The sequence below is a fragment of the Dermacentor andersoni genome, chromosome 2 (assembly GCF_023375885.2).
Source record: "Dermacentor andersoni chromosome 2, qqDerAnde1_hic_scaffold, whole genome shotgun sequence".
Lineage (NCBI taxonomy): Eukaryota > Metazoa > Arthropoda > Arachnida > Ixodida > Ixodidae > Dermacentor > Dermacentor andersoni.
Window position 1 is genome coordinate 125,724,037 of NC_092815.1, and position 144,179 is coordinate 125,868,215.

The 144,179-nt window shown below is 45.7% G+C and overlaps 2 protein-coding genes, 1 non-coding gene and 1 pseudogene across 3 annotated transcripts; 2 read left to right on the plus strand and 2 right to left on the minus strand.

The window, feature by feature from the left end:
- Positions 1-22,174: 22,174 nt before the first annotated feature.
- On the minus strand, positions 22,175-23,950 carry LOC126541176 (uncharacterized). The gene has a single exon (XM_050187860.1). The coding sequence runs from the start codon at positions 23,948-23,950 to the stop codon at positions 22,175-22,177; it is 1,776 nt and encodes a 591-aa protein (XP_050043817.1).
- Positions 23,951-34,720: 10,770 nt separating this feature from the next.
- Positions 34,721-92,291, minus strand: LOC126541154 (sorting nexin-13-like). Its single transcript, XM_050187835.2, has 25 exons — positions 92,175-92,291; positions 90,415-90,527; positions 86,698-86,806; positions 84,611-84,700; positions 84,325-84,446; positions 82,011-82,126; positions 80,474-80,584; positions 79,825-79,913; positions 76,118-76,201; positions 73,301-73,442; positions 72,111-72,226; positions 71,508-71,607; positions 67,714-67,769; positions 67,480-67,599; positions 66,208-66,312; positions 65,305-65,425; positions 62,291-62,325; positions 61,333-61,483; positions 59,488-59,630; positions 57,073-57,288; positions 55,434-55,625; positions 50,844-50,989; positions 50,657-50,725; positions 44,412-44,524; positions 34,721-42,382 (listed from the first exon to the last, which is right to left on the minus strand). Exons 2-25 carry the CDS (start codon positions 90,525-90,527, stop codon positions 42,117-42,119), a joined length of 2,925 nt encoding a protein of 974 aa, XP_050043792.1. The 5' UTR covers positions 92,175-92,291; the 3' UTR covers positions 34,721-42,116.
- On the plus strand, positions 89,162-89,234 carry TRNAQ-CUG (transfer RNA glutamine (anticodon CUG)). Its single transcript has one exon. It is a non-coding gene; the product is annotated as a tRNA-Gln (tRNA).
- Positions 92,292-100,956: 8,665 nt separating the features above from the next.
- Positions 100,957-101,117, plus strand: LOC126541418 (U2 spliceosomal RNA; annotated as a pseudogene).
- The last annotated feature ends 43,062 nt before the right edge of the window (positions 101,118-144,179 follow it).

The following is a 144,179-nucleotide window of genomic DNA, read 5'->3' on the forward strand; positions in this document are numbered from 1 at the left end:
ATGGACACTCCAAGCGCATTTCCGCCATCGGAGTCGGCGTCGCCGTGAGGTTCCATAAAAAGTCCAAGGACGATAACAACGTCGCCGCGCGCCCTGTACACTGCACGTGCGAGTGAAAGCGGACGAGGGTAAACGACAATCGCGGCTCAATCTCGCCCGTGCGAAAGGGACGGAAGCGGAGAGGAAGCGCCCCGTCCTCCGTGGCGCGCGAGCGGGATGCGCTGCGTTACTGCGCATGTGGCGGCTGCACGTGGTCGCGCGGACGTATCCTTGTGAGCGATCTGCGTTGGAGCCAGAGGTGCGTCGGCGGCTCGTAGCTTTGTGCGTGTTGTGTGTTCTCGGCGCTCACTTTGAGTTGAAGCCATAGACAGCAGTAAGATCACTTCGCTCGCTGCTGCTGCCGCGTTTCCTCACGGCAGCGTTTTGACAGCAAGTGCCCGCGGTCATCGAGTGTTATGTGTTCATGTTTGATGTGCGCACTGACACCATGCTTGTTAATTTAGTTAGCAAGCGAATGTTTACAAGTTGATAAGGCCGATAAAAGTACTATCCTTACTTCGTAAGGCTGTCTGCTAATTTGCTATCACAATCGATGCTTCGCCTTTCGGGCGAAACTGAGACTTCTCTAACTTCGTGCTGTAGAACCTCGTGATCAAGATACTTTGTATATTAGCCCTTTATCGATGAATGTTCCTTATATACCGGCAACATATTACAAAAAAAAACTTTCTTGCTGAATTTCGGTATGGAGTACGAATTTTCTGGCTAAGTGTCTTCTGCTAATACTGAATGACAGGCAGCAAATATAGTTTGTTGGTTTAGGGCAGGAACATTATGATAGTGTTGATGGCGGTCCTTTTTTATGGCTCGTACTCACTATAAGGGAAATAGGCCGGTAATCGGGCAGTAGGAGGTAGCTCAGGAAACAATGGACGGCACGCGACCCGCTTTCTTTTCGAAATTTTGAGGCGAAGCGGAGACAACCAACGATTTATTGTTGTCTTGTAGGTGTTTTAATGCGTAGCATTCTTTGGCGAGTACCCCAGCAATTTTGGAAGCAAAATCGTGCAAAATCGTGTCTGTCACGCAGAAAGCGTGACACCTTTCCCGTATACGGATACATAATCCTTCACAAAAATACATGGGGTTGGTGGGGCCAACTTAAATTTGGGGGTGACAGAGGGCGGGCCAACCTGAATGTGGGGGAGATATGGGGGAGGGTCAACTTGAAATTTGGGGTATGGTATGGTATGGTAAAACTTTATTGATCGTGAGTCTTCACGAAGCGGGCCGCTCTCAGGTGGGAACCGGAAGGCCAAACCTCTCGGCCGCATCGTGGGCCTGCTGGACTGCCGAGAGTTGGTCAGCCAGAAGAGGGCTGCGGAGAACCGCCTCCCATCTGGCCGGGCCAACCTAAATTTTGGGTGGGTCAGCCTAAATTTGGGGCGGGCAAACAGGGAAAGAAAAGCGCAAGCCGAGCCAAAAACTGCTACGCATTAGGAGACAGTTCTCTGAATTTCACTAATTCTTTTTTCAGTAATAATAAAAAAGATTACTGGAAATCCCGCTTCCTATATTTATCGGTGCCTGTGATCCTATCTTTTGAAGCCTCTATTATTGGGTTCAGCCACAGAAATGTTTGCCTGACAATCCAAAATTACCTAATTGAATCTAATCGATTACCATGCGAGGCTGATCGTCCCCCTCCCCCACCATGTTTTTCTTTAATTAATTTATTTATTCAGCTATTATTAGATTAAAAAATTAATTCATGGTTTTTGTTCTGAATGATTTTTTTCCTCCACAAAAATTTTACTTTCTAAGTTCTAACGTTCAAATTGTGAATTGCTTTGGTTTTATCCACTAATTGGTTTTATCCGCGCTCCGATTCATGGCCAGTCCGCCACTGTGGGTATGCACCACAGCCACGCAGGAGAACAACAACAATGACAGCAGCGCGGTCAGAGGAGACAGACCGATGCAAAATTTGCTGCTGTAGCTGTGTCACACACGTGATGTAAAGAAAATGAGATGCACACTGTTGCGGCTAGGGTGGCGTTCAGGGCATGGAATCCACCAAGCCCATCGACTACGACGTCAAGTTGTAGAAAATGAAGGAAAAAGGGTTTATTTAGCTCAGTTACACGGCTCCAGTGCGGAAGCCCACTCCATGCATGAGCAAGTTAACGTCTCAGTTCACATCAGGACCCTCTGTCCCACTCTCCCAAAAGTCCCTGCTTTTAATCCCCTCGTCTCTAGTCGACTAGGGAATCTGAAGACTGTCCAGCAGCAAATCACCATCGTGGACTCCGTTGCGATACCACGCCCAGGCCATCCATAACCCGCAGTAACTCCGCCTCGAAGAAACTGGTTTGGAATTTGTGGAAGAAAGAAATCATCTGGGCAAAAACAAATCATCCGGTCAAAAGAAATCATCCGGCGACACCTGGCTGGTTTGTGGTAGCCCACCCCGTTCTTCGCACAGTCTGCAAGGTGAAGGCCGGGCTCAGGGCCTTTCGTGGAAACTTGCAGCAGCGGGCTTGCTCGCTGTCGTTCTTCTTCACTCAGCCTTTTATCCGGTTTCTAGGTAAAGGGGGTGGGGCTCTTTTAGTCGTCCGCGCCGCGCTGACGTCTGGTTAGGAGGCGTGGTGGTTTGACACGTGGCAATCGTTCACTTAACACCCTTGGTGGTGTTGAGACGTAACAACACCTATGGGTCACATATGACGAGAGCTCTCTGTAAGAATTCCAAACGAAGCCATAGGTAGCTTGAGCTGAAGCCCACTTCCTGTTTTTTGCCTGGTGTCTTTCCCCAATTGCTGAAAAAGTTTTCGCAAAATATATTTTTTTCTTTTCATTGAGTATGCATCTTCTTGATGTGTTTTGCATATTTTTGATAGAAAAGAAACACTTTTTTCTGGTACTTATATGTGCCGTCACTAAAGGGTTATATTACACATTTCTTTCACTCCTACTCAAAATTAACTACGAAGAGATTAGATTAACTACGAAGATATAGATGGCTCCGCCCCTTGAGACATTCCGAATTTGGCAATGGAACTGTAGGGGCTTCTCTAGGAAGAAGGCTCCCCTACAGCAATATCTACGCAGTTGTGAAAAGATGCCCCAGGTTATCTTATTACAGGAAGCCCTCTCACCTGGCATCTCGATGACTGGGCTTTGCTCGGTCGCCGTGCAGTCGGGGGAAGGTGGGTATGTACTCTCGTTAGTAAGAAACTCACTCATGTGACACATGATCTCAAATTGGCTGGTAGTAATATTGAGTATGTTATGGTAGAGATCATACCTGGTCGGGTCAACCGAGGCAGCATATATGTTCTTAACACGTAGTCCCAACGAAAAAAGGCAACGATTTAAGACTCTGCTCCGCAAGGCCGTAGACATGGCAGGATCAAGCCCCCTTATTGTCGCAGGGGACTTTAATACCCCGCTTCATGTCTGAGGTTATAAGTATGATACCAATAAGGGTAAGCATCTCTGGCATAATGCCATGGATCTGGACCTGACGCTGATCACTGACCCTAACTTCCCACCCCGAATCGGGACATCCACGTGTAGAGACTCTACCCATGATCTCATCTTCGTCAAGAACGTGACTGAGGCCAAATGGAATAACTTGGCTGGGAACCTTGGTAGTGACCACTATATTTGTGAGGCCCAGCTTCCTATCGTGGGTAAAAAACAGCGCGAATTCTCGTACACGGACTGGGATAAATTCCGCAAGCTTCGGAAGGAGAGGCCTCCCTCAGATTCCCGACCTACCATAGAGCAATGGATGGTTCAGGTCCAAGAGGACGTTCGGCGTGCAACCTCTAAGGTCTGCACCGACCTTCCTGTTGAGAAAATGGATAGCAGATTAGTCCATCTGTTAGATGCCTAACAGTCCATTCTCAACAGATGGAAGTGTCAACGACTTAATCGTAGGCTACGCAAAAAGATATCTGAGATTAACAAACACATTGAGGGGCATTGTGTAACCCTCTCTAAACAGCAGTGGGACGAGGTATGCAATTCGATAGACGGCCAAATGCGCAATGGTAAAACTTGGAGCTTGCTTAAGCATCTGGTTAACGAGACCAATACTAAGTCTAATCAGAGGCATGTCATTGGTAGAACCATACATGAGGCCGCACGAATGACCTCTGAGGACGAATTAATCCACACGCTTGCTAACAAATATATCCCAGTCGACTCAGGGCGGTCTCCTGTACATCTCGATTACAAGGGCCAGGCCAGTTCCTACCTGGATGCAGAGTTTGGCGTTGAGGAGATTCGTAGGGTTCTACATGTACTCAACGGTAGATCCGCACCAGGGCCGGATGGCATCTCCAACAAGGCATTGCGAAATCTGGATGAAAAATCAATCGCATACCTCACAGAGGACATTAATGAAATTTGGAGGAATGGAACCGTCCCATCACCTTGGAAGACTGCTCTCGCAGTGCTCATCCCCAAACCTGGCAAAACACCTAGCGTTGACAACTTGAGGCCCATCTCGCTTACATACTGTGTGGGTAAGGTAGCGGAGCACGCAGTCCTGAATCGACTCTCCCGGTTCCTGGAGAATAACGACATTTACCCCCTGTTACGTTTCGCCTACGACGCGCGGTATAGCCGGCGCGGATGCAACGGATGCCGGGGCTTCGTTCAAAGCGGCGGACATTTTGGCCCGTTCGGAGCTCCCGCAAAGCCTCCCCGCCAAGCGCGTCCAGGCGTGTTTCAGTGCCACGTGTCTTCGTGTGTGCGTGTGTGTGTGTGTGTGCCCACGCTTGTCAAAGCGCGGCAGCCGGGGAGAGGAGCTCCCCAAGTGTGAAGCGAGGAGGTCTGACCGGCGCCGGGTTGGCGGATGCGTCACTACACTCGTCTCAACATGTCTCTCAGCGTGTCCGTGCCCGCCGTCACGTGGCCTCGTCACGAGGCCTTCCTTCTTGCCCTCAACTGCGAAAGTATAAGAGCAGCTGCCCCCGGACGCCAAGAGAGAGGCTCCGATTTCTGCTGTTGAGTAACGTGCTCTCCCATCTCTCCACTTCGGTCGACCTGACCGGCCGCTCTTTTGCGATGCTAGAATAAACCAGTTGTTCTGTTACCAGTCGACTCATGCTTTGCCGGGACCTTCGGATGCTTCCAGTTGTGCCCCAGGCCGCCAGGCCCACGCTACCCTTGGGGCTTGCTACCCATTTGCAACAACGGGCGTCAGCGCTGAGATTCCAACACCCCATAGTATGATAGGATTCAGACCAGGCCTATCCACACAGGATACCATGAAATTGATTAAGCATCAAATCATAGACAACGACTCTAGCGACACTCGAGCAGTTTTGGGACTTGATCTTGAGAAGGCCTTCGACAGCGTACTACATTCGCATATCCTAGCCTTGATATCTCGGCTCAATCTGGGTGAAATGTTTTATAACTATAGATCGTTCCTCTCGGATAGGGAGGCTACCCTCCGGGTGGCCGATCTCGAATCACAACTGCTGGAACTTGGCGAGAGGGGCACCCCACAGGGGTCCGTCATTTCCCCCTGTTTATTCAATATAGCCATGGTCGACCAAGCAGAAAGCTTCTCGAGATTGAAGGCATCAAGCACACTATGTATTCTGACGATATTACTATATGATGCACAGGAGGCAATGACGGTCAGGTTGAGGGAGTCTTACAGGAGGCCATAGACACTATCGAAACCTATCTCGAACCCACCGGTCTCAGATGATCCCCCTTGAAGTTGGAACTTTTGCTGTATAGTCCCAAGAAACGCGGTCCAAGGCCCAAGGGGTGGACATCGTTAGAAGACAGAGACATTAACCTATATACAAGAAATGGTTGCCGTATACCCAGAGTCGATTCGATCAAGGTCTTGGGCATGATCGTTGAGTCAGGGGGTACAAATGGCAAGACTATACGCAAGCTAATTGCTAAAACTGAAAGTGCTGTTCGTTTAGTACGGAGGGTATCAAATCGGCATCATGGACTCAAGGAGGATAACCCCATTCGACTAATACATGCCTTCGTTCTGTGCCACTTTAGATATGTGGCAGCCATGTATCGATGGAAACGGGCAGACCGGGATAAATTGAATGCACAGCTTAGGAAGATGACCAAGCGGGTTATCGGGTTACCCGTATACACTTGTACAGAGCGCTTAATGCAGCTTGGCATTCATAACACTCTTGAAGAGATTGCAGAGGCCCAGGAGCGCGCACAGCTACGTCGCCTCACAACAACGAAGGCAGGGAGATCCATCTTGCAGGAACTCGGATATCACCCCGATAGAGTAGCGGAGGAGTTCTCTGACGTTCCTCCGTCGATTCGTGGGAACATTACGGTCGCGCCAATACCTAGGAACATGCACCCCGATCATAATCGCGGTAGAAGGAGGGCAAGGGCGGCCAACCTCCTTAGGCAAATACACAGTGATCAGCGACAGGTCAGCTTTGTGGATGCCGCTTCTTGTAAGAGACGTCGGGCGTTCACCATCGTCACTGTTGATGGTCGGCAAGGAATCACCAATGCTGCCTAGGTTCGGACGAGGGACTCCGAAATAGCTGAACAGAGAGAGAGAGAGAGGAAACAAGGATAGGGAAGGCAGGGAGGCCAACCAGAACAGCATCCGGTTTGCTACCCTACACTGGGCGTGGGAGAAAGGGGAATAGAAAGAGGAAGAAAAGGAGAGAGTAAGCACTGAGTACGTGTGGGAGGGACACCATACACAAGGACACTATAAACGGTCTCTTAAGCCGGTGCACTTCAAGTACTGCACTAGTGCACGAATCGCTTTTCGAGCCAGTGACGGGTGTGGCCACGGTCCGAGTATTTTTGACTCGGTGAACGGTCTCGAGTCCAGTCGGCGTAAAGTTGCCCGCAGAGAGAGGCGTTGGACATCGTAGCGAGGGCAGGTACACAATAGGTGCTGGATGGCCTCCTCGCACCCACAGGAGTCGCACATCGGGCTCTCGGCCATTCCCATGCGGTAGGAGTATGCGTTCGTGAACGCCACTCCCAGCCACAAGCGACACAACAAGGTTGTTTCGCTGCGGGAAAGGCTAGATGGCAGTTGTAGCCGTAGCGTGGGGTCCAATTTACGTAATCTGCAATTGAAGGCAGTTGAAATCCAGAGATCTTGTGACTTCTTGCGTGCAAGTAGGCGAAGTTCTCTGGCAGCGTCCGACCTCGCCAAAGGTGTTGGACGCGTTTTGGTATCTTCGTGGGCACACCGGGTAACCTCTTCAGCTAGGTTGTTGCCGACGATGCCACAGTGAGCAGGGATCCATTGAAATATAATGTGGTGTCCTCTTTCCAGAGCATGGTGGTGCACTTCCCTGATGTCAGATATCATCTGCTCGTAAGTTCTGTGACATAATGCTGACTTGATGCTGTGAAGGGCTGCCTTAGAGTCACAAAATACGACCCATTTCTCTGTTGGCTCTTCGGTGATGTACATCATAGCGGCATGGATAGCTGCAAGTTCTGTCGATGTAGATGTAGTCGTGTGCGACAATTTGAATTTAACTGTAACGTTCTTGGCTGGAACGACTAATGCGGCAGTTGAGCTGGTAGGTGAGGTCGAACCATCGGTATATATACGAATGTGGTCATGATACGTCTGGTGCAGTAATAGGAGCGTAAGTTGCTTCAGAGCCGGCGCTGGATGATTGGACTTTTTTGTAATTCCAGGAATAGCAAAATTCACTTGAGGCTGTCGCTAGGCACCACAGGGTAAAATAGCTGAACAAATGGCTATTGCACTAGACCTGCTGGATAGCTCACGGGATGTCTGCAGTCAGAGCATTTGAAAAAGGCATCGTATCCAAACAGGCCCTCAGACTTATTGAGGGCAAGGCAATCACGCACCACTTCATTTATTGGTTTCCCGCACATCAGGGTCAGATAAAGGGTGCTCCTCCCAACCTCAACGAGTCGGCTCACGGGGCTGCGCGTGAACTTGCCCACCGCGCTACCCTCGACCAATCGGAAGCCGACTCCCCAGAGAACAGGGGCACGCCCTCCACCTACAATGAGATTACTAAACACCTCAGCCGTAGAACCTACTTTGTTCCTCATCCGCGCCTCAATAGAGCTCAAGCATTAACGCTCCGTTTACTACAAACGGATGCCTATCCCAATCCGTCGCTCTTGCATAAAATCTATCCGGATACTTACACCAGTGCTACCTGCCACGATTGTGGAGAAATAGCCACGTTATACCACATGCTCTGGCGGTGTGCCCAGTCACGCTCTATCATCGCTAACAGCTCGGCCAGAGGGGAGGCGGTTCTCCGCAGCCCTCTTCTGGCTGACCAACTCTGGGCTGTCCAGCAGGCCCACGATGAGGCCGAGAGGCTCGGCCTTCCGGTTTCCACGTGAGAGCGGCCCGCTTCGTGAAGACTCACGATCTGCAGGACTTCATTAAAGTTTTACCATACCATACCATACCTCCTTGAGCTAACGACGAAGACGACGATCACCGGGACGTTGCTCGCGTTCAGCCATCTTGACCATATCTTCAAATAGTCTGTTTACAAATCGTGCTTCTCTTTTCATCTATTTGACGCCCCGTCAGAATATTCAACCCGGATATGATGTCTGATGCATGAAAGTGGTTCAGCCATATCCTTGCCACCAGCTTTCGAGAAAGTTGACTCTAGTTTAATACAGGCCATTATGTCGTCACGGACGACGAAAGGTAACCGTGAAGTGTTTCAAATACTTGCGAAATGACACAAGAAATCCACGATGTGCGGTGTCAAAATGACGATCCTCCACACGAAGTTGGATCTTCATGATCAAAAATAACGTACAGCGCGAAGGACAAGGACTGCGAAGACGACATACACAGCGCTGACTTCCAACAATATTTAATTGCGTTGCCACATCGTGTGTATATATATACCAGAAAGGGCATGCGCAGAAAATGAAAGGCAGGCACATGGGGTGTTCTAACAGCAAGTCACTGAACTAAGAGCATGGTCACCAGAAAAATAAAAAATAAAAATAAAGGAAATAAAAAAATTACGATTCCTATCTGTTTAGATACGTGACTTCACCAGGGGTCAGCGCGATAGATGTAATGCAAATACTACCAAGTTTTCTGATGAAATCAGCTTCCACAATTTCCCGGGTGAGCTGTGAGCTGTGTCTCGCTAAAACTTCGGTACCTTCAAAGAGGGGCACGCAGCCGCAGTCCTGGCAATGGATGCCCAAGTCGATGTGGCAACGCAATCAAATATTGTTGGAAGTCAGCGCTGTGTATGTCGTCTTCGCAGTCCTTGTACTTCGCGCTGTACGTTATTTTTGATCATGAATTACCAACTAGCTCAAGTAACCACCCTGGATCTTCATCTCTGTGTTTACGCAAGGACAAGTAATTTTGGTACCTCAAACAACAAGTGTAGGTGATTACTTTGTCCTGTACATGTAGATGCTGTTCCTTACACCTAGCAGTGGCATTTAAAAAAAAAAAAGATTTTTTTTTCATGGACATCGCATGGGACGTACAGCGATTTCGCTTGTCACGTACGGTGGCGATACAAAAGTGTTACGTGGCTTTAGTCAGGCGAGAGCATGGCCTTAGTAACAGCACGTAACAAGTGTATGATCATCATTATTTATTGGCATCCCCCTTTGAAACGGCGCGGTGATAAACAGAATTGATGGCCTGCTTGATTTGATCAGGTATGCTACACGTGATTTCATTCTAGCACTTTTGTATGCGTCTCCTTAATGTTTTTTCTCTTCCTCAAAACTTCTCCATCTACCTTGTGCCGGTACCTATACGCCTGTAACGGATCCGGTCGTATCAATCTCTTGCCCGGTTTTCTTTTTTTTTTTTACACCAATGCTCTAAATGTTTCTTCTTTATCTCGACTGCTGACCGGTGCACGTACGCTTCATTTCACTTTATATCTAAGCGCTTGGAAAGTGCATGTTGCTTACGGGTCTCACTGGATGAATCCCTTAGTATTCCTATAGGATAGGCTGAGCTTTCTGGATTTTTGCTGCAGCATACACATGCCTCATCTTGTTGTGAATATATTGTTGGGAATATCCCTTATAAGCGTCATCTGGTAGTAAAAGATTAACAAAAGTTATAAAGCTCACCGACAACACGTAAACGTAGAACTGCCGACTTTTCTTATCAGTCAATCCCGCGACATGTGCTGCATGGATACGCGTTTCTGTGCAGCACATGCCGAGCAACAAACTATTTCATGCTGTGAACATCATCATCATCATCATCATCAGCCTGGTTATGCCCACTGCAGGGCAAAGGCCTCTCCCATACTTCTCCAACTACCCCGGTCATGTACTAATTGTGGCCATGTTGTCCCTGCAAACTTCTTAATCTCATCCGCCCACCTAACTTTCTGCCGCCCTCTGCTACGCTTTCCTTCCCTCGGAATCCATTCCGTAACTATTAATGACCACCGGTTATCTTCCCTCCTCATAACGTGTCCTGCCCATGCCCATTTCTTTTTCTCGATTTCAACTAAGATATCATTAACACGCGTTTGTTCCCTCACCCAATCTGCTCTTTTCTTATCCCTTAACGTTACACCTATCATTCTTCTTTCCATAGCTCGTTGCGTCGTCCTCAATTTAAGTAGAACTCTTTTCGTAATCCTCCAGGTTTCTGCCCCGTACGTGAGTACTGGTAAGACACAGCTGTTATAAACTTTTCTCTTGAGGGATAACGGCAACCTGCTGTTCATGATCTGAGAATGCCTGCCAAACGCACCCCAGCCCATTCTTATTCTTCTTATTATTTCAGTCTCATGATCCGGATCCGCAGTCACTACCTGTCCTAAGTAGATGTATTCCCTTACCACTTCCAGTGCCTCACTACCTATTGTAAGCTGATGTTCCCTTCCGAGACTGTTAAACATTACTTTAGTTTTTTGCAGATTAATTTTTAGACCCACCCTTCGGCTTTGCCTCTCCAGGTCAGTGAGCATGCATTGCAGTTGGTCCCCTGAGTTACTAAGCAAGGCAATATCATCAGCGAATCGCAAGTTACTAAGGTATTCTCCATTAACTCTTATCCCCAATTCTTCCCAATCCAGGTCTCTGAATACCTCCTGTAAACACGCTGTGAATAGCATCGGAGAGATCGTATCTCCCTGCCTGACGCCTTTGTTTATTGGGATTTTGTTGCTTTCTTTATGGAGGACTACGGTGGCTGTGGAGCCGCTATAGATATCTTTCAGTATTTTTACACACGGCTCGTCTACACCCTGATTCCGCAATGCCTCCATGACTGCTGCGGTTTCGACTGAATCAAACGCTTTCTCGTAATCAATGAAAGCTATATATAAAGGTTGGTTATATTCCGCACATTTTTCTATCACCTGATTGATAGTGTGAATATGGTCTATTGTTGAGTAGCCTTTACGGAATCCTGCCTGGTCCTTTGGTTGACGGAAGTCTAAGGTGTTCCTGATTCTATTTGCAATTACCTTAGTAAATACTTTGTAGGCAACGGACAGTAAACTGATCGGTCTATAATTTTTCAAGTCTTTGGCGTCCCATTTCTTATGGAATAGGATTATGCTAGCGTTTTTCCAAGATTCCGGTACGCTCGAAGTCCTGAGGCATTGCGTATACAGGGTGGCCAGTTTCTCTAGAACAATCTGCCCACCATCCTTCAACAAATCTGCTGTTACCTGATCCTCCCCAGCTGCCTTCCCCCTTTGCATAGCTCCCAAGGCTTTCTTCACTTCTTCCGGTGTTACCTGTGGGATTTCGAATTCCTCTAGACTATTCGCTCTTCCATTATCGTCGTGGGTGCCACTGGTACTGTATAAATCTCTATAGAACTCCTCAGCCACTTGAACTATCTCATCCATATTAGTAATGATATTGCCGGCTTTGTCTCTTAACGCATACATCCGATTCTTGCCAATTCCTAGTTTCTTCTTCACTGCTTTTAGGCTTCCTCCGTTCCTGAGAGCATGTTCAATTCTATCCATATTATACTTCCTTATGTCAGCTGTCTTACGCTTGTTGATTAACTTCGAAAGTTCTGCCAGTTCTATTCTAGCTGTAGGGTTAGAGGCTTTCATACGTTGGCGTTTCTTGATCAGATCTTTCGTCTCCTGCGATAGCTTACTGGTATCCTGTCTAACGGAGTTAACACCGACTTCTATTGCACACTCCTTAATGATTCCCACAAGATTGTCGTTCATTGCTTCAACACTAAGGCCCTCTTCCTGAGACAAAGCCGAATACCTGTTCTGTAGCTTGATCTGGAATTCCTCTATTTTCCCTCTTACCGCTAACTCATCGATTGACTTCTTATGTACCAGTTGCTTCCGTTCCCTCCTCAGGTCTAGGCTAATTCGAGTTCTTACCATCCTATGGTCACTGCAGCGCACCTCGCTGAGCACGTCCACATCTTGTATGATGCCAGGGTTAGCGCAGAGTATGAAGTCTATTTCATTTCTAGTCTCGCCGTTCGGGCTCCTCCACGCCCACTTTCGGCTATCTCGCTTGCGGAAGAAGGTATTCATTATCCGCATATTATTCTGTTCCGCAAACTCTACTAATAACTCTCCCCTGCTATGCCTAGTGCCTATGCCATATTCCCCCACTGCCTTGTCTCCAGCCTGCTTCTCGCCTACCTTGGCATTGAAGTCGCCCATCAGTATACTGTATCTTGTTTTGACTTTACCCATCGCCGATTCCACGTCTTCATAGAAGCTTTCGACTTCCTGGTCATCATGACTGGATGTATGGGCGTAGACCTGTATAACCTTCATTTTGTACCTCTTATTAAGTTTCACAAGACATGCCACCCTCTCGTTAATGCTATAGAGTTCCTGTATGTTACCAGCTATGTTCTTATTAATCAGGAATCCGACTCCTAGTTCTCGTCTCTCCGCTAAGCCCCGGTAGCACAGGACGTGCCCGTTTTTTAGCACTGTATATGCTTCTTTTGGCCTTCTAACTTCACTGAGCCCTATTATATCCCATTTACTGCCCTCTAATTCCTCCAATAGCACTGCTAGACTCGCCTCACTAGATAACGTTCTAGCGTTAAACGTTACCAGGTTCATATTCCTGGCAACCTCCATGCTGTGAACGCAAACACTCAAATACGTCTTGCTAGCCTCCACAGTGTTGCATGCGGTGTTTCAAAGGGAGATGACGTTAGCAGGAGTCAAACAGTCCTCCTTACTTACGCACACATACGCAGAAAAAGACAAGAAAAAATAAAAGCTAGGAAGAGCCGCATGAAAAAGGAATATATTCTCTTTAAAGGGAAGCTGAAAGGTTTTCCAGAAAGAATGAGTGAACATCTGTACATAATGGTTTTCAACCCTCCGAATTCGAATATCGTATCGAAATTGAGCGAAAGAAAGCGCAAATATATTTTATTTCGACGAAAAGTGCAGCAGCGGATACGCCCAGCTCGCGCGTCTCGTTTCCGCCTGTGATTGGTCGGGAGCCTCGTGACGTCAACACTAGTAACCGACCGCTGCCGCTACACATGAAGCGCGGTGCCAGGTAGTTTGGTGCTGTTTTTCTGAGACGGTAATGGAAAATTTAGAGACTGCGTTTTTCTGAGGAGTTCGGCGTTACTCCCTACATGTACGAGCCGATTGCGAAGAGCCGGCCTCTCGAAGAAGCAAACGATGCTGGTGCGAGCAGAGCTTTCGACGCGAACGAAAGCAAAGTCTTGGGATCTCCTCGTGTTGGAAATGCTCTTTGGTGAGTATGTTTTTTGCAAAGCGATCTAGTGATCTCGCCGATCTTTCGCCGATCTAGTGAGCTTGTTTCCGGTCAAACAACTGTAGTGTTGTGTTCCTGCATGCCTCCTCGTGGAACGTGGGCGGGGATGCGATCGTCGGCATTTGTGCGCTGTCCAAAGCTGTCGGCAATCTACAAAGACGGTTTAAACGCGTGAAAAGCTTCCCGGTTCATGCAGTACGTGTAGTGACCTTCATCTGTTGACTACCACGTTGACTACCACTCACGTTGATTACCACTTACGTTGACTACCACGCACGTTGACTACCACTCTACATAAACGCAGACGCACCAACAAAGGAATGTAGGGTCGATCGAAGCAGATTACGATGGCACGCACGCAGAAACAAGCGCGGTCAGGCACGGTCGCGGACGCTGCGAAGGAACGAAACACTAGAGTTGACGTCACAACACCGCGGTTTCCGGTCTCCGCTCGCATCGTCAGCGTCAGCAGCAGCGCGCGGCATTCGACGGGGGGCGGAGCTATAGCGCAATTTCAACCGACGATTACGTCGCTCCTAATTGAAAAAAAACCCCCACATTTTACCTACATGGTTCATAAGGTTACCGCATCCGTATATGAGCGTCTTATTGAATTCGACAGACTCCTCAGCTTTCCTTTAATAGAGTAGTGATGCTCTTGTTGCACTGAAGATATTTAGGTAGCATTTGTTGTTTCATTGCGTAATTCCGTAAAGGATAGAGTCGGGCACCGGAATATTGGAATATGTGTACACCGACCTTTTATATGCGCGCTGTCCTGTGTTGAGCTATTCGGCAAGAGTGCAGCCATGGCCAGCAAAGTTCTGGAGGGCTCATAAAAAGAGATTCGCTTTAAAAAGCAGCAGCAGCACTGTTGATTTGCAGCACTAGTAGTACTGCTGATTTCATTTCCAGCAGAGATCAAGTGATCATCTGGCGATCAAGAGAGAGAGAGAGAACTTATTAGAATAAAGGCAGAGAGGTCGGCCTGAGCTTGTGTGCTCTGGTCTGCTACTCTGCACGGGGGAAAAAGAAAGGGAAAAACGAGTGATAAAACATGATGGTGGGAACAATTAAGAAGAGGGGATGCACATATAATAACCACAGAACACAGTGGTTTCCTTAAATTCTTGAGTCTATGGTCTGATGCTCCTCAAAAAGCCCAGAACAGCGCTTGTAGCTGTTGCTGCTGTGCGGTCACACACTGCGTACAAAAGAATACTTTCAGATAATGTTTGCCTGCTAATGCCTGCTAAAGCAGAAGCCAGCATCTTCCGCTGAGACGCGTAGAGAGGGCAGTCGTAAAACATACGTTGTAGAGTTTCAAACACTTGGCAGCGTTCACAGTTCCGGCTGCCTGCGAGGATGTTAGGACATTCGTCGCGTCGAGTGAAGGCGATATCCAAGCGAGTCCGGTGAATCATGCTTGCTATGGTTTCGCTTTACTTTAGCAGGGAGGCGAAAAGTCCTGCCAGAGCTTTATTTCACGCAGGCGCTTGTATCGATGGTCTAGCTGAGCACAGTAATCTGCCGTGCAATCTCGCATGAGCGCAGACAACAGCTAGAGAGTTTACACCACTTCGCGAATATGGTACGTTTACGTCAACGGATTCAGAAACAGCGGTTCTTGCTTCTGCATGAACTAGCTCGTGGCCGGCGAAGCCATAGTGACCAGTGAAAATGAAGTGCTGCTGAGGGGCGACTATTGCTATAGTTGAAATTTTTTTTCTCTAATTTCATTTTGGGTTGCTTCTGCAACTTCTTTTCATTTATTTTATATTAGGCTTTATGCCCGTTATACCTCCAAGGTGGTGTGGGTCTCCCCCAACTTTATTTTTCTTTTTCATACCGGGGGACATGCATGACAAGCAATGCTGGCACATAATACTGGCCTCTTCTGGAGAAAGAATCAACGGCTTGCAGTGCAGATCTTGAGTCAGAAAGTATAGTCCACAACGAAGTCAATGCTGGGACCTCAAGTTGCTGGGTGCTATCGGCCATCACTTCTAGAAGGAACCCCGAGGTCGCGACGGAACGCCGACACTTGAAGAAACCTGACAGATTGTCATCCTAAGGTCGTACTTCCCGGCAACGGAGGATTCTGTTGGGTTCCAAAGCGGCCGTGCGCATGCTTTGAGGGTTTCCCGCGAGGCAGCCCCTTCATCAGCGCCCGCCTGTAGAAGACGACGGGGCCCGACACCGACGCGGACTGACTCGCAAACAAAGAAGCTCACTTCGAGGCGACAACACCCTCCGTGGAAGCGTTAACGACCGCAAAGACTAGTCTCATGACCCTGACAAGCTGAATGTCAGGGAGAGCAAGGAAACAGTGTCGATGACTTTCGAGGAAGGAGCGTGAACCTCTGTTTCCAGATTGTCTCGTCCTTGCTTCGAAGGTTGGAGATCAGAGGCGGAGTCCAGCAAGTTGCATGTGCGACCATGGGCAAGACCTTGCGAACAGTTCGACTATTACGATTGGCCGATGCACAGTCGTCAGATTCCCTCGTACAGTTAACTAGGGAAGAGAACTGTCTTAAAAGTGGACGCCCTTGGTGCAGGTGTGTGCCCAGACATGTAGTGAACTCAGACGTTTAAAGCCCTTATACGTGGAATGCTCTCCCATGTCTGGAGATAGTTGTGTAAATATGTAAAATAAACCCACTTCTCAATCGTTTCCTTCAACCTCCTGACTTCATCTCCTCACCAACAAACGATAGATGCGGACGACGGCGTGGTTCCGCTTAGCCAGCTTAGTACGACGCGCCGGTATAGCGCAGGCCCGCTACCATGTTTAAGGCGCTCCGGCACCGTAGACCAGCGACCCTCTGAGTGACGCCAGAGTCCGAGCCACAAACCACAGAACCGGATCACAACAGCACCTAGCTTTCAATGTGTTCATTGGACGGAGTGGGCGGGCCTATTTCGGAAGCAGTGCACTCGAGAGGCGTTAGTGGGCTGATCTCAGAGTGATGCGTAATGAGTGTCCGTATATAGACGCACCAAGTCATTAGCGTTAAAGTACGTATTGCCGTCAGTCACGCTGAGGTTGTTTGCATTATCCATGAAAGAATTAAATGTACTGATGACGAGATAGCTTTCAGTTAGATAGAACATTCAGTTGCATTCATAGTTTTGGTATAGTCTTCCTAATGCGGTTTGCATACGTTATTCAAACGCTCAGGGGCAATTTAATGTGTGCATTGTTAAGAACGGCCCAGCTGAGGTGCAAGTGTTGCTAGCCAATTGCGACAACGGGCGTCAACGCTTCCGGGAGCGCCGCCGCAAACCTCTAGCCACGGCGTCACTAAGTCGCCATTGTGACTGAATGCGTTCGGCGGGCCAACTATTGTGACCGAACCCACCAACGCCGCCCTGTTCTGCTATGAGTGAGGGAGTTGCCGCGGGAACGTCGACGAAGGCCCCTTCCCACGCGCCGACCAAGACGCAGGACAATGGCTACCCGGGCGCGCTACCCGGGTCAGGTCCGAGTTCTACGAAGCCCCTCTGACGTCGGCTCCGGACCGTGCACCTGTGTGTGTGTGTGCGCGTGTGTGTGTAAACCGTCCCGGGGAGAGGCGGCGTGTTTCAATGACTGGACGAACGTTTCCGTCCCCTTGGAATCAAGGGGGGACCGAGTGCTTATAAGCCGCTGTTGTGCGGATGCTCGTCAGACTTTCTTAAGTAGTCATGTTAGACTGAGACACTCTCTCAAGCAGTCGTGTTAGACTGACGTACTTTCTCTCGCAGTCATGCTAGACTGATGAACTGCATGTAAATACTGTAAATAAACCCATATTCCTCGTTCTCGATGAGAAGCAGTCCTTCCCTCCATCAACGTCCTCAGCGTGGATAAGTTGGACGACGGCATGGGCCAGCTACCTTCTAATTCATGCCGGACTCCAATCTTGACAACGGATAACGAGCGGTGGGATTGAGCCCCCAATCCTGACAGCATGTGGACAGAAAAAAAAAGCGACGATGTATGGCTGTTTATCGGCCTACTGCCGCTATAGACGTTGCTCCTCCGTTTAAATGGCACATCGCTGACACTCGTACTCGATACACTTGCGTTTTCATTCAAGGTTTCAAGTTTTCATTAGGAACGCGCAGTGGCCAAAAGTGGTAGCCAAAATAAAATCTTGCAGAACCATGCAGTTGGGTAGCGATGAGCGCCGTAGCTCAACGTTTACCACCATGCCTCGTGGAGCAACGGGCATGCTGACAATGCATTCGAGAGAGAGAGAGAGAAACAAGGCATGGAGGGGCCTTCGGTTTGCTACCCTGCACGGGGAAGAAGAGATGAGGGATTAAAAGAAGAATGCATTCGAGGAACATTAAGTACTATATCAGATAATCAGTGTGCCTCTACTTTAAATACTTATTTTTCTTCTATATTCACCACAGAAGATCAGGCTGATCTGCCAGATGCATCGGAGCTGAATTACCAATACATGTCACCAATTGAAATAATAGTTGAAGGTGTCGCGTGCCTGATAAATAACCTCAAGCTCACCAGATCCTGTGGCGTTGACGACATTAATTCTAATATTCTTAAAAACACCGTCATAGCATCTAGTAAAATTCTGTCTCATATCTTCAGGCAATCTCTAGAGACTGGACTGCTGCATTCGGATTGGAAGATAGCGAAGGTCAAACCCATATTTAAGTCAGGTAAAAACACGCACCGGAAAACTGCGGTCCATGTCATTAGAGACTTTTAGCCTGTCCGCTATTCCGGTAAACGGGAGCGGTTTGGGCGGATTACCGTATTTGCGCAGGCGTAAACTTGAGCGCGGCCAGAGCGGTGCAGCCGCCTGGTAGCGTAGATTTCAACCAGACAAACACAGAGCTAAAACTGCAGTAACACACTATATCCTGCTTCGCTGCTGGCGCAAATTTTTGTCAGCGGCGTAATTGTGAACACGATTACGCCGCTGTCGAAAATTTACACCAGAAGCTAAGCAGAATATAGTAATTATCTTTGTGTTTGTGTGGTTGAGCTTTGCGCCACCAGCTGGCGCCACCAATCTGGCCGCTCACGTTTACGCCCCCGCTAAACCGGCAAACCGCCCGCGCTTGCCGGAATACCGGACACGGTAAATGTCTCTATTAACACCTATACGCTGTAAAAAGCTAGAACATGTAATTGCATCAAATGTCTACAGTCACTTGGAAGCCAACAAATTTTTGCCGTCCGGCAAGCCGAAGATGCCGCCCGAGTCCACGGACTTCGAGCCGACACCTGGGGCCACCACAACAAAAACTGCCGGACCATTCATTAATAAAGTTTCTTCTTCTTCTTCTAACCAACACGGATTTCGGAGGAACTTCTCTTGTGAAACGCAATTACTAGAATTAACAACTGATTTGCATGCTAACATGGAAGAGGATCTCCAAACTGATTGTGCTTTTCTAAACTTCTCAAAGGCGTTTGACCTCGTAGCACATTGCCGTTTGAATTTGAAATTATCTGCTCATAAATTAGATTCTCTTGCATTAACATGGATTCGCAATTTCCTTTCTAATCATCAGCAATTCACAGCAGTTAATAATTTTTCCTCTCCTCTTTCGCACGTTACTTCAGGTGTACCACAAAGCAGCGTTCTTGGACCATTACTATTTCTAACATACATTAATGAATTACCCAATAACATTTACTCACACGTGCGCATTTTTGCAGACGACTGCATTCTTTATCGTTAAAGTAATCAAATGTGCGGATGATCATGCAATCCTCCAAAAAGATCTTGAACTTATTTCTCTTTGGTGTAAAACTTGGCAAATGAAGCTTAACGTTTCTAAATGTAAAATTATATCTTTTAGCCGCGAGCATACTAAATCTACGTTTCCTAATCACATAAATAACATCACTATTTTGAATGATACTCAATATAAATATCTTGGTGTTAACCTAACATCGACTCTTTCGTGGTCAACGCATATTGCATACATATGCGCCAATGCTTCCGAGATCATTAGGGTACATAAGACGTAAGTTGCATAATTCTACTAAAGACATTCGTAAACTAGCTTATCTAACATTCGTTCGGCCTCAGCTTGAATACGCCGCATCCGTCTGGTCTCCCCATCAGAAATAATTGATCGATAAACTCGAATCTATCCATAATAGGGCTGCGCGTTTTATTTCACGTTGTTATGACTATAACAAAAGCATAACACAAATTGAACTCGACCTCTCACTACAGCCTTTGCATCATCGTCGTGATATAGCCCTTATATTATTATTTCATAAATATGTCCATAATACAGCACCATCAGTCCTGCCTCTTGAAACTCCTCATTACATGTCACACCGGCTGTACAATCAGTTCAATTTCATGCGCATCTACGGAAAGACTAATTCATCTAACTACTCCGCTCTTCCAAGAGCCATTCGCCTTTGGAACAATATTCCTAACGCCATCGCTTATGAGAGTGACCAGGAAAAATTCCGGCATCTTCTAGTAACGCATTTTTCAAACTCTACATAACCTAACGTGTTATTTTTTTTCTTGAGTTTCCCGTTATTATTGTGCTACTATACCCTTAAATACTGTTTTATTATAGCCAAATATTGTTTCACTCGCTCTGTAATTCTATTGGTTATATTTTACTTTGTGAAACTGTCTTGTTCACTGACCTCTCGCGTTCAAAAGCATTCGGTTTGTCTTTTGTACAATTTTTAACACCCCATTACAGCATGTTAGCGCATTTCTTACACTGTATTTTTTGTATATGTATTCATATATGTATTATATTTATTTTATAATGTTTGAGTATACTCTCCCCCCCTTACACAATGCCTCCAGGGGCGTGTAAGGTATATTTAAATAAATAAATAAATAAATAAATATATGCGACGTGAAAATAACCCGGACGAAGGGTTCGAGATCCGTTTCATCACGTCCGCTTCTAAACGACTGTCATACACGTGCGTGCATTGATTAGGTTGTATTTAAGAGAGTGCAACAAGCTAGCTAGCTAACTAGCTAGCAAGCAAGTAGGCAAGCAAGTGAGCGAACTCTGCTGCATGACGTATAAAACTTTCAAGCTTAGAAATGCGCTCGAATTTCTTAAATATTCTAGCTCTCACAGTGATACAGACGTGGAAATTTATACCCTAGGCATTTGTCTTTGAGGCAGCGCAACACGCTCGAATATGACATGCGAAAAAGGAAAATATCAAATCCAGAATGTTCAGCCTGTCAGATGAACAGTAAGCAGACAGCGGATAAAAATACAAGACCAGCGGTAGCCTGTTACACGAGCTTTGATAGACACATTGGTGTCAGAACAGTGTGTGGAAGACATGCATTATAAGGTGACGACGAGCGGTAAACCGTCAACTCGCTTCTTACGTGCGAATTTAGCCAATATACACGAATGTTGCCTCGTCCATGTTGTGTGCAGTATTGCGTGGTTTACATACACGATGTAAGGAAAAAAAAAAAGAAAAAGAAATATGCTATAATGACGTACGTACGTGGCTACCATAGCGGGATCTCTGTAAATGGAAAGACCATCCTAAGTTGCCAATGGGCCTTGAGTTGGATATATACTCTAGTTTTTAGACGAGAAATATAATTATAGTAAAGAAGGTGATCATTTGTGCAAAGTATCAACTACTTCCAAGTTCGTGAAATGGGCGAGCATTGTGATGTCGCAGAGCTTCGACGCTACAGCCCTTCAGCCATATATACCAGGTGTTTCTGCACCTGGTGTTTATACGAGGAGGTCCAGTCCAGATACTTATTTTCGTTTCTGGTTTAGACCGCCAATGTATTTCTATGCAAAGTTCAGGAATTATTATCTCGAAACTAGTGTCATCCTGAGAATTCGTTCCAGTTGGATAAAAACTTCCAGGCTACAATTTGTATACTGTAATATTCATGTGCTGTAAAGTAATTAGATAAAAACTCAATTAGTGAATTTTAGGTAATTGTTCAATTATGCATTTTGATTTTTCGTTCAAATAATGTCCGCCTGTTTGGGCAATCCATTCAAGGACTATATTTCTGCTATTTGACACATTATTTTTAAAGACTACTGAAAGCGTTCGCAGAAACGCCTGGTATAGCAGCTTATACAGTGACAGCCGGAGCAAACGGCTACGAAGGGCTACACAGTTCACCAAAACTATAATATAGATACATTTGGGGCTACTGACACATATATGAAAAAGAAGGAAGACTATATATGTCCTTTCAAGGTATTGTAAAGAAAGGAAGACGAATCCTTGCTCAAATAACCAAAACTGCAATATCGGAATTCCGGTTAAGAAGCAATGAAACATACTACATTCGTGCACTGCATGCAAATTAATTCCAGCACAAGACTGCACCACAGCGTAGCACAGCATCCGGCGTCGCAAGGGTTTTACGTATAGATAGTAGCGCCATAGGACAGCTGCGGCGGCAGTCTTTCTTCAAGTTGCATTCAGCAGCTGCGGTCGGCATTTGCAAACCTTTTGCCACCTGCTCTCCGGCAGGCACTTGGTCTGGTTGCTATACCAATCCAGCCGCTGGACTAATTCCACGCGGTTCTCCCGCGAGTTCGACTCGCCGCGCAGTGCTCCGTACACCTCGAAGTGGGCAGTCGGCCTCGTGGTTATCGCGACTCGGAGCAACACCTTGCCCGCCACGCGACCTCCGAGCACCGACGATTCGTCGACGCTGTCTAGCTCCCACACGACACACCGGCCGGGAAAGTGCAGTTCCGCGAGTGCGTTGATGTAAGACACGGCGTAGCGGGCGAACGACAAGGTCACTCTCTCGTTCCCGAGGTTGCGGCTGGCGCCGAAACACGCGCAATGTTCCGGCGGCACGAAGGCGTCCGCGCATGTTCTCTCGGGCGGTATTCGGCCCGTAAGGCTCAGCCCCTTGTTTGTGGAACCGTTCCCGAGAACGGGGAGACTGGACAGCGCCACCAACGTGGCGTGCAAGTCGTAATGCGTGACCAGACGGCGCTGGTTGACCTCCAGCTGCACGGCGGCTTCCGGGTGTTCCGCCAGGAAGCGTTTGGGAAGCGCCACTAGGCATAACGGGTTCTTGTCTTCAAAGCGACCGATCTCGCCCATCCGGAACGGGCCGACGCGAGGGCCGTGGTCGCTCACGAAAAACAGTGCCGTGTTCTCGAGCACGCCGTGCACTGAGAGTTTTCGGAGAAAGGCCTCCAGTATTCCGTCCATGATTTTCAGCCCGTTCACGTGGTCGTGAGTGAGATAGCTAAGCCACACGAACGAGAACATCGGATCGTGGCGATTGATCTTCAGCACTTGGCCGACGTAATCGATAAGTGCCTTCGTCTTTAGTCGTGATCCCACACAGTAGCGCTCGCCAAAGTTCGTCTCATCCATTAACCGTAGGACGGACACAGGATAATAGTCTGCAGGCGCGCGTGAGAACCCAGTGAAGTTTGGGTAAGTGAATAGACCGTAATGTGGCATTTCTTCAATGTATATTGTCGTGTAACCTCTGCGCTTGTATAAATCCCAGACGAATGGAAGCACTTCCACTGTCTGGGAGCTAGCAATAAGACTCTCTGCGTATGGGCCAGCAAGTCCGGTGAGTAAAGGAATCAGGTTCGGAAACGAACCATCTCCGACCTTGTTGAACGCGAGATATTCGAACGCGGCCATTTCTTCCTTCAGGAACTTACGCGTTCGTTCCATGTGACGGTGGAGATTCATTCGCGAAGTCGAGTCCACGCCCAGTATGAGGACGTTCATGGAACTGTTCATGTTCCGTGAGGAAGTAGCATCCTTCGACGTGGGACCATGGAAGGACCCGCTGCGCTTCTTCGGTCGAGGTACGAAGAAGTAGTCTTCGAAAAGTAGGCTTCCGTTCGTCTTGCACGAGACCTGCACGTACTGTGCTTCAACTGGACTTCCTAGAGGCAACGTCACAAAAGGACCGAGTGTGATCGATGTGTCAGGAACTCTCGCGTTTTCGTCCCTGAACACCTCTCGGTAGTTGCAGCGGATGTCCCCTTCCGAGACGTTGTAGCCGCGACGAAGGGCCCTGGCGTCTAACACAAACCTGTCGAAGTCCTGGACGAAGACAGTGAGGTTGCGGCTCGCACACAAGGCTGCATACGGGGCGTCCTCGACGAAATACCGCCGGACTATCCAGTGGTGAGGGTTGTACAGGGGCAGCGAACACCCGGGAGTCTCCAGCAGGAATCCGTCGTAGTGAATCGTCATGTTCCTGAACACCGGCCTCAGCACGGACACTTCGAACCAGAAGAATTTGTACAGACAGACGACGTAGATGACGCCGTACAATATGAATTTCGCCCGTCGCCGAAACCATGTCGGCCTTGGCATATTCGATACTTCTTTTTCACTCCTCGAAGAGTGTGGTTATGGTGGTGTTGATGATAATTGTGACCTAAGAATCAATGGTACACACCGGGCCCCGTGAGGAATTATCCATGAATCGGGCAGCTCGATGAAATAACATTAGAATGACTGTAAATTAAAACCCGGGAACCTTATCAAAGAATCGAAAAAATAAAGTGTAATATAACGAAGAAAGGAAGTCAAATATAGCAAGCAACGATAGGTAGCAAAAAAGAAGAGAGATAATTATTAAAAGCTAAATCTGTGGTTAGGCAATTAGACAGGGAGATTCAATGAGAAAATTTTCCCTCGCTTTGTAAATTAACATTCCTGTAACTGCGACCACGAATCAAGGCACCGAAAGAAACCGAAAAGATGTATTTATGCTTGCACCGTAATGACTGAACGACATTTCTTGAGTCATTTGGCAGAGTAACAAAAATTATTCATTTATTCGGGCTAATTTGACACTGACCACAAAAGAAATATATTTTCGATTTTATTTAGCGAAGCGTAGCCTCGTGAAAGTGACATTAAGTTGTCGTGTTTCGCATAAATTAAAGCTCCAAAAGGGATAATATGTTGTCGCGCTGGAAAAAAGCAATAAACCTCATAGTTTTGCCCTACAGGCGAAGCATTGATTGCGATAGCAAATTATTAGACAGTTATACGAAGTAAAGTTAGTCGTTCTATCAGTTGCATAAACTGCTGTAAACATTCGCTTACTAACTAAATCAACAAGCGCGTTATTACGCGCGCACAGGCAAACGTGACCAGATCTCACTCGATGACCGCGGACACTCGATGTCAGAACACTGGCGTTTTGAAGGGTGGCGAGTGAATTCCCCTTCGTGCTGCCTCTCGCTTCAACGCGAACTAAGCGCGCGAGAACACAGCGAAGCGCAGCCTTCGACCCCATCTCGGACTGCCTCCAAGATACATACATTGTTGTAAATCGCACCGCTGGCACGAGTTGTTGGAATCTCAGTGCTGACGCCCGTTGTTGCAAATGGGTCGCAAGCCCCAAGGGTAGCGTTGGCCTGGCGGCCTGGGGCACTGGAAGCATCCGAAGGTCCCGGCAAAGCATGAGTCAACTGGTAACAGAACAACTTGTTTATTCTAACATCGCAAAATAGCGGGCGGTCAGGTCGACCGAAGTGGAGAGACGGGAGAGCACGTAACTCAACAGAAGAAATCGGAGCCTCTCTCTCGGCGTCCGGGGGCAGCTGCTCTTATACTCTCGGAGTTGAGGGCAAGAAGGAACGTCTCGGGCTGAGACCACGTGACTCTGGGCCCGGACAGGCTGAGAGACATGTTGAGACGAGTGTAGTGACGCATCGCCGAGCCAGCGCCGATCAGACCTCCTCGCTTCACACTTGGGGAGCTCCTCTCCCCGGCTGCTGCGCTTTGACAAGCGTGGCACACACACACATGTGTCTGTGCCCCGTGGCTGTTACCGGCAGAGGTCCCACTGTATCAATAACGAGCCGTCTAAAAGGCTCCGTAATGATAGGTACCAACTTCAACGGCGCCCTCGATTTGTCCCCTGGTTTGCCCACCCGCTGACAGGTGTCACATGTCCTCACAAAGTGGTCTGCGTCCCGAAAACACCCTGGCCAATAGTACTCTTGCAAGAGACGGTCCTTAGTTTTCTTAACTCCTAGGTGTCCGGACCACGAACCCCCATGCGACAAGCGCAACAGATCCTGACGGTAGCACTGAGGCACGATCAGCTGATCGAACTCCACTCCCCTGCGGTCTAGATACTTCCGGTACAAAACCCCACCTCTTTCCACAAAACGAGCATTTTTCTTGGCGATACCTTCCTTGACAATGCAGCGTATGTTTTCTAGGCTGCCATCCTTCTTTTGCTCAGCTATCAAAGCCGCCCGGCTGACTTTTAGCAACCTATTAAGTCCGTCTGACGTAGCCGCGACGAGCAAATCTGCAGATAGCTCTTCTAACTTTCCCGTGTCGGGCATTTCCTCTCCAGTATCTGGTGCCTTTAACGCTACAGGCTCAATTTGATTCAGTTCGGGCGTGCTCTGAATATCAGCTTGTTGCGCCTCTGATCCTTTCTCATTGTTCGACAACGTCGGCCCCGCAACTACCGCCTTTGCAGCGAGCTCCCGAACCTTCGATCTGGTTAAGGCCTGAACGCTAGCCTCACCAAACAAAAGCCCCTTTTCGCGCAGGAGGTGATCGGACCTGTTCGAAAATAGGTACGGGTACTGGGGGGGCAGCATAGATGACACTGCGGCCTCCGTCTCAAGTGCTCCGAAAGGTCCTTCAATAAGCACTTTTGCTACGGGCAGACACACGCTATGAGCTTCCACGGCTTGCTTGATCCATGCGCACTCGCCCGTGAACATATCGGGTTCCACGTAGGAGGGGTGAACTACATCCATTGTAGCTGCGGAATCGCGAAGCACTCGGCACTCTTTCCCGTTCACGAGGAGGTCTCGCATGTAAGGCTCGAGAAGCTTCATGTTCTCGTCAGTGCTGCATAACGACAAAAACACGACTTTTGTTTTTGTTTCTGGACACTGCGCCGAAAAGTGACCCGGCTTCTGACACCTATAACACACGCGCGCTTGCCTCATCTCGAACCGTTTTCTGCGTTCGGCTTCGGCTGCCGCCGTCTCCTTACGTTCGGTCGGACTGCTTTCACTCGCATCCGAACTACGTGTGTCCCCCTTTGATCTCATGGGTGTGAACTTCGGCCTCTCAAACTTGGAGCCAAATTCACCCTTTTGACCGTCCTTAGCTCCGCGAGCCCGACGCGTCACAAACTCCTCGGCTAGCTCAGCGGCTCTAGCCACCGTACTAACGTCTGGCCTATCCAAGACCCAGTACCGCACGTTCTCAGGTAACCGACTATAAAACTGTTCCAGCCCGAAACCATGCAGAACTTTCTCGTGGTCACCAAACGCTTTCTCTTCTTTGAGCCACTCCTGCATGTTTGACATTAGCCTGTAGGCAAACTCTGTATATGACTCACTTCTGCCTTTCTCATTTTCCCGAAACTTCCGACGGAACGCCTCCGCTGACAGCCTGTACTTTTTTAGCAGACTCGATTTCACTTTGTCGAAATCCTCTGCCTCCTCTCTATTCAAGCGCGCGACTACGTCGGCCGCCTCGCCGGGTAACAAAGTGAGCAAGCGCTGTGGCCACGTTTCCCGAGAGAACCCCTGCTTCTCGCACGTTTGCTCAAAGTTAACCAGGAACAAACCAATGTCCTCTCCAAGCTTAAACGGCCGCATCAGGTCAGTCATTTTTAACGATACTCGTTCTCCTGCACCGTGTGCCTGACTTCCATTACGAGCGCGTTCCATCTCTACCTCGAGACGCTTCATTTCCAAAGCGTGTTCGCGCTCTTCTTTTTCTTTCTGCTCTTTAAGTTCGCGCTCCTGTCTCTCTCTTTGCTCTTTAAGTTCGCGCTCATGTCTTTTTGCCCGCTCCTCAATGGTCTCAAGGCAATCCGACAGCTCGTCATCCTCAGCTTCTAACTCAAGAATAGCCCTCAGCAGTTCTGGTTTTCTGAGTTTGTCTGAGACATCCAGACCCAACTCTCTTGCAAGCTCCAGCAATATCGGTTTGCGCAACGACTTCAAATCCATGGCTGCTCTGAATGCTGCTTTCTCTACTGCCTACTATTGTCTTGCCGCAAACTAACCCGGCAGCAACGACAACCACAATTACCAGCTCTGTTTCTGACACTAACAAAAGCCTGGCAAAACTCAGAAGAAGAAAGTCCCGCACTCACCAAACCTCGCAGCCAAGAATTCAGCGCAGTCGTTCCGCTGCAGGCAACCAGTCATCACACAGGGCTCGTTGCACTGCTCCCGGATGGTCGTTGTGCTGCTCAGCATACAGTCAACCGCATATCTTCGCTGCTGGCCTCCGTTGTCGCGATCTCACCGCTGGCAACCAGTTGTTGTAAATCGCACCGCTGGCACGAGTTGTTGGAATCTCAGTGCTGACGCCCGTTGTTGCAAATGGGTCGCAAGCCCCAAGGGTAGCGTTGGCCTGGCGGCCTGGGGCACTGGAAGCATCCGAAGGTCCCGGCAAAGCATGAGTCAACTGGTAACAGAACAACTTGTTTATTCTAACATCGCAAAAGAGCGGGCGGTCAGGTCGACCGAAGTGGAGAGACGGGAGAGCACGTAACTCAACAGGAGAAATCGGAGCCTCTCTCTCGGCGTCCGGGGGCAGCTGCTCTTATACTCTCGGAGTTGAGGGCAAGAAGGAACGTCTCGGGATGAGACCACGTGACTCTGGGCCCGGACAGGCTGAGAGACATGTTGAGACGAGTGTAGTGACGCATCGCCGAGCCGGCGCCGATCAGACCTCCTCGCTTCACACTTGGGGAGCTCCTCTCCCCGGCTGCTGCGCTTTGACAAGCGTGGCACACACACACACACGCACACACGAAGACACGTGGCACTGAAACACGCCTGGACGCGCTTGGCGGGGAGGCGTATCGGCGGCGCTGAACGGGCCAAAATGTCCGCCGCTTTGAACGAAGCCCCGGCGTCCGTTGCATCCGCGCCGGCTATTGGCCTCGAGCTCCACCACTGGAAAAGCTGGCGCCACCGTCGGCGTGACGTGCTAGGAGGGATCACGTGGACATAGCGGCCGCGTCGGCTGCTTCGGGTGCGCCGAAGCGAGCTGAAAACGAGTTTAAATTCCCTCGTACGCTGCGGTCCTCATTTAGTGGCGAAATTTTCCCGCTTCGAGTGTCTCCTTTACAACGCTTGAAAGCACTACAATAGGTAGTGGCTGCCTTTGAAGGCGCGCAACATGGTAGGGTACTGCTCGGTGCCGCAGGGCCGGACGCACGTAACGGAGGCCGGTGTCAGCCTTATTCACACGTAGCCGCAGGACAAGAAGCTGCGTGAAGCTTGGCTCGCGAAACATAAAACCGGCAAACAGTCATCGGCTACAACTCGGGTATGCAGCAAGCACAGACGCGAGGAAGATTTCTGCAACGGCGCCCGGTCTGCGATGTTCTGAAAACGCGCACTGAGACGCTCGCCCGGGCCCGCTGCCCGACTAATGTCGTGACGGCTTGGTCTATGAACTTGTCGATGCTATAGATACTGGCAAGTTCACTGGAGTGGAAAGGCAGCGGTAAGAAGCACATTTAAAGAAAAGCATGGCATATGGTCATGTTTGTGTTATGAATAAATGCACTGGATTACAAAAAAGGGGCAGCGGGAAATTGCACGCTGAGAACACCGATAAACATACAGTGTGACGCAACTCGAGAAATAGTATTGAAAGGTCAAAGAATTTAGAAGAAAAAAAAAATATTGAATCGTCGCGACGGCACATCAGGCGTCGAAGTGTCTACAATGAAATTATTTTTGAACAGCTGTGATAGCGCCCACGCAACAATGGTTGCATGTATATTGTCAAATGCTCATATTCTGCGGTTTAAAGCTCATGGCACGGTGCGAAAACGCGCGCGCGGAGAAAGCGAAACAGTGCGCGGACAAGCATGCAGACGCGCAGTCGGTCGCTGCGAATCTGCGCGATCGCTGCATTGAGGCTTCGTTCTATTACACTCCATTTAGTTATACAAACACTATAAGAACATATTTCACATAGTTTGCTCTCAGCGTTTACCTACCTTTCACGCAAGAAGCCGGTTCGGGAGACTCCATCGCGGCGACCGCGCGCAGTGGCGTTCACTGTACGTATTCGGAAAAGAGATAGCGTCTGTAAACGATTGTGTGCTTTCAGTTTGCCCAAGATTATTATTTAGACAGTAAGAAACTTATCTCGTTTCGAAAGTACTTATAGAAATGTCCGGGAGAGCTCGCGCGTGGTGTTTTCAGTGAGCGCTGACAGCAAAACCTATGAGGAGCGCGCCACGTGATCCCTCATACTACGCCAGCGAGGCGCTTCCGATAGATGGCGACTCCGTAACTCCTCGCCGCCAATACCGCGCGTCGTAGGCGAAACGTAACAACATACATACATACATATATATAAATATATATATATATATATATATATATATATATATATATATATATATATATATATATATATATATATATATATATATATATATAGGTTGCGCGCGGCCGCAGCTTAAGTCGAAAAGGAGATGAAGAGCACAAACCTTCTCCTGGAGTGTCCACGTAATTGCTATCGAAATAAAAACTCCATTTATTGGAAAACTATTTTCTATATGTGTATTTAAGAAAAAAATATCGTTGACGAAGACAGAAGAGAGCATGAGCCAGGCTGCGCTTTTCGTAGTCTTTGGAGTAGTTATCGTTCTCGCTCACTTCACCGTCAAAGCATGTCACATTACCATGACAGTGGGTGACGACAGTGGAAACACTACAACAAAATGACGACGATGAAACATGCGGGCGACTCAATGACGACGACAGCTCGACGATGACGGTGTGACGACGTCGATATGACAAAGCAGTGACGACGACAGAATTAATACGGCGGTGACGACATGACAGTGAAGGAATGATCGCAATGGAACGAAAGTGATGAAAAAAAAAAGCGAAGGCGTGTTGGAGCCCGCGACCCACGCTTATGTGCATTAAAGCCCTTTTAATGTGCATCACCATGCCGCCCCGAGCCGCGTCGATTTGCACTATATATCCGGTGCATTTTTGCACTATGTCCGGTACCGGCCAAACCGAGACATCAGCCAGAACTCGAAAAGTGCGTGTGTATTTAATACCCGCGAGCGAGGAGGGGTATGGAGAGGGTTCGGGGAAGAAGCCCATGCCCGAGTCATTGCAGGCTTCGCGCTTCGACCGGTGATTGAATTGGGAAAGTTCGCTGGTGTCAACGCATGGTCACACCTTGGCTTCTTTTAAAGCGAAGCATTCCTTTGCCTCTTCCCCCAACTTTCTGAGCCCTGACGGCTGTTTCGTGGGATTGACCGGTATCGGACATAGTGCAATGAAGCCCCGGATATAATGCGAACCGAGGCGTCTCGGGGTGGCATGCGATGCACGCATAAGCGCGGTCGTGAGCTCCAACACCAACATGCCCTCGTCGTCATTTCATCGCCTTCATTATACCGCCGTTCTGGTGGACAACAACCGTAGTAAGGGCCCGGTAGCCGCATATTAAACATGCTGAATGAGGGCCAACGAAGTGGCGTTATGACGTTGCTCGTTGCCCATGTCCGAAAATTCGGAGAATGACAAAGAGAAATGAGAGAATGCAGGCCGCAGCGTCAACGTCGGCGATGTCGGGCATGTCTTCAGTGTAACAGGACACTCTCATCTATCTCCAATGGCGTCTGTCTTGCGTCCCAGGCAACGTGACTGTATCCTATGCCTGCAAATTTTTTTAATTTCGTCAGAACAGCAGGTTACCTGCTATCCTCGGTTGTGCTTCCCTCGTAACCCATTCTGCAATTCTTATACAGGGTGGTAATATTTAAGTTGTACGGAATATATGCAGAAATTCGTTGCAGATAGCGTAATATTAATCCTTGATCTGTGTTACTTAGAGAGGCGGACATTACATGCACGATAAATCGAAACACATATACAAATAATTAACAAGATGCAATAATTAACAACAACGATATAATAATAATAATAATAATAAAAATAATAATAATAATAATAATAATAATAATTGTTGCATCTGGGTCGCAAGCCCCAAGGGTAGCGTTGGCCTGGGGCACAGCTGGAAGCATCCGAAGGCCCTGGCAAAGGATGAGTCGGCTGCTAACAGAACAACTTGTTTATTATAACATCGCAAAAGAGCGGCCGGTCAGGTCGACCGAAGTGGAGAGACGGGAGACCACGTTACTCGACGGAAGAAATCGGAGCCTCTCTCGGCGTCCGTGGGCTGCTGCTTTTATACTCTCGGAGTCGAGGGCAAGAAGGAACGGCTTGCGAGAGGCGCACGTGACGGCGACGCACGGACACGTTGAGACGAGAAGTGACGCATCCGCCGGGCCGGCGCCGGTCAGACCTCCTCGCTTCACAGTTGGGGAGCTCCTCTCCCCGGCTGCCGCGCTTTGACAAGCGTGGGCACCAACATGCACACACACACGCACGCACGAAGACACGTGGCATTGAAACATGCCTGGACGCGCTTGGCGGGAGGCGTTGCGGCAGCGCCGAACGGGCCAAAATGTTCGCTGCTTTGAACGAAGCCCCGGCGTCCGTTGCATCCGCGCAGGCTATACCGCGCGTCGTAGGCGAAACGTAACAGACCGCCTCGCCGGGAGGAGATCCCGATGGTCAGGGGACTGCATCCGCTGTCCGGAGGGATGTCGCTCGATGATGCTCATAACCGAAGTCGGTCGTCTCTCGGCGTTTCTTGAGCGCAGCGCACAGAGAAGGCCTCATTCTCACGTTCAGGTTCACACAGGACACTGCAAAGTGACTTCGGGAGAGTTGCCATTTTTGTTCTCGTTCCCAGCAAGCATTAGAACTACGCCGAAACTCAACCGCTCAGTCAGCAAGCACGACACAACCCTCACTAAGCCATGCCAGGCTCTTTCCCCTTTTATACTACTGCCTAGTTCCTTACAGTAGTCTAGCAGCACTCAGAACGCGTCCACAAATTGCAAAATTGCACTAGAAAGCACGTCATGACTTTGAAATTCTTGCTGCTTCCCATGAAGAGAGTTAGTTTACGAGAAAATTGCATCTAAAAGGTCCGAATGCCTTTTTCGAAAATCAAATCTCCTGCCACACAAGCAAGGGTGCGGTGATTTTGCATACGCTATCACCACCCTTTGCTACCGTTAGTGAGCCAAGACAGATAGAAAGACAGAGTGCATGCAGAGCGGTGGATTCGCCGCTGCAGCTGCTGTTTGGTCAAGTGGCGTAAACCATTTGGGCATCCCGCGACATCACATGCAAGTTGGATTTCTGCTACTTTCAGCGTGTCCGGGTTTGGCGAGCCAGCAAAACTAGTGCAGTATTATGCGATAACAACACTACTGAAACGCGAAAGCGTGGGCGGCGCGAAGACGAGTGAAAACGAAATCTTTCGACCGTCCGCGTCGTTGTCAAGGGTAATTTCAATGAGTTCTCTTTTCTAAAAAAATGAAACAGAACTGGGCAAGTAGCATTTTATTTTATTTTATAGTATAATACAAGTATGTTTTTTGCAAGTACTAGCGACAGAATTTAACTGAGGAGTGCTTTCGTCATCGGGCAAGTGCTTGAATGTCCCGGGGGAGTCTCTAATCATGCCCTGCATTTACCTCAATTTCTCGGTTATACTATTCTCGTGATGTCTAGTCACGCTAAATTTCAGGTAAATCTTGTAACCAAGGTAACTTGCCTCATCCATTTTATCAAGAAAATTACTATCAATAAACAGGGGTTTAGTGGGCAGTCTTCCTTAGATTTCACAATTCATTCCCAGATGCACAGCAGAAGTTTATAATTCAGCCTATACATGCCTAAAGGACATTATTTGGCACCTACCGTAAAAACCGGAATATAAGTCGAACTTTTTTCAAAAAACCATTGCGAAAAGTCAACCCTCGTCTTTTATACCGGACATTGGCAGAAAAACTACGAAAGTCTTGCAACAATGGACGGATGAAGTAAAGAGCCACCTTCGCCATGGCCATGAGCAGCAGCGCGGCGTGGCGACATTGTGGCACTGCCAACTTGCGTTTACATTGTTACAAAGTTATACTGGTTAAAGGCTGCTTTTTCACATTTTGTTTCAATATGAGCGGAAGCCGACGGCAATTCATCGTCGCCTTCAAGAAAAAGTCGACAAGGTGGGTGGAAGCCCACGGCGACCTCGCGGCACAGAACGAATTTGGAGTATCCGAAAAGAGCATTCGGTACTGGCGGAGGCAGAAGCAGCAAACCAACAGAAAACGTCATTTCGTGGGCCGACCACAGAACTGGAAGACAAGGTTGCGGAGTTCGTCCGGGCGCTGCGTTTAAGATCGCGGCCTGTGACTGCCGAATGCATTCGTTTGAAAGCGGTAGAGATTGCGCGCATCTCTGGACTGGGCAGCGAGAAGCACTCGTCATCAGACTCTAGTTTGGACGACTCTGATCAAAGGCGTTGCTCTGGTTCGTAGTAGCGCTTGCGCACTTTGTGCCCTTCTGTGTACTGTACACCCGGCCAATTTTTAACAGTATGGCGCGACCATCGACCCGCATGTTTGTCAGCACCTTGTCATCACGGCACAGAGCGGTGAAATAGCGAAAGTAAGCGCACGTGTACACATGCGCATGTCTCGTTTGTTTCACCGCTCAGCGCCGTTAATAAGGTGCTGACAAGCACACGGGTCAATGGTCGCGCGATACTGTTAAAAATTGACCGGGTGCACATGCGAGTAGCATTTAAATAAATACTGTCACTATTGTGCATGAGTTGCATTTGTTTCAAGGTAAGGGTGTCTTTCGGTACTTTTGCCATTGAAAAAGATTTTTTTCATTTTTAGAATTTGTTAGTTGGAGAATCGACCTACATTCCGGTCCGACCTATAGTCCGGTTTTTACGGTATATATGCCTTGACAGGTTTAGTGGCTGTTAAAGGAATCTAGAACACCAATTTTTAGTGCTTAAACATCCGGTCTCTAATTATGACATACACACATCTTCTATACAATTGAAGCATAAGTGATACAAAGAAATCACACAGTATTGCTCTTTCCCAATATCTTTATTCACAAAGACAACATATAAATGGGAATTTCGTAGTCTTTGTGCAAAGACAGTTCTTGACATCACGGAGCATTGCAGGCTTTCATGTATCTCTTCATTTGCATCTTGATCTACCTATCACACGTTCCAGCGTGCGACTATACAACTTCAATAAAAAAAGAAAAAAAAATGCTCACAGCTTGCAAAATATCATACAGTAATGTACAAGAGCAGCACAGTGGTAAACACAATGCTTTGCAGTGCCTATACTAAGGGAGTGGAAGGCTCACATACTCACCTTACACAGGCAAAATCCAAGTTGGCTGCTTTAGAAAATACTGCAGAAACACGTAGAACCAATCACAGCCCGATGTAGTCTGACCATGGCTGACACAAAAACTATTATGCATGACCGAAACTTTGCTTACCAAACAGAACGCACAAGAAGGAAGCAATAAAAATGACACTGTTTTTGTAAATGACACCGTTTATAAAATACATAGAACGGAGGTTGGTTTCAAGTGACACCAGAAACGACACTTCTTTCAGCAGAGTCCAATAACAACACTACAGTTTGCTTCTGTATTGACTGACTGTACAGCAATTACAGCCTGCTGTAGTATGAACGCAACTGTGCATAATCGAAAGTTTGCTTAGTGAACAGAATAACAACATGCAAAGTTGTCCAGACAAAGAAAAGTTCACTTGTCGAAAACATTGCCTCCAGTGACACCCCTTGTTTGACCACTGCCATTCACTTCGTGCAGTGTATTTTTCAAACATGTATCATTTTGCTCACTGTCCTGTAGTTAAAGGATAAAAAGAAGGGCCTTTTACAATGTATTTTTGATGACAACACAGCATTTCGTTTCTTGCTAACTTCCTTCAAAAGAAGTGCCAGGGGTGTGAATGAGTGAGCATACAAAATGGCTGCTGCAGCCACACAAATGAGAACACAGCGTGTGCCTAATCAAGACTGATGAAGGTGCATAATGTACTGATCAGCATCAAACCTGTATAATGTGTGAATTTCAGTGGAAAAGCACCTCTAGATGAGCAAAACACAGCATTGGTCACATGTGCAACTGCTGACTGAAACTTTAAATTACAGGCTTTGCTTTGTAGGTATGCGTATCGCACACTTTTCACGGTGATGACACATGCTCCACAGTGTGTCCCTTTATTATGTAGTTGCTGGCTCAGTAACCAAGCATGGGGGCTTCAATTCCTTGAAGGTGCAAGAAATTATTTAGGTTATTTTCTAATGTGACCAGTTCAAAACATGTGCCAAGTGAAGAGTGGCTCCACTGAATAAGGTGTGTTTAGCATGTTTTCTAGATACATTACAGAAATTGGAGGTGGTGGTCACATAGCATCACGAACCATTGACACATGGGTTGGTCACTCGGCACGGTGCAGTGGTCATAGAGTGCACCATGACAAACAGCATCACTGAAAGCCGAGCATATTAGACACTAGAACAATTACCAGGAGTGAGGAGGTAAGAGCGCCAGTCTGCATTCTGAGAGAAAAGACAGTAGAAAACAAGACTCATCCAGTGTCGAACGCGGACAAGTGCAAATAGAAGGAGGCAAGAATGGCTGATTTGGCAGCACATGCCCAACTTTAAGCAACAAAGTAATTGCGTATCTTGCAACCACTGTGCCAGTAGGCTGACTGACGCATGCATCAGCAGCTTCTGACATTACGCGATGATCATCTTCAATTTCTGCTATGTGACTGTGAGACCTGCTCAATACATTGTATGCCAATACAAGTTTTCAACTGATTGCATTAACATCTGATATATTGTTGTGTGAGGAATTGGGGCCCCATGCTATGATTACAGAGCTGGCAGCTATACAAAGGTAAAAAAAGTGAGGCAATGTTTTTGTGCCAGTACTTATTTAATAGATGGCTAGTATCCAATTAAACTGCCATATATCGGCTGCACTTATTATAGTGCAGTGTTGGCCATGGCTTGTGGCTAATCTGCAAGGTGCTGATCATCATCATCAGCCCATAATGTGTCCTAAATAGTGCCTTCACTGTCACATCTACTATCAATTTGTACAAACATGCAGTGAAAGAAATTGAAATGTCAGATCACATGCATAAAAATAAAACAGAAAAAAAAGAAACATATTCTAAGAAAGAATGTATTCTTTCTCTCTTTTTCTGGAGTCTGACAGTTCACATTTCTTTCACTGAAACTTTGTAGAAATTGATAAATGCTCTATCTTAGCATGTACAACCTATTCATATCATGTAATAAGTGTTAAAATTTTAAGTTATACTAGACCCTGTATGATTAGATGTCGCTGTTGTGTGCAGCACAATGGATACTAAATGCATGGTTTGTCCCATCACACAACGGCGCTCCTACTTGGACCATTTGCATTCTTGATAGATCACTTTCGAAGATACATTCAGTTTTGGATGATGCAACGTCAAATGCAGTATGTCGATGGAGCGATAGGCATCCCTATGCGACATTAAACTGAGCCACATGTAAGTAACCCCGATTGAATGCGTGCCATTATTTTCATGTCATCTACTTCCACTGGCAAAAAGAATGGTATATGTGAGAGAGATGGACTGAAAATATTTAATTGTATAGGGCAGTTGCATTATCTTTTTCAGTGCAGAGTGTGCAGAAGCCAAGCAACTAGCAAGTCATCTTGTACTGCACTCAGAAAATTTGAAATCACTAACATTTCTTAAAACACGAGATGCACTGAAAATAAAATGCAGAATTCTGAACTTACACTCAAAGCATAGCTCTGATGCAGTACGCTATAAAGTTAATATGAGAAGGAAATCAGCAAGACAAGCAAATTCTAAGCTTCGTACGCTACAGTGCCCTTGCCAGATGGGGAGTTTGCCAGCCAAATAGTTGGCTGACGGGTGCAAGTGCCAGAGCACTTATAACTATTAAAATAAGCTTTGCTGCACACAAACAAATAAAATACAAGAAAGGTATGCCTATTGGACTCTCAACGCCATTGTAGCTCTCCCCCCCTTTTTTTTAGCACATTTATGCCAATTAAAGTATTACAGTGAATTTCCCTGGCCCATCTTTTGCGCCCTATTCTACTACTTAGACATACAATGCAATTGTTTCACATCCACCTTTTCACTGAAGCAAATAAATTTGCAGTGATGAGATGTGGGGCTACAAATACAGCTGCACTTATATAAGCGGAATGATTCAACCCACGCAAAATGCTCTCAGCAAAGGCATCATTGCACCTAAAAGCACAGGTGCAGTGATCAGGGAGCTTTAAGAGTGAAGCCTGGTTTGATGCGAAGTGTTAAGAATGCAAGGCACAGTGAAGTGACCTCAAAATTGTTTTAGGCATTTACTGTTTTTCTACCTAACAGCAGAAGTAACAGCACAATGGTCAAAACTTGACAGTAACTTACATAATGCAACTAAAATACTGACAACCTACTGCCACGTTTATGTTCCATGCAAAGCAATGTCCTGGCATTAGAAACTTTTTGTTGAACACCAAACTGTTTCTATGCACCTTGTCAGTGCTTTGGGAAGCATGCCTTATATTGACGATAAGCGTTAAGGCCTCTTCTCAATGTTTAACTTCAATCTCCACTGCGTTGACTCCGTTTCAAAATTGCACTCCACAGGCCCACGCTGAACAACACGGCAATATACTTCCCAAATGGACGTATACTGCAATGGCGACAGTTGCTACATGTGGTCTTTCTGCAGTCAATGCATTTGACAAAGCCACACTGGCTTAGGGGAGAAGGAAACCTTTAAATTTGCCAGAGGTACAGGAGGCCAGCATCTTTTTGCATCTCTCCCAAGTATTGCAGCTGCCATTTGATGGACAAGCATCAGCATTATGTGCTCTGCCTGGCTGCGAGACGACAGGTACAAGAAGACGTCACCCTGTGTTCTGCTGGCAAGAGCTTAGGGGCACAACTACAGGTGTACCACAGTTTCTAGACTGGGAATACAGTTAACAGCAGGAGGTAAGGCTCGTAAATGTCATGAAGAACGTCCTATATGCTAAAAAATGGCACTGAGGTGGGATGTGTGTTATTATATTCGATACTTGAAGTGACAGATTTCATGGATGGCATGAATAACGCTTCCTGGGAAGTTGCGTCTTAAAACAGTGCAATGGCCATCTCTCCATCAGTAGTACAAGCAGAGTTTGAAGCAAGAAATTGGGAATCTAAGTTTTCCCTGTTCATAACGAATGTGCAGACTACCCATGGCAAGTTGCAGATACAATGCATTAAAACGAATGTGCATGATGAACTAGCCAAGACTCTCATTCCTAATGAAAAGCTTAAACTCTAGCAGTGATGTCTAGTTGTCAGGGGCAGCGGTGATGATGGAGGTCGACCCCTCAAAATTTTCTTTTGCCCTTCACCACTATTGGCCCCCTCCTACCTCAATGCTGCAGTAAGGGACCAGTAATGAAATGCCTTCCTGCACCTCTAACGAAAATATGGAATTAGGCTCTGGCCCCCAAAACAAAAATTCTGGCACTACCCATAGTTCACAGCCATATTTTAGTTCATGTTTCGAAATGCATGAGGATCCTAACTCAACAACGGTTGCCGCAGTTTCGAACACTGTCGTTGAAATCTTGTCGATTCATAGGTGTGACAACATGACCTTCATGTTGCTGCACTGCACTAGTGGTATATGCTAGGCCTAAAATGTGAAAAGTAAACGGGCAGCACTGTGCAACACGAGATAAAGTGCCATAAATTATTTTGCACAGAAGAGAGCTGGGACACTGTGTGTCGCTGGAATCGACCCTGAGCCCTGTAGTGAGGGTCCTACGGCATACCTAGTACTTGCAAAAAGTTCAACATGAGGAGAACTCCTGGTCTTGCTATTTAAAGTTTCAAGTTTCAGAGTGCTTGAATAATCATAGGACTTTTCCAACAAGAGCCAGCAACCGTTTTAGTGACACAAAGGCTTGTATGTGAAGACACACAGAGGGCTTCACAGTTTTATGATGTCCCCACAAAGGTATTGCTTCTGCACTAGCGGGAGAATGTGTGTGGCATGTCAGTGGTATCAAAATGCAGGCTTCACAAACTGGCAGGCACAGACACCATTTGGCACCTGGTATCTGCCATGTCGCAAACAGGTGTCAGAGCTTCAGAGGTAATTTTTTGTGGTTTTGTGCACCATGTTAAACCATGAAACCAATCAGAAGCCAGTAACTTGGAGCATAAACAAGCACCTTGCAATACCATTGCTCACTCTCGGTTCTGGTAGCAATAAGTGATCACTAAGAAGGAGTGACAAACACACAAGTTCTGAAGCTCTCGTGTGAATGTCGTCTGAGAGATTGTTAACTTTCAAGTGAGATAATGTTAACAGTATCATTTCTACAGAAAGAATTCAGTCATGCAAACAGTGTAGAGCAGCACTGGTTTAGTCAGATAAGTACATACGAACAAATTCTAACGACTTGCTCTATAAAGTTTAAGAGTTGCTCTAAGTGGAAATAACCAAAGCTGCCTGCATCAGCATAATGTTCAACCCCACTTGCTAAAAATTATCAACGTGGACCATGAATATAACAAATGTGTGGATTGTGTTCCATCAACATGCACTATCAATAAACTGAATTAACACGGCAAGCTGGGCGAGTTGGTGATTGAACATGTTCCTATGGGTGGGCACCGCAACCTGGACGAGTCTTTCGTCCGGGTTGCGCTGCCCACTGTCAATAAAGTTGTGATGTGTGGGAGAGCGATAGCAGAGACAAGCAGTGATGCTTCATATTTACATAAAAAAGAAAGAGAGAGAGGAAAATTTTCTCTGGCCTTCATGCACTTCACAAAACTGTGTCACAATGTGTACTCACAAACTACCATCAGATTTACATAACTGAGTAAACAGCAACATTGCATTAAGGCCTGGACATTATCTCAAAGGGATCTTTCGAGGCAGTTTGCTGCAATCCTTAATGAATGGCAACACACGGCTGCTGAAATGTTTTGTTGCAATTGTCGCTGCAAGGTGGCAATAGAGGTAATATATTGCTGAAATTGGTTGAATTTATGTTGAATCCAAGCAATGCCTGGAGATGCTGCATGGACAGAAGCTTTTCTTTTTCCCATTCTACCACCCGCCATGAAATTCAGTGAAATACAGACAGGTATACTCTGGTGAGATCATCTACACTTTAGCGAAATGAGAGGCTACATGAATGATACTGGTCTCATCCTTTATTTCACCCCTGTTTGGATGTCGGTAATGATGTTGGGGAAAGAAAAAATGTTAGCTGAACCATAAATTATAAAAAAAAATATATATATATACTTTATTTTATTTTCCAGCATACTGAATCCTTCAAAAATGCAGTATATATATCCGTGTCACGAGTGTATACATATAATGTATAATACAGCAAATTTTGTGTTCCAAGAGAGTGCCAACTCTCGAACATCAGTCACAAAAAACGATTACATTAAGCATGGGACACACAACTGCAAGGCGAGTGTAAATGATGTAGAAAAGATAAAGGGGGGAATAACTGTACAGTGCCTAAATGATAAAACATGTGCACGGTATGACAAACCCGACACAGTAAGGATAGGCATGTCGTAGAAAGGCTTTTCCCAAAATATCACCTTGGGATCAAAGGAGCTGCACTTACCTAGGTCATACAATGTGCTCCAGATTAGCAGTTAAACTATTTAACACATGAACAAAGAGAGCAGCAACAGTGTAAACATTATCTAAAAAAAAAAAAAACTCTGGTAGTAAGATAAAAACTTTGGTATAAGAAAAAATGTCCACACGTTCTGCAATAATAGACACATGTCCTAAAGAAAAAGCCCACTGTGCAAATGCATACCCAGGTTAACCAAATTCAGGAGCATTCTTAGAGCCCATGATGGCAGCACCCTCTCAATAGTTGGTCTTAGTTTAACAAACAAGAGAACTGCGACGGCCACTAAATGTAGACTTTTAACGGTCTGAAAGGAACTGGTTGTGCTGCACCACTGTTGACTCTTGACAGTTCACAGACCCAGCAATGTCCGCGACTATACTGCCAATGTTTGCGAGACGGTGCAGTGTCAGGCATGTTTGTCATTCCGCGGCATCATAATAAGAACGGAAGCAAGACAACAAACTTGCTCCTATGTGGATTCATATTTAAGGCTCGCGGCAAAAGATGCGTGCAAGCTATCACATAACGCAATCCAAGCTCACGTGGCGAGGTAATCATGGCCTTCCTGCCAGTCAACTTGAAATTGCATCAAAAGGAAAAAAGGAAGAGATATGAAATGAGCAACAGAAGTATGGGTGGGGAAGGGAGCTTCCGGGAGGAGGGCTGAGGAGAATAACAACCAATGCTGTTACGTGACACACGGTAACGCAGGACAGACGTCACCGCACCTCGATGCGCCTGGCACCAATGCTTATGACGTCCCTGCTGGAATTGGAAGACAACGAGGTGGTCGATATGGTGGGCGACTCTGCATGCATCTTGCGGAACAGCTCGGTGAAGCGGTTGTTGGGGAATAGGGTAGCAAGGAAGCCCTCCAGCAGTACATAGGTGAGCCTCCGATTGAGCGGTGCATGCTGGAACATCTCAAACACACACAGCATGCCTCGCCTCGTCGTGTCACTCCCAATGATGTGTTTCAGCTCATCTGCGGAGACGAAAGGGCATGCATGAGCACAGACAAAGTGCAGTTTTCTGTGTCGCTCAGAGCAGATGAATTTCAGGAGCCTGAAAGTTGGCTGCCCTGAAAAGGGCTCTTCTAAAAACAGACTCTTGATCCACAAATGCACTTAAGCATTAAAAAAAAAAAGGGGGGGGGGAGAAAGAGAGAGAGAGCGCAGGAATGTTATATGGATTCCACAACCAGATTCTCTTTCTTAACAGTTTCAGTTATGAGCAGTCCCTACCTGCTTTGATGACAGTGTGGAGAAGGGGAATACAGGGTGAAAAAAAAGGAACCGCCTCACTTAAAGAAATGCACACAACAACGTACAGATAATTTGGTCTGCAACAAATTATTTCTGGATTTTTCACAAAGAGAAGGAAAATGTGTAAATCAGATTCTAGCCACATAAAAATGACTGGCGCCTTTCACAAGCAAGGGCTAGGTGTTATACACACTTGATAACAAGGCACAGTTACACTACACACCTATGTCATGGAATCTTTATCTATTTAGTTGCTGCTGCTACATCTTTCTAAAAGCACTTGCTTGCACTTTTACTAAGTGTGAAAAAATAATTATGCCAAAGAACAAACAATGACGACAAAGGCCACCACAGCTTGCACACTGTGTAAAAAGTATTCCTGCAGCAATGCTCACAGGGAAAATAATGAGATAGCAACAACAAAACTTCGCATCTAACCAGGAGGTACTACTGCATTGCATGTAAAATGGCCACTTTGTGTTTGTTTCAAGAAAGATCTGTTGCTACAGGGTAATAAGGTGGCTTAATTGTTGTTTGATCAGTGTTAAAAATGGAAGCATGCATTACTCATTTACTATGGTACGCCAAGTTCTTGTCCTACTAGAACTGACCTTTTAGCAATTTGGTACAGTTTCATATGTGGAGTAAAAGTGCAGCTAAAGATAGTTTATACAAAGAAATTCGATTGAACCTCAGTACAGTTGAATGCCTTTACAATGAAATGACTTATGTAACAAAGGAATGATTCTGTCCTGTTGCTATTGTGAGTAGTGCGGTGCACAACCTTTACAACGAAGTTACCTGTATAACGAATGATTTCGAAGGCCCAAAGCACTTCATTATACAGGCGTTCGACTGTATGACGAAAATGAATATGACAAATTATTGGACATAACGAAGTAGACAAAAAATTTGATTGCCGCCATGCTTTATTTCAATGAGTATTCTATATAATGCTGTAATGAGACCAATTATGCAAGGTCCAAACGGATGTTTGTTTGCTTACAGCTTAAAATGTCAAAGTAACAAAAATTTGAAGCACTCAGGGAGAGCAACTTGAAACGCCGCATTCTGGGATGCGCACGTGCACTTTGGCCAACGTCTTGGCTTGGCTAGCTTGCGGCCGGCAAGACTATGTGCTAATCCCATTGGATCCCACTGGCCACAAGGTTGTACATTAGCAACAGCACAAGAGGCATTTGTAATTTAGTGTTGTTCATACATATCTGCATGGTAAGTCACTGATTGGTCAATAAAATTGACAGGAGACCCTTGGAGGCATCACTTTTGCACAGGCCTGATCGCAATTTCCTTTTTACACCAATGTCAGCGTTTATGCTAATATAAATAGTGGATGTAACGAAGATATTACAGTGACAGATGCGTCTCCATTGTGACAAGGTTTGACGGCAGTAGAAATAGTTTTCATCATGCATAGATTCCACAGGTTCAACATTATTTTAGTGGCTTAATTGTAGCAGGTGGGTGTGTTTTTTCTTCTATCCATCTTGGTTTTATGATCATTGCAATGCTTCTGGTACGAAAAAGGAATAAACATGAAATAAAATGAAATAACCTGTATATTTGCTCTGTCCAGTTAAGGTTTAGTGGTTAGGTGGCACCAGTGTGTGACTTTTGCTTATGCCTCCCGAGTTTTATTTGTGCTGTTTCCAAAGTGTCAGGACTCGAGTGAAGCATAAGATAGCAACTCATCAAATTAGTATGGGGAGGAGAGAAAGGCCCAAATACCTGTGAGGCTACAAAGCATGATCATCTTGGCTGCCACTCTGGTCCTCATCTTGGTGTTCTGGTCCCTCTCAGGACGCGTCTCGGCTGGGAAGCCGTTTGGCCACAGGGCGTCCCTGCAAGCAGTGAAGTGTGGTTGCAAATTCAAGTGCTGAACCGTGACAACTGAATCACCTCAAGGCCTAACCTGACAGAGCGGCACTTTTTCATGCACCAAGCTGCAATCATATTAGTTGGCACCCAAAGGAACGGCTGTACGGCCTTGGCATTCTGCTGTGGAGCACAAAGTCACAGGCTCAATGCCCAGTCCCAATAGCTGCATTCTGAGAGGGGCAGAATGCAGAAATGTTGCTTGTTTAGATTCTAGTGGGTGTTAAGGAAACTCCAGGTAGTCAAAATCACTCAAGAGGACTTCACTATGGTGCCCATCGAATATCGTTATTACACCTAGTGGAACTGCTGTGCAAATGATTGGTTGGCTCTTCTTGTAGCTAATCTGTGCATAACATTTGGCTAGTTAGGGAAAAAACAAATTAGACCAGCTGGATTACCTTGGAAACCAGTAAGTGAATTAAGGCGATGCTGTCTAATCTGATACCAGCTTGATGCATTACTAAGTGTTTCATGCAATCAGCTTTTTTCAGGACAGGAAGTGCTACCTTTACAGTAACATTAAAGAATAATGCCACATCTTTTCACAGCAATGACAATGCTCCTAACAAACACCTTTCTATTATCATCAGGAAACTTAATGAAGTGTGAGCACCACTGACAGCTGAGGCGGTAACGGCTGGGCTAAGCAGACAGCAGAAATTAATGCGACTTGGTGCCACTATGCTTCAACGACATAAGTTTGCTTTTGAACAGTTTGAGCACTTCCTGTGAAGCCAGCATGCACCTCATGTAAGATGAATGTCATGGTGGCCGAAGGTGTCACTATGCCATAAAGAGAAATACGTGTAACATGTACACATATTGCCTAGTTGCCCTGACAGATTTATTCTATTTCCCTCCCCTAACAATCCTCCAGCCTCTCTCCTTTATCTTTCCCTTTGGATAATGATTATATTGTGTGGGGATAACGTATATTTACAAATTATAACTCTATAGAAGGTTACAACAGCCACAAGCAGTGGCGAATGATGCAAGGATTTTGCGTGTGCCTCTGGCCACTTCGTCGCCGTCAACTTCGTCCGACCGACAGTAACAGCCTGTTCATTGTCTCCTGGCACTACCCCGCCCTGGGGTGAGAGCGCCGACCCGGTGCTTGTTATGACGGACTAGAGGGGCCTATTACGTACAGTGTCTCACTACGTGCACGATAGCAGAGGGCAGTGGCAGGGACGGTGGTGGCTCGACGACAGGTTTGATTTCGTATGCAATGTCGGTGACTTGACGAAGCACCCTGTAAGAACCGTTGTAGTGGGACAATAGCTTTTTGGAGAGACCGATGTGGCGGGATGGAGACCACAGTAGCGCAAGGGCACCTGGGGAGTAACAAATGTCTCTGTGGTGACTGTCATACAGGGCTTTTTGGGAAGCCTGGGACACTGTGAGCCGTTCGCGAGCGATCTGGTGAGCTGTGTTGGCACGCGCTATAGCATCGCAAATATACGTAGTGGATACGCTTAGAGCAGCAAGGAATAAAGTACCGCGCAAGAGAGAAAAGGTTTGCCTCCATACGGAAAGAAAATGGTGAGTGACCAGTGGTGTCCTGCCTAGACGAGTTGTAGCCGAAAGTAGCATACGGCAAAGTAGGGCCTCGTGGTGGTCGGCGGAGACGTACATTGAAAGCACATCGGTCAGAGTTCGGTTCAGGTGCTCTGCGAGTCCATTCGTTTGTGGGTGATAAGCAGTTGTGAGCTTGTGGTGGGTAGAGCATGAACGAAGGACGTCATCGATGACGCGAGACAGAAAGTACAGGCCTTGAGTCAGAAGCTGTTAAGGAGAACCGTGATGCAAGATGATGTCATGAAAAAGAAGGTCTGCAACATGCGTAGTGCAGCTGGTCGGGATGGCGCGGGTAATGGTGTATCACGTCGCATAGTCGGTCGCGACGGCAACGCACTTGTTGCCTGATGGCGAGGTTGGAAAGGGGCCAAGAAGGTTGAGCCCAACACGAAAGAACGGTTCAACAGGAATGTCAACAGGATGAAGCAGACCGGCACGTAGCATAGCTGGTCGCAGCTAGCGACATATCATTGCATGGAGCAGTAGAGACCAGGCCAGAGGAAACGGTGCTTGATGCGATCATAAGTGCATGTGACACCAAGGTGACCAGCAGTGGGCTCATCGTGAAGCTGGCAGAGGACAGCTGATTGCAAATGGGCAGGCATGACGAGGATGCGTTCAGGGCCGTCAGGATGCATATTGTGGTAGTATAAGGTGCCGTTGTGAAGGCAGAACAAGTCGAGTGAAAGGTTGGATGTGGCAGAGCTAAGAATGTCGAGGATAGAACGTAAAACTGAGTCACGGCATTGTTCGTCCTGTATATTAACGAGGTCTGAGATAGACAAGACGCAGGTGTTGGTGTCTTGCTCGGAGACATCAGGGAGATCCACAGGATGCCGGATGTCGTGACAGGCATTCGGCACCTTTATGAAGCTGACCGGACTTGCGTACTGCCGAAAACAAGTATTCTTACACACGAAGAGCCTAATGACCAAGGCGACGTGTAGGGTCTTTGAGGGAAGAAAGCCAACAGAGGGCACGATGATCAGTTACAATGGTTAACGCGCAGCCAGACAGGTAGGGACGAAATTTGGTGACAGCCCAGACAAGAGCAAGACACTCCCACTCTGTGATTGAGTAATTCTTCTCCGGAGCAGACAGGAGGCGGCTAGTGTAAGCAATAACACAGTCGTGTCCACCCTGACGGTGAGCGAGGACGGCACCGATTCCATGGCCGCTGGCACCCCTGCAAAGTTCTGTTGGTGCAATTGGATCAAAATGTGCTAAAACAGAAGTCGTGAGGGCATCGATAAATGCTGAAAAGGCAGCAGCTTGGGGCGAGCCCCATGTAAACGCAACATCTTTTTCAAGGAGTGCAGTAAGAGGAGCGCAATGTTGTCGAAATTACGGATGAAATGGCAGAAATAAGAGCACAGTCCGATGAAGCTTCCGACATCTTTAGCCGAACAGGGGACAGGAAAATTCTTCACAGCGTGAACTTTTTCAGGATTGGGCTGGACACCCGCTGCATTGGCGAGATGGCCAAGTACTGTTATTTCATGGCATTTGAAATGGCATTTTGAGGCGTTGAGCTGGGCCCGTATTCTGAAATGTTTGCCTTCAGCGAAACTATCGCCTTGGCCACACCTCCGTCAACGGCGCGCGCTCATTGGCGGTTTTAGCAAAACCGGAAAATAAACAGCACCTGCTAGTAGTTACGGCCTACGTCATTTTAACATTATAGTGTTGAGTGCTCTCGATATATATTGAATAAACGAACATGTCTTTTGGCGTCTCTTGGCGTTCAGTTGGTGGTGAAGTGCAGTAGATGTCTTTCTTTGTTAGCTTGTTGAGGTGTCGATAATCAACACAAAAGCGCCAGGTGTTGTCCTTGACCAGCACTACAGAAGTGGCCCATAGACTAGAGGACGGTTCGATGATGTCCTTCGCCAGCATTTCATCAACCTCTTTTTCGATTATGGCGTGTTCCACAGCAGAAATGCGATAAGGGCACTGGTGAACCTGTTTAGCATCGCCTGTATGGATGATGTGCTGAACAACTGAGGTTGGGCCTAAAGGGCGATTTTTAAGATCAAAGATATTGGCATACGACAGCAAGACCCGACGAAGATCGTCTGCTTGCGTAAGCGGGAGATCTGCAGATGTCATTTTTTTGAAATTGGCAAATGGCGACACGATGGCTGTGAGAGAGCCAGAAACACTCCAAGGGCCGTCGACATCTAACACAGAAATACTGCATTCCTGCAACGATGACACGGTGGCAAGTGCAATATCGGCAGGTAGAACATGGGTAGAAAGTACAATGTTCAACAGAGGCAGGCAGGTTTTGTTTTCGTGTACGGTGACTACAGTGTGCGGGAGGATGACAGAGTGCGTCAGGGCCACGTTAAGGATGGGGGAGGCAACGTATTCACCATCGCACGCAAGAGGAGAAGGACATAATGGGATGTACGTAGCGGCTTGCGGTGGCAGATGAAGGGACTTTACACAACAAACGGCTGGGAGAGTCGGATATCACGTGGGCGTCAAAAGGGAGTTCCAGTTGAAGCCCACCTGAGGAGCAGTGGATAAGGGCAGAGTGCGTCGAGAGAAAGTGTAGGCTGAGGATCACGTCGTGAGGATACTGCGCAAGCTTGATAAACAAAACAGTGGTCTGCTGGCCAGCAATGCACACTCGGGCAGTAAACATTCCAAGAACAGCAGACGTGCTGCCATCAGCGACCCGTACTGTGTTCTGAATAGCAGGTGTAATAACTTTGCGGAGCTGACTACGGAGAGCAGCGCTCATTATTGAAATATGTGCTCTGGTGCCTATGAGGGCTGTAACGATAAACATTGTCCACTTGAATGTCCAGAAGGTTTCGGCGTGTAGGTACAGTCAACAGAGGATTTTTACACCAAGTCACCAATGCAGCATCATCTCCGGGAGCTGCACAGCTTAGTTTTCTGGAGCGTAGGTGCCAGGCAGTGCAGGGGACGAGGACCGGCATGGCTGTGGCGATAGAGATCGACGGCCTTGTGGGGACGGTGTGCGGCTAAACATGGAGTATGGAATGGCGGCATCGGAAGCATGTGGGTCAGAGCGAGGGGAAAAACGTTGAATGCTTTCTCCTGGACGACGCCAAGATCCAGTGGCCCAGTTTGAAGGCGATGACCAGCTACTGCAGCAGTGACAGGCAATGTGTCCAACGCGCGAGCAGTTGAAACATATGGGTTGGTCGTCTGCCGTTCTCCAGTCAGCCGGGTTTCTGTAGCGCGAAGGGTAGACCTGGTTCTGGGTGACATTTGCAGGAGTATGTTCAGGTGCATGGATGGAACAGATGGCGGTAGATAAAACAAGGTTCGCGAACTGCTGGCAGACGACTGCTTGTATGAAAGACACGTTGGACTGGTTGGCTGACTGAACGTCTTCTGGAGGGATGGCCGTAGGAGCTATCGCTTCGAGTTTGTGGCGGACAATGCCAGTTACATCTCCTGACAGTGTAGATTGTGCAGACATTGATGGGTCCTTGCATGATGATGTGGCGGCTCTTCGCTTGTTCAACACGTAGACATTTCTTAACTATGGCATAGACCGTCGTACACTCCTTGAATACAAGTAGATTGAATGCGTCGTCTGCTATTTTATTCAATATGTGCGAAATCTTATCAGCTTCGGTCATTTTTGTATCAGCTTTTCGACAAAGGACCGGTATGTTCTGTATGTATGAAATGTACGATTCAGTGGTTGTCTGGATGCGGGATCCCAGCTCCTTTTTATCAGCCTGCTGAGGGCCAAATGGTCTGCCGAACAACTCCCGCAGCTTCGCCTTGCGTCCCAACTCGCAAGATCTTCTTCATGCCGTCCCTTCCAGGTAGAAAATCAAGTTGGGTAACATCAGCGTGGGGTCCCACCTGATGTGGTCGCTGATGTGCTCATACATGTCGATCCACTCTTCGATGTCCAAGCCATCCATGCCAGAAAAGGTTGCCTGGTTGCGTGGGTGTAACAGAATCACAGGAATCGGTGGCTGCTGCGCCGTCGTCACTTCGGCGGTCATCACGGAGCAACTAAAATGGCGACCGCTTCGAAGTTCCGTGTTTGGTTGACAGAGCTGGCGCGCTTTGCCCAGCACCTCCACTAAAAAAGATGTTACGGGGAAAATGTATACTTACAAATTATTCCTGCTATATACAAGGTTAAAACAGCCATAAGCAGTGGTGACTGATGCAAGGCTTTTTTGCAAGTGCCTCTGGCCACTTCGTTGTCATCGTCTTCATCGGACTGACAGTAACAGCCTGTTCACTGTCTTGTGGCAATATTACTTTATATTACTTTCCCAAAGAGCTTTCTCAAAATATATTTTCTTTTTAAGCTTACAATGGCATTTTGTGCTTTATTCTGCCATCCATATTTATGTATTTATTTGCAAGCATTGTTGGCACCCTTCACATCTAAAAAAAGAAGGCTGACCTGTACTTTGTTCAACGTAATAAAATTCGTAGCTCTGACAAGAAAGAGAAGAAAGAGTGACTAAACATGCTCATTAAGAACAGGAAGTCGCTCCATCACTTACTTAAATGCAGTGATGTATTCAGCAATTTTTTCAGTTGATGCCATCCATTCGACGTAGTCAACAATTTTTCTGTAGAAAGAGGAATACCGGTACAAAGGAGCACAGAGAAAACAAAGAGCTAAAAAATTAATGTAAGCAAGAGGGCAAGAAGAAAAAAATTTGTTTAAAGGAAAGAAGGGATTCGAACCTGTTTATTGTGTCTCCAAATGTGGCTTTGATAATCTGCCGCAGGATCACCACAATCCGTCGCCTTAGCCACTGGTTCTTGCTTTTTAGATCAAACACTTCGTCCATAAGCAGCAGCATAATTCTCAGAGGAATGTTGTCTTGTGTCTGCGGAGCAGAGGAAAAGGAAGAGAGTAATCACAACACCAAGTCATTTCTTTATCTGCATCCTGTGAATTACTTCATAAAAATGCCTCTTCCAATAACTATGTACTTGAACAGCAAGCCATAATATGACGTCGATAAGGATAGCAATAGGGGCTTGTTGGTACGGCATATCTTATTTTGTTATAGCGCAAGCTAGACAAGGACAACAGAAGGCACATCTGACACACACAGCGCTGTGTGTGTCAGATGTGCCTTCTGTTGTCCTTGTCTAGCTTGCGCTATAACAAAATAAGATATGCCATAATATGAGTTTTTTTAAACTGTTGCACTGACTTCAGTCGAGGGTACAACTGTTCAAAACAACTGAAACCAGATAAATGCATCAACAGAAAGTGCTTAATGCAGTCGACTTCTGTTATTTCAACTCTGATGGGACAGACGAAATTGATCAAATCATCCGGTGGGTCTAAATAAACAAGATGCATAAGAAAATGCGAAAACACACCGCCAATTCATTGGGCAGTATTTGCCAGAATCTAACATGCCCCCCAAATCATATGCGTGCCCACTTTCTATGTGTACAAAGCAGAAAACTAACATAGGAATTACATTAAAGCTACTAAAGAAAGTAGAAATCTAACATGCACCTGGCTTTTTTTTTAAGCAAGAAAAATATGTGCGTTCCACAATGGCGGTCGGTTTCCTATAGTTAGGTTCGCCGCACAGTTCTTAAAGTCAGCTTTGCTGCAGTACATTAAGCATACTAACGCCGCAAAGGGGTTCCGGTTTCATATTCAACTGCACTATGCAGACAATTTTCGGCCCAATTTTGTTGGAATCAGGCAAACGTGTATTTTTGGACATCGTGAGCTATGGTTATTGCTTGAAAGTTGCTAAAAGAGTTGCCACTAAAAAAGTTGCTACTGGGGTCCCAGCGGGGGTCAGGTGCGGGTGCACTATCTGGCCAAGTTCTAATTATCCAGCAAAGGCCAATTTTAGAATCGAAATAATGGAAGTTTGGACCCATAGAAATGCATGGGCGTCGGCCAGGTCAGGATCGAATTAACCAAAAAATCGAATGAACCAGAGTCAAATCAACAGAAGTCTACTTTATTAAAAACACAGAAGCCACAAAATGCTGAACTCCCTTGAAGTCCCAGCTTGCAGCCAGGAATAGCTGAATAAAAGACTGTACACAGGCACAACATGCACAAAAGGCACAAGCTCACAGTGGCTTTTGTTTGTGGCTGGCCTCTTTACACCTGCTGTTTTTATTCAATCATGCCTCAACAATAGGCTCAAACTTCCATCTTAGAAATAGATGGGTGTGTTGCCCATGCTATGTACCTTTCAATACTACGCCGTCAGTCAAGCTGCGAGAACATAAATTATGCGAATGCTTCTACAAGCAACAGCCTTCCTGCCTAGTACGTATGTGGGTGCGGTGGCATTTGTACATGAGAAGTGCATTTTTCTTTTAAGCACTCTTACACTTACTGCTGCTTAGGTTTTGATCAATGGTTCTTGATTAGAAAAAGCTAACCACACTTAATATGGGTACAAACCTCTAAAAGGACACTAAAGAAAAAGTTAAGACACTAAATATAAACGTAGATATTTCGTAGTCTCACTTGGTGGAAAATGACGGCATAGGGCAGGATAGATGCCTCCATTGCCGAAAACACAAAGCCAGCTTCCCTGGGTGGTTTATCCTAGTTTATCATCTGCAACTTGTACTGAATTACTGATAATAAGAACGCTCATCTCATTGCACTTCATGATGAAAGAAAATGCTGTTTAGCCAATTATATGCGCATTTCCTAGAGAAGGACTCACTTGCACCATTCCGTTGGTGCTACTATCTGCAGAAGTACGGCGCGCCCTCTCTCTGCGGGTGTCTGACTCAAAGCAGGCAGTACAGCCTAATCTGGACAAATAAACGAACATGAATACAACAAATTATTGGATATAACAAAGTACTAAATGTAAAATGTTTCTCACCGATATTAGAGGAATACAGCAGAACCTCGTTCATAAATGTTGGGGTCAAAAAAGGAGAAAGAAAGAAGCAGAAAACATACTAATTGGGAAAACGTACGATCCGAAGCCACTAAAAAATTTGGCAGCCTCAGAGTAATGCAAAGCATTGCAGCGCAAGGTGCCGACATGCGTCGATCTGGTGGAGCACATTGTCGTCTTTGCGGCTTCTGCAAGGTTACATTTGCGCTCCTTGAATTCGGTCTGGGTCAGCAGCTTCTTGGGGTGAGCCATTTTGGCGGAAAGTTTTGCGTGTCAAATCGCAAAAATTGTTGTGGCCTGGGACCGCGGCGAGCTTGTGGGGCCCAAGCAACCCGAGACATGTGTGGTCGTTTTAAGACTGGTGTTGAGAAACTGAAATGAAATCAAGGTGGTGGGCAACGCCAGAATGCGATGCCAAGATGGTGCCAGAGCGAAACATGAATCTCACTTCGGACTGCCTGCAGCAGGGAACCACGGCGCACTTTGTTTATCAACTATTAAAAGCGTGCAGTATGCTTCCTACGGCACACGTGCTGTGAAACAGATAGGTGAAGATGCTTACTGCAATGGGTTGGGGGCAATAGCTGTGAATGGTGATGTGCGTGACCTGTGAGAGATTTACTGCCATGGAATAGGAAACCGAGTGCATGGTGGCATTTTTCATGTGGCATGGGTGGGCAAGTACAGCAGTGAAGCTGCCGTTGCGGGTGCTTACTGCTCTCGACTGTGCATGCCTCACGACTTTTCTTGCTTACAAGGCATCCAACGGCCGGAAAACATATCATACGATCATAGTTCGATACTACAGTGAAAGCTCGTTAATTCGAACTTCAATAATTCGAATTTATGGATAATTCGAACTTTACGATTTGGTCCGGCCAAGCTCCACAGAAGTCTATGTATAAAAAAGCCCGTTAATTCGAACGCGAGAAAGTTCTGCCACGGATAATTCGAACTACGCTCGCCTGGCACACGGCTAGGGAAACGCGCCTACTGCCTACACACAAGGCTGTGTCGCCTCCGACGCAAAATCGGAAAAAATCTAACCGGTGCAGGCTCGGCCAGAAGGCAGCGCAGCTGCCACCTCTCCGTTCTACGTAACCTCCGAGACTTCTTGCCCGTTGCGAATCTTGGAGGCTTTGCAAATCTTGTGCACCTGCTAATGTTGTGCGGCAGATGCCGCGGCAAGCAACAAAACACAGCAAATCATGTGCGTCTCAGCTGTGCTTGCAATCAAGAACCAACGAATCGCGGCCTTCGCCACCTTCACATGTTCAGTGTCTTTGTCTCAGCAGTCTTCATCGGTTGTGCACGTCTGTTTTCAGCTTAGAAGGTATCGGCCGTTGCGATTCTTTGTGATGGTGTTAAGTCTCGGCTAACGTTCGTTCCGGTGGACATCGGTGGTGCGGTACAGTCGGACCCAGAGCTTCGACTTGAAGATGGCGTGTGCCCGCGGCACACGCCATCACTTTCTGACACGCCCAATTTCTGACATACCCTACTGCTTCCAAATCGCAGTGTTCTGTTGCTCTCCTTCACTTTCGTTACTTCGAACTTTCATTAATTCAAACTGAAGCAGCTTCCCCTTGCGGTTCGAATTAATGAGCTTTTACTGTATATTGGATGTCGCTGCCAGAAGAGTGTGTCTTCTGGGAACGTATTAACAGGTAAAAAAGAAGCATAACTGTATCGGGTACCTTTTCCATTCTCAATCGCCAATGCTGGCTCCTGGAAATCCTATGAAATAGGATAACTTCAACAAGGTTCTACTGCAAACACATGGTTTTAATGAATATTGGGTATAACCTAAGTATTTTGATGTAAAATGCGACTTTGTTATAGGGAGGTTCAGTGCCTAGCAGAGCTGGTGTAACTGAGAATGCTGATGTAACTGAGAATGCTGGTGTAACTGAGAATGCTGGTGTAACTGCATTCCTACAAGAGCCGCTCTACTCGTCGAAGGCATCTTGAACTGTGGCAGAAGCAGCATGCAGCCACTATTCGGTTGCAACTTTCTTGGCAACTAGGACCTCTATAAGCATTAGTCAAATGTTGCGCGGTTTCTATAGGGGGCTGGAGGGGGTACTTGAAACTCTAGATGGATCCAAGGCTTGCCATTAATGCTTCCCCGCTTTAGTGGCACAGCTTCAATGGCCAAATGATACAATACAGTTGAATAATAAAGAAGTCACATACAACATAAAGATCCCTTTGCTACATTCGATATTCGTTGTAAACATGCATTTGTTACATGCTGATATCGTCAAGAAGCACTTGTTATTTACTTTGTTACATCCGACAATTAGTTATATTCATATTCATTACAGCAATGTTCAACTGTACTGCTGCACTCGGATGGTCAACCTGCTGAACACGCAGAATGAAGAGACAGCAAGTGATTTCACTCGTCTGCACGTCAGCTCACCTCAACGTCGATGCCAGCGCCCACTTTCTCGCTGCCCTGAATCATGACGTCCACAGGAGATGCTGTCGGCCGGCTGCGTAGCACCTTAACGATGCTGTCGCGCAGTCCATCGAGCAGGTTCTCGGGAGCATTTTTCACCATGGTGCCCATGCTGCGCACTGATGACTTGAATGGATTGACTAGAGAGCCCATCTGCATGAATGACAAATGTGGCAGGAACAATCACCACTGATGACAGGACTAACTTTGTTTACTTGAAATGCAGCACAGCCTTATTACTCTTGTCGAGCCTGCATGACTGAATTAAGTGCTTTTGAATTTGAATTAATTTCCAAGGTGAATATAGGATTCCCGAGCAAAAAAGGAAGGTTACTTGGTGAAAGTATGGGCCCCCTTCACAGAGTAACCAGATATGCATCTATACTAACAATGCAATTACTGTGAGAGCTGCAGTCTCTCATGCTGTACTCGTGCATGCGATGCATTGAAATAGCTGATGTGATTTCCTTCACTACACATTCAAAGGACCGAGGACCGAAACCTGAAATAACCTCGGTAGGTTTTGGGAATAGTTTCTGGAGATTTCTGTTTAAAGCATTTGGCAATACAGTTGAACCTCCCTATTTCAAGTGCCAAGAACATCCCACTGTTATTACCGATAATTGTTGTAACCGGGTTGCGTGAAAAAAGCAGAGGGGACAAACATTTATGCATTTTATTTTGACAGAAAGAAGCACAGTAGAACCCACTTATAGCATTACCGGTTCCAACGATACTTGGATGTAACAATGAGCTGCTGCCCCACCCTGAACTTTGCTGTGTGTTCTAGGGTAACATAAACCACTTACTACAATGTTCCCATGCTGCATTATTGCCAATAACAATTAAATCTGGCTACTGGGTGTCTGTGCTAAAAACAAAAGGAATGTGAAATCCAGAAGAAGAAGAAAAAAAGAAAAGCGAGTCGCTTCGCTAGCCCCCCATTTTTATGCTTTGCACCTAGCACATGGCATGGCTCCCTTCCTCCCCTACGATGTCAGCGAGAAGGTGGAAGGGAGACATGAGAGGGGTGTGAAGAAGGCATGCTGTGCAAGGTGCGTGGCACAGAGAAAGGCTTCGAAAAATGGCTCGTATTTTTTTGCCTTTTTTTTTATTTCCAGGCATGTGGCGAAGGTGTGCTGTGCAGAGGGGGGGAGGGAGGGGTGTGGAATGCGCGTGGCACCGAGGTGGGTTGCCAAAGGGGCTCATGTTGTTTGTTCTTTTTCAAGGATTTTGCACTTTTTCTTTTTAGGCACACACCCCTCAAACACATTTACTTGTTACAACTGATAACTAAGGTGACAGTCTGGGCATGTTGGTAGGACATGAATCCAGCTTTTCGCGCACAAGACAAGGACAAAGAAGAGGCTAAGACACAGCGTGGGAGCATTGTAGTAAGCGGCTTATTTTAGCATAGAACACATACAAAAGTTGACGGTTCATTGGCTGCTCATTGTTATATGCTATATATTGTACAAAACCAGTATCGTTACAAATGGGCTCGACTGTATTGCTAATGACCACCAATGACAACATCTTGAACATACAGAATAAAGTAAAATTTGTGCCACAGGCAAAAGACAAAAGCGACAGTGCTCACCGTTCTTGCAAACTGTTTTTTTCCTTTCTCGTAGGTGCCTGGCTCAAGGAAATGCAGCACCATATCACGTAGCCCTGGATTAGCTGTCAAGATGTCAGGATGTAGAATCTGCTGCAAGAACTCATTCAGCTGAGATCGCCGCTGCTCCAGGAACTGAAGGCTCAGGTTGTTGAAGGTCTTCTTCCCAGGAAAAGGCAACTTAGACAACTTTGGAAACTGCAGGTAAAGAAGATGAAACAGAAGGGGTATGACTAATACTGCTCGTACAGATATACAGCACAGGTATTGCCCTGAGCTAAAGTATATGAACCAGAAATATTGTGATAAAGCCAATATGCAAGAGATTGTTTTCCCTTTATATTATCTTTATTTAAAGATTTTCAAGGCCCCCTTTAAATCCAAAATAGAAAAACTACACCACGAAAATGTCAGATTTTAGACCATTACGGCACTGCCCATTGTAAGTTGGCATGTGAGCCCAATGTGCTGAATAAAGGCCGAAGTTGATGCCACGTCCTTAAACTTCATTAAAAGAATGGTATCAGCCACTTATAAAGACTGTTTCTGAGGGCTACAGTAGCTGTTATAGTTTCACTCTTTGTTAGGAAAATGTACTTCTCAATGACATGGTCACCTGACTGCCAGCTGCACTCACTTTTGATGCTGTAACAATTTGTTATGCAAATACAGAGAAAATAAATCACAGCAAAGACTTCTATTTTGTTGGGCAGTCAACACAAGTCAGAAAGGCATGAAACGGAATGTACGAGGGTTGATCCAGAAATAAGGTTCCCATCAATTTTAGAAATAGGCATCATTGTTTATTCTCATAGAAATTTAATCATTGGAAAGATGAAACTTTGCTCTACTTTTCTACATAATCGGCATCTTTTTCTACGCATTTTTGTAGATGGTACTCCAATTTCTGTATCCCAATGTCATAGAACTCCACTGCCAACCCATTTAGGAAGCATTTCACCTCTTCTTTGACTTCATCGTCGCTCCGGAAGCACTAGCCACTCAAATGTTCCTTTAACTTGGGGAACAAGTGATAATCACTAGGTGCGAGGTCTGGACTCTATGGTGGGTGGGGTATGACAGTCCACCCAAAGTTTGTCAAAAGTTTCTGGGTTTGATGGGAGACGTGAGGTCGGGCGTTGTCGTGAAGCAGCATTACACTGGCTGCCAGTCGTCCTCACCAGTGGTTCTGGATAGCTCGCCTGAGTTTTCTTAGTGTTGCACAATAACTGTCCGAGTTGATTGTTGTCCCACGTTCCATGAAATCTGTCAGCAGCATCCCGTTACGATCCCCCCAAAATACTGGCCATGACTTTGCCAGCAGAAGGACTTTGTTTGAACTCCTTTGCGACTGGTAACTCTGGGTGACGCCACTGTTTGGATTTTTGTTTTGTTTCGGGAGTGAAATGAAATACCCACGTTTCGTCTCCCGTAACAATGGAGTCCAACAATCCTTCCTTATCTTCTTGACACTTTTGAAGAAACTGGCGAGCACAGTCAAGGCGTTTCTCCTTGTGGTCTGAGGTCAATAGCCATGGTACCCATCGAGTATAACAGTTGTGATACCCCAATTTTTCAGTGAAATCCCTTTCCACTGTACCATAAGAACTCCCAGGAATCTGAGCAACAAGTTCACGGATGATGATCCTCCAGTTTTGAAGCACTTCGCGTTGGCCAATCTTGATAACCGTCTCCGAACCTGATGGTCTTCCACTCCGTTCTCCATCACGGACTTTCTCCCGACCGGCGCTAAACTCCCTGCACCACTTTCGAACGTGTTGAACAGACATACACTTGTCGCCATACACCTCTATCAACTGATGATGAATATCCATGGGTGAAGTTCCTTTGGCGTGCAAAAAGTGAATTACGGAACGAATCTCGCACTTGGCGGGATCAACAATGGGAACCTCCATGTCGGACGGCTGCTGAGCCAAGAATGAGTGGCGCAGCAAAGTGCCATCGCGGGGAATTGAGAGTGGGGGAACAGCGGCGTGCAGCAGTGTTGCCGGATTTCGCCTTGCACCTCCCCGTGTGGCCGGAGCTCTTTGGGAACCTTATTTCTGGATCAACCCTCGTACATAGTCATTCTGAAATACTGAGACAGTACAACAAGAATAAAGTGGCTCATAATGCTAGAGGATTAACACTGACTAGTATACATACCATGGAGGCTGCCCATAAAATGCAGACGAATGCCATATGTTTACCTACAGCACGAACAAATAGACATAACACAAAGGAAAGGTGATTTATTTGTGCTGCAGGTAAATATCCGGTTGTACTGACTTGCCCAGCTAGCCATGGTTCTCCAGTTCATTCATTACAGGTAGGATATTTATAATGCCTTAACAAAGCCTACAACGAATGACCACCCCCAAAAGCAGAAAGCTTCACCTTTTCCAAGACAAGGATGCGGAAGTCGTCAAAGTCGCTGTACCTCCTGAAGACACACCAACGCTCCTCCGTAGTCTGCAGCTCACGGCGAGTCACAGATATTGCATACAGGGCATACTGTGTGCTGGACTGCCGCACTATTCCTGCAAATGCATGGTGGAGCTTTAGCAAAAGCTTACAGCACTCACGCATGCAAGCACTTCTTTTTCTGCTGAAGTTAGAACTAGACAGTGGGCTTGAATGCAAAGTTTCTAAATTGTGACCAGTGCACAAAAACAAGGACTGACAATGGCGGACAGTGTCATGCTCACAACCAATGTGGTTTTCACGCGACAGAGAAATCCACTTCAAGCTCTGCACGGCGTCGTGCAGTGATGGAGTTCTTTCGATGCTCCTTCATTCACAGGAGCAGTGTGAATGTAGGAGGGGTGTCAGTGTAACCCGCCAAATTCAGCTGGTGCACGTGTGGGAGCGTGAGCATGTGAGCACTGCAATATGGACGAAACTGCCAAGCCTTCTATTTAAAAGAACAAAATACAGTCGCCAGCCGATAATTTGAACTCAACGAGGCTGCCAAATAGTCTGAATAATTGGGAGTACAAAATACCGTATTAGCCTTAGAAGAAGTAAATTTATTTCATAAGTGGCCAAAGAAGGTGTGCTGTATTTTCGGATCAAAACTTTTAAAGCCATAATACCTTCAATTTCGTGTGACTAGCGCAAGATTCATCGGCATCTATGGGGGATGGCATCCTTAGTACAGTGCCAAGAACACTATCTTATTACAGTACGGAAACCTGCCACCCGTTCACATGTCCGGTGCTACCATGCGAAATGTCACGAAAATGATATCTTTGAAAGTGATCGCCCGAGAATACGGCCCAAGTTTGTCAACGAATTACTGTATGCACGTACACTTGCCTTTGGCCTAGGCCTTCTGTGGCCACGAATTTCTAGCACTGCCTTTTATCCTATTCCTTTTAACACTTTTTATGCTTCGTCAGCGGTCAGAGCGACACCCGACATGCATTATCAATGGGACCAGCCAGCTGTGAACGGTGGGTGGATAAGAGTGGCATATAAATGAGCGGAAGGCATCGCAACAAAATGGTGGCCAGTATTTCGACCATTGCATGCTGCTACAGATAGACGAAAGTACACTTCATTGCACTGCATTCTCCTCGGCGACAACTAGATCGGTGACTGCTAGGCTTCACAAGTTTCGGTTTTGAGGAGGCACTGGTGGCTGGTGACCATGCTGGCGACGTATCAAAACGAAAATATTGCTATTTCTGCTGAACTCGGCGGCCAAATTAGTCCGAATTATTGCATGGCTCACTGTAAGGTGTCCAAAGTTTCAGTCGTCCTTGTACATTAAATCTACGGGGCTAGTGGCGGTGCCACGGGGCTGTCCTAATATACAAGTATGTCCAAATTATTGGTCGTTTACTGCACAAATGAGAGGATTTCCTCCATCAGTATGCACTTCTGGCAGTGATGATACGCTCTGGAGCCTGCAGATGGCTTATCACCTGACATGCGTAGCACATCGGTGTCCGAGTTGTACAGCCTGGCACAGACACAGTGCACAAAAGCAGACAAAAACGAGAATGCTGTAGAATGTAAACCATACAAGAAGCTGGGGAACAAGGAAAACCTTCTGAAATGATTCACTTACTACACTTTCGTACACGAGTGTTCTTTTTGCATTGAGTTCAAAATGAGCTTAACACTAGTTCCTAATTGAAATGACCGCAAAGTGGGCAAATGTTTATGACTCCACAAGTTCTGCAATGTCTAGCCAAACCTAACCAAGTCCATCCAAGCTTAACCAAGTGCCCAGACCTGTGTTGTATATGCTGGCAATCAGCAACATTCCTGGTGTCTTGTTGGTGACAGACTCGGGAGCATCAGGAGGTTCTGAGGGCATCTCCTTAATGAGAAACTCAATGGGCTCGTCTTCCTGTTCCAGGGAGTTGAGGCTTCCACAATCATCCTGGGAAATGTAAGAGAGTGAGCAATGCAAGATAGATTTTTTTTGCCATATGCAACTGCCTGGGGTCGATTCTTTTATTGCAGATTCCAATTCTTCTGAGGGACCTATTTCGAAACAAATTTACTGTAATTTTTCTAGATTGACTGTAAAGTGAGAAAAGAATATTTTGCATTGGTATATATGTACTGTTTATTCGTGAATAACGACTATAAAAAAAAGAAATAAACTTATAAGAATTAATTTGATGCATTGCTATACACATAAGGCGTTAGATTTCTACTTTGCTAAGGTGCTTTAATGACCTTTCTGCATAGTTTTTCTACTTTGGCAATGCAGAAAATGGGTTTGCATTTGATTTGGAGGCACGTTGGACTCGAGCAAATGCTGCCAAATGAATTGGTGCTGTGTGCTGGTTTTTTTTCTGCACCTTGTTGAATTCAACATACTGGATAATTTGATCAATTTCGTCGGTCCTGTCTGGGTCCCATTAATGGAATCTGACTGTATCCGATATGTGTCAAAACAACCATCTGATTATGAGGCACGCAGTAGTGGAGAACTCTGGATTAATTTTGAACACCTGGGATTCCTTAATGTGCACATAAATTTAAGTACATGAACCCACAATCGATCCCGCAACCTTGAGCTCACTACTGCAATGCCATAGCCACTGGGCTACTGCTGTTGGGTCATTTATATACGTGTTAATTATTAAGCACTGCTGACATGGTCAAGATGCCGTGTGCAATAAATCAAAGGTAACACACTATGTTCCTCGGGCATAAAACGTGATGAAAATCGACTTACCCCACTCCCCGCAGACTTGGCTCCACTGAAGGAATCTGCATCAGCAATTAACACCACAGAGATCAATACCCTGGCACACAAACTATGCACACATGTCTACAAGAGATTCTTAGGCAACTGGCTTCAAGTCATGATTCATTTGCTTGAAAATGTTGTGATCCCATGGAAAATGACAGGTGCATCTTGAAGTACTCATGCAAACAGATTTAGCACAGGTAATGCTGTTACACCCAGTTCACTGTCAAAAGCAAAGAAGTCTTGTAGCTGCGGTCACATATCTAGCCCCTCCAGACAGACGAAATTATCAGTTCCGACCAGATGTTGTAAAGCACTCAACTCGCATGCTTGCTTGCATGTGCTTGCATTTTTCTTTCGTGTTTGTTGAAGCCCTTTTTGGAAGTCTTTTCAACTGTCAATAGTTGTACTTCACAGTGCCTGTGTATGAGCAGCACTTTTTTTCAGCAGCACACTTTAATTAACTTGCATGTGGTCTTGCCATCATCTTGGCACTTCGTGCCATCAATGTTTTCTCAACATGCATATGTTTATAAGACCCTGAAGATGATTTTATTGCCAAGGAGGAATATATTTTGCCTTCGATTAGCAAACATCCTTGGACAAGAGCATTTGAAGGGACACTAAAGAGAAGAATAGGTTGAGTCGTAGTAGTAAATTAACTAGGTAGGGATGGGCGAATACTGCAAGTTTTGAAGATGTACTACACATTCACTATCTGTATTCGAAAAGGAACTACTATTTTCGCACATTCGAAATGAACCAAATATTTCCCAAAAACCAAATGCTGAAGTCTAGTTCTTCACCTGTTAAGCAATGTATCACAAATGAGCAAAAGTGTGGTGACAAAGCTTTTGAAGCAACGCAGAAAGAAAATCGAGAATGAAATCCTTGTTTTCAGTTTCGCAGTGGAAGCCTACATGACAACCTGTGATTTTTGCATGTAGTGTGCCATTTACTGCTTTTGGCAGTCCAGTCATGCACAGCAGTCTTATGTTTTAAGCTGCAACCAGTGATGTTATCCTTGGAGTGGGCCCTTTTATATGTGTCTGGGGCACACAAGTCCTTCAGCAGCTTTTTTCTTTTCTTTCTTAATTCCACAACTTCTCATCTTTTTCCAGCAGCGGTTTATTCAGCATTCTTGAAAAGCTAGTTGTAGAGCAGACATTCTTTCATGGAAAGCTTGTTTGCAACTGGACTCTAAAGTTGTTGAGAAGCTATTCGTGCAGTTTTTTTACATCACAATTAGTGACCTCGTGTTTAAACTGATCCTTTGTCCTAGACAGTTTGCTGTCTTTTTTTGCTCTAGTCAATGCAGGTGCTGTACCTAATCATACCGAAATGAACATTCCTGCTGTAAATATGTACGTCTGCATTTGACTGTTAGGTATTCAGTACTCACTACCCATAGTTGGTTCGTATTAAAAAAAGTTGATATTTGAACCACCTCTGAAATTACCCTTCCAGTGCAATATCTCAAAAAGCCACTCTCACTGTGAGAGATGACTTGGTCAGCCAGCAAAGATGCAAAAATGAAAGACTGGTGGGGCCGCTGCGCTGAAGTTCTCGCACTGACTCACTGTGACGTCATAAATTTCGACAGTGTCTTCCCAAGCTTAGTTAATTTTTGATCGTTAAATGTGGGCTTTAAGTGCATTCTAAAAGAGGCAAAGACTGAACTTAGCAAATTCTGAGGACTTTCACTGAGCCATAATGGCTCAAATATGAGAAAGTTTGTGACTGCACTGACGTACCCCCACTGGCATTTCAGCAGAAAAATCAAGAGACGGAACTTTGACCTTCACTTTGCCATGTAATATTCAAACTATTACCTAGATGAAGCAGATAATTTACCACAAAATTAACGAAAATAAAGCTTTAAAAGAATACTTTATCAGTTCAAACTGATTTAGTGATTTTCTTTAGTGTCTCTTGAAGAAAAAAGTGACAATGAGGACCCTAGAGAGAACGGTTTTTGTGGTGATCACGTACAGCATGATGACGGCTGGAGAGACTGTGAACTGGAGAACAGCCTCAGGAATAAAGGAAACTTCCTGAAATAAATCTCTTACAATGAATTCATGTGTATGAGTGCTATTTTTGTATGACTTCCAAAATGTGCGACAGGTCCTGAAGGGAACGAAAGAAAAGTGGTAAATAATCATGACAGCAAAGGCTTAACTCTCTTTTAGCCAAGCCTCCAGAGGTAGTTATCCCTGGGTGCTGAACTTTGGCTCAACATGCGCAGCCTGAATACAGTACTTTTCTGTGTATAACCCCCAACCCCAATTACAACATACCTAGAGAGGGAAAAAAAGAGAGAGAAAAAAATGTGCATGTAACTTGTGGTATTGATTGCTTATAACACTCGAATCTTTTAAAAACAGTCTCAATTCGAGGATGCACAACTTGTTCACATCAAATCTTCAAGCAGTGTTTCCCACCCTTTCGGCGACATGGATGATGTTAAACTTCTGCAGTGCTGCGGAGGACTGCTGTCAAGCGCACCTCATTGTGAGCCAATGATGATGATTATTATTTATTGGATGCCACTTTAAAACAGGGAGGTCAAAAATTGTCACTTAGCCTGCTTGAGCTAATCAGTTCTAGTTCGCCAATGCCACATGCACCATTTGCTAACCACTAACACAGCCAAAATTCAAGATGGCCACCTGAAAAGACGAGAATGGGTGAAATGAAAGAGGGCAGAAGGGAGCTTTAACAGTGGGGGTGGGTCTCCAGAGGGCGGGGTTCCCTAGAAGGTAATGAAATTTTTAAATGGCGGAGAATTTAGCCTGGAGGAGTGGTTTCTTGGCAATTCGCTCGCCACTGCCGTGAAGCTACACCTCCAGGAGATATCCGCATATAACACGCACTCGGACTTTGAGGTTTAAGCCCTAGAATTTTTGTTGCGGCTTAAACGTGCAAACGTAAGGTACACAAACTGTAGGCTGCTGCTACACCTCTGCAGCAAGAAGCGTTTCATGAGTGCCCTTTACCTTCTTCGTCCGACTTGGAGCCGAAATCCTTCAGGAGGTCGAGCTCAGCTAGCAACTTGATGTAGCCCTCGGACTTCATGAAGCTTGGAAAATGCTGCTCCTCCTGCATGATCTGAGCTACCTGTAATGATAGATGGAGATCCTGCATTAAAAAAATTGCAACCTTATAGAAAAAAAAGATCTAGTTCATCAGTGCACAGCCTGTGGATGTGTACTCAACCTGTAGATGTGGTTCCTTTTAGGCATTTAAACTTTAAGGGGCAGGAAAGAGAAACACCAAATTTGGATAGACTGATAAGGTATCCTTTCAAAACTCTTATTTTCAATAATTTTATGGTAAGAGGTTGATTACTAGAAGAGAAAATGAAGGTGAAACTTCTATTTTCCCTCTATCGCAGCAATGACTTGGCGCTTTAAAAGAGTCAAACATTCTTTTGTGTTTGGGCTGTTGAGCTTCTGGAACTCTAAGTTCAGTCTTTGACTTCATTAGAATGCAATAGAGTCCATCTTTATCAATAAAAAATTAACTGAGCCTAAGAATGCCACATCCAAATAAAAATGAGAATGCAGTGTAACTTGCCGACTATCGGAACATCACGAAGATCTTCTAAAACGAACAGACAGAATGACACTATAGGTTTGTGAATTCATATGCCATTGTAGGAACCCACATGACTAACTCAAAGAATAACCAAAGGTATGCCTAGCATGTTAGTGACATGCTCTATTCAGTCACTTGTGATATCCACATGTTTCAATTATAGAAGGTTTGTGTTTTAAAATATTACCCAAATGCAGGTCTTTGCTTATGGTGCCTGCATGTATGTAACACATATTCCTTCACAAACTTGTTAAAGTAAGCTGTAATAGTACTTGTTTTGCATACTGATGTGCCATGCATACCTTCTGCTGGATGTCGTCGAACCAGAACTCGTCTGGCGTCTCAACTCGAAGCTTGCGAAGCAGCTTCTTAGCCAGTGCTTCGTCAATATTGATCCTTGATGTCGCCTGAGTGTAGACAAAATGCATAAGTTAGATGACAGTAATTTCTAGAAAGAGTTCAACAAACCTCAGTGGGACACATGGAAACAGTAAAATGACACCAAGTCCAAAATTGCTTGACGACATTAATGTCTAAAGATGTGCAGGCAGGGTGAAAGTTTAAAGGTCATTGGATTTGAGAAAAAGCAGAATATTTCTGGAGTGAGGGCACACAACTTGGATATCAAATGTGCCAAGTTTACTAGAGCACACAACCAACACAGAGTTGCTCAGTCTCAGGCTCCAAGCTAAATGTGTGTTGACATTCAACTTTGTCGTGGAACCTGCATTCCATAAACTTCTAAACCTGTTTGCACATAGACGACAGTGAAAAGGTAATAGAACACTTTTAGAGATGTTCGTTGTAACACCACTGTAAACGTGTGTCTTAGTGTGCCCCTTTTATTAGTTGCATTAAGTTCAGTAGCCAATGGGTCCTGCTCATAACATCTAGCAGTATGAGAGAAAAATACTTGCAACAGAACTCATCTCTAGATAACATCTAGACAAGATGCCACGGGACTGCAGCAACGAATCGTGACACTAGTTGCCCAGTTTCGTGCTCACTTTTTTGGCTTTTACTTTTGCATGGAGAAATACAGCACTGTAACTACAAGAATATCCTATCTCTCGTGTTTACGGCGCAACGTAGATGGAAAACTGCACCAAATTTTCCTCCCGATTTGGAAGACAACACTCTAAAGAAGTGCAGTCTTCTCAAGTTCTGCTGCATATTTCTTCTAAGCATTTTGCTACGAGATAAGGAAGACTTAAGATAGTACGGAAAAAAAAATTAGCAAACTAGAAAGTTTGAGCAGCTGTTGCATTTCATTGCAGCATCCCCCCTTAACTTTCCGATATTTTACCTTTCCAGATTATACAAGTTTCAGATTATACAAACTTTTTCACCATCCCGAGAGATTCATGTAATTCTACTGTATCTATACGGTGTACGTATACATGTACCCTGCAAGGGGATTTTGCTGTTGTGCTCTTGACCTGCCATCAACAAGCTTTAGCCCATGCACTAATACATTAAACTTCATACTTTGTCTCTTATTCATGTTTCAGGTGGACTAAAAAGTACAAGAAGCACGGGCTAATGTACAAAAAACAAGCAAAATTAATTCTTACTGTTTCGGAGATGTATGTGTCGTAAATGTTAGCTGCAGCTTCCCTCAGAGATTCAAGATTTGTGTTTCTGTCTTCAGTAATGGCTTGGCTCAGTAGCTGTTCCGCTGACACTTTGAAGCCCTTGTAAAAGAAAACAAAAAAGATGTCTTTGCAGTAATGGCCACCAGAATATGTTTTATTGATGCCAAGGCCAGCATGAAAAGTGAGAAAGTACGAGTTGCAGGCAGGACTTACCTCAGCATGAAGATAAAATGAGATGTATTTTTGCGCTCCAATACTGGTCATGTACTCTGCAGAAAAAAACAGAGCACTGTATACTTTATTTCTACTAATACAAAGTGGCCAGTGCTCAGGATTTACTTTCATGACTGAAAATTCATAATCTATGAAGGAGAACCAGAAAGTCTTCACCCCTGTTTTTAGCCAAATTACAGCTGTAGGTGCACAGTCAACATATCCACTCCCAGGGACGGACCTTTCTTGGACCGGCCTGGCCTTATCTGCCAGTAGCTCTGCGACACGGCACTGACATGCTACAATCAGAACTGCCGACAAGCTCTGGTCATTTCACTGGGAGAGTCTGAACCACCCACCACGCAGCCTGGACCTCGCCCCTAGTGATTTCCACGTTTTCGGTCCGCTGAGGAAGTTCCTGGCAGGACAACGATTCACATGCAACGATGAAGCCGAGACAGCAGTCTGACGGTGGTTCCCACAGTCAGCCGGACGAATTCTACTATCTCAAATTTAGTGCTGTGATGGAGAAATGTCTGAACTGGTGTGGGGACTATGTAGAAAAATAGTGTAAGGTGTGTAGAATAGTACATGTATTTGTAATTGCCTGTATGTACCATATCTTGGCCAATAAAAAACAGGGGCAAAGATTTTCCGATTTGCCCTCGTATTTGAGATGATCAAAGCATCAGCTGCAAATACCACAGCTAAAACACACTTCAATACAATAAATTTCATCACAACAATTATACAGTTGCAAATTTACTTCCAGAGAGGTAAAGAAGAAAAGAAGACAAACAATGTGCTGTATATGACACCTTTAGCAACTTGTAAATGATAAAAAAAGTGGCTTCTTTGCATTCCACGCTGTATATGTCCTTCAGGTTTACAAAAAAAGAGTACTACTACAATACTCCATGCAGGTGAATGGTGGTATAATCTGTAACGTAGGCAGCCGTTGCACTCTAATAAAAAAAGTCCAGGAAGACTAGAATAATACTGTGCCCCTGCAGCCAGCAGTGGCAGGGTGGTGGTAGCAACAAACCTCTGAGATGCCATGCTTTTAAAGGAGGTGTATACAGGGACGTGCATATTCCACTTAAAGGGCCCCCTCAAAGGGTCTGGCCATTCTGAGCCGCCAAAGAGCAAGCATACAATGTGTGCTGACGACCGTGTCTGCAAAATATTACATCTCTTCGCGCCGCAGAAACAGCTTAAATTTCAAACCAAATGCCGTTTGCCCTTCCCCTCGCAGGCGCTGCACTCCCAGCTGGATAATCGACGTCAATCACACAAGTGTGCCTACATACATGGCAGTGCTGGGACCTCACTCACAGTGACATGTGACTTCAAGAGTTATTCAAGGAAACATCAGTTACCGTATTTACTTGCATAATGATCACACTCGCGTAATGATCGCACCCAGAACTTGCCGCAGCGATATGTCGTGTGCCAAGTCTAGCTAATGATGATTGTGCTTGCCATCTGTCGAATGCTGTTGAATGCTACGCGAACGACTCTTAAAGACATACCCACTGGTCTGCACGCACCAAACAGATTCTTAAGCAGATGCCCCATTTCATTCCTTTCATCACTTTCCGCACTTCCATGAAAAAAGGAAAGCTGCAACCGAACTTGCCTTGGCTTTATAATGGTTGTGGTGAACAACAACAACAAAAAAGGCGCCTTTCAATTCCTCTCGTCTGCACTCGTGGGCACGCAACAAATCGTGAGCGGCAACGATAGTAGCCACACTGATGCATTAGAAGTGTACCCTGTTCATACGTCGACGCTTGTAACACAGCTAAGATATTCGCCCACCCTTAGCAGAAACGTGCCGTATTAGGACAGTAGTGAAGACAAATGCCACAGTTTTCGCAGCATGCCCGCCATGTGATTCTATGTCACTGGCAGCTAAGTGCGCCTATCTCTGTTTCTGTCCACTCAAAGTGGACATGGCTACGTTACTGCCACAAGCTTGCCAATATGAATGATTTTATTCATTACTGATATGGAAGAAACGGTTTCACTGCATGTAATGTACTCATGAGAAAAAAAAAGTTGCGTTCGGCTTACTCGGCTGGTCACCATTATTGTTTTGGTGCCTCAAACAAAACAAAACAACAATGTTGTTGGCACCAACATTTTTTTGTTGGTGCCAACAAACAGGCAGCTGCCTGTTTGTTGACTTGTTGTCATCCCACAGCAAATGTGGGATGAAAAAAGAAATGTTGCTCTTTTTGCAGAAAGTTTAACCCACGTAATGATCACACCCCTGAATTTGCGCCATCTTTTTTAACAAAAAAGTGCGATCATTATGTGAGTAAATACGGTATTTGTTTTATGTGTTGCTTCAATTGACGAATTAACGGTTAGAGAAATAATAAGCATACAAGTCGAATGTCTGAGTGTCTTCGTTTTACTTCGTATCATAGCAAGAGAGATGTACTTCCATTTTGTCTGCTTGTTCTCGCGTCGTGCAGTTGCGCGCGCTGCGAGCGTAACTACTATGTCATTTTCTACCGTGTTCCAGCGCTGCGATCGTGCTCTTTCAAGCTCTTGCGACTGCTTCAGTGCTTGTGATTGTGGCACTGACTTATACCGCTAACCAGGTGTTCTCATGTAGAGCGCACAAAATTGTCCGCTGCGTGAAACAAGACAAACGAAACTGCTCGCATGTGAGACCATCACGGGAAGTATGCCACCCAGCAAAAGCGTGATAGGGAGAGAAAGAGAGAAGGAGATAGAAAAAGAAAGCGGCGGCCGTGATGTATTCGTCACACAATCCTCCGGCTCCGGTATGGGAGAAAGCAGAGAAGGAATTTCACTTCTGGCGGTTAGACAGGGCGAGTGGAGAGCGTGTGTATGAGCGTGTGTAATGTTGAATGGCTTCACTTGGTGGAGGAGCATGAACCAGCACTTCTGGCGGTTAGACAGGGCGAGTGGAGAGCGTGTGTATGAGCGTGTGTAATGGTGAATGGCTTCACTTGGCGGAGGAGCATGAACCAGCACTTTATCCTCAAGGTCTGGGTTGATTTCCATCATTGTTGCTCTCAGAATCAAACTCGTATGAAAAGGCAGCATCCTCTGACTCAATGCTGCTTAAGCCGTCAATAAAAATCACTTGCAGAAGCAGCACAATTGCAAGATCTGCGATGTTTCGGAGCACTCATGCCGCTTTTGGAGGCAGCCGTTATTGCTTTCAGCTTTGAAGAGTGCACACACATCTTTGGAGCCCATTCTAAAATGGACGCGATGTGAGAAAAAAAGAATAACTCCATAAAAACGAAAATTTTGTTCTCCTACTGTACGTCACATGATGCAGTGTGTTCGTGAGCACTGTGGAAAGTCTTGAAAACAGCATTCGAAACCATCTTTAGCAGGCTAACAATGCCCAATGGGTGCGGTAGCGACAGGGCTAAGTGTATACAGGCATGTGATGTCCTGATGACGCAATCGGTCAAGTGCCAGTCTTAAAAACTTAAAAGACCCAGGTTTCATTTGGATGATAAGCCTTTGTTTACTATAATTTGATATATATACTACTCCCATTGCGATAGTAACATTGCTGTTTAAACATCAACACAAATACTTCCGGCAGGCAGGCTATTACGAAGATTTCAAGAAGTGGGCTTCTCCCAACATCTTTTCTTATTGCAGGAAAGCCAGACGCAAATGAATTTGCAACATCCAGACATTTGAAACTGCACTGAGGTTCGCATATGCAGGACATGACCTACAAAATGTAAACAAGTTGGGGCAGAAAGCCATTCATGACCTGCGACTGGACTTACCCATGAAATATGATAATGCAATGTTGTTTGCCAGAACAACATCAAATGGCAGTTGGAATAACTCAACTCCTGGAGCCGTCAGCTTCTTCCAGTCAATTTGCTAAGCAGAAATGAAAGAAGACAACAGCCTTTATCATGCAGATTAAACTTTTTCTGACAAATTTTCATAGATAGCCATGCACAGATTCACACAGTGACACTCAGGTTATTGTTATGACAAGGCGCTTTAGTCAAAGGAATGAACAGCTCTGACTGCCAGCTAAACAATTTAACTCAATTGTCCTTAAAGGCATGCTTTCTTTTTTAAATACAGATCACAACCTCAAAGTCCCAAGGCTCAGTGCAACAAAGCAGATATGAATGCTGAATGAAAAACACCTCAGGTATGCTAAATGACTAACTGCAATTTTGTTTTTTGTAATCTGTATTCGACAAATGCAAAGGCTGAAGAGGATGTAATCAGCCTATACTATGGTTATTTGTTCACTGAGTAAGTAATGCTACCACTGCAGGAGTTCTCAACAGCACTTGTTAATTCTGGTTATTTATTGGACATCTATGACAAGGCACAACTATGAAAAGAGGTTTCAGGTCAATACTCACGGAAGGTAGACCAGTGGAATCTGTGTCAAGGCTTCCATCATAGAGACGCTGAAGCCTGTTCTCCACAACCTTTTTCACATAATGCAAGCTGTTCAGTTGCTTTTTGATCACAGTATCTGTTCAAATGGTGAAAATTCTGTCAGCAAATGACAAAAACCATTCTTATCAAAGACTAATGCTGTTATAAGGTATGCTGACACAGGCAAGGGTAGATGAAAGTGGCAATCTGAACCCACTTCCTCTTACGTAAGGAATGTTGACACGTGTAAGTAAAAATAAACATGTGCAAAAGCCACCATATTGTATAATTTTTCACACTACTAGCACTCTTGCCAAGAGAGTAACAATAACAAAGCAAAATAAATGATGGGGTTTTATGTGCCAGAACCACTTTCTGATTATGAGGCACGCTGTAGTGGAGGACTCCGGAAATTTCTACCACCTGGGGTTTTTTAACGTGCACCTAAATCTAAGTATCACACATGTTTTTGCATTTCGCCCCCATCGAAATGCGGCCGCCATGGCCGGGATTCGATCCAGCAGCCCAACACCATAGCCACTGAGCAACTATGGCAGGCAACAATAACAAAGAGCTAACAGTTATGCTACTCATAGAAGGTCCCACAATTAATCAATGGCATTTAAATACATAGTCCAACTGAAAAACAAAGCCAAATTAGTTTATCAAAGCAACAAAACATTCCCAGCACAGTTAATACAAACAACCTAAACTACTAATAGTATTTAAAGTGGCACAGGATATGTGCTACAAGAAAGGCTGCGCAATGTTAAACTACTTCACAGAAAAGTTTCACTGACCTATAGTTCATTGTCATACAATTTATAACCTTGTTCGAAAAAGAAAAATTCTACAATGATCAGACAATATATCTATAAACATTACTTCATCACGGAGCTCCGCAGTGGCCACTGCGGAGCTCCGTGGCGAGGACGGGGAACGGCACCCTTCACCACAATATTATGCAAAGGACGACTTAGTAAGACAAGCAACTATTTACAAGTTATATTTACAACAGCGGTTGCAGCGCTGACTGGTTATATTCACAGCGCGTGCCCAGTTCGTTCTTCCTCCTCTTTTCTCGAGTGATAGCACACACACGCCTCATTCAAACAATCAAATATCACACGAGTGAAGCAATATCTTATCATAATGACTACTCGCTACTTACCGTCATTACCTCCAGTGTCTTTTGAGCGCTGAACAGCAATTTCCTGGAGGACGATTTCTTTGACAGCTTCCAGCTCACTTATGTTGTCAGTGCACTTCAATACAGTCAGGAACTCATCACTTGTGGGAATGTTGTTAGAGCACTGCATTCAGCAAAAAAGAGGAAAATCGAAGATTATATAGGGACCTAAATTTCCTGAACTTTTTTATCGTTTGGGGATAGAAAATGATAAAAAGGCTTTATCAGGCTTTATCAGGCTTTATTAAGGCTTTATCAAGTTTAGTGTCATCATGCCCATCTGCGGGTTGCATCACAAATCTAAGCTACTGTACACCAATCTACAGTTGCTTTGAGTACAGTCCAACTCACTCATAACTATATTCAACTGCCAAGGAAACCCCACTGCTATAACCGATAATTGTTATAACAGTGTTGCAAGAAAAAAGCAGGGGGGATGAACATTTAACATTTTAATTAGACACACAGAAGTGCAGCCAAACCCATTTAATAGCATTACTGGTTTTAACAATACTCGGATGTAACAATTAGCAGCTGCTGCACTTTGAAGTTTCGTGTTTTCTATGGTACAATAAACCGCTTACTACAATGTTCCCGAGAGGCATTATTGGCTATAACAACTAAATCTGGCTACTGGGTGTTTGCGCTGAAAAGCAAAGGAATGTGATGTCCTGAAAAAAAAAAAAAAAAACGAAAGAAACATGGACACGCATGCACACAGTTTCGCCACACCTGCCTTTGTGGTGAGCACCCTACATGGCACGCCTTCGTCTCCCTTCCAACCCTCAAACGTTGGCGAGAGGGTGAAAGGGAGACGGAACAGGAGCATGCAAGGGCGGCAATGAGGCTGTGTGGAACAAGTGAGGGTGTGACACAGCGCCTCGCTTATTTCTTCTTCTCAAGGGTTTTGCCCCCTTTTTCCTTTTGGCGCACACATCTAGTAGCCGGATTTAATTGTTATAACCGAGAACGCAGCATGGGAGCATTGTAGTAATTTGTTTAGTCTACCATATATAGCATACAAAGTTGATGATGCATTGGCTGCATACTGTTATATCCAATATATTATTAAAACTGGTATAGTTATAATTGGGGTCGACTGTACTTGTGTTCAAGTTGCCTAAATGCTTGTCCAAGATTCATCGCCGCTGTAAAGCACTAATCGTAGCAGTAAATAATAAGTATAGCACAGGTTGACTTCTTTTAACATATACTGTTATGGTGAAGCTGCATTCTATGTTTGATATTTTAAGTAGGTATTCATAATGAAATGATCCCTAAAGAGGCAACTCCAAGGTAAATGGATACAAAAGCAATTTTAACGAAAGAGAAGTTACATACCTGTCTAGCAAACAACAGAACTAATACAGTGAACTTGAAAGGTGCACTAACTAGACTAACATGTAGTAGACTTCTGTTAATTTGACTTTGGTTAACTTGATCCTGACCGAAGGTCCCGGCCGATGCCCATGCATTTCTATGGGCCGAAACTTTCGTTATTTCGATCCTAAAATTGGCCTGTGCCGGATCATTTGAACTTCACCAGTTCTCACACACGTTCACAACCCTGATGTTGATGCCAACAGTGCCCCCTTTTGCGGCAGCATCTGCCAAGGCAGACGCTGCCTATCTTGGCCCATTTCCTCGGGCAGGGCTATTTCTGGCCTGCCCAAGGAAAATTTTCCAAGGAATAACCATAGCTTGCAATGTCTGATTACAGTATTTACCCTTTTTTACCACATGCCTTTTTTTTAAAAGAAATTTTAGCCGCAAGTTGCCTGCACTGTGCAATCGGATATGAAACCAAAACGACCTTTGCGGCATTCATATGCTTTACCGATTAATATGGATGTACTGCAGTGAAGGTAATATTAAAAATTGCGCGGCAAAGCTGACTTTAGAAAACCGGCTGCTATGTCCAACACACATTTTTCGTGCTAAGAAATTGGGTGCCTGTTAAATTTCTATTTTGTTTATGAGCTTCAATATCATTTTTGTATTAGTTGTCTACTTTGGACACATAGCAAGTGGGCGCGTATTTGATTGGGGGTGTGCTAGGATTGGGCAGATACTGCCAAATGAATCAGCGGTGTGTTCTGACGTTTTTTTCTGCATCTTGTTTGCACCGGATAATTTTGTTCGCACCAGATAATTGCACCAGATAAAGCAATCAATTTGTCGGCCCCATCAGGGTTGAATTAATTAAGTCGACTGTATCATGTACACTGCTTCAAGTCAGTTTGGAAACAAAAATAAAAAGCCACCAACGGCACTGCCAACCGTAACTGCTTCCTTGACTTGACTTCGGTCTTGTTCTTGAGGCTCACTGCTATGACTTTTCACTATGATTACCCTTGTTGCTATGGTAACCTTATGGCTCAAAGCCAGGCAGGGCAAAAAATTCTACTGTTGATGCTGCCACAGGGTTCTGCTTTCGTAGCCCCTTGTATTTTGTGGAAGTTTCTATCTCAACAAGAAATGGGACATATTGAAGTGAAACAGTTGTAAGAAATGCATTATTTACTCATTAAGGCTATTGCATTGCTTACAGAAGCTGTTTTTTGGCAAAAGCGACTGTGCAAAACATTTATAAAAACATATGGTTGGCACTGTACACTGCACTTCCTTAGATCGGCACCAACAAAATGACAAGAACCAGTAATAATGATTGTTGTGGCATTAGTGGCTGTGGTGAAGAACACCACTGCTGCTTAGTTTTATGCTTTCCCGTGAGAACAGCTTAACAAAGAAAAGAAGGTCACACATGCTGGTGCCCTACAGAGAAAGCATGAGACTTACCATCCAGACAATGCTTTGATTTACATAGTCAGGGTCTGAGACAAGGTCTACCACAGGCAGCAGCACTGTGTTCACAAGAAGCTCCTGGAAGAAAAGTGCAGATAAGCACTAGCACAGGTAGGAAAAGTAAGGTAAGTGTGAACACCACTTAACTACAGTGAACTAGAAGCAATCCAGTGCAACGAGCGGAGGGGGCTGCGCCTTACGGCGCATGTCACCCGAAGTGGCACCCAATGAGGTGGCGCTGCCGTCGACCACTCTTGCAGGTGACCGGTGTGGGCGTGCACGACCATTGCACTTCAATGGTGTGTTTTGGTTGTGGTTTTTTGTTCTGTGCGGTTGTGTTTCGTAAGCCTTCTCATGTGAATGCGGCCACTTGCATCAATGAGTGCAAAGCAACGTCTCAACCACTGCTATGCTCCAGGGTGTAGCACAGGATATGCCCGAACTAACAGTGCGAAGAAGCTGTCGCTATTAAAGGCGCCTGCAGACCCGGAACGGAGCTGCACATGAAAGAGAAACCTACATAGAGCCGACAAGCCGCTAACCACAGACTGCATGGTATGTGAACTGATCTGAAATGTGAAATGATGAAGGAGGTTTGCTTTACCCCTCAGTGGAACTGTTCTGTTTTATCACAAGGCTTGAAGACATTTTCACTAATTGCTTTAGTGCACAAGAAGTTCATCGGGAAAGTGTAATGGACATCCTGCATATGATTCATTGTGCCGCTCCCTTGAAGGTGGGATGCAGAGCTCATGCAGAGAGCCTGACTCCTCGCATAGTCAGCTTTTATATCACCGTACGGCTCCATTCTTTTATCAAAGGTTTGAACAAAGCACACATGCTGTCAAAAAGAAAGGCAGCACAGCGCCTGAAGCTAAGCAGACTGACTTAGCTCAATTTCTACACTGCTTGTTAAGTGCATTAAAGCTCTCAGGATGCTTCTTGTGCTATTGCAGAGCACCTGCAATAAAATTTTACGGGACTCGAGAAAGCAGTTTCGAAGTAGTTCTTACTTCTTTTTTTCTGCGTGTCATATTTCGTATTCTGTAGCAGGTGTTTTAAAATGAAGTGCTTTCTTGCGTAAATATTAAATCCGCCTTAATTGGCCGGATTTATGTGCATGTGCACTGTAGCAGATACTGTAAACAAGGTGTCTTTTGCGATCGCGAACATCATGCGAATATTTGGTCCCACGAATAAGTATTGCTTCGTAAAATTTAGTACTAGCAAATTATTCTGGTATTGGGGCCATGTAGCCTGAGTTGGTGACTAAGCGTGAAAAATTTTTAAAAATTGCAACGCATCGACTGTCCTTCGTCTGCTACTGGTTTTGCTTTGTAAGCACGCACGAAATCATACGGCCAGCTCAAACCCCTCTGCGCACATAAAGTACCCAAAAAATAATTGCAAACCCAAGCTGAATTACGTTAAAACAGCGGCTGTGCATAACCAAACACGCTTTCTATTTTTGTGAGCCACGTACGCTGCAGAGGTGAACCAGGGCGAGCTTTCAAGAGCGGTCGATTGCAGCACCGCCGTTGCAGGTGCCACCGCACGCGTCAGCGAAGAGGAGCGGTCGTGCCATTGGAAAGTATTCCATAACTTAACACTTAACTTAAGTACACTGTAACTTAACAAACCATACTGCATTTAGTCACACACAACAGCCACTCACATAATGAATACTGCTTCCAGATTGGCAACTGAAAATAATAATGTTTTTTTTTTACTCTCTATGTCGGTAGTCGCAAAATCAGAATCTTTTACCCTGCCACACAATAATCGCACCCACCAATGCAGTGCTGAAAGCTGTTGTCTGTGTGGCTAAATAATGGTTATAATGGCAGACACAACCAGACGCCATTCATTTCTACCTAAAAGCACAATTTATTTATGGGCGCATTTTGATCAAACTTGCATCGCTCATGTAAATTTACATGCCAATTTCAAGTATGCAATTGATTTTTTTATTGTGAGAGGAAGTTTCTAAAATATTAAGAAATTTATGCTTCTTGTGTTGGCTAGTTTGGAGGTTAGCTCTTCATGAAGTGATGGTTCTTATGAAGGAGACTGGCATATCAAAATGATCTCAAAAGAGCAGAGTTTGAAGTGCTGATAGAATGAATGTTCTGGGCTGATTTGGGCAAAAGTTATATGCCCCACTTTTTGAAGTAATAACCTACAGTAACACCAGGAAAAATTATTACTTTCTGAAGATTATTGTAATTATATGTGTTCATATTGTAGGCCTACTTCATTCTTCTTGTCAATCTATCTGTCAAAAAAAAAAAAGATATGCAATAGAGTAAGTAAACCAAAAGACATTGTCACTCCAAAACTGCGGCACCATCAGAAATGTTGTTTTGAGAACGCAACGAAATAAAACGGGTGTCGTGCATGTTCGCAACAGCACACCCTACTACACCACACAGCACCACGGCATACTGTGCGCTGGTCCATGTGGACGCAATAGTTTCCCGTCACAGAGAGAAGCTCATTGCAAGTCTCATATCGGTCAAACAGCCTTTTGTATCGCACCGGACGCTACCAGTTTGGACGCTGCTGGTACACCAGATGCGCTGGGGACCTCACGGATCGCTGGCATTGAAAAGAGCACAGGCAACTCTGTCTCAACGCCAAAATATGACGATCGAGCGTATAGTGCCCGGTATCTGCCTTTCGAACGTGGCCTACTGGAAATGACAAATAAAACTTCAGTGCACTAGAAGTTACAGCTTGAGTGACATCGTGAACAAACATTTGGAAGAACTCAGAAGCAATATCTTTTGTAACTTGTTTGGCAAGTAACTAGTGTATGTAATGCGGTTTTGACTGGTTTCCAGGATGCTCTCGTTTAAGTGCCCGGATAATGGCTCTGGCTTTTGGCTCAAGGTCACTTGAAGGTTGCCAACAACGGGAGCTAAAAGCATTTCATGCTTAAAACATTTCACGACGTGTTCATAATTATGGCAAAGGCCAAATTGATCCAGGATGATACAGGGGCCCATCCAAGCAAAGATAAATGCTCTACACCAATCTGGAGCAAAGAAACACAAAAAGATTTCTGGGCTAAATTTTGGCCATAAAGAGCAGTATCTCCCCTGAAACATTGTGCAATTTGGCAAAATGCATGAAATCGTGACAGATTTGGGAAGGTGGGTCACCGAGAAAGAGATACAACAGCCTTTCCATTCCTGCTGTTGCCTCCGACATTGTAGTACCACCACTGCGATCTCTAAGTTCACTTACAGGGTCCACCTCAATTTGGAACAGCACTGCTGCCCAACTCTGTAGAATTGGGCTTGTGTAAATGCGTGAGGGTTCAATGAGGATGACCTTGCTGGGCTTCAAAAATACCGATCTGGTGAGTTGACATAAAAAAAATCTAAACCAAAGCTGCTAAATTTCATGTAGTGTGAGCAATTCTGTGTGCATGACATTACGAACCTGAAGTCGAAATTTCAACATGCTTTACCAGAAGTATTGCTGCGGCACTGCTGCCACGCCTCGCAAAAAGTTCCGAGTGTGCTTTGCTGACTCACAGCTGTCATGTGTAAAGTGCAAGGAAATTCCGGTTTCACGTGGCTTCTACAAAATTTCTGTGAGCAGTCGTACACCAACCTGCAGGCACACACCAACCTGTCAAATATGCTTGAGTTTCCAGTTGGCGAAATAACACAAAGCAACTGCTGTTAACTTACTCGTAGGAATATCCTCATGACTTTGTTTTGGAAGTCTTCCGGTGGCAAAACCAAGTAAAGAAGCACTTCTCCGACTTGTTGGAGGTACTCTGAAATGTTGGGCGGTAGAAAAGTTCAGAGAGCTTACGCAAAACTTGGCAAAAGACTTAAAAGCTTGAAAAATATCAAAGCCTCTTTATTTCTTTTTTTTTACTGAACCACTTCTACATGCAGGAGGCTCACATATTTAATACAAAAAAAAAAAAAACATTTTTGTTACTTTTTTTAATGTATGAGCAAATTTTTGCCAACTCATCAACTGTGAATGCAACAGCTATAAAACAGACCTTTCTCATTTTAACTCGTGTCATGGCAATTAGGTGCAACATAAATGAGGCTGCTGTAGCTACTTCGCTATGCTACATGTGATGCATAGCTACATTCGCTATGCTATCACAACCGCCTTCAATTGCGTTAAAAGCAATATGCATTTAGAAAACAGCAATTTCCAGTAAATGAAATATTACAGTGTGCTGCAGTTGGTACACAATGATAACCCCGAAGAGTCATTTCTTTCACTTGGATGGAAAGAAATGTACTGCTGGAGTTGCAGGAGCTTAATTACACAGTTGTATATGCACTTTACTATGCAAACGCAATTTATCCTCACCCATTTCCCGCTCTTTTGAAATGCAGACTAGATCACGGCACATGCTACGCTCCATGGTGGTTTCTAAGCTGAAGAACAATGTAAGCAAATCTGGGGTTTTTCCTCCGAAATCTGGAAATATAGCAAGAGAGAGAGAGAGAGAAAAATAAACGCACATGAATTAATGCATATCATAACAAAGTGTTTTGGATATAAGGTAGGAGCTCCCAGCACTGAGCTCCGATAAAATGCACAGCTCTGCAGCTGACATTTTTGCATGTTGGATACAGCTTCTAACTTGATAGAAACACCGAAATGAATTAGCATATACGGTAAGAACTAGCAGAGGACATGGATTATATTTTGTTTTTGAGTCTACACTGAAACTTAAGGGAACAAACTAAAAATTTAAATGCCTATACTAATTTGCAAGTACTAAATATTTCCAAATTACATGCAGTAGTAAAACAGCTGCAGTTTCATTTAAGATAGAAAAAAAAAAAAATTACAGGACTGTTTTCAGAGCTGGTTCCCCATGTTTGCTTTGGCTTAGCAGTTTTGCCTTCATACACAGAAAAGCCTGTGATTGGAAGCATCCTTTCACAGATGGCATTGTCAGAGGCAGAAAAAACATCTGGGAGCCTCTGATCAAAATGAACAGTGAGGATCTTCTATGTGCACTCAAACTTTAGTGTGCAGATTCCAAGACATGGCTGCCACAGTGAGGCTAAAACTAACAACCTCAACCAGCAAAGTTTAGAAGTGTACAGATATAGTCAGTGCCTTATGCAAATGAGTCCCCATAACAGACCTACTTAATTATTCTTTAGGCTGTCAAATTTCTGACTCCGGCATTATGATTGTCACACATGACTCTTGGATGATAAAAGATGGCTAGACAATTTAAAGTGGGAGGCCACACAAGCAAAATACTTTTTTAAATCAGAAGCCAGTATTGAAATAACCTTTTTTCCTGATGTCACCATGATGTCACCTTTGACAAGCAGTTTCAGGATGAACTACACCAAATGGCCAAATAGGAAGTAGCATCAGCTAACAGTGACTGGTTGCACCAACCCTACATCTCTGGCAGATGGAAACCAGACCAGTGGTTGTATGAAAGGATTACAGTACTAAGCTCAACTTGTTACCTTACTGAAACTGCCGCATTTCAATTGCACTGAATTAAACTAAGATAGAGGCGGTATGTTGTGTGAGGAACAAAGTGCAAGAGCACTACAGGCTTCAATGCATCGCAATATAATGCAAACAATTTGAAACTCTCATCGTAGGTGAGAAAGAACTTTGTTTCACTTTACACATTTTTCCTTCATGGCTTACAATCAAAGTAAAACTCCTGACCTTCCCATTTCTAGGTTTCGTCTTGTATTTGAAGACAGCTTAGAATCAAGCAGGCACAAAGAGAGGGGCCTTCCCATCCCCATAAACACCTCTGAAACACAACACAGCTATGCATGCTCTGGTATGAATGAAGCGTTTATGAAACATGCATTCCTGCTTGGTTTAAATAGGCAAGGAAATGGGGGTGCCTTCGTACCATCATCTTTCTTGAGCTTGAGCCTGGTCTGCGCTTGGCGGAATAGGCGCAGATGGGATGCAAAATCATCGACTAGTTGAATGGTGAGGTACTGGACCCAATCCACCCCTTTGGCCCTGCGAACAACGGAACCAACTCAAGTCAGGTGTGGTTTACTAAAAGAACATGCTTGGCAGAAACCTGCAAGTATCAATCTCAAAAAAGTAAATAGAAAGAGAATAGATAATGACAGCAAATCTGCATTCAGTACACAATTGAGTGTACATTAGTCTCCACTTAATACTTTGCATCTCAAAGGTAACCTGCCTTTAGATTCGCTCATTTTCTGTCAAGGTCTACCACTTCGATTCTTGTACCAAGAATATGCTTTACAAAAGCACATTTCTGGACAAAAATTTGTATCCTTCTAGGATTTCCTCACTGACCCTCTTGATAAGTAGGGCTATCAAAATAAGAAGCGTTGGCCAAGATGAAATGGCCCCAAAGAGTTCTGTGTGATACAAAAGGAGCTTGAGTCATAAACAGTGATGTGCACAAAGAAAAAAAACTTTCGAGAAGTGGAAAAGACAAAAAAGCTCAAATAATCATAACTCTGTAGTGTGTCTGTGATGATGATGTGCAATAAAAAGAGCACTCAATGCTATAAAAATGACGGATTTTAATTATCACAGAAAGCTGAGCAAGTTGTTAAGGCTTTCATGTTTAAAACCAGTGTAAGATGACGCAGATAAACAAAGCGCGACATGTGCACACAACATGAGCGTTGGACTGGGCTCACTTTATATGTGAGCCTCTTTCTTCTGTCTGCATCCTTTTGTGACAGAGACACCTTTGTGACACTGACAAAAAACGTCTGTCTTGTTTGTAGTTATTTACTGGATAGATGTAGACCCAGTAATATTGTGGAGCCTCAAGTCCTTGAGAGCATAACAAATAATTCATTACGCTACCTTTTATTGCGACCAATTCAAAGCAAATGCCAAGTGGAACCTGGGTTCGTATGTGAATATGGAGACACAAAGAAGTAGTTTAATGACTGGAAAATGTAGAGAGGTCGGCCGGAAAATGGAGCATTTGGCCTGCTACTCTACGTAAGGGAAGGGGAAGAAAAAGGGTCACAATGGGGGATGATAATGGGAGGAAGGAGGTGAAGGACACATTGCATAATGGGTACCACAAGCGTGAGTCCAGGCCCCTGTTGCCTAAGAAACGTGAAAGAGCATGCATTGTCTCTATCATCTGACAACTCTGTGGCCATGCGCCTAGCAAGAGATCCTCCGACAGTGGTCTATTGTGTAAATGTCTCAAGGTATCTGCCATTGTCAGTCTTTCGCGCGCGTACTCAGGGCACACCACAAGCAAATGGTCTATAGTCTCTACAGTGCCACACACTGAACAGTCCGGGGAATATGGAGACACATCACTGCATCCTAATGTGGCAGTCTCATCGTACAAGACACCACTGAAATGTACATACAAACTATGACTGCGGTGCCGAAAGCAGAGTCCATCCAGTGCCTGATGGGACAAGTGAGGAGAGTGGGTTCCCCAGAGTTTTGAAGCCAATTGGCAGCTTTCCACGACATGCCACATTGGGCTGACTGGTGTGCTCTTGAGTTATTTGTGACACACCCCACGACCACTACTGCTACTTTCAGTGACACGAATAGTCTCCTTTGTCATGCGGAAAGCTGTGCTGCATTTGGCGCGTTCTGAACGAGCTGCATAAAAAGGTGCTGCAATGGTTTCTGGTGCTCAAGTAATTAAGGCACCATACTGTAATTATGGAGTCGACAGCTACCTAACGCAAAAAAGGCGAGATGAAATTTTGACTACTAGCTAACAATTTCTTACCATAGCAAAACTGACATGTATAGTTTTCAAAATTCATACTGACAACAAAATTCATTTGCTTGTTACAACAAAAAAATTTAGTGACAGCTGTAAACTGCATTTGGAATTGACTGATTGCTTAAAATTTATGTGAATTTTCTTTTCTCAGGAACCAATTTTGGGCAGACTGTTAAATAAAAGATATAACATAAAACAACATAAATCTGGCTTGCGACCATGTGCAGCACAATTTAAGTCAGCCATGTGAAGGGGGCTCTAATTTATAAGAATAACTTAAAAGCAATTGTAATTTTTAAGAAGGGCTTTGCAAAAGCCATGCCTGTTCTGACATCTGACATTAAAACTGAAAATATGCACCACGTTTTGACGCTGCAAGTTCCAACACTACACCACACGAAGACAGGAGCGTAGCATTCAAAATGAATTACAAAGAAAACCTCTTCAGCTAAATGCACATTACCTCACTGACAGATTAACAATCACTTGGTGAACAAGATCTCGGATGTGGTCTGTGAAAGCCTCATCATTAGAGAGGTCAAGATACCAGTTGTATACGTAGTCCCGCAGAATGTAGTTCAAAACCTAGAAAGAAAACAGCCAACACAATGTCACATGAATTTCTGCTTGCACAGATCTGGTAATATACTTTAGTGTACGGTTTAGTAAAGCAGATACTGCACACTTTATAAGAAATGTTTGTGCCATAAAGCAAGGGAAAAATTAGAACAAAATGCTGGAATTCGTACCTCTGATAATGGGTCATCTATGGTTGGGTGCCCGGTCAAATACCTTACATAGCGAGTCTTTTTCGGTGGCTTTAGAATGGCTGTTGTAATCTAAATGAGAAAGTTCAAAGTAAGCATCTACTGGGCAGCATTAAAGAAATCACAAGGCTAAACAGTACACAGAACCCAGCACCGAAAAACCAACAAATAAAACATCTTCAAACTGTATTTAGGACTCTAAAGGAACACCAAGAAAGCCTGTGAATGTTCAGAGTAATTTCTACATCCCAACCCCCCATCCGTGCTATACAATGTTTTCAACACAACACCCTGGGATCTTTTTGACTGCACAGAAGTAATTCTGGCAAGCAGCCGATAAAGACATGTTGCTCATGCTGCATGGAAATGTGATCGGTATCACTGAGTTTCCTACAAAAATTGCAAGAAGAAACTCTGGTGACGGATCGTGAAGCTACCATGGGAATTATGGGTAGTACGCGGATTTGTCCAATCTACACACTTTTGATCTCAGATATTCTGGTGCCTTTATTTGTCGCTCATCTTTCTCAATTTCCAAGCAATCATAGTTGCCCAAATACAACAAGCCAATAACTCTCTGCACACACGTACAATCATTGTGAATTGCTGTATTTGTAAAGCAATATCTTGTTGAAAATGATCAATTTGAAAGGCCAAAAAACCATACGAAGCCAGAAGGACGAAATGTGGGCAAATTCATGCATTGTCCATCATTCCCACAGACAATGGCACCAGAGTTCCCTCTAGTAATTTTTGTAGAAAGCTCTATGGCCAGCATGGCGAGAAATGAAAACTCACAGCCTCATGCTTTGAACCAGACCGTCACAGCCATGGAGCTGCTGCAGCTAGTACAACTTCTGTCATACTATGCAGTAGTTTCACTGTGAGTATGCAATGCTTTTATAAAAAGGAAGCAAGACAAAACAAGAGACACATATCTTTTAGTTGGAAAACAATGCACAATGGCTTGACAGTGACGAGACCTGGTTTCAAGCACTTTACCAGCCACTTCATTGTCAAGGACTTCCATTAATGCATAACAGCTCGAACTCAAAGCGGTGTGTAGTGGAAAGCCTTTCAGCAAGTCGCTGATGTAGCACTCGCAGGAGACCCCTTAAATCAGCCCTGCCTGTATGAGCCCAAATTGTAGGCATGGTTGGCTAGAAATGCTATGGCCTCTTTTCTATTCAACCATACCAAAACAGACAGTTGTGACCACAGGTAACCTTAGCCCTTTATGGATCAGTTGCCACAGGCAACGTACCAGAAATTAATTCTTTTTTTCTTGCGGAGTTTCAGTATTGAGCACAAAGTCTCTGATTAAATGACTTTGGCCAACACTCTATGACAGGCAACAAGCACCGTTTGTTCGTTTAGAGCAGGAACACAAGACGGTGAGGCAAAAAGTTTGACATGTCACTCACTTTCTTTTGAAAACAGTCAAAGGAGACAGAGTGATGAGGAAAGAAGTTTGGCACGTCACTCGCTTTCTTTTGAAAACAGTCAAAGGAGACAGACTGATGCAAGATTTCCAGCTGCAGTGATATGACATACCATGCGTCCTAAGTAACTTGTGCCAAAATTTAAAAAAATATGGAAGTGCCACATAGCTGGACAGCACCGAGGTAATGTTTGCTCGTGTTTGGAGCAAGTCGGACCATTATTTGTACTTTACCTAATTACATAATTAGTTATTAATGAACTGTTTGAATACTACAATTAGAGCAAAAGTGTCAATGAGAAAATTGTAGACCATCCTAAAGAATTTCTGATCCAGCGTTTTGTTGCTCAATACGTGCTACATAAAAATTTTTTCCAAGCCTGAAAGAAAGGCCGCGAAATAGAAAAAGAGTGCTGCGCGTCTAGTCGTGGAGCACTTTTACTGATGTTCATAGTGCACCAAAAGTGTGATCCGATTTTCCGGATTAACATTCCTTTTTCTCTTAGCATCCCTTCAAATGTGTGCAGTGAAGGTGACATGCAGAAATTTTCTCCAATCAAGCTTAACCACATATAGCCCAAGCAAGAACATTTATGGAAATATTCAGAATAGCAAACCATTAGCTTACTTGAGGAAGGCCTTTGATGCTGTGGTTTTCAGGAATGTGTGGTGAAGCAGGGTCATAGGATGGCTCTAGCTGTTGCTGATACTCCATCAGGTAGCCCATAAATATGATGCTTAAAAATGAACAAAGCAATGTATGTAATGAACTCTGGTGAAGCTAGGACAATGACGAATTCTCAGAGCAGTTAGGAGTATCCCTTGCGACAACCCAAAAGCCTTTAACTAAGCATGGAGGCCAGAACAAACAAGCTAATGTTACGTACCACAGTTCCATGACAATATTGTGCTCCTAAGTGAAACATGATCCCGAAACTTTATGAACACAATTATAGCAACAACAGAGACACAACTGGGCTCTAAAAAGCCGATGGTACTACAGTGGCTTTTCTTCCATAATGGTAACTCAAAGGCAAGTAGGGCGATTATATTGATATATTAGCATCTGACAGCATAGCCTGCTGCAACAACACTGAATAAATGAAAGGGAAGCAGAACAAAAAGAATACAAGACTTTGTTAGCCCACCACCATCAAAATGCAGCTGCAGTGGCAAGGGTCCAAGAGTCATAACCATAGAGCCATGGCAGTGGGTACGAGGTCAAACCTTGCACACACGACCATTATTTAGGCACATCTGACTATAGGCAGTGGAGCAATGTGAAACCCTTAGAGTTTTGCTTGCGTTAGTAGCTTCTACAACAAATAATGTTTCTTGAACATGAATCTGAGGATGAGCTGATCATGATTGCACTTCCTGTGGCAAGTTTTAACAGTTTCAAATCACAGCCTTCAAAGTTCTTCCAGACTGATTTTTGTGACTTGGCAGCTTTATGCGTGCACCAAAACTTCAGTACAAGGGTATTTTTGCAACTGCCCCACCAGACTGCAAACGCAATGGCGGAAAAGTGAACCATCGGCGATGCTAACAGCGACAGAATGCCGCAGCCATTGAGAGCCACTGCACCATGTAAGCACATAGCAGTGAAAACGTCTTGCATGCAATAAAAATTGTCAATGCAGTATTATAAGCTGTAAATACTAATTACCAATCGTGGTAACAGATGCAAATAGCGCTAATGCATCTGCAAAATGCACTCCCCTAAAGATGGCTTTCGACGCTGTTCTCACTGTATGCACACAGCCTGTTGCCAGTTTCTGACCAAGAAATCTTCTAACTTTTCCTACTTTTTAAAAACTCCTAGTAAGCACAGTTGCCCTCCTAAGCTAAATTGTCTAGTGAAAATGGCAAGAACTGTTTTGTGCTCCAAGTTTAAAGGCATTGAGACCGTTTTGAAGATGTTACAGACTGGGATCAACTTTGTGTGGGAAAATTAAAAAAATTAAATTATGGGGCTTTACGTGCCAAAACCACTTTCTGATTATGAGGCACGCCGTAGTGGAGGACTCCGGAAATTTCGACCACCTGGGGTTCTTTAACGTGCACCTAAATCTAAGTACACGGGTGTTTTCGCATTTCGCCCCCATCGAAATGCGGCCGCCGTGGCCGGGATTCGATCCCGCGACCTCGTGCTCAGCAGCCTAACACCATAGCCACTGAGCAACCACGGCGGGTTTGTGTGGGAAAATAAGAACAACCTGTGACATGTATATCATAAGAAGCCAACAAACACTGACACCAAGGACAACATGGGGAAATTACTTGTGCTTAATAAATGAAAAAGAAGCAATAAATAAATGGAAATTAAAGTGGATGAAAAAAACAGCTTGCCGCAGGTGGGGAATGATCCCACAACCTTCGCATATCGCGGCGAAATTTCCCCATCCACTTTCTTGGGTATTTATGTTTCCTAGTAGAAACCTGGGAGTGTTAGCCAGCGCCACCACTTGCAGACCTTGGCGGCGGATGTGGCACATCCTTTCTGCCGCAGGCGTCACGAGAACGTGATCTTTTTGGGTGAAGGCAACCGGTCAATAAACCCACACATGCTACCTGAAGGCATCAATGTTGCCAGATTCAAGACCCTCGTTATGTAATAAACGAGAAGAAAGGGGGTTAACTGAGGCGCCCGATTTTTATTAGTCATATCATAAGAAGCCAACAAACACTGACACCAAGGACAACATAGGGGAAATTACTTGTGCTTAATAAATGAAAATAAAGAAACGATAAATAAATGGAAATGAAAGTGGATGAAAAAACAACTTGCTGCAGGTGGGGAATGATCCCACAACCTTCGGATTTCGCATGCGATGCTCTCGGTTAACCCCCTTTCTTCTCGTTTATTACATAACGAGGGTCTCGAATCCTGCAATATTGATGCCTTAAGGTATCATGTGTGGGTTTAGTGACTGGTTGGCTTCACCCAAAAAGATCACATTCTCGTAATGCCTGCAGCAGAAAGGATACTCCACATACGCCGCCAAGGTCTGCGAGTGGTGGCGCTGGCTAACATTCCCAGGGTTCTACTAGATCACATAAATACCCAAGAAAGTGGATGGGGAAACGGTGCCGTGGTAGCTCAATTGGTAGAGCATCGCACGCTGAATGCGAAGGTTGTGGGATCATTCCCCACCTGCGGCAAGTTGTTTTTCATCCACTCTCATTTACATTTATTTATTGTTTCTTTATTTTCATTTATTGAGCACAAGTAATTTCCCATATGTTGTCCTCGGTGTCACTGTTCGTTGGCTTCTTATAATATGACTAATAAAAACTGGGCCCCTCGATTAACCCCCTTTCTTCTCGTCTTTGACATGTATAGTGATTTAGACATGGCACTACCCTAGCTCCTGTGGTTTATCTGCACTTAGGTGACTTTGTCCCAGATGTCCTGTCAATATAATTCGTAAAATGAGCCAGTCCATGCTCCAACAAGCTGTCAGATCTAGTACATGTGGAGGCATGCATCAAATTTAAAGGAAATTGTAAACAGGCAGAGAGACCGAGAAAGAAAACGAAAACAGAATAGTGTAATTTTTTGAATAAATTACTTAACACCACGGTAAAAGAGACTTCACACATTTTTGCAATGACAGTTCTGTCACAGAGGTTTAAGAAGTCTAGCTATTGATGCTATTAGTGGAATAGCTACCCTCTACAACAAAAATTACTTTTATTTGTTAAATGTTTTACGAGTTCTCATTTTTCTAACATGCAAAAGTGGACATTTATTTATTTATTTACATTACTACGTAATTCCTTTTTCACCTTAATATAGTACATATATATTAATTTTACATAAATTCCTAAACAAAGGAATGCATGGGTTATTCTGTAGTGCATTGCCAACTATAGAGCGATTCTTCATTTATAGGGGTGCCAGATTTATGCGTGACACAGTGGTGATGAGAGGGGCTCCCTTGTGACAAAAGTGAAAACAGAACTGCCGGTCAAAACAAGACACTGGTCGATTTGAACGTGTTCATTGACCTGCTCTTCACAGTGGTGTTAAAGTCATTAAGCCTACAGAACTGCAAAGTTTCCATGCCATGTTAACACGCCGTCATACAGTGAGTGCACCGGCTATGGCAGTACATGAATTTTGTTTTCTTTTAGCATCCTACAAGCAACTGCATCCTACAAATGCTCACATGTCACTGTGGGACAAGACCCCACAAGGCACAACAAACTTGCTGGTGCATGGAGCACAACGAACATAAACTGTATGGTATGTGCAAGTGCTACTCCCCTAACAGTCAAATCAAACAGTTAAACTGCTCGTGCCATTGAGACACACCGTTATGTGAGAGTGGATACTCACCCTAAAATGGTTATGAAAATGCAGAGCGGTAGTAAAAGGCAGGCCCAAAATCCAAATGATGACCAGAAAAGAACTATGGCCAACCCCACCCAGCCTAAGGCTCCCAGCGACATCTGGAACACAAGCACATTATTTGTTAATCTTGAATTCATCTCATACCTAGGAGAGCAGTCTAATCGGAAAAAAAAAGCTTAAATCTGACAACAACATTACTAGATGGCTTGTGCTAGCGTAATTATGGCCATAATGTTTCTTCTTCTTGGTAGCACAAGCATGAAGAAGAAAAGGGGTTAGGTGAGTCAAGTGAAGCACTCTGTGCACAATCAGCGACTTTGTCAAATTAAACCTGAGCGATGTTGACTGCCACATAAAATACAAAGTAGAGATGTGCATACAAAACCACTTCACAAAAGCAAGCAGACATATTGACTGACCCTGTTATAAAATAAATCCCAACTAGAATAATTTAGGATGCAAAAATGGTACTGCTCACTTCATTCTGTAACAGATTATCACAGACTGTAAATAAATGTGTCAAATATACATGATACTACAGATCCCACAGAAAGAAAGCAGACTTAATATCATAATATCGACTTCCTGTAGATAACTCATGTCTTCTTTTTCTTCTTTTTCGTAGAAAGAACCGGATCACCGGCTCAAAGTTTATGCATAAGTCAATTATTGGCTGCACACATTACGAGCAAGGAAAAACTATTCCTTCAGCATCGCTGACGGAAAGCGCGGCACGCCAACATTCCGCCGAACGTGGCAGTGCTTTTATTAAAGAGGTTGTGTCTAGCAAGACCTGCCCACTGGAGTGAAATGGAGCCACATTGAGTAAGCAGAGGGCTCAATTTACCCGCAGCTTACTGTCCGTTTTTCTCGGAACTACTCGAAACACATAGCAGAAACATGTCGCGTACTCAGGAGTACATCGTGACCGAATTACTTATCGTTCTTTTCTCTTTTAATATCGCTAGCTACCTCCACTGCTGGCTTTAAAAAAAAAAATATCACATTTCACCGGAGCTGAAAATAATTTCTCTAACAGGGGAAGTTCATTAGTATGGTCGGATTGTGACGTTACGGTGTTGCGCACATTCGAAACCTACTGCCGAGGCAGCTTCGGATGCCGCATTCATAAGATTTAATGCAACCACATGTAAAAGAAAATGCTATGAAAGTGTTGTGGTGGTAGCACGGAACAAAGTTAACGAGCGGTACAATTGATCGACAGCGCTGGGAGGATTTCACGGCCAGCGTCGATCAAATAGCACGAAACCATATACGCAATGAATGAAAGACAGGCGGCGAAAAGACGAACGCGAATTAGGTAACACGAAAGCGTCAGAGTGTCTCCTGCTTTGTAAGCTTCACAGCCTTGGCAAAATGTGCGTCAAGGAATAAGCCGTTGCCAAGACACTGATTTCAAGCAGTAAACATAACAACGTTCGTTTATAATCGCAAGGAAACACCAAATGGGTGATACGCTTCGATTAATTGCTACCGTGCCAGATCTTTTGACGCAGTACCGAAACATACAAAGTGTACTCACAAGCACACCACTTTATGTCAGCAATGACGCCACTTATTTCGCTAATGACGACGAAATGCCGGAAAGCAAGGGAAACCTATTCCGTAACGGGGCGGTAAAAGAGCGACGTAGAAAACCGTAATGAGCGCAGCGGCCGGTCATGAATTGACGCAAGCATTCCATGCAGTCAGCAACAGTATGTATAGCCTGTGCGTCTACTTACATTTAGCGTCGCTCGACCTACGTTCCGAAACTCATGAGATTGTTTTCTTCCCGGTAAACCTAGAGGAAAAACGTCATAGTTGACGGCCGATATGGAACGCACCACCACACAAGGTCAGCCATGTTGGGTTGACGAATGCGCAAATTCCCCGTAAAGTGGCGCCCGGCGCCCTTGGTGCGCTCGCGCCATCTAGTGGGTATCTGAACAACTGCTACGGCGCAAGCACGGCCTCCGAAATTTAGGAGCTCACGCAATGCACAATCTCGGGGGCCACGACGCAAGTTTTGAGCGGTGGCGGATAATTCGAACATTTGTTGTAGAAGGTGTTCTAGCTACGGCATATTTGAATGCAGGAAGTTTGTCTTAAAACAAACATGACGGCCGAAGCACTCAAAGTACAACAGTGGTCCGGTGCACTTGTTAAACGGCGAAAGTACTGCATTGGCGGAGAAATCCCATTAGTGCACTCAGAGTCTAGGGCTTTTAATATTACACGCATTGTGCTTTTTACAGCGAAGCTGTTTATGGCTAGGATTCAGTGCATTTTTCGTGTCCGTCAACAAATCTGTGAAAGCAAAAGCTATTATCATTAGCAATGGCTCGTGCCACTGCTTGCGCGTTCGTCGTCGTCTTTACAACAGCTGGTTCGTTGGCGCGCCTACGCGCGAACGCGCTCTTGCAACTGCTCGCGCGTTCATCGTCGTCGTCGTCTTCCACAGCTGGCTCCATTGCCGCTCATCATGCCAGCGTTCCCATACTGCCCTTCCCTCTGCGAAGGCGCTAACGGCACTGTCCCACTGCTAGTCGGTGCGCTGATTTCGGTCTCAAATCAACATACGCGAAATGAAAACACGAATGTATATAACGAATGTATAACACGAATGAACGCGGACGTATTAAAATAACTGTCAGAGAGTACCTTTCGCCACAATGACCAGCGATCAAGACAATATAATGTGTTCGTACCTTTGTTCAAAATTCTGTGTCACCTCTTTGTCGCGTGCTACACAGCTTCGCTGGTCCTCCACCTTCACAGAGTGGAATGGCTCATGATTTTTATTATTTAATTTCATGGCTAAGAGTGTGGCATGTTCTCTGGATATTATAAGAGATGGATACGGGATGTTAAAAAAATAAAAATATAAGCAGAAAAGCAGCGAGAAGTTGCATATTCCAGTGACGTATACGCAAGGTAACCTTTATTTTATAATAATTAACATCAATAAATAAATCTTAATGTGAATTCTCAGTGACTTCCTCACGCAGGCAGCGTTGCTGCATCGCGGCTTCGACTTTCGCTACCGCAGCCGTACAAAACCCTATCTTACATGGCTAATATGGAGCCTGTATAACGAGACGTGAGAAACAAGAGTTACCATCGAATTACTCGTTAAAAAAAAAAATGAACGCGCATATCAATTATTGTCTCTTCGTTAATGATATATACGCAAAGTAGTTTCCATATAATAATAATGTATTATTACTTTTCAAAGTAAATTCCGGGCTACGTCACACATTGTTTTCCATGTACATTTAATATCGACCGCGGCGTCGCACTTGGGTCTTCATCGCCACACGAACACCATTGTATGGTGGCTTAATCACTGCTACCCTGTTACACTACCATCGCGGATTCTCCCCCATCTCCCCTGCTCCCCCCTCAATTCCCTGACAACTTCGCGTAAAAAAATAAATAATAAAGCTAGAGTTTGTTAGACTACTGTTGTAAATTATCATGTCACTCTGCGGGGTCGATATTAAAAGAAAAAAAGAAAAATGAGGAGCCATTCCACTCTGTGATGGTGGATGACCAGCGAAGCTGTAGGACATCACTGACAAGGGTGCATATATATATATATATATATATATATATATATATATATATATCATTTGGTAATGCTAGTGACAAGAGCTTTGTGATTACTAATATACACTGCATTGGTTCGGTACAACCTTAGACAGAATCTTGGCAAAAGTGAAATCTATGCACGACCGTTGTTGTGTAGTTGAGTAGCTTAACTGCATTGGTGTGGGACTTCGAACCGAACTCTTCTAGCACTCTTCTAGAACCATTTCATGTCTGGTTCTCAAATGTCCACATTGAAGTCTCCAACGATGATCATAGCGGTAGTGACATCAGACTCATCACAGGGCTAACCCACGACAAAGTGTGTGGTCACACTTTGTCGATATCACACTTGGACGTGCCTGGACATATGCTCGTAAACATAGTGGATATCACAGTTCCGTCTTTCGTTTGTACGGCGCAGACAATCGCCACAGTCGGTGGCATTGTCCTCTTGCGAGTCAAAGGCTTACGGTTGCACACACATTTCGCGCCCTTTGCATATGTGGCAACGCCTCTTGCTCGTGAGTCCATGTGCTGTTCACAAACGATTCCAGTATACCCATCGATTTGAAACAATACATATTGATTGATTTATTTCGATAATTAATTAATTTTGAAGCATGCTTAATTTAATTAATTAATGAAGCATGCTTCACCTCGGCCGTGGGTCGGCCCGGTATTGCAATATCTCCGGGATCAGCACGCTCAGAAAATGCACGGAACTTTTGCCATCAACAGCTACGCTGCTAAAAAAAGAAAAAAGAAAAGAAAAGAGAAAGAAACACACACACACACACACACACACAGAGAGAGAGAGAGATCTGCCTCTCCTTGCCCGTATGAATGCACGAATGATAGAAGGGTCACGCTAGGGTAGGAAAAGCGGCTTATAGGCGAGAATTCCTTTCAGGCGGGTCATGCACCGGCGGCACGCAGCTGATAGCTGACGCGAACCGTAAGTTTCACTACACTGCATGTATTTAGTGAGACCAAGTACAACAAAGAAAAGAGTGGTTTTCTGTTGAGCGCGACAAAGTTGCAGGGAAGACAACCACTGAATGCTGAGAAAGGAGGTTTAAATCTGTTTTCGAACTCGTGCCGCATCGCATGCCTCGCATTATCCTTTGTGCCTACATGAAACATTACAGGTATAAAACTTGCTGTACAAACTAGGCTAGATCAAGGAACCATCAATTGATCTCGTTGTACGGCACAGTTTCGGATGATACGCCGAGCTCTAAAAGCAGGCCTTCTTTACACGATACGAATAATCTCACGCGAAATGAACTTGGTGGGAGAGATAACGGCGGAGTTTCTCGTGCCATTTCAACGCGTCAGTTGGCTTTGTATCTGCTTTGAGCACGGGAGCCCTCTTCACAGTGGCTGCATCCTGTTTGCGGTGTCGAAATGCAATATGTCATCGCTGCAATAAATTCATAATCAAAGCATTTATCTTTTTTTTTCATTGCAGCGGGTATCTGGACGTCAGTAAAAACAGTTATCTGACTCTGGTAGCATGTTTCCGCCAAGGCGTATATAGCCGAGAACTTCGCTGTTTGTGATCGTCATAGCTTCGTTGCATTCTGACATCGCTTATGCATTGAAAAACACGCAATGAAGCCGACCCGGAGGAGGTGGGCAGGGACTAGGTGCGGTGGCACAGGCACTTTGCGCTGAGCCCTCCCCCTCTACCTTTTCGTTTCCCCCTTGAAGTATCTATCCTAGACCCTCACCTGCACGAAGCAATATGCAAATAATGCTGTTTTATTTGACCCTGCGTACTTTTAAAATAAAGGACCGTGGGTTACAGGACATCTACGTGCGCTCATCTGCTCTTTGATCTGCATTATATGACCTGGCGTGCGAAGGGCAACAATATAATTATTGATTGGTCAAAATCAATGATTCATGTAATCTTGATCATAAATGTCGCGTGCGTGAAATTTATTTCGTGGAGTTAAAGAGACGACCCGGACGAAGCTGATACATTTCATGGCATTCTGATTGGGGGGGGGGGTTATATATGCGTTACTTCGAATTGTCCGTTACGAATACCTTCCATCTATTCCTTGCCTCGTGATCGGCTTGACGTAAGCGACTCGCCGCGGAGTACGTGACGCCGTTCGGAGCTGATAACAGCGCGGTGGAGGCATGCCGTAAGCGGGTCACCCTGTGCAGGGCGTGTAGTACGCACCACGCGTCGCGTGGCTGATACCGGCTTATCGGCGCACTAAGCGAAAGAGGCGCTAAAAACAAAGGCAGCCCACTCGAGCGCCCTTCGCGTTGAAAACATCCCATTGCGCTGTCCTGACTGAGTAACAAAACACTGTGAAGGCCAGCTTTGTCGCTGGATATTCCAAACGCACGTGATCGCTATCGAACAATCCGTAAGGCTGTTAGAGCACAGCAGAGAAAAGCATATGCATTATAATTATTTCATCATCATCCTGGTTACGCCCACTGCAGGGCAAAGGCCTCGCCCATACTTCTCCAACTAACCCGGTCATGTACTAACTGTGGCCATGTTGTTCCTCCAAACTTCTTAATATCATCCGCCCCCCTAACTTTCTGCCGCCAACTGCTACGCTTCCCTTACCTTGGAATCCAGTCTGTAACCCTTAATGATGATCGGTTATCTTCCCTTCTCATTACACGTCCTGCCCATGCCCATTTGTTTTTTTTTATTTCAACTAAGATGTCATTAACTCGCGTTTGTTCCCTCACCCAATCTGCTCTTTTCTTATCCCTTAACGTTACATCCATCATTCTTCTTTCCATAGCTCGTTGTGTCGTCCTCAATTTAAGTGGAACCATTTTCGTAAGCCTCCAGGTTTCTGCCCCGTACGTGAGTACTGGTACGTCTTGGTAAGAGTGGCATAATTATTTAAACATTATTTAATGTTTATGTAGTGTCCGGACAAAAATCGTCATCACGCTTCGCCTATATGCACTTCATTTATGCACTTCTAATGCCCGAGGGTGCCAGATCAAATCCCCGCCGGCAACCAAGTACAGGGTAATTGAAAGTCCAGGTGGGCAACCAGGAGTAATAGAAAGAAAGGGAGGGAAACAGAGACAGCAAATTGGGTACAAAGAATGCCAACGAAGAGGATCATGGAGATTTACAAGAACGAGAAAAAGGAAATTAGATGGTAAAATCTGTACTATAACACGAAGGAAAGTGCCTTGCTTTTTGATGCTAGAGCTGGTTGCATAAGGACAAAAACATATCGGAGCCAATATTCGAAATTAAATTAAGCATGTTTATGCTGCAGTAGAAAAATACGAAGACTACTCAGGATATTCTATAACGGAATGCGAAGGGATTCACCCAGCGAGATGGAACGTATCGTACAATTTGCAGAAGTGCTTGGATTTAAAGTAGACGGAAGTATCAACCGGTCAGCAGTCGAGATGAGCAAGGGACGTTTTGAGTATGGGCGGAAAGAAAGTAGGGAAAACACTGACACGACGGGATCCATTACATGCATATATAGGCAGCGCCACAAGGTAGATAGAAAAGAATAAAGAGGTGTGCGCAAGAATGCTATAGTAGCGAAAACACTTATAGCATATTGTAGTAACTCAAGCAGGCTAGGTGACGATTTGCCCCCACCACGTTTCAAATTAGACGCAAATAAATCATCATCATCATCACAATCATCATCGTCATATCCCGGCTGCTCGTCGGTGCTATATGGAATGGAAAAGCAAGGCATCAAATTAGAACAGTCGAAATGGGCGGAAACAAATGACGTATTGGGGGGAACTGAATGGGTTCAGACCAGGGTAGACAGAAGATAATATTTTTGTTCTAACTCAGTGCATAAAGTTACCAGTAGCTCTGAACATACCTTTATGGATAGCATTTCTAGATATTAAGGGGGCTTACGACAACGTAGACAGGGACTTGTTATGGGATATTCTCAAGCATGAAGGCGCGGATGACGATTTCATGGAAATTATAAGGGAGATTATACACACAACTGGAGTAAAAATTATAGGAAGGCCGAAATTGTAATGAAGTGGCGGGAATTCACCAAGATTGACTGAAGCAAGGATGCACTCTGTCTCCATTGTTCATGCTTTATGTTAAGGGCATAGCAAGACAAGTGGAAAATAGGCAATTAGGATTTGAATTGTCATGCACGCGTAATGGACAAATAGTGCAACAGAAGGTCACCGCACTAATGTATGCGCACGACATATTGCTACTAGCGGACAATGCAAGAGCTTTACAGAGTGGGAGCCGTCGCAGGGAGTGATATTTGGACACCGCATATGGCAACATGATTAGCAGAGATATTGAGGAATTCTGTTCAGAAGAAAAGGAAATACTTTAATGAAAGACAATACGAATATTGCGAGGAACGACGACCACACAATACCACTAAGGCGATTGTAATGGTATACAGGAACAGTTCACTGTGTGCATAGTTATATATATATATATATATATATATATATATATATATATATATATATATATATATATATATATATATATATATATATATATATATATATATATATATATCCGGCCTAGGACAAAAGCTTGTGGACCGCGTGTGGGGTGCGAAAACACCATAATTTCATTGAATTCAGTGTGTACAACTAGGACATGAATGCCGCGCTACAATTTTTGAGCGAGGCCTGTCGCAGTCGGAAGTTTCATGTATAGGCCATGACGAAACTCAGCGCTTTCTCTATGGGCGCTGTCCACAAACTTTTGTCCCCGACTGTAAACATGACTGGCATCGGTAATGCTCGAATCCGTTCGCGATACCATTTTGCTGTTTACGAACAGCTGCCTCGTCCAGCTTCCGGCTTTCTCCACAGAAATAGAGCGCGCAAAAAAAACCGAGCCGCATGTTGCGCGTGGGAAAATATAACCCCGCCGATTTTCAAGAGTTTTCGTCTACAGGTAATCACAAATATACAAATAAATTTCTCCGCATAACACATGAAAAATTATAAATTTATGTGCTTGAAGCGTGATGAGAATTTCCCTTTATCTGCAAAATGTATATCTATAAAGGAGTGTCTTCTACGTTGAACTAATTGAAAACACGTTTAAATTATTGGGTTTAACGTGCCAAAACCACTTTCTGATTATGAGGCACGCCGTAGTGGAGGACTGCGGAAATTTCGACCACCTGGGGTTCTTTAACGCGCACCTACATCTAAGAACACGGGTGTTTTCGCATTTCGCCCCATCGAAATGCGGCCGCCGTGGCCGGGATTCGATCCCGCGACCTCGTGCTCAGCAGCCCTACACAATAGCCACTGAGCAACCACGGCGGGTGAAAACACGTTTCTTGCGAGACATGCGCCGCAGAACGGCTGTGGGCAGCCGAGCGACCCCAGCCGTGGACAAGCACACATTTTAACGTGATAGCTTTAAGGGCCCTGTGTCGCAGAAAATATGGCGTCGGTGGAGTTGTGCGTGAGCGAAAATCGCCGCACATATTTAAGTACATATTTAAGTCACGCCTTGCTGTATGACACGCAGTATATATGCGGGTTATATTGCCAAACCGTTCTATCGCTAAAGTTGCTCATACCTAGTCTTACATTCTTGACAAAGTCATTCCTCAGAATTGTGAGAATGGCAGCCCACAAACGAGTGTCATCAAACAAAGCACCGGCAGCGCATGCCTTTTATGTTGAATGTTTTCAGAGTGAAATATTAAAAGTACGAAACAATAACAGAAACCTGAAAATGACATTTTTCTGGCGTGGCTGTGCACTGCCTCCGGGATCGGCCCACGCAAGAGACCGCGTTTCTCGCAGAAAGCTCGCCTTCGTCCATAGCGTTCGCCGCCGGCGTTTACCGGTGAACATTACGCTTACATAAGCTGCAGTTGCCGGCAAGCGTGAGAAGCAGTCGGGGATCTTTGAATGCCGTCGCATTCCACTCTTAAAGGCGAAGTTTAAGCGTCCTTCACGTTTTACAGCGTAGGCTGATACGGGCTGATTCCAATAGCCGTTTCGGTTGGCGATGGTGTCCGCCGCCGCCGGTGTCCGGTGTCTGTCGCATCTATTACCTATAGCGCGCGAGAAGCCACTCGATGTTACAGGCGCGCCGCGTTGCGTCGATACGCGCTCACTTTGCATTGGATTTACATATAGTATTCCATATAAAACCATACTTATCCAAGGGATTCACGTTTTAATGTTTCGTGCACGCACACGCTTAACTTTCACGTTGGGACGATGCATCGTTTGAAAGGGAGTAAAATGTCACGTCCGTAGTGCGGCAAGGACAATGAGAAAAATAAGACATATCGCCATTTAGAAAAATTCAGCGCCATTCCAGTCTGTAAAGGTGGATGACCAGCGAAGCTGTGTATATGGGCCCCCCAATGACGAACTGTCTATTGCTTTTCTTAAAATGCCGTATGCACATAAATGGGAGGCGAGGCGCGACTATATAGTCGCTCCTCCACGATGTTGAGCCTAGGAAGATAATGAGGCCCCAAAGGAGGGGGGGGGGGTATACACACCCATGTATTGTTGCAAAACGCGGCACGACACATTTTACTATAGCGAATCCCGGCACGTAGAAAAGACACGCACCTGGCCGCACTCAGAGGGCACACAATACTTCACCGTAGCCTAAAGGCGATCGTGCGTTGGTCGACGTCCTGCAGTCCAGTAATGGTTGTGAGGTCACCACAAGCGGTCACGCACAACACGTACGAGCCACAAAAAATTGGTTTCCCACAAACTCCCTCTGAAACCTGGCCGTTGTTCCGGTGAAATGTTCCAAGTTTGCGGGATCGGGGCCACCCGGGCGGTTCGCATTTCTTTACGCCTCGCGGTCCTGGCGGGCCTCACGCTTACGGAACCGTCACCACGGGAGAGCGGAAGGAGAGAAGATACGCAAGCGCTTCGAACGCCAACAAATGAGAGGGCTGTGCGAACGTAGGCATGGCCGACGTGGGTCAAAGTGTGGTTTCTGTTCTTATCAGCTTAATATCTGATACGGGTTGTATTTGGAACTATGATATTAAATTTATTTTTGCAAGTTGCTTCACCTCCGCCGCGGGTCGGCCCGTTATGGCACCATCTTCGGTATCGGCCCACGTATGGAGATAAATTCTCGATCTACACGGCTCGATAGAGGCACGCAATTTTTTCCAAAACCAATCCATACACAGCTTCGCTGTAGAAAACAGCCAACAAGAAGTATTATTAAACCGTATTAAACGCGGTATTAGACAGCCCGTTCTTGCTGTCTATGCGGACTGAGTGCTTTGGAATCTCCACTTGCATCGTGACATCTGCGCCGCGTAATCTCGCTACCTAACTTACCGCTTCACAACGCGTTATGGCGCCACTTCGCAAGGAACGAACCGCTGCTGAAGAAGCGACTCGTAGAGCTACGCGCGCTGCTGCAACCAGGCAACGTCGGGCTCAGCAGACCACTGTGCGGAGAACAGCACAAGCCGCAGGACGTCGTCGGCGCTGGGCGGACAGTTTAGCTCGTTCTCGAGAAAACGACGCCAAATAACTTCGCCGTAAGGATCCTCAAGTGCGTGCTGACGAAACTCAGGCACGATCGACAGCTTCTACGCGAGCAACCTTACATGCGCGCAGCCGAAAATGCGGCCCGACAGCTTCGCTGCGAAGACCCTCATGTGCGTGCAGCAGAAGATGAGGCCCGGGAGCTTCGCCGTGCATGATAACCGTCAACATAGACGCAATGGGCCGTCTGGTCAATCGTGCGGTTGGGAACCTCGCCCACGTTGAGGTAGACGATTAGGGAATCGCAAGAAGAGTGTGGCTAAGGTTCGACGGTGGTGCCACGGGAAGACTGGCACGGCTAAAGGGAGCACGCGGTTGCTCAGTGTACTCGGGAGCGCTGTCCGCCCCGAGTGGGTACAACTTGAACAACACACGGTGACCACAACGTTGGACCATAAGGTTGACATCACATGTCCTTGCCCACATTTTTCCGTAGTGCAGGCTAGTTCAATAACGATTCATAAGTCTCAAGGTGGCACATATATACTAGCGTTGTTTGCGAATACAACAAACGTCACCCCCAGAAACTTGTATACGAGGTACTGAGTCGAGCCACTCCACTTGGTGGCCTTTATATCCCGAACGCTGAAGACGACTTCACCTTTTCCCACGCCGCCGAAAACACAGATCCAGCGTTGCGTGACGATTTCCATAGACGCAAACAACATCGCCTTGACACAATCATGCAACGTTGCTTTGCACTGCCCGATCAGCCCCACCGATTCGCCATATGCTCTCTCAATGTACGTTGCCTGGCTACACACAGGCTTGACGTCGTGCCGACTACATCTTAATTAATGCGAGTATCCCTACTCTGTTGCTCCGAAACCTGGGTTCGCCCACGTGACGTCACTGGCTACAGATTGTCGTGTCAGCAAATAGAACTGCGCACCAGGCCTCGGGTGTGGCAATATACGAACGAGGAAATGAGTGTGTACCATTCAAACTCGTAAGGAGCACCGGATGTGGACTTTGCCGACGTGTGCGCAGTGCGTAACTCCGAGGATGTTGTGGTGGCCTCACTGTATGTGTCGCCAGGTGCTCAACACGGGAAGATTGCGGACTTCTTGGCATACACCTCGTTCCTCAGCCCGACGTGCCCCTAATTGCCACAGGCAGTTTCAAGAAAAACGCGAAGGGTCCCCACAACGCCGGGTTCGTACACTACGTGCAAGAAGTCCTCGGCGTGGAACTAGTGTCACGTGCACAATTCAGCTCTTCGCGTGCCGGTTCTTGCTTGAAATTTGTGTTTACAAACATCAAAGTGCCCTCACTGTCCCGCTGCATGTCCTTCTAGACATACTTTTCAGACCATAAAGCACACCTGAGTGAGTTTCAGTAAATGCACGCAAATAAAAACACGACTTTCAACATACTAACTACTCGCAGTTACATTGTTCAATCAGCTTACGAATGTCTCCTATGGAGACCAGCTTACATTGTGACTAGGCCGGGTGTGCCACGGAGGACTGTGGCATTTTTATTTCTCTTTGGGACAAAGGACCGAAGTTAATATTTTGAGGGTTCACTACCTCTGTTCACAAAAAGTTTATTTCAACAAGAGACGATACGAACGCTCACTACCTACGCCAAAAGAAATGTTATACGACAGACACTCATGACTGTAAGTATTACAAATTGCTGATATCACAGTTACAATACAGTTCAATGCTAAATACCTACAATGGCGTACACAAAAGGAATTTTATTGAACAAATTCTCGATGGTGAACATAATTACAAACCGACAAAGTGTGCATAAAACTTATACAAATGGTGGTTTGCACACTAATGTAAAGTGTACACAAAAAACATACAGATGGTACCTGATACCTTGAACACAAGCAAGTGAATTCTAGCAATGAACATAATGAAGGTTTCATACTACCGACTTGTTTGAACCTTCACTAGTCTAAGAACAGCACGAAAATGTATAAGTTATACAAAATTAGGCATACAACTTGTGTTATCACATAACAACGAAGCAGTAGTTTATACACTGGTTAAGTGGTACATTATACAAAAGGGAGGGTAATTGCAGATCACTGTAGCACTATAACACGTTGTATTGTGTGTGTCCTTAATAGGAACAATAGGTAATGAAACGTGCCGTTTTGTAAATAAAAGAATCTCGTGTGCCATCTCCCGAGAAAGGCCTCCTCACCGTTGGCCTCTAGATCCTCCGAAAGGGATTTCCAGAATAAAAGACTAATTCTTTGCTTGGCAGGATAGGCCGCCTTTACCGGCTGTCTACGGACCTCTGCGAGGCTTCGTCTCTTCCAAATTAAAAACATAGTGCAAATTATAATCAGGTAATCAAATGATCCACATCTTTTTCTCGGTCTTTGATGTCCATCTATATTTAACGTGTGTTTCACAAGTCTCCAAATTATTTTTGCAGGCAGACACTCGAACAAGGCGTGTTGGGTTGTCTCGATTCCACTACAGTTAGAACAAAGTGCGTTTGGAAGTATTCCAAATTTATGAAGGCGTTCTCTTGTCGGCAGCACTTGCCATCTACGCTTCCAGACGAAATCTTGAATTTTTTGAGGTAACCAGAAACGGGGCCAGTCCTGCCAAATTTCCTCTGAGGTCTTCAATTTTTTCCTCAGGGATTAACTGTCTGTGTGTCGGGTCTTCAATAATACTGGATACATGATCTCTTCCAATATCATTTTTGAGCATGGGAGTAACATTGAGGTATGAAAGGTACGCAGGAAATACGATCATGGTACATTAGTGTCATGCGTAGCTATTCTGGGCAACCATCTCAGTCGTGCTGACAAACCGTATCACTTTTGATTTATTATATGCTAAATTTACTAGCAGGCACAGTGCAAAACGATGTAGTCATAAAGCGCACTGCTCGCAGCATGTGCCCTTTTATGCATTTAATACACTTTAAATAGAGCAAAAGGTGCACGATAATATTTTTTGCGGACCTTCAAGTTGCACCGTAGCATTGAAAAAGCACAGGTGCAGGTAGATTTGCGATGGAGATTTGCAAGAGAAGAATAAATGCAACCTATACTTTCCTTCTCACACTAAACCCGTTGTAATGCGGCGCATGCGCTCTCTCGGCTCTGTTTGCAGACTACCGAGGGAATTCAATTCTCCTACACTGTTCCGCAAGTTGTACACAACAATCTGCGAAATTGTGAACTCCTCGGGGGCAAGTAAGCGGGTTGAGACGCATGGCGCGTTTTGATTTGGCCTTAGGGAGGCGCAGTTAGAGCGCAGGCGAGAGCTTGCGCGGAGAAGGAACGCGGGCATAACACAGGCTTCTGAGAGCGAGAGCAAGGTAGACGTGGCAGCGTGGCGATGCCCTCTCCCCTCTCGCAGCGCCCAGCGTACTGGTGTTCCCTCTCGGCCGCTATGCTCCGTCGAGGCCTGCTCTTGACGTGGCGTCGCGGCCAATGAGAATTTAAGTGCCTGTTTGCTGCTACAGACGACAGACGCCGGCCTTTTCACGCAATGGGCCATTTGACGCTTTCGCATCAAAATTTTAATTCAATTTAATTTCTTGACGTGTGGACCATCTCACTCGTGAGTTTGTGCCATCTGTTAAGAAATCGAAATCAACCTATCGTTGGGTAATGTGCCACCGTTTCTGAGGTCATCGTCATCACCACCAGGGAATCGATCACGGGCGCGCTGCGTGTGAGCTGTCGTGCAAACTACGGGATTGTCGTTGTGCCGTCGTCGCTGTCACCGTCATCGTATTTGTCGCAGACATCGTTGTTGTCATGCCAGTGTCTCGCCGTTGTGGTTTAACTGGCTACTGCTGCTTGGGTTCATAACTACTTGCGCCATGCAAGTTGGGGAGGTTTACTACACATTCTATTTACGCCGCAAAAACAGACTCGGCTTTTGTGTGTTGTGTTCTTTATGTGCTGTCTGTTTTCGCGACATTAAAAGAATGTATAGTAAAACGCTGCTTAGGTGGCAACGAGGGTTTTTCTTTAAGGCTCTAAATTTTCTTGTTCAACCGCGAAAGATCCTTTTCGACGAGGTTGCGTAGATCTCCTGTGCAGGGATAGCCGTGCGCATACTAGGACACATAGAAGTCCGGTCGTTCATTGTGCACAGTGGTCGCCCTATGGCAGGTGTCATTTCCGATGTCGGGATTGACACTGGTGACGAAGAGTTCTAAAGGCTTCTGTTTTTAACAGTGAAAGTAATTGATTTCCATCGATTCGGCCGCTCGACGAGCACCAAGATTCTCTTAGAGGGAGACACGCTATCTGATCATGTCAAGGTGGGCTACGTGAGAAACCCGGTGCGCACTTAATGCACAAAACTACTCCCTGACAGCGTTGTGTGCACAGGCCTGACGGTATGCCTCTGATGCGCAGGCAGCCATGACATGAAGTGCTCAAGAAATGAAGTGTTCGAATTGCGACGGACCACACGAAGCCAATGCCAAGAATTGTCCCAAATAGAAAAAGGAGATAAAAGAAAATTTCGGCAGCACCCATCTCACGATGACTCGATGGTAATGCGTTAGCATTGAATCAGTATAGCGACACAACGTAATGCCACCGTCGAAAGGAGCGATGTACGAGGCATGTACTGCAGCGGGACTCCCCTTTCGTGCTTCCCTAACAAAACACGACGCCATCTAGTGCCGCCGCGGCGAAGCCTGCGCGTGGTCTTCGAAATACACGGGTGGCGGTGCGTGAGAACGCCGGAGAAACGCGTCATGAGGCAACCGGGCTCCTCCATCGCGCTTCTTTCTGGACACAGTGCGCCATCCAGTGGCACTGCTGCGAAGTGCGCGCGTGGCCTCGGAGACGAGAAGCATGGCGCGACGGTGCCTCCGAACGCTGAGAACTGTTCTCTCGCTTGACGCACAATCAGTAGCGTTCACTCAGTACTCACTTTGGCGAGAGGTTCATTGAAGAGCGGCACGTACACGGTGCTATCATGACGCAACTCGCTAAAGCGTTGGCGTGAAAGCTGCTCATTCAAAGGGGCACACACCCGGCGCACTTATAGCGCAGCCTGCGCATTAGTCGCATGGCTGTTCACGAGGAATTCTTGTGACGTGGGTTCAGTTGCGCTCAGCATCTGAGAAATTTCGCGGATCTATTTTCGTGATTGTGGAGCGGCGCATTCCCAGTGGCACATTCCCTGTGGCACATGCCTAGTTAATCAAGTTGGCGTCAAAGGCGTTCATTGAAGACCGGCACAGACCGAGAGGCACATACCCAGTGCTCCAAGCCAACGTCAAAGAGTTTTTTAGAATAGCTTTACCTACCCTGCCCCGCATCTAATGTGACCCATTCGGCGTGAAAGCGGCTCGTTGAAGAGCGACACGCATCTGCACATTGGCACATACTCAATGACCCAAGTTCGTCCGATGGTTGGTTTAGAGCAGCTGTACTGTTACCTCAGTACAGCTGTCTGTCTGATTAACAGACAGACAGACAGACAGACAGACAGACAGACAGACAGACAGACAGACAGACAGACAGACAGACAGACAGACAGACAGACAGACAGACAGATAGATAGATAGATAGATAGATAGATAGATAGATAGATAGATAGATAGATAGATAGATAGATAGATAGCCCTTGGAAAGTGCGTGAAGTACCCGAAGAATATTCAAACGCATTAAAATGCTGAACCAAAAGTACAGCACCGGAGGAGACTATCGCGTCGTCGACATGGACAAACTGTAGGTCCGAATGAGAGCTTCTTGGCTCCAGTTCCGCTGGTCCAGCAGCATGTGGTTGAATCGGCATCGATGGGCCTTTCCGGTTCACCGCTCCATACCAGAAGCGCAAGCCCGGAATCGAATGTATATATGGCCACGCTTACCAACGCGGACACGGGCCTTATACTATCAGCGCAAGCTTCGACAAGGCACCGAGAAATCCCCATCAGAATCGGTCATCAAAGGCATGCTACGACAAATAATCGGCGTCCTGCAGCTGCTATACTCTCTGGTTTAAATACCCCCGTAGCGCTAACATCTGCAAAAAATATGCAAGCTATAGACAGTCTCCTGTAGATATACTGCAAAAGAAGTCAAGGGGAACTTGGTTATACCTAAGTGGATGAATGCGAAAGTATTGCGACCACCGCGCGATGCTTAGACATTATGCCACAGCGCAAGGTAATGGGTTCGACTCCGGCCAAAGATAGAGGGTTCGTAGCCTTTTTGTACCATCGGGTGATCACGCCGACAACGCTGGATTTCGCGCCTCATGAGCCATTTAATGCTTTCGCATTTATAACATCTACCTCTGCCCGTGAAGGTGAGTGTGCTGTGAAGTGTGCATGTACGCGTTCCACAGAAACAGTGTGCTGGGAACTGGAGCCCTCGTCGTCATCTTCACCATACAAGCAAACTTCTTCCTCTTCACATCCTATCTGTTGTTCTCCCAAATTTCTTCCCCAGCATGGAAAAGTAGGCCAGATGCACTTAACCCACGCACACCTCTTCACCTTTCTGCCTGTAAAATGCTCTCTCTCTCACACACCTTTACAGGCTGCATGCTGCGTCAAGCTTTCTATTCGCTTCCGTGAGTCTTTCTTTAAATACAATTCATGCGGGAACTATGCTGAAATCACACGGAGTTCGCTTCATTTCCATTAGAATCATTTGAAGGATATACCTAAATTACCACACACACACGCAAACACGCTCGCACGCCCCCCCCCCCCCCCCCCTCACACACACAGACACACTTACAAAAGAACGGTACATTGAAGTGATGTAAAAAAAAATCGCAGTTCCGCCGGGAAGGCGAAGCACCGATTGCGATTATAGCAGATTAGTAGATAGTACGAAGATTAGTAAGAAGTAAGGATAGTAGTTTCATCGACCGTATAAACATGTAAACATTCGCTTACTAACTAAATTAACAATGATAGAATGCGTGCGCGTGACTCAACGAGTACGTAGAAAGGAACAGACATACGGAGACAGCGCTGTCATGGTGTGTCTGCTTCTTTCTACGTCCTTGTTCAGTCGCGCTTACACATTCTATCATGGATTCGAACCAACTAGCCCGTCAACGTGTTTTAACTAAATAAACCAGCCCGGTGTCACGCGCGCACAGGTAAACATGGGCACACATCGCTCGATGATAGTGGAAACCGTCTATGAAAACGCAGCAGTTAGGAATCGCGGCAGCAGCCGCGAGTCAATTGACCTCCGCGCATCTGTCGCTTCAACGCGTACGAAACGTCGAAAGCACAGCGCATACGAAGCTACCGGCACAACGCGCATTATGCAAACATCGCAGATCGCTTTGAAGATGAGGCCCGCGCGGGCGCGCACTTTAACCACCTCGCAGACTGCTTTCTAGACACACGAGCGCCGGCAACGCGTCTCTATACGGCTTCCGCCAAAGGCGCCTACTACGGCGTCCGCGATTCGCGTGGCTAACGCCGTAGTGGACGCCGCGGTTGTGTCCACTCTGTACGGAGCGGCGGGCGAGGAGGACATCGAGGCACCCTATTAGACACCGGAGAGGAACGCCCCTCCTCCCTCGCATCACCCCCCTGCCTCGCGCGCCACAGGAGAGGGCACGCACCCGGGCCGCGTTCCTCGCTCGCGCACGCGAGATTGAACCGCGTTCGCCGGCTCACCCTCACACGCTTTCCCTCATACGGAACCTCACAGCGACGGCGACGGCAGAAATGCGCCTGGAGTGGCCATGTAATTGCTATCGGAATAAAAGCGAAACGAAAAACTCAGAAAGTGCGGCTCGTGAAAAGTAGTTTCCGGGACTGAAAGAAATTTCAGTGGCTAATAAACACGGCATAGCACCCGCCGTGGTTGCTCAGTGGCTATGGTGTTGGGCTGCTGAGCACGAGGTCGCGGGATCGAATCCCGGCCACGGTGGCCGCGTTTCGATGGCGGTGAAATGCGAAAACACCCGTGTGCTTAGATGTAGGTGCGCGTTAAAGAACCCCATGGGGTCGAAGTTTCCGGAGTCCTCTACTATACGGCGTGCCTCATAATCAGAAAGTGGTTTTGGCACGTGAAACCCCATAATTTAAACATGGCATAGCGCAAATATGTTGCAACGCACCAAGAGCACCGCGTGAATGAACGCTTGTGTTGCAAGTGCGTGAAAATGTGAGGCATGTATGTGTTGGCGCACGCGGGCTTTAATGAACACATTAAAAGGCCTAGCTAGTCCTTCGAAAGCAGCTTTCGGTTCACTGAACAGATACGGTGATTGTAGAAAAGGGACAGATAAACGGCGATGGTCCACTGAATCAGGGTTTCATCCCTTTCGGGAAAAAAAAAAAATAGACCCAAGAAAAATGAACGCAAGAGTTAATTATTTTTTTGTTCGACAAGACCGCTACACTCCCCGTTCTTTCAAGTGCTCGTAATTCCATTTTCCAAGCATGAATGCTTTTCATTCATGGCCCCTCCATTCCTATCAAATGAAGCGAGATAATTAAGGCTAAAAAATTTTCCATTGATCGCTACGTTTACTGTACCTGTTTTTCTTATTTACGCGACGTTCATACTGTAATTTGCATAGTTTTTGGACGCTCTTTTAGAGGTCTTTTTGGAGGCCCCTTATTATGGAAGCGCATACTCACACCGCGCCTGTTTCAGTGGGAGTGCCTTGACCTAGCTAAATGTAAACATAGACTGTACACATGGCTGCGAATATAAATAGATGGTGAAGCACAGATGTCCTGTTAAAAAAATAATTCTGGAGTTTTACGCGCAAAATCACAATCTGGTTATGTGGCACGCAATAAGGGGGGGGGGGGGGGGTCTTCAGATTAATGTTTACCAGATGGAGTTCTTTAACGTGCATCCAAAGCACGGTGCACGGGTGTTTTCTGCATTTCGCCCCCATCAAAATGCAGCCACCGTGACCGCGATTCGATCCCGTGACCTCGGGCTTTGCAGCACAACGCCAGTCACTACGTCACCACGGCGGGTGCAGATTTCCCGCGTCCAAAGCCGCTTGGAAATGTTCAGTAACACTGGCTTCTCTTGGCGCCACCACCATAAGGAAACTGAACGTGTGCGACCATGTTATGAGGCTGACATCGGACAGTGATTATTTTCTTTAATTAAGAACAAGATTGTTCTCGTCGTCACCCCTTTAGAACGGAACTTACTTATGTTGCACTGAATTACGTATCACCTTTAGTAATAGATTTGGAAATGCCTCGGTAGTACAGAACCTACACCTATCTTATCTGGCTGGTGTAGTCAAAGTTGTTCTACATCGTGCCGTCCGAATTATCACCGTAGATGGGCATCGTGAAGATAACTTACTCGTGCTACATCACAAAATATTCGGACTCAGACTCATGGAAATCAGACGCTGCCAGACTCACTCGGACTCACCAAACTTGCATCAGATTCACTCAGACTCACGTTCACGGATGACAATGAGTCTGAGTCAGTTTGAGTGAGTTCGCCTATGTATGAACTATTTGTTGTTTCAATATATGGCAGTCGCCTTAGCGTTAATTACATTAATTAAAGATGCGTTATGCAGATCGTAGTAATTATGAGTGATGGTGATTAGCTATCGTGTTATTGTTAGATGGCGCGCAAAGCACTTCGAACGCATTGTCAAGCGCTTAGTCAACTAACCTCTCAATTCGGGAGGTTCCAAAATCAGCCAGGAATCTTTATCACAGCTGGTCTAAACGTTCAACTCTGTAGTCGTGAACATCAGTGCTTAGAATCAAGCTAGAATAAGCACAGAAATAAGCTCGAGCTAGTGAGTCGGCGTAGTGGCTTCATTCATGGATATAGCCCGAGGTAAAGCGATGGAGGGGGTGTCGAATGAAAAAGAAATAAAAATGCAGTGGCGATTTAGTGGTAAATGCGAGAGAAGAAGTGCGTTAGCACTACGTCGCATGTCTTTGAGGTTCCGGATCCATGGTTTAGACAGCGTTCACCCCATTGCAATGTGTTCATTCAGAAGCTCACTCGACACATGTCCTGCCTCTTCGAGGAGCCAAGTACAACTGGCAGTGGCCTGGAGCATACCACCGTCTGTTGCACTATATATGAAAGAGAAGAAAGGAAACCGAGGGGCCCGGTTTTATTAGTCATATCATAAGAAGCCAACAGTGATACCAAGGAAAGCATAAGAGAAATTATCTGCAGTTCCTAACTGAATTAAAGAAGCGATAAATAAATAAAAAATGAAAGTGGATGAAAAAACAACTAGCCGCAGGGTAGGATACGAAACCACGCGTCTTCGCATTACGCGTGCGATGGTCTTAAACAGTTGAGTTACCGCGTCGCCGTTTTTCCCATCCAACTTCCAGGGTATTTATGTTTATCTATTAGAACTAAACCTGGGAGTGTTAGCCGGCGCCATCACTCACGGCCTTAAAACGACACACCCGAATAACATGACACACACGCGTGTCCGTAGTTAGAACACCGTCCTAGGAGTTCTCACGATCACTGCTACACTGTTAGCAAAAATTAGCCCAGATCGGAGTTTTCGCCGCTCGTGCACTTTGAAAGCTCCCTTGTACGAAAAAAAAATTACTCTGGCATGCTGGAGTAAAATGCACGACGTTCAATCGTTTTGAACCTAGTAAAAGGATGTCATTAACCGACTTGACGACGTACGGAGTTCTAGATCACGTGAATAGAAACCACCCATAGGGAGTTCAAAGCAACGTGATCTCGAACCTTGCTCAAGATCACGCGATTAAGTACTACCGTTATACTCCGCAAACCCTCACAAGCGCCGTCCCTCCCAGTTAAGCCTACACTCGGGGATCGGCACGGCCACGCATTCGGACAACATGCCGTGGTGGTGCATCGGCCAAAATATAGCTGTGCTAACTTTAGCGGGGGTCGAAGAGAAGTACGTACGGCAGCGCGAATCCCGTAAGTGCTTGCATGCTTGGGCGCACAACTGAACAATTTATAATCGTCAGTTGGCTGAGTAGCGAAAGCTGAGTATGGAGCGTGGTCGTATCCGTTTGCTTACGCAAGCGTGCAAGCAGTACGCTTGTTTCACTTCCGCCGAAGCTCCAGCTGCCGTATAGCAAGCCTGGCATCGCGACGTTTTGTCGTCTCCGTTTCCTACGCTACGAGGGAATATGGTTTTCTGGACAAGACAGCCTTTGAAAGCAATGATGGCACTTACATGCTTTCCTTTACTGAAAAAAAAAGAAGAAAGAAGAGAAGAAGAAAAAGCAGAAAGAAAAAGACTATTTGCTTCATTATCGGCAAAAACGCTTTCTCGTCAACCTCCACCCCCACATACGTTGACGCGACGATTTGAGGACTGAACGCCAACATCAATATACATGATATATTTTTAGACTATATAAAGATTGTAAAAAAAAAAGAAAAAAAAAGCTATGAGCGTAGCGAGCGTGTCATGTCTGCAAAGGGGTTTCTGAACGAGGCGGACATACCTTGCCGGGAACAGCATATAAGTTTCCGAAGAATAATGAACCAAAATTCGTTAACATTTTTTATTAGAACACTGGCGACAGTTGTGCACTTCGACACGGCGCATTTCCGTCTGACGTAATAGTGGGGCTGTCTTTTCTACTCTCCCTTCGCGCTCGGGTTCGATATTGCCTGGATTCAGCTTTGTAACTCGATGATGAATATCTCGGATTATATATATATGCGATTTCTAAGATTAAAAAAAAAAATGGTGGGATGCTTTAAAACGTGACTGCCTCCTAATTTAACATATAAGCAACTGACTCCAAGCTTCTAATAAAAAGTTAATTAACAAGCGTCTGCTAATCTGTTAGTTGTCTTTTGAAACACATTATTTGTGGCAGAGTACTTCCGCCTCGCCTAGGATTTCCTCTGCACGAACGCTACGTTCGCTATGCTCTTAACCTCTTTATAAGAAATTTGCGTAGTCTAAAGAAACACACCCGGTATATCTGCTGAAACATAGGAAGTGAGTCACGATTTTCTTTCTCAACACGTCATTATTTCTCTAAGTTTATCCAAGTTTTCCTTTATTTTGCTCAAGAACACTCAACGAACGGAACATACTAATACATACTAATCCGACATACTAATCTTGAAAAAAGAAAATGTTACTTTAACACACGTGTTTCTTTTGTTGGGTGTGTATGAGTCAATAGAATAAACGAACTGAAGCATACCCCCCGTGCGCTGTATATCATTTGTGTAAACAATCTTGTTATTTCATGTATAAATTATTGTTGTATTCTAATCAAGTCCAAATTTTTCTTAATCGTCTACCTTATGACCAAACTGTTTGTCTGAAAGACGTTTTACACACTTCTTGTTCTTCTGTGTATATAATTTTTGGCATTTTGCTCACCCTACTTGGACTCTTTGTCCGCAGTATTGCATAAAAAATAAAAAAAAACTTTTATGAGTGCCAAATTTACCAAATGGCAGCCTATGTATATACTGTCGCGTTGTCGTGACGGCAAATAATCACACACTGTAAAAGGCTCGACTTAGAAACGTTAAGCCTTTATTGCGCGAACTTGTCCCCGGCAAAACTCAAGCACGATGATTGCGGCGAGAACTATCAGCGTCAAATGAAACGCGGACAGCAAAGCGCGTGGCACAAGCATAATTGAATGTATACGTACATAGTACGCGCCATCCTGTCATCACCCATGACAGGCGCGCACATCCGACTTGGCCCCGCACGGCGCTAGCTTGGCGGTCAAACAAGCGGCCAGACGCGCACGGCATGCCCACCCCGGCCAACGTCGCGGCTGACACCGATATACCGCGCTGCGCAAGTTTGCCGATTGAATGAATGTGGCGCACAAGCGAACAAACCACGTGAGCGAATCTGTGATGATGACGGTGCAAACTGCACCACGCGCATAGCACTTGTGGTTTCGGCGAGTGACCATGCGACAATACTCGCCGCATAAACCGCAATTTTTAGTGGCTGTTCCCTTTTATTTTTACTTTTTCCCTTTCAGATGTAAGAAGCAGAACGGAAGCGAGGATATCTCACTATATATGGGGATCGCGCGGTGCGGCGAAACCGGATGTGCGTGCCTGCTGTCAACGGTGATGACTGGACAGAGCGCACTGCATGTATACCTTCACTAATGCTTGGGCCACGCGCTCCGCTGCTCACGTTTCATTTGATGCTGATAGTACATATCGAGTGACCTTATGGCATCAAAGAAAGAGAGAAACACGTCTTTACTAAAATTATGTGGAAGCGGAATACAGTGCCTTCACTTCATCGTATTCAGAGGGGCAGACACATCGAAGAGTGGCACATATCCAGTGGCACATACCCGGCGACTTAAGTTGATAGTAAATTGCATAGCGAGACAGCTAAATAGCTAGGTAGCTAGATAGCCGAACAGAAAACTGGTCTGAAAATGCCATCAGTGCTATTCTCATTAATTGACATCACATGTCGCCATTTCATCATGTACCCATAGCGAACAATTAGTCTCTTACATAAGACCACTTCCCCCACGCGGAATCGACAAAGGACGTAACATAGCCCATCTGTAAATACCGGGTCATTGCGGCGTCTATGATAATGACAGTGCGGATGAGGCCACCCAGTCTGCCCAGGATGGTATCCATCGTATAGCACTACCACTGCTGGAAACCGACGCAGTTGCGAGGCTTTGCCCACTAACACTTGAGCTTATACTGGTACAATGAAACTCGACGGATTTCACCGACACCCGTCTCCGTAGCTTGGATCCGTGTCTGTTCAATGAAGAGCGAAAATGTAATGTGAGCCCAGTTCAGTGATTCTGGCGGCCCGTTGGGATGAAGATCCATCACGGGGCCAGCAAGATTTGCACTTTGAGGAACGTCTACAGAAGGTGGTGCAGGAGTTCCTTCTCGCGGTCTGGCGCGGTGCAAGACGAGTAGCTGGAAGAGGAGTCAGTGTATCCTAACTGTGCGTGGACAGATGGTGTGACAGCCGCACCCACTTCCACTCTCACCCTCGTACTCACACTGGCCAACGATGCTGTTGCACACGTTATAGAGCACCGTCGGGGTCATCTGTCCTTCCGGGTGTGCGGGGCTCCCCGTATGTCTTCCACACCTGCTGGACATGTACAGCCGGCGTCACCCTTGTGTAGAGCGTGGGAAACGGTGGTCTCCGGGGTACTCCGAAGGCAGCGAGCGACGTCTAACGGTAGCAGCTTGGCACGTTTGTGCCCAGCAACTAGCCTTAAATTATTACCGCATTTTTTCTCTCCTTTTTCTTCTGCCCCCTTCCCTTCTTCACTCTTGAGTGAGCTGCACCACACCTCCCGAACACCTCTGCCCCATGCCCTAGCGACTCCTCGTGCGGCCACATCCAGTACATTCCGGAAACCTCCCTACTTCAGAGCAACATCCAATGTACTACACGCAACGATGGCTCGAACACTAAGCTGTCCTGACGATAAAGTTGAATTCTCTTGGTCTCTCTCTCTGCGGAGCAAAACCTCTCGTTTTAAAACGGCCAGCTTCTGGGCCAATCTTCCGTAGTGGGTAAGTGCCACTGCTTGAGAACAAGAACGAGAAGTGCAAACCGCACGGGTCAGGAGGCAGCGCATACTGAGACGGCCCTTTACGAGAGAACGTACAAGGCATCGACAGTTTCTTCTCGAGCCGTAGGTCGCTGGTACGTCCGGCTGACATGGAAGACACTACCAAGGCGCGCGGGAAGACAGCCACGGCGCTCGCGAAGGAGGGTGGACTGGAGCAATTGGAGGCCCCGTGGAGTACCCGGGGCGAGAGCAGCCGGTCTACCGACAACGAGACTTTGAGGCGGCGAGCGTCGTCGACGCGAATGAAGAAGAAGCGTCTCTCCAAGCTCTCCAAGTTGAAACCCCGCCACCACCCCGTTCGTAGCAACGCCTCGAGCGTCGCCCACGATCCGGTTGGCGCTCACGTTGCAGGTTCGCCTCTGGGCGAACAATGTAAGTATAGCGTTGTCATTGAAGCCCACTATCGACTTAGGCTTTCGTCGCTGGTCACGCGCGTGCTTCAACTGCCAACAGTCTAGAGTGCATCGCCGCACTGCGACTCCTCTTGGCGAATGCTCCCTGACTTTGCTGACCGTGGCTACTGGATACTAACCACGGTCTCCAAGCACAATAGTCCGATGCGCGAACCATTAGACACAGTATATATATATATATATATATATATATATATATATATATATATATATATATATATATATATATATATATATATATATATATATATATATATATATATATATATATATATATATATATATATGGGTACGCGTGTCATGTGGCGTAGCACCAATGCACTAGAGAACCTCTTCAGAAAAGCTTCGCTTCACCTATACACTCCAGCAAACGCGCTGGATTTGTCTAATTTTTGTTGCAGTGCCAACTGTTGCAGGCGATACCCGCCTTCTCTTTGCATTGTTCTCTGTATAAACGCAGTGTCTCGAAAATTCAGCGCTGTCAATATATCGGGTGTTTTGTATTCATTATTAAAATAATCGCCAGTAACAGACATGATAGCTTAAGACAGACTATATCCGAGGAGGCTGACATTATTCGCATGAAGAATGTCAGTAAAATATTTAGCTAAGTATCAAAATTAGTTATTTAATACGTAGGCTAATCACTTCATGGCACATGTTGAGATGAGTCGAAGCTGGTGAACTTCCAAGACAGGTCCACTTGAAAAGAATTTCAAAACTATAGTGCCGGATTTCAGATTTTGCAGCCGTCATAATTGCTGCAAAATTTACTGTTGTTTCAATTATCTTTTTTTTTTAGTTTAAAACAAAACGCGTTCTTAAACAGTGCAGGACAAATTTAAATGGAACACAAAGGCACCTCGTCACACAATTTGGGAACTAATATCTCGGAAACGGTGCCAGCCTCCGAACTCACCATATCCAATCCGTAAATAGAATATGTGTTTTAAACTAAATAGTTTATAAGTTATTGGTGAAATTCTGTTAATTCAGTTGTGCATTTCAATTTCTCGCGCAAATAAATACCTCTTCGTGTAGCTTAGCTCAAGGAGTAGAATTCTTCCATCTTCCACAGACAAGCAAAAATTACTTATAGATGCGAAAAAAAAAAAAAGCTTAGGTGGTTATAACGTAAGGATTCTCTTAGATCAGTTCTCTTTTTCTTATCACCCTCTGTTTACGGCCAACCGATCCGGAGATAACACGGGTGGAGCACCGCTCGGGCCACTGGCAATGAGCGAAAAGGAATAACATTGGAGTAGAATCGTTGCATTACACCTGTTCTCAAAGGAAGTATATGTTGTATGCTAATTACACCAGAAGCCATATTATGTAAGCATTCTTTTCATTTCTCATTCTTGCTCTCCGTCACTGGTTGTATGACGCCAGGAATTCGTTACTGCCACTATTGGCAGATCGTTCGGACGAGTTACAATATGAATCGAATCGAAGGCAAGGTCAACGAATCAAATTCAACGACTGCAATGGTAGGAGAGTTCCTTTGCAGTCGCTGACTTTGGCACACTCGTCTTAACACTATCTGTTCATTAATCATTGTTATCGAATGAATAATAAGCTCAAGCTGAAACTGAATTCTCACATAATACGGACCCGATGCCGGGATGTATTGTAGCGATCGTATTGCAATGCTATTCTTTCGCTCGCTTTGTCAGTGGCCCGAGCGGTTCTCTGCCCACGTTGTCACCGGTATCGACTGGAAGTTGTATCTCAGGGGCTCCTATCTAAATACATGGGAACAGAGAAATAATTTTTCTAGGCAACAACTGCACCCAATCTGATGAGGTTTGCGACATGAAAAAGAAGAAGAAAAATAGGTAATATCTAGTAACTGTAGCGAGCAGAATTTTGAAGCCGTGGATATTTTAATAGTGTCGATAACTGCAAAATTTCAATAAACAACTTTGTAGCTCGCCATTGAAAAATGAATGCGCAGTTCTTTAAATTGCACCGATAATACATCTAAAGCGTACGAAATATATGCATTATGCTTCGCTGTGAAGTGTACCACTCATACGCGAGTAGAACTTTTGCAAAAGCATTTTAAACGTCGTAACAAATTAACGTAAGCTGTAAATTCCTATATCAAATTTGTCCAATTCAGGTGCTCTAACGGATGCAGTTTACAGAAAACTGCGATATCTGATTTTGGTGCAGAGTTACTGATTTGCAAACTTCGTGCTTCACTTTCTTTAACTTACCAAATTTGAGGCAATCGTTTTTGAATATTCCAGGTCCTCAATCAAAATTCTGTTTCCTGCAATTACTACCACTTAACTTTCTTTCTCAAATGCAACAAATTTCGTTCAATTTCTTCGAAGGATTGCCTCACAAAAGAATTTCCGCGTTTTGCGTGTATTTTTACTAGGCGGTATTACAGTTTGCCCCGAGCTAACGCTTCCCCAAGAAAGGAATAGAAACGAGAGAAAGTGACCCTGACTTTATCCCGCCCTAAGTTTCAACTCCTTGAATGAGATAATTCAGGTTAAAGGGCAAATGATAAAAATTAATATAGTTAGTGCTTTTCTTTTGTGCCGAAACCAAGATCTGATTTAGCCGTGCCGTATTTGGAGACCCAGCATTAAATTGGACAAACTGGTATTCTTTAACCTGTACCCAGTTCTCGGTACGCAAGCGTTTTCGCCTTCCCCTTTCGCGCCTTTGCGGTAGGCGGCCAAGCATCTTGAACTGTGACTCACAGCCTGGATGGTGACATTTATAACGACCAAACATATTATATTTGTAGACGCCACGCATGCTTGAATTTCACGTACTTTGAACATTACCCACTGTCCTCGATCAACGAGAAGGGTGACTTGTTAGATCGCCCCTCACCCCCCCCCCCCTCGCCTCCCCCCCGCTTCTTCCACTCGCCTCCCCCAGCCCTTAAAAAAAAAGCCCCCAGGGCTTTTTGCTGGGCTCTAAATAAAAAGACAAAAAAAACAGGAGTCTGCTGTTTGGCCTTACATCTACCATCCTTTTTTTTTCGGTATGGTCTTGGAGAACGTGGAAAGGCAGTTTTACTCAGATCACTGAGGTCACCGCATGACGCCTCGCGCAATCTCGGTCACTCTTTCGAGACAGGCAGACTCCAGGCATCTCCGCTTACGTTCTCAAAACTTCGCTTACGTAAGATTGTTTCATTATAGGACAGTATCCTGGTGTTCGTCAGTCGTGATAGCGATCGGCGGGATAATGAGATGGTCGCCGCTGCCACAGCCAGTTGCAGGTGAAAGTTACGTAAGACGTTGAACTGGGGGGGGGGGGGGGGAATCGAGTGTAGCGCAACACAAAGACATGGACTGTAGGAACGACAGGTTCAGAGCGCCTACTTTCAACAACAAAATCTTATTTTGGGTCCAGTTATACTTGTGGCCTGGCCATGTGCGTCCAAAAGACCACGTGTTAATACGTGTAAGTCTTGGAAATACACGCTCTATTTGGGTTTGCATTTCGCTTGCGTAACGCTGGTTTACTGTGCCGTGAAGATGAAATAAATAGATAAAAACAAAAAAAAGAAAGAAAGAAAGGAAAAGAAGGAAGGAAGGAAGGAAGGAAGGAAGGAAGGAAAGAAGGAAGGAACTGAAATTGGTACGATGCATCGCTGCATACATTTAGAACACAGGACGGCGAGCAAACGAACATGAATGAAGACAGGACAACATTCTCCCATTGCACTGTCTCCTAAAACTATGTAGCGTTGTTTCACACCAATGCTGTTCTACCTAGCCTCAAGGTAAGCCTTAACTGAAGGAAGAAACAAACAAAGAAATAACTACATTAGCAAACATACACACACAAGGGAGACGACGCTCATCAAAGTCACTTCTCTAGCGTGGTTCCCCACGGACCAGTTTCTCTGTGTTTCTGTTTCTGAGTTACAGAAATGTTGCCGCCTCGTGGTATTTGAGTGCGGAGTTGTGTCGCCATCGTGACTGACGATACCATTTCTTTAGATGGCACGTCTGATGCAATGTCATTGTGTGACAACTCGCGGGAGGCGTTGTGTGTCATAATGAGCACAAATGGTGGGTATATGCCAGAAGCCACGACTAGCTCGTCAGAGCAGCTTTAAACTCGGCCATGTCAGGAAAGCTCTGTCGCCGAAAGGTCGTTAGAGTACGCGCATTACCGTTTCTGCTGAACGTTGTTGGTAGGCCGCCATGAGGCTAGATGGGTTATAGCCAAGCCATTACAATCAATCAATCAATCAATCAATCAATCAATCAATCAATCAATCAATCAATCAATCAATCAATCAATCAATCAATCAATCAATCAATCAATCAATCAATCAATCAATCAATCAATCAATCAATCAATCAGTCAGTCAGTCAATCAATCAATCAATCAATCAATCAATCAATCAATCAATCAATCAATCAATCAATCAATCAATCAATCAATCAATTTTTTAGCATTGTGTCCAGGAACAGGTACGGAGCCTTCGTAGTGGTGCACTTAAAAAAGCAATACGCAAGACGAAGTGTACCGAGAAGACAAATGTGGTAGACAAAACAATGTGAGCTAGAGAAACAAATAGGAAAACAGAAAACGAGGTCGCTGACATAAAAGGAAGCAAATCATACAACATGATTATCTACACATATACAAAACACAGGGAATGAACTCTGAAATATGCCAATACAGACAGAATACTTATTACTTGTTTTTGGAGTCGAATCATAGGACCGTCTCTAATGTAACAAGTCTCCAATGCTGCCTGGTATACTTTTGCAGCATGGCAAATTGCACGTGACCAAGAAACCTTGGACAATGTATAATGCCGTGGACCAGCAACAGAAGGCCTGATTTAGTACATCTTGATTTTAAAGGTGTGAGTTGAGGTATATTTGAGAGGGCTGGACTACGGTCACCAGAATGGTAAAAGTTGTGTTTGAAAATAGATATCAAGTTATTTTGGATGCGCTCAATGACATCAGAATTAGATTTGCACGTCACACTCCAAATTACAGAGGCATACTCTATTACTGGAAGGGACACAGTAAATACACTTTCAGAAAGGCAGCAAGGGAGTGGGAGTCATGGGATATACGACAAACAATACCAAGAGCGTGAAGGACATGTTTTTTCGCGTATTTAGCATGTAAAGAGAAGATTAGCATTTTGTCGAAGTACACACCAATATATTTTATTTCATCGACCCTGCACAGTGGAGCATACCGAACGGTGTATGTAAATTGCACATGGTGTGTTTTTTGGGCATAACCTAATGACATAGTTTTCGGAGCATTTAAGAGTAGCTTATCATCTCTGCACCAATTTGACTGTGAAAAAGATGTCTTCCTGAAGGTCAGCGCAGTCTAGAACACTGCTGACAGTCTTAAATAGCTATAAGTCGTCGGCACATAGAAGGAATGAAGAACGTTGAATTGCTAACGAGATGTCATTTATGAACAGTAGGAAGAGAAGATGGCCGAGTACGGATCCTTAAGGAGCTCCGCTGGTGACCTCATAGTTTATAGAACTCTGTCCATCAATGTCAACGAAGGTCGATCTATTGCTTAGGTAATTAGATACCAGGACAGTCATGGAAGAAGGTATGCCCATTCGCGTGAGCTTTGTAATGAGAAGCTCATGGCTAGCTACATCAAATGCTTACTTAAGTCAAAGTAAAGGCAGTCTAATTGGCCCCTATTATGTACCACACTTGAAGCATGGGTCATAAATGTGACCAAGTACGTTGTTATGGAGCGTTCTGATACAAAGCCACGCTGTTAATTTATTAAAATGTCCTTAGCACTAACAGAAAGCAGGCAATGCAATATAGATGCAAACACTTTCGACCCAATGCAGAAGATAGATATAGCCTGGTAGTTAGCAACTACACTTCTAGCACTCAATTTGTGCAATGGCATCAGCAAGGTTCTGCAAAGGCATCAGCAGTTTTCGAGACAACATCGCCATTTTCATCAACAAGCCATACATTTTCGCCACTCTGAACTTGTTCATCAACATGAGCTGTTCCACATGCGAAGGACTAGTCAGCGTTTTCAAGAAAATAGTAGAAGCAAACGTAGTCGCCAAGGAAAATGTTGAAGCTGCACTTCACGCTATCGGAACGGATGCTGCGTTTCTGTGCTTCTAGAGCGAAAGAAACAATTAAAAGAGGGTGGAACTTGTCTGGCGCAACCAAATTAACGTTGCTACTCATCACGGAATCAGTATTGAGATTCTTAAGGCAAAGATATGGAACTTTGCCACAGCCATTGCCAATGAAGTTAGTTGCTGCACGGAATTAAAAGAGATAAAGTCAAGCAAGGAGCGGCATCTTGCAAGAAATGTAAAAAAAAAAATATTCTGGAAAACAGTAATATTGCTCTGTGAAATTCCAGGTACTTTAACGTCTCCAATAATTAACACTATGTGGGTATTATGCGAAATTATAGCGGTTTCAATTTATTCCAGGATAAGGCCAAATGCAGCAGGAGTTACGTCAAGTGCTACGCAGAATGCACCAGGCAACAACCTTTCACCACCTGTACCGCACATGTTTATCCAAACAGCCTCATGATTACACTCAAGATCCAAGCGACGGGCACTTTCTATCGCGCTATTAACAGCGATAAGGACACCACTACTTTACCGCTTCAAGGAGGAATGATGTCGATGAATATGAAATACGTTATAATACGGAGCAAAATACAAAGTCGATGCTATTTCACGTAAAAGTCAGGTTTCGCTTAAAACTATTAGAGAAGGAGCAGAACAAACTATATTCGAAAAAAAAAAAAGCTCGTTCACTTTGATGCGTAGAACTCGAACATTTTGTTAGAAGATCCATACGCCTGCTGCATCACTGATACGTCGCATGTGGCATAAACTTTATCGTATGACTATCAAAGTCAGCGATATCTTTCTTATGTGGCTTAATCTGCTGTCTACATTGATGTCATCACAAGATTCGCGGCAAACCTTACGGCGCAATTTGATTAGGCAAGACTCTTTCATTGGCGGCAACAGTCAAGAATTAAAGAAAAAAAGATATTTGCTATACAGTCGGTCCAAATCGGGACCAGGACAGGAGTGGGAAAATAATGAACACTGAACATACAATACATAGGCAACAAGAACAATAACTAACAAGAAAAAAAAACAGCCGATTTATCCACCAGTTGCAAACATTCAGACGAAAGAGCTGAAACTGTTCGCAAGTGCTTGCGTTTGCACTGTATGTTAAAACACAATTCCACTCACGCGCTGTTGAAAGAAAGAGATAGTATTTGTAACAATCCTTTTAAGATGTGCTTTCTTAACGTGTATATTATGTTTATTACATGCTATTCGAGATTTTATTTCATTTATGTCCATACGCTGATTTGATACGACTAGCTCGTTAATCGTAAAATTGAATTTCTGTGTTTTCCATCCGTAGTCGTGCCTTGCGCCGTACCGATAGCAGGATAGCAGTGACAATACCGCGAAATCAGATATCACATTACCAAGTTCGTAACATCCCGCTGCTTGCACCCGCGCGCACGCCGATGAGACGTAGACCTCCCGTGACCTCGGTAAACCCACTCCGCGCACTTGCTGCTGTCGCCTGCGCCAAGCGACGCCAAATAATCAGGCGCCTCTCTGTCCCCCTCCCACACGTGCTCTTTCTTCCCTTTTATACCCTCATCCTCCTTACTCCTGTTACCCTCTCCAACTTTCGCCCTCTAATGTTTATCGTGCATGCAAGAACGCCGTCCGTACAACTATGCAAAATGCGCGGAGTAGGTAAAGAAATCTATCTCTTAAAAATAGAAGTGATTAATCTGACAAAGAAAATAGCAGTAGAAATAGAAGTTTGTTTGCAATTACCTAAAGAAACGCGTAATACCCGTACTCCAGCAGACGCGTACAGTGGGGAGGGGGAAAATTAGAAATTAGCGAGAGCAGCGGCGTGGTCCTCTTGTAGCCATAACTCTACTGGTGCGAAGGAATGCCGTAACCTAACTCGGGTGCAATTGGTTAACCGTGGCCGGTGGGGGGCAGACGAGATCCACACATAATTGCGACAACATTTCTTCCCGTACTGCTGCCCAATTTTATAAATCTGGCTATCTGGCTTCTACGCTGTGTGTAAACGTATCGTATAGACTATAGGACCTTTGTCAGATTAATCACCTCCACAGTCAGCCAATGAAACTGTGTGGAACTATGTTTTGTGAATTCATTCTGAATGCAGCGAAATCTTCTTTTTTGCGTACTCGCACCCGCTTTCATGACTCTGGCTAGTTATCGGATATCGAAGCTGCGTCCCTTTAAAAGGAGATTAAAAAAAAAAGAGGTTTCGTCCATAGTTTTGCTCGAACCAATAACCCCACGGCTGTGACGCTATCGCTTTGCCAGTACTCAACAAATGCTTTATATTATTTTATTTGTCGCACTCAGTGCAAACCACTACCGTGGGCCAGACGAAGCTCTCCATCGTCGCCGACGCTGGAGGCAACGACGCGGAACACCCGACGTCCAAGGCGGCCGCCGGCGGCATCCGGGAATCGGCGCTGTCGTACAGATCGAGGCAGCCAGCGACCACGGAGGACTCGTGCGCTTCCCCGCCCTTCACGCCGGGCTCGGGTAACACGCCGCCTCACCCCGGCCTCGGGCACCAGCTGTGGGACGACGTGGCAGCCAGACGCGAAGAAGAAAAGCCGGAGGTCAGTGGCTTTGGTGCCGCACGGTCACCGATAATCCGTCGGCTCGCCGGTGAGAGCGCACCCGCATACGGGCACTGAAAAATTGTGACGAAGTTCGGCACAACTGCATCTTGAAGAAAATGTAATGTAATGAGGGGGGCATGTAATGCATGTAATGCACTACATGCCCCCTGTATGTAATGGGCATGTAATGAGGAGGGAAGATAATCGATGGTCATTAAGAGTTACGAACTGGATTCCAAGAGAAGGGAAGCGTAGCAGGGGGCGGCAGAAAGTTAGGTGGACGGATGAGATTAAGAAGTTTGCAGGGACAACATGGCCACAAATAGCACATGACCGGGGTAGTTGGAGAAGTATGGAAGAGGCCTTTGCCCTGCAGTGGGCGCAGCCAGACTGATGATGATGATGATGAATGATAAATACACATTTGATGGACCCAAAAACGCTATTCTTACGGTAAGCACCACTGTTGTAAGACAGGGAAAAAAAAAGGGGGGGGGGGGGGGAGGAAGGAGAAGTGAAACGTAAAACAGAGAAATGCCGACCAAAAATGAAAAAAAGGTTTAAAATGAAAAGGCTCACTTATGCCGCCTCCCGAGCAGACGAAGTATTGTCGAACCATCGATTTCGAGGAAAGAGAAGAAGCGAGAACAAACTTACCGGGCGGAGCCACCTTGACGTTTCCAGTGACGGCCGCAGATTCTCAATGGCGTCTGCTTGGAGGGTTATAGTGAAGTATTTATCTGGAGAAAGGAATCATAATTGATTTCGTAACTAAGCTATGACTCAATCTGGCGACACTTGTAGACTTTCCTTGCGCGAAAACAGTCCGAATCCGCGAAACAGAAAAAAAAAGGAACTGAAGGATGATTAGCTGAGCAAGTTGGCGTTCCATTCTTGAAGCGGACGGCGCAAGAAACATAATACGAAGGAAACGAGGACAGCGCTTGTACCATCTTCCTTTTCTTAGTATTAAGTATTTTTATCAGGTTCGCTTCAAGAAAAAAAAAAAAAAACACTGTAACTTGTGAAGTTAGACTTACATCGTGGGCGCGGCGCTTAACGCTCGAAGTTCAAGATAGAGACGCTTGACCTTTATTTTCACCGTCAATGACTGAAGGAATTCCGATCAAATGCAATTGGTGCAGCTTCTGGGGTAACCTGTTCTTACTTGATTTAATTCCAAGTGTAGCAGCGTGACGAGGACAATCACGCGAAAAACAAACAAAAGTAAAGTTAACATTGCCGCGTCTACAAGCTGCGATCATTTTCTTTGCAACATACTGAGAAATCTACCGGATTGGCGCTATTTCAAGAGAGCTTTATGTTGGCCCAGGCTGTTATATGTGCAAAGCACAAAAAAGAAATAAAAAAGACCGCAGCGAAACACTTGAATACCAAGAGGAAGACGGAATAACAGGAGAGCAGCGTATTTCAGCGGCGCTTCTCGAGTTGCGAAGTCAAGTTGAGGAATTAAGCTATTTATCGCTGTCGCACATTGTTGCTTTTGGTGAATGTACTAAATTTGTTGTGTTTTTCACAACAGACTGCCGTGTCAGCAACGAAGTTCCATCAATTTGCGTGCGCGCGACAAAGCGTTTCCAAATTACAGCCACGCAGAAAGTGCGCGCGAACTTCTTTTTATTGTCGTCGGTAGTGATCTTATTTTTTTCCCCGCAGCGCTTTCAGCAATCCGAGGCTCAGCCGACGTGCGACCCGGGGCTCCATGATTCCAGCGAGGGAGCTCGTGCGAATAAGTCCTTCGTTCGATGTAAGTGCTGCGGCGTGTCGGCCCTGCGCATAATGTGTTGAGTGCGCCGATGTTCTCCTTTCAAAGGGTATAGCGACGTCGATAAAATGTCACCGTCAACAAAAACAAAAAACAAAAACAAAAAATGAAATAAGGAAAAAAAAAAGGAAAAGGAGGCATGGAAAGATGGTGGCACCCGCACAAGGGCAGTGTACGAATACAGAAACCCGAGGGATTCACAATCCGCCACAACGGATTGTGAATCTCTTCTATCGAGAATTCCTCGGAATCCAGTGGATTGTGAATACTTTGCTCCTTAGTCTCAGCACGCATCACGGCTCATTTTTTTCGTCACATCACGTCACCTCTTGTGACATCACGTCACAGCACATCTTAGCCATGCTTTGTTTCTTTCTTTTTTTTTTGGGGGGGGGGGGAGGGGGTATGCCATGCCAAGCCAAGCATTCTAGTAATGTGGTTGAAGTCGACAGTAATACGACTCTCTGCGCCTTCAATTCGAGTCTCGTTAGGAACGCTTTCTGAGTGGCTTCAAGTCGCAGTAAGTTAATTATTCACTAAAGTAAGTAAGTTAGAGGATTTCAAGAATTTGTGTCTCGTGGAGCTCCGAAAAAATTATTATAGCTGTATTTCAGTCTGTCCAGCGCCTGTCTCATTGCGAGAAAAGCAAAATAGGCATATAAATATAACGCATTTGACACAGTACTAATAAAGGCAGCACTTGATTAGAAATTACAGTTGTTATTAGCTTAGTTTCCAGTGTTGCAGCGCGCAAAAAAAAAGGACTTACAATAGTAGGCCAGTGGTCTTAGTGTGCCGTCCGGACCACAGGGGTCAGAAATACTGACATCCAAGTGTTTAACGTGTGACTACACACAACAGCAAGGATGTATACAACGTTGTTAGTCCGGCAGCACGGAAGTTATGAAGCGTATTTATTGACACCCCAATTCTTTGCACGGGGTCGCCACACGCTTGTGAGAAAAACGCCGTGGCAGCGCGTAAAAGGTGAAAAAAAAAAGCGCTTGTTAACAACCCAGCACCTGCCGTGTGGTGACGTACAGCACTCAGAAAGTACAAAACTTACAAACATTCCAAGTGTTTGCAGCGCGGAAGCACTGCGCCCACGTGCCTAAACTTGCTTTTATAGCGTATACGTTAAGCGTTGCAACAGCGCACCGTTTGCGGCCCTGTATTTAATATTTCTTCCCACTGGTTTGCTTCTGGTTGGCAGTTGGCACCACTGTCGTGCGGGAGATGTCGCCGTTCCCCTCGTCCCTCGTCTCCATGAAGACGCCCGTCGTCTTTGTGACCATCGTGGCGATAACGGTCGCGATCGTCGTCGCTGGAATATTGTTATTCACCGGCACACTGGCGCACGGAACGACCAGAGTGAGCAACTGCACCAGCCTCTCCTGCAGACGCGCCGAGTACGACATGGGCAGGCTGATCGACTCCTCGGTGGAACCGTGCCGGGACTTCCACGGCCACGTCTGCCATCGCTGGGACGAAAGGACGGCAGAAGCGGTCGGAGGCTCCGTCGGTTTCCTTCCCAGCAGTGCCGCGGATTTTTTGGCACACGTTAACGTCACCCTGAGCAGCGCGAACGACGTCAAATCGACCTTCGCCGCCTTCCGCAGACTGGCCACGTTCTACAGGTCGTGCGAGCGCTTCTTGAGCGCTACCGCCGTGTCACTGAGCGACGCGGTGCGGCCCTTCCGCGAGTACGGCGACGAGGTGCTCGGTCTGTCCACTTTTCCGGACCTCTTGCGGCACGTCACAGAACTGTCGCTGACGCGTGGGATTCAAACCGTGCTCGAGATACGCCTCTCCGCGTACCCCGACGCCGTCGTCCTGCGCCTCTTGCGCGGCCAGACTCTGTCGCAGAAGGCGGGCGTCGAGGACGCGTTGCCTCTGCGGGAATACCTGGAGGAACTGTTAGGCGCAGTCTCTAGCATGCACGCTGACCGCGTGTTCAACTTGACGGGAATCTTGGAAAGTGAGCGACGCTTGCAAGACTACATGGCGCACGAGGGTCAAGAGGAGCGCCGAAGCGTAGCCGTCCTGAAGCAGCTGACTGCAGGCGTGCGTCAAGCCGAGTGGCTCGAAATGCTAAACGCGCGCCTGCCGAACCGGTACAGACTCACCAGCCGTTCTTTAATATCCATCGACAGCGTGGACTTGATTCAGCGGCTGCTTAGCTTCCTCAGAAGCCTCATCGACTACGGCGTTGCCTACCTGTACATACACATATTGCTCGACGCCTTCCGCTTCGACTACTTGCGCCGAGTCAGCTCCAACCACTCTGAACGCGTCGTGTCGTCTTGCCTGCGGGCGACCCGGCTCGTGATACGCGACGCCGGTACCGCCGTTGCGGCCCAACTCTTTCCAAAGCGGCGCGCGGTCGATTACGCCCTTCGCGTCATCTCGGCGGTGCTCAGATCTCTCTCGCACGAAGGCTCGTTCGCGTGGATGAGTGACCTGATGGGCAACGAGGCTCGCAGGACGCTCGGCGAAATCAGGATGCACAATTTCTCGGCCTCCTCGCGTAGCGAGTCGTTCGGCGAGGTTGACCTGAGAGCGCCGTCCGTAGTCAGCGAATTTCCCAGCCTGTTCATTTACCTGAAGAGAAGACAGCAGTGGGGCATGCTGGAAGACCCTCCGGCACCAGGGGAAGGCGACATCAATGACGCTTTTCTTTCGGGCAGTGACGTATTGTACGAACGCCTGTCGAACAGCTTCGTCGTGCCAGCGTACCTGTTTCGAGAGCCCATACTGTATGCGGACGACGACGTCCCACCCGAATTCGCCCTGGGCAGCCTTGGCGTGTTGCTTGCACGAGCACTTCACTCGGCGTTGCCGGCCAACGCGTCGGGCTTGTGGTCGTCGGAGGACAGGCTTGGTCTTTTGCGCTTCGAGAAGTGCATGGACATTCAGGCTCGCTTGGCGCTCAATGTGGGCCTCGACCATCAAGAAGACGAGGAAGTTCCCGAGATCTACGCGTGGGCGCAGGCTGCCAAAAGTGCGTTTGTGGCGCTCAAGGAGGTGTACAGTCGGCGCGGAAAGGCAATTGATGGGGACGCTGAATGGCTCTCGGCTCAAAGGACCTTCTTCAGGCGATTCTGTCTCCTGTCATGCGGCGCAAAGGGCGAGCGGCAGCGCCTTGCTTCCGAAGTATTCTGCTTCCTCCCCTTGCTCAACATGCCGGAGTTTGCCAGGGCTTTTGGTTGCCCCCTACGGTCGGAAGTGTACAGCGGCAAATACTGTGATATGTGATACCTGCGTACGATATGAGCCTAACTGAACGCCGTTGTTTCGTGTTTAGCTTCCTTTTGTTCAGACTTGCCGTTGTGTTTCCTGTATTGAACATTGCCGCAGTTAAGCTTTGAGTGAATTTGCTGTGCAGTAGCGTCGGACAACACACACATGCACTGTGGGGTATTACGTACACAAGAGCAAAACTTCCGCTCGATTGCTATGACGGGACTGAAACTTGAGCACGAGTTCAGGAAACTCGTATTCTGATCTGAGTTAAGACACGCTTTCATAAATAATTTTCTAGAGTAGTGAATGCCGCAGTTATGAGGCCGAGCTAGTTTATTGCTTCCACGCTCAAGACATTCGTCGGAACCTAGTCGAATGTGTTAATGCTTACACTATGCTTTTACCATATGCCAACGTCAATACTGTGTTACCTGCCGCATGCCCAGCGGATCCGTGGTTCGGGTGTTTGTTAGAAGTCAACGTTTAGCTAGGAGTTTGGTGTCAGCAGCAGGTGATATAAGTATCAGGGTAATCTGTCGAGTGGCCGAGGCTGCGCAGGACACCTGTGTATTATCATGACGCATAGCGTTTTCCTTTAGAACTGGGGCTAAAGCGTAATATTCAAGTAAATCCTGCCAGCGGTTCAAATATCAACACGAGTTTAAGTTTACCCATTGAAAAAGTTCGCAAGTCCGGCGTAGAACCTTGTTTAGAAGGGGCTCACCGGGAAGCTTGCCTGGAGGGGTGAGGGAAGGGGGGGCACTGTAGTGGTGCTTTTACCGGAGCGGTACGCTTCAAGCCGTTATAGTGCAAGATTGTTTTTAGTAGCAGAACAGCCGACAGGGCCATCTGTTCGTTGTGGGGATCGAGAAAATTTACACGCGGCGAGCTTATGCGATTTGAGGACTTCCGTCTGCAGCGCATTTGTTATGACGTTGCTCAGTAGGAGACCTTGTCGGCAATACTCGTACCTTTGCTTTTTGCATGACTTCAATCTTTTTTAGAATTTTCACAGTAATACGCTCGTTTGTCATTTACAGCTCCGATTGCACACCACCTTTGCCTATATTTATTTATGCACTGTGTCGTTTTCTTTTTTTCTAAGTATGAAAGGATACGTGAACGCCAATGTTTCACTAGGTCGACTAATAGAACATGGTCTTGAAGATATCGCAGTGATTGTTCTTTGTCAGGAGATTAGTAAGTTGGGCAGGATATCGCGACTGAACGCAGCAGCTCTCCTGACTATATATGATCGTCCGAGAAAAAAAAATGAAAAACGGGCGGAGATAGGTCATATCCCGCATTCACGTCGCGTGTATTGAGGATGATATCCCTTACCTGCAAGTGTGCTTCTCCACACACTTCGTTCGACATTGCCAAGATAGCAGTTCTATGGCTGGAATAATTATCAAGGTGTCAGCATGCGGGCCGGGTGCATAATTCCCGCCGCACCCGTTCACCGCACCAGTTCAAGCTTAAAAAAAAAAAGAAAAAAAAAAAAACCACGCGTCGCAGATTTCGCAGTGTTACTAGCGGGAACTCGGCCATATTGGTTAGGGCAAGTTAGATGTGTGGGAAAGACTTGTTTACGGAACGTTGCGTATTGGTCGTCGCATCGCCGTAAGCGACTGTGAGCGCTCGCTGTCGCTTCATTTCTCGGTTGTTTCGAGCACGCACAGATGCTGCTGTTCTCACTTCCATCGCGGCCTGCGTAGTGCTCATCGATCGGAGACTGGCTGCTCGTCAGCTCTTCCCGCGCACCTGCCATTGTGTGCTCGTGCGGCGGTCTGCCGCCGTCACCGCGAAGGCCGCCAGCTTCCCACCACGTCGGTCTCCCCGCCTGTGCTGTCCGTTCTCGTTTGTCTGAGCGCGGTGGTTTCTCGCGATGGCGCCGCCGTCTCCTTGTCTTAAAAAAAGATACGAAGAAGGACGTTCCGGGGCGAGGTTTATCTCCTGCTCGCAGGAGAAGCGAATGCGCTGGCGCGGTTGGTATACACACGCCTACAGGAGGCCGCGATGTACAGCGGTTTCCGTTGCGGTACTAGGGAAAAAAAAAAGATGAAGAGAAACGGCGAAGAAAATGTGTTTGTCCTGGCTTTAGTGCCTGTGTGTTTTTGTAGGTTCGTCGAATAACACCACCGATTCGGTACTGAGAAACAAGCTATAGGATACACAACGCTTAGGGAGTTAATTTCGAAGCAAAGTCGGAGGGGATTTCTCTTTAATTTATTATTTTCCCTAGAAAATCGGTTTATTGGAGGTCTATATTACAGCTGAAGGAAAAGGCTTTTCAGTCTTTTTTTAGCGTTATCCAGCCTTTAATTTCTCCCACACCCAATAAAAAGTCAATTTTGCACTAAAAAGAAAGCAGCATCGAAAAAGAACGTTTCTTATTTATAGCTAACATTTACAATAGACCAAGAGTATATCGCCGTTACAATTTATTGTAATATATAGGTGCATATCTAGTTGGAATCTGTATTTGCGGTGCTCTCTTTCCGGTTTACGGAGCAAAACACCGAGTATTCCCCTTTGAATGCACCGGATATAGGAAAAGCCATTATATATAGAGCACACATTATGTGAAAGGAAGGGCTTGCACGGGCTTGCATTCCCCAGAAAACTAGGGGCTCAGATGATTTTCTCAACGATGCACACCCAATGACACTATCTTGGCAACAAGGTACGTAGCGTCATGCCCCAAGTTATAAAACGGCAACAAGCAACTGACCACACGCGTCGAACGCTACTGGCAGTTCCGCCTTCCTGTGTGGGTTCACGATCTGTATGATCTGGGTGACACTGACTCGCTGGTGTACTGCAAGTCACGAAGAATGATTCACTACACCGCAGGACTCCACTTTTCTGCAACGACGACGTGTAGTACTTTAGTGTCAACGGCTTCAGACCGCTTCTCGTCTGCAGAGTCAAGCATGCAGTCGAGATACGCGATAAGGTTGTCGCATTTGCGTCATTCCATCGAGATGGTGGCAGCTGGAGGCACGCAGCTAAGAAATGGTGCATGTGCAAAAAAGCAGACTCTGTTTCCATAGTTCCTTAATTATTAAGAGCAGTTCGCTTGAATATTTATTTAAGGACCTCAGTTTGCTCAGTAGGTCGTGCGAGAAGTTCGTTGTCACGACAAACTCCTCCGTGGTCGCGCATGTATTCACGGCACGGTCGGCGTGACGATGACAGCTTAGGGCCCGAAAATTCGGAGGTTTTTTTTCATAAATCAGGACCACCAAACTTTTCTCTTACCTGCGAGTGTTTTTTCGTATTTTATTAAACCAATCCGGAAATGCGCAGGACCCTAGGAACAGCCAATATGCCCTGTGCGTTCCTTCTTCCACGTCTTGCAGCGCTGTCTAAATTTATCTATGAATCCACTACAATTTAAACACCTATCTGTCCTTTTTGCACACCACCGTTTGCCGCGCGAGGAAAAGGAGGCGCGAGCAAAATGAGCAGGCGGTGCGTTGCTACTTTATTTTCCATCTGAAGAGCGCTTACTCCTATCCCCGAATCGTGGGAAGGGCACGTCGCCATTTTGGCAGGGGGTGCGGAGCTCGAGAGTGCCTGTTGCAGCGGATGACGGTGTCATAGCGAAGTGGATGTCAAATAGGACGGAGGATTGAGCTTGTGTGAGCATACATACTTAAACTGTCACTGGTTTATCCTTTCGTTACCAACACCTTCTCGTCGATCCCAATACTTGGTGACACGCACCCACAAGCAGACACACACCTGAGGCGTAAGGCCTGAGGCGTAAGCGCACTTTTTTTTGTGGCTGCACCGCACGGTCAACGCACATCCGTCAACGAAGTGGTGACTGTGGCGGCGCCGGAAACAACGACAGCAGCAGCAAAGAATGACAGCGTCGGCGACAGCAAGCAACAACAGCGTCAAGAATGTCAGAATTGAAAAAAAAAAGAAAAGCAAACAACAGCAACTGTGACAATAGCAGCAACGACGAAAATGAAAAGCAACAAAGGCAACAGTGGCAGCAACTGCTGCACCAACAGCCGCAAGTAAGGACAACAACCACAACAAAGTAAACGACAAAAAACAAAAGGCCCTCACTCTTTTTAGAAACCGTCTGTTGTTTTTATTTTGCCTTTAGTCGCTTCCTTTTGCTTTTCGCCGATTTATTAGCCTTTGGGATGTCCAGCTGTAACATGTAACCTGTTTTCTAGCCTAAAGATGAAGCTTTACCTCTGGTGCTCCTATCTAAATACATGTAAAAGGAGAATTGGTTTTCTCGGCAACCATTGTACCAAATTTGACGAGGTTTGTTGCATTTAAAAGAAAGACTTAATGTCTAGTGATTGTCGGGTTCCGAATTTTTGATTTATGTCTTAAATTCTTTATTAAAAATTGACAAAAATCAAAAATTTATAGAAAACGCAACTATCAAGTTTAGAACTCTGTAACTCAGCAATGAAAAATCATATCACAATTGTGTGAATTGTGTCTAATAGCACACCTAAAGCGGACAAAATTGATAGGTTGCACATGAGTCTAAAAAAAATTCAGTAATCTGGAAATACAGCTTTTGTAAAACTCTTGTACACAACATAACAAATTTACGTAAGATATAAAATTACATAATAAATTTGTCCGCTTTCAATGGTCTAATAGATGCCGTTTAGAGGACCGCGATATTTGTTCTTGATGCAGAGCTATTAACTTGTAAACTTCGCTTTTCTATTTTTTTCAAACGTTCAAATTTTGAAAAATTCTTGTAACAAAACTCAGGCTCTACATCAATATTCCGCTTCCAACAGTCACTAGAATATAGCTCCCTCAAACGCAACAAATTTCACCAAAATAGGTTTAGAGGTTATCTCAGAGAAACGTTTTTCCATTTTACGTGTGTTTGAATTGGCCGCGTCGGAGTTTGGGCCGAGCTAAAGCTTATTCTCAAATCCTTTTCACGAAAACAAGTACAAAAGCAACTTGAACTAAATGCCACGTCGCAGAAGGAGAGCTACTTGGCATGCTGTATAGCCATTTCCTGCTTTGTCATCTTGTCTATAGAGATCAATACTTCAAACTTGAAAACTTTGTTGGGCGAAATTCAGCGCGTAAAGGAAAGTACAGTTCAGCAGTGGCAGGGGTAGTGCTGATAGAACTGTTGGCGGAGATTTGAAGTGCATGGATCTGTCGACAATCAGTCCTCTTCATAGAGGGCATCCCGATGCGCCATTGAACAACTAGTAATCACCGCGATAATTTAAGGAAGTGCCACGTGCATTGTGGGCACCTAATAACGACGTGTCCATCACACTTGGAGCTAGAGATCTCACTACGAAATAACCGTCTGATAAGTCTGATACTTCCAGCGCGTCTTGCTGGAGATCTAATATCGGAGTCAAATCATGGTGACATAGATGACGTGCGTAAACTGGCGACGACAAGAATCCGCACAAAGCAATATCGCGTGCAAGTGTGGGCACTGGTCATCCGCCGAGTCGGATGCCGTGCAATTTAGATGTTCACGAGCAGAGGCTCCGAAAGATATTAAGCTTGGTCCGCAGAAACAGCCCGCCAAGTTTAGCGGGAAAGAAGGACAAGGGCAAGTCGCAGCGGTGCACCACTGCACAAACCCATACATTTGAAACGTTTTTAGTTGGTAGCTAATCTCAATCTTAAGAACAAATATTTCGTGGATATGCCCAAGAAACTGCGCGTGCACGTGCTTGCGACATCAAGGTAATTTCTTTTATTTACAAAAAATAAGAAAGGAAAGAAAACGTTGCGCTTACAAGAATTTTTATGGAAAGTAGACTGCAAATCCACGAGACAAAATTTTGGTGATGCAGAATCACCGCTGCCACGGTGCGTGCGAGCAAATGCGCTCCCTCTGGCAAATCCGGTTCTGTCAAGGGCAGTGCCAGGCGCTTTGTTGCAGGGTGTCCCATACCTCGCGACTGTACGACCATACGTGGTGCACCGTCCGCTGACCCGCCGCAGGGAATTCATTGAACAGAACCCGCATCATTACTTCCCGGACTCTTCCCGAAGAACAGGGCCGCAGCAGTCTCGAACGTCAGGTATACTACTCCCAAGTCTCCCTCCCTTTGGTCAGGTGTGACGAACAAACAAGATTACTCCGGCAGCTTTCCCGCCCGAAGCGCTCGTTCCACGCGCACAGCTCGGTGATCCCAAGGGTGCAGTAGGTCGTGTGGGTTCGGCCACCGCATCGTGACCCCTCTGTTCGCACAGGCTATTTCCTTGAAGCGAGAAATGGCGTTGCGTGCCCGCGGTGAGGTTGTCGTACCTGCCCCTTCCTAATCTGGGTTTACGGCTTGGTACAACTCTCCGTCCCGCCTTTGTCCCCGACTTTGTGTCTTTCTTCTGCGTTCCCGTCTTGCTGAGCCCTGGCGTGCACGCGTTACCTCCGTTGTGGTGGAGAGAGAGAGAGAGAGAGAGAGAGAGAGAAAGGACGCATAGAAAGGCAAGGAGGTTAACCAGAGGTAGCTCCGGCTGGCTAGCCTGCACGGCGGGAAGGAGTAAGGAGACAAAAAGAGAAACAGAGATGATGGGGGCGAGAGAGCAATAGAGACGAGTACAAACAAACCGCGTACACTATAGAGCGGTAGGGGGCGGAGCTCCTAAAGTCTACCGTTGTGGTAGAGTCTTGTGTTGCTGCCAACGGGATGCCTTTGTAGAATTTTTGTCGAGGTGCTGGGCATGCATGTTACCAAGTGACTTTCTTGCGCGTATCTGACCGAGCCATATCTGGAAGCTGGAGCATGCCATAAAGAAATCCGTTTCCAGGTATGACATTGGTATTATTTTTTTATTGCGACAGCGTGCCTTCTGGCATAAAGAAATAGATAAACATGTAGATACACTCCGGATTCGCGGAGGAAGTCCAGCAATGTCCGGTGGTGGGGCCCCAAGATCCAACTGTCTACATCTGGCGGCCGACATGGGGGTGGTCCACATCGAAGCAGGTGTTTCTGGCGGAGGGCATGTAGAGAAGGGCAAGTCCAGAGTAGGTGCCCAGTGTCCACCTCACAGACAGGAGCGGGACAGAAGGGGCAGGGATCGCTGATGGAGGCACGGTACTGTGCCGACCACGACCAGGTTACCGCAGGGGTGAGGGCGACACGGAGGCGTAACCTTCGTAACAAGACCTCTTCCCAGCGCGCTAGGCCGCCAGGGAGGTCGGTGCCACACGGTGGGAGAAGTGCTCGCGTGGTGCGCCAAAGGTGTTCTTTTTCTGTGAGGAGCCTTGTCTCCGGAGAGGGGGGGGCCAGTTGAAGTGGACGCAAAGGTTTGTTATGGCTCGCTGCATCCACTAAGGCTTGCGTGGGATATGGTGCTGCAGCACGGAAGAATCTGTGAAGTATGCGCATAGTGATGGTAAAAATAGAGCCGCTTCCCTCCAGTCACCACTTGCACTTTAGAGTGGGGTAAAACGTCACAACAAAGAGATAAAGTTAAAGCGCTAGCGCGTGCGAGAGAGAGAGCGATATATATATATATATATATATATATATATATATATATATATATATATATAGAGAGAGAGAGAGAGAGAGAGAGAGAGAGAGAGAGAGACTATATTGAAAACTGTCGAGGTTTGCCGGGTAGCAGGCCTAGCATGTTACGCCAGAGGAATCTGGTGACGCACGAAATGTTACACACAGGACACACGACAATTAATTAACATACGCATAAAATGAAAATAACACAATGTGTACAATAGAAGTATATTGTTGACACCAGTGTCTCCCAGGAAAGTGAAAAGCGCCTTTGTAGTGCGGGACGCACAGGCGGCAATAGTCCATTGTACAAGTAGGCTTTGTAGTTCAAGGTGTCAACCTTTAGGTAAATTTAGTGCAATTGTTAGGACGGTCATTTAGAGTGCAAAGACGTTGCTAAATTTGAAATTGGAGGTTAAGTGTACTATGCCCTTAAGTGTACACAGGGGTTGTCCTACTCGTCTAATTTTACTGAAGAAGTGTTTTGTATAGGTAACGTTTAAACGAATATGGTACAGACATCCACAATCACACCTGTGAAGTCCGCAGGGCGTGCGAAAATCACCCGTCGTGTGGTATGTGCGAATAGGTGTTTACTGCTGTAAAGATATCAAACAGTGCACCACATTAAAGACGCTGTAGCTGAACTGTCTCTCTTAGAAAAGTAATCGATATTTGTGCGGAGGAGTTACTACTATGAGTTGCTACTAATCGTTACAGATACGTACTGCGCGAGTAATCTATTGCTCTTTTAGATACCCTCTTCGTGAGGTCGCTGCTATGTGGGGCAGATAGGTAGGTGCATAAATATATGATTGATGAGAAGAAGAAGGATGTCAAAAAGGCCGGAAGACACTTGGGCGAAATCATTGCGCGAAATGTGGCTTCTGGCCATTTTTCTATAACACAGTGATCTGTTCTGGCACGGTAAGAAGGTCAGCTGACGCAAGACAAATGTAATTGGAGATTGCTCGGAGAAGCTCTCGTCCTGCAGTGGACATAAAAGATGCCGCTGCTGATTATGATGATGCTAGCGAAAGCACACCGTATGTTCAAGAAATTCAGACTGCGTCAGCTGTTCCTCTGTCGCGCTATCCGTAAAGGAGGCAGACCTTTCGAAAGGCACGTGAATAGCGCCAATGCCAGCACTTCAGTATTTCAGTGCGAGATCACTATTAGCCTGCCAATCTGGATATCGCCTCTGTCTGTGTTCGTCTGTTCGCCTGTTCATAGGCGCGTTTCGCGCGCACAACCTTTTCTTCCTTTGAGCTTGGAGCGTGACCGTGATCCGATGGAATCTCGATTACGGGGCTAATCCGCTTATGTTTGTAGAAGCTGAAAGTTCGGCTGGGGCAGGGTTTCTCTGGATCCAATCTCGAGCGAGCACCACATCGCTGGAAACCGAGTTGGAGCTCTGCAGGAATCACTCGAAGGCAGCATAACGTTACCGTGTTTTGAACGTACACGCTGCTGCCGTGGTAGAGAATTAAGCCTGCGAGAGCGGGCGTTAACGCGGAACGAGCTGTTCGCCGAGCCCTAGCGGCGCTCTCGTTTCGAAGAGTGCGCTGCTGTGAAGTGCGAGTACAATGAGAGCGCAAAAAAAAAAATTATTTTTTGGCCAGGGCAAGAAAGTGACGAATAATGCTTAAGAAAAACGAATTTTGCAAGCGTGGGGAGTGCAGCGAAGAAGCGAGTACAAGAAAACGCAGAAACGAGGCAAAGATAAAAGAGCGAAGGGGACGCGATGTGCTTTACTAATAGTACTCCACTGAAATAAGAAAGCTGTAGATTGTGCCACTTAATGGAATTAAATCAAGGGACTTTATTTCACATAAAGCTTGCCGAAATTTACGCTGGTGTTCTGAAAAAAAAAGATAGTTTCTCTTAGGCAACTGGAATAGCCCCAAGTCCCATATGGAGCAGTAAATATGGAGACGCTGAATGTGGAGAATCTAGAGAACAAACTTTTATCCCAGCAACGCTGCACAGCATTTGTTAGGCAGGACCTCCACAGCGCGAACGCCGGAGTTTGACCAGCATCTGGTTCCGAGGCTTCGGCCAGCTTAGAACCTTACCCGACTAAGGCCGACAGCTTGTATATGCAAATACAGGCACTCCCAAAGGTTGGCATTTTCATCCCTTTTGCAAAGCATAGATGAGAGCGTCGACTTTGTTCACACGTCTCACAAAACATAAAGCGCACTTGTAAAGCGTGCTCTGCCGCACTAATGCTGTTGATGCGGCGAAGCGAAGCTTATTATAAGTTGCGAGAGCACATCGCAAACTATTTCTAACATGTTGTGTTCGAAAGCTAGTCGAACTGGGACGGTCAGCACATTACCTTTAATTTTGCTGTTGTCGAATTTGTCTCCCATTATCATGCAAGTTAGCCGTTCAGTAGCCAACATTGCCCACTGACTTGCAACTTCATGAGAACATGCGCGTTCTTGAAGCCTATAAAGAACCATTCGTTTCGACGACACAAAACGAATGGTTGGTTGCATTTTCACGTCGCTTAAACAGGCCATATTGCTGGGCGTTAGCTAACTTATGCTAAAATAATTCGCATTCGTTGCATCGAAAAGAAAAGGAAAAGCAGGGTGCTTTGGAGATACATATTTTTTCCCCGTCTGCCCCTCTTTACAGAAAAAAATAGGTACACAGCACCTTTACAGGCATTATTATATATTGGCTTCCTTATGCCACCCAGCGTATTTAACAACATGAATCAAACAAGAGGTTAAAGAATAAATCACGTTTTAGCGTTGAAAGTCAGTAGAACCGGTTACAAGCGTGGCGTTGTCTCAGTGCATACTTTTTCTCGTTCTGCCTCTCCACTGGCAATTTTCACAGTGATCCCCGTCTATAGCAGGTTTATGAGTTTTCGACCACAAATGGTTCGGCTCTTGGGTGAAAGTTGCTTCAATGCACTCGACTGGAGTCGCAATTCACTATCCCACTGTAATAGACGAAGTACCGACTACACTGACTTGCTGCTGCTATTATGCCAACTTCAAAGCTCGTATTTATTTCAAGCGCATTCTTTTTGCAGTTGTTGGTGACCTCTTCGTAAATTTCCTGCGAGGCTTCAGAGTAAAAGAAAAAAAAGATAGTTCGAGCAAAGTTCTCGGGTGAGAAGAAGCGATCGAGCTGTTCATAAAAAAGGTGCTTCACCAGCACGCGATTACGCCATTCGCGGATGCAGGTGGAGCAGTTAAAACACGCTCATCTCCCCGCTGCACCCTCCCCCCCCCCCCCCCCCCACCACCACTTTATTTTGTGGCACTGAAAACAAGGGTGCGGTAGGCTGCGTGCACTGAGCAACAAGTGCACTCAACGTTCGTTACACGCTGAAGCGTTGAGATTAATTGGACGGAACCTTTCTCAGCGTGGGGCGGGTGGTTGCATCCTTACTGGTTCGGCATCCAAAAGCAACCCTGCATTGAAGTTCCGTTGCAAGTTAAAGAGCCCCAGGTGCTCGGGCTGTTTAATCCGGGCCCTCCATTACGACCTCTCCCACAGCTCTCGGTTGCCCTCCGCTCACGGTACGTAAAAAACCGGACCAATCGATCAGCGCCACGAAAAACGCTGCCGCTGATACGGCGCAGTTGCTCGCTTGCGCTAATGAAATTACGCGGCAGGCAAGAGCTTGGCTCACGTGTACAGCAAAAAACGAGTTCGGGTAAAGCGAGCCGCGGATTGCTTTTCTGCGCTTACTGCCGCTGCAGCGTGAAAGATAATGTAAAGACTAATGACTGTGTTTATTGTTTTCATAGAAGTATTCAGGGCGCGTTTTTTGGGCGTTCAGTTCATGGGTGAAGATGTTTTGTATTTACTTTAGAGTGGGGCAGTCCATTCGCGTCCATTATTCTTGTCACAATAATAAATTAATGCACGTGTTCGAAGGATATGCGCGAAATTTGTGAGTGTAACTTTATAAAATGTATGTATTGGTTAGAAGCATGAGCGAATGATTATAGTGAAGGCTTCAGTTATAGTCATCGTCAAAGCGCTCCTAATCATCATCGGGTCCCTGGGAGACGGCAGAGCCGATTTCTTCCATTTGCCCTCGCGTTTATTGGTCTAATTCAGCGTGTAAGAATCACGCCGTTTGTATGGTCTGCTTTCACGTAGGACGTTGCTTGATAGCATATGAAATTGGGCTTCTTGGTTGATCGTTCTAAATTTAGAACACATCAGCACGGGAGAACGCGTTTCCTTCTGCACCTGTGCCTGGGTTGGACTGTTAGAAATCAAGGGGTGATGCTGTCAGATTGCTCCACAAAATCTTTCTTTATTTTTGTTTTTATACGACGAAGACTCGCCCTAAAGCAGAAGGTTTGATGTGTATTTATGTGTGCTGCAAGACCTGTGTTGCGTATGAACCACATTTTATATTTTTATGGAGTAACAGGCACCACAACATACTCCGAGAAATCTGGTTCATGCAAATGCAGCATGGATGGAGTCTAGGGGCCCTATAACGTAAAACTATTCCAATATGTTTCTATTCCAATTTCCTGACGTCAAATTTGCGTAACCACTGACGCAAGCACCGGGCGGTCACCCGCAGGGTTGTCTGAACAGGCCAATCAAAGGCTCTCCTCGTTCATAGAAGGTCACTTTTGTTTGCTTGAAAAGCGAATAACATTGCCTACACTGAGCGGCTTGTCGTATCTAACTGGCTGACAAGAGGCAAGGAGAACGCTCAAGTGGAGAGGGATTCAATGGGGCAGAGCCAGTGCACTGAAAATCGATAACCGTATGAAGAGGGTGGTGCCGGCGTCTGCGATTGGTCGGCTTTCCCTTACTTAGCTTGTGGTGGCTGGTCGAAAATGACGGCGGCATGCAACGGAAGCTTAAGAATGACGCTGAAATTGACCCTCAGCAAAGAAGAGTTGGCAGAATGAGGTAGTAAACGTGCCGAAAGTGCTTGAAAACGTTACACGGTCACGCAAGAAGTTTTCTTATACGCAAATACACCCATGCTCTCCGGCAGGTGCGAGTAGCCAGCGTCTTAGCGATCGGCGGCAGCCATCTTTTATTCCTTTGGGAACGGGGCAGCTTGCGGCTATTCCGAAAAAAATTCAGTTTTGTTCGGCAAATTAATGTATCTTTATCGCGTACAAGTCACTTTGACGCGGTGGGTTTGTGCGGTTTTGTGACGTCGCGTGACAGGCAGGTGAAGTGGGTGCAGCCCGAAATCTTTTTACCAATAGCCGAGGGCTAATGGCGAAAAGGGGTCGAATCAGAAATAACTGTTTTTCTTTTTTTGTCAAATCATGCATAATCAGTGTGTACACATCATATCAGATGGGGAGGTATTGCGGTTTTCGTGACGTCGCGTGACAGACAGGTGAAGTGGGGGGGTGGTCGAACAAGTTTTTGACCAATCGCGGAGGCCTGATAGCAGAATTAGAATAGAAAAGTTTGGAATAGTTTTACGTTATAGCGCCGCAGGCTTGCTATCATGGCAATGCAGGTACTTCAGGCGGCAAGATTTTAAGCTCCACCGCAAAGAAATAATTTTTTGAAAGGCAAGCTTTGGCGTAGCTGCGAGAACAAGTTAAATTTTTTAGGGGCCAATGATTTCCTCCCAAAAAATAAAACGGTGCTGTGCACATTTTCATAAAGCAGACAAGGACCGCACGTGTCAGTTTTAAGCCGTGCACGGAAGCTGCAAGAAAAAGTTCTTTTGTTTTGTTGCTACGTTTCGTAATAGTTAATGCCTTCGTCCGCGCATTCATAACCATATCTCACGCGAGACGCGCACGCCATTAAGCCTTTGGATACCGTTTTTTTTTCAAGTCCCGATATAGCATAACCGCACGCAATCGTTTTTTTCTTGCTTCCTTTTGAAATGCGGACGAAGCAAATAATGAAAAGCGACGAAACAAGCGCGATGCACGCAAAGGCGCGTGCACGCGTCGGCGTCGAAAACGCGTCGATTTCTCGGTCTCGTGTTACTTACGTAGCCACTAGCAACGAGCTCTGCTTTCATAACAACACGCCACGCCGCGCGGCCGTTTTAACGAACCGCAGGAATTTGCGGTCCCAGTTTGAAACACGCAAGCAAGTTGAGGTTCGCGGAACGAGTGATGAAGAGGAAGCCGATAGGCTTAGCATTACGGGTTTATAAATACATTGGTGTGGACTAGATATAGTACTCGAACAGATGATACATTAACTTAGGTTAAGCGCGTGAAATGAAGCTGGGTAGGTCTTGTAACCAGTTGCACGGACAACCTGTGGTCTGCTAGAGCAAGGAGATGAGGGTCAAGGAGGGAAGCGTAGCAGAAAGCTACATAAAGTTAGTTGTAGTGATGAACTCAGGAACTTCGCGGAAACTTGATTATTTTGGTTGATGTAAGGCATGACGAGAGAGAGAGAGGATCTTGTTCAAAGAAAAGCTGACGCCCCAAATGTAGAAAAGGGGTGATTAGAATTTTGTCGAGCAGTGGAGAAGACAGCGCTGCTGAGG

Bases quoted from the DNA above. Each gene is read 5' to 3' on its own strand.
- LOC126541154 (XM_050187835.2), bottom strand. From the start codon at position 90,527: ATGTCGCTGGGAGCCTTAGGCTGGGTGGGGTTGGCCATAGTTCTTTTC. The intron at 80,585-82,010 runs GTACGAAGGCAC...CTATATTTCCAG, and splicing joins CAAGCTCAAGAAAGATGATG to ATTTCGGAGGAAAAACCCCA. The intron at 55,626-57,072 runs GTGAGCACTGTC...TCATTCATGCAG, and splicing joins AAAAACAGTTTGCAAGAACG to ATGGGCTCTCTAGTCAATCC.
- LOC126541176 (XM_050187860.1), bottom strand. From the start codon at position 23,950: ATGACGATTCACTACGACGGATTCCTGCTGGAGACTCCCGGGTGTTCG.